The sequence below is a fragment of the Miniopterus schreibersii genome (genome assembly GCF_964146895.1).
Source record: "Miniopterus schreibersii genome assembly, chromosome: 5".
NCBI classification, from domain to species: domain Eukaryota; kingdom Metazoa; phylum Chordata; class Mammalia; order Chiroptera; family Miniopteridae; genus Miniopterus; species Miniopterus schreibersii.
In genome coordinates this window covers 67667598-67811776 of record NC_138106.1, presented here as the reverse complement: position 1 = coordinate 67811776, position 144179 = coordinate 67667598, and positions in this window count along the sequence as shown.

Genomic DNA, 144179 nt, shown 5'->3' with positions numbered 1-144179 from the left:
TTTAACTGGCAAAACTTTGTCTCAAGGCATTCCTTTCTTTCCTAAAACTATAAATTATATGGCATTATGTTGGGAGCCAGTGATGTGTCTGGACATGGTCCATGTAGCCTGAGGGTCTGAAGTCAAGGACTCGACCCTCCCCACAAGTTCCCATGAGGAGCCAAGATAAAGAAATTACCAAGGTCTGGGCTCACGCAGGAGGCAGGGTGTTTACTCTGAAAGTGTTTATGCAGCCTTGAAGGAACCACTCTGTATCACCCCCACCTCATTACTAATTGTTTGTTACTCACTATATAATAAAGGCGTTGAAGCCATTTGGGCTACACCTCATTGGAGGGCAGCCCTCCTGATCCCATAACTTTGTCTCTCTCATTCCCACCCCTCGAACTCAGGTTTGTTTGTCTTTCAGGCTGGCTCCTGACAAGTGGCACTGGAACAGGGACCTGAGCACTCGAGACGCAACTTAAGGTAAGGTGAGGAGCCCCTCTATGTGAGCGGCGCGCCAGAAAAGGGATTGGGGGAAGAGGAGCACTTTTGTTTTACAGTCAGGAGTAAAATAAGATGGGGCAATCTAGTTCAACACAGAGACATTCTCTTCATACTTTACTTACTCTCTCTTTATTTACTCTTAATTTTATACTTAATCTCTCTTTATTTACCCTTAATTTTTAAAATCCGGATGCAGAAGGTTTCTCAGCAGCTGAGCGGCATTGGAGACCCCCCAGTGGAAAATATGCTGAGGATTTGTGGAGACTCTACCAACAACAGAGCACAGATGAGTTCAACCTAATGTTTGGAGCTTAGTAGCAAACATGCACATTGTCATAGTGAGACATACAGATGAGAATCATCCAGATGGAAACTACTCTGTTAAAGGAGGTTTAGCCTGTGTTCCTCCTCCTTATGTATTATTGTCAGGTAAGGTTTTGATTAAGAAATTAGCTGATTATTATACCATTAATTGTGTAAATCGTAACCTTACAAATTGTGTATCTAGTGCTAATGCAAACCTAGATTTGTTGGTATTGCACCAACCTGCATTTGTAATGCTCCTGGTTAAGATGCAAGGACGCTGGTATACTAATGAAGGACTTGAAGTGTTGCAAGAGTTAAATGAACTGTTGGAGAGACCTAAATGATTCCTGGGATTGTTGATAGCCGGTATTGCTGCTTTAGTTTCTATTATTGCTACAGCTTCTATTGCTGGAATTGCTCTTACTCAAGGAATACATACAGCGAGTTTTGTTAATGGGTTAGCAAAAAATGTATCTGATGCTTTGGGAGCTCAAGAAAGAATTGATAAGAAATTAGAGGATAAGTTGAATGCCTTAGAAGAAGCTGTGTTACTTACAAGAGATCAAGTTCAAAGTGTGAAGGTTAGAATGTCGCTGCAGTGTCATGCTCAGTTTCAATGGATTTGTGTTATTAAGAAACCATATTATCACTCTGAATGGGGGTGGGATAGGATTAAAAATTATTTTATGGGGATATGGAGGCAAAATAATGTATCTATTGGTGTTGCCGCGTACGTGCTAATATAAATGCTATAGAATCTGCTCCTCCTCTAGATACCTCACCCGCTGACTTAGCAAAAGAACTGTTTGATAAGTTTTCTAATATTATCTCTACACGTAGTTTATCTTCATTATTCTATTCTGGTATTATGTTGTTGGCTGTAGTATTAACATTCCTATGTTTATTCCCAGTCTGTGTCCGAGCAGAAATACAAAACATCTCAGAGCTGCAGATAGGAGTCCCCTGGCTCAAATTAAAAAGTAAAGAAGGGGAAGATGTTGGGAGCCTGTGACGTGTCTGGACATGGTCCACGCCACCTGAGGGTCTGGAGTCAGGGACTCAACCCTCCCCACAATGACCCTTGATATTGAGAGCCCACTATGTGTCTGGACATGGTCCATGTAGCCTGAGGGCCTGTAGCCAAGGATTCGACCCTTCCCACAAGTTCCCATTAGGAGCCCAGATAAAGAAATTTCCAAGGTCTGGGCCAACACAGGAGGCAGGGTGTTTACTCTGAAAGAGTGTTCATGCAGCCTTGAAGGAACCACTCTGTATCACCCCCACCTCATTACTAATTGTTTGTTACTCACTATATAATAAAGGCGTTGAAGCCATTTGGGGCTGCACCTCATTGGAGGGCAGCCCTCATGATCCCATAACTTTGTCTCTTTCATTCCCACCACTCGAACTCAGGTTTGTTCATCTTTCAGGCTGGTTCCTGACAGCATTACAATCTACTGTGAAAATCAATGCACACTGTCATGTTTTAATGGGTTTTGTTTTATAAATTGCTTTTTGACTGAAAAACAAATGCATCAAGTGGTACTTGAAATTTAGTGGGGGTTTTTTAAGTGTGTACTTGAAATTTAGTTGTTTTTTTTAGAGATGCATATTGTTTTTGGAATCTCCAAGGAGATTCTAACTGAATGGGGTTTCAGAGGTGCAAAAGCATATCACATTGCAGATCATCAACTAAGGTCTAATAGGAAATAATCCCACAAGTAACTGTTTTTATTTCTCATGTAAACAATTTAAATTCTAGTTAAAATTATTTAAATTTCAAAATTGTAGAATATGCCAACACCTCATTTATGTTTCTACTATTTGTGCATTTCAAACAGCATAGTATAACACATGCAATCAGAAGTATGTGATGTTCTTTCATAAAAACAGAATTCCATTTCTATATATAAGTATTGATAAATATAACTTCTTATTCATCTCAACTGAAAATGATAAAATAAAATGTTGTCATTAGAAATTAATGACGATTAAATTGATGATATGATGTTCATGGGTCAGAAGACTACATGCAGTTTATATATCAATAATATCTAGACTTACTTGAAGATTTAACAAAATCCCAATCCAAACCTCTTCAGAATTTTATAAAAATTTTAAAAAGTGATTATAGATTTCTTCTGGAAATCCAAAGAACCTGTATTAGCCTAACTACTTTGAGAAAGAAGAATACAACTGGATGACTTCACACTGCCTAATTTTAAGACATTATAAAACCACAATAATCACTATATTATGGAATTGGCTTAAAGGTAGAGATATAGATAATGGGACAGAATATAGAGCCAGGAAATATAACCAAGGATATATGATCAACTTATTTGTAACAAACATTAAAACAAACTTAAATGGAGAAATTATAATATTTTCAACAAATGAGACTGGAATACTTTGACACCCATTTTTAAAATAAGAATTTTGGTACAGACTGCATTCCATATACAAAAGTTAACTCAAAATGGATCACAGATCTAAATATGAAATTTCAAACTGTTAAACTTCTGGAAGTAATTTCTCAGGTTGAGTTTGGCAAATATTTCTTAGATATGATACATACAACATGGTCCATAAAAGAACAATTTAGATTTATCAAGGTTAAAGCCTTTCACTCTTAAAAGACACTAAAAATAATGAAAAGACAAACCACAAAATGAAAATATATTCATAAGTTATATTTCTGTTAAAGAACTGGAATAAAGAATTTGATAAATCTAGAATTTATAAAATACTGTCAAACTTTTTTTTAAAAGACAACAACTTTGAACAGATAATTGACCAAATATATATGGATGGCAAATATTTGTATAAATCACTGCTTAACCTATTACTTATTAGGGAAATGTAAATTAATATCATGACGACATATCATAGCACATTCATTAAAATGGTTCAATTTAAGTATACTGATCATATCAAGTGTTGGCAAGAAGATGGTACATCTGAAATTCTCATATATTGCTGGTCTGAATGTAAAATAGTAGAATCACTATGGAAAACATGTTGGCAACTTCCTGAAATATTAAAATACACCTAACATGTGATACAGCCATAGTTATTCCTACATCTTTTCACAAGAGAAATGATTTATATACTTTTAAAACATAATTGTTCATGAACGTTCATAGTAGCTTTTATTTGTAAGAGTTGAAACTAGAAATGACCAAAATGTCCAGCAGCCAGTGAGTAAACTGTAGTATCCATACAATAGAATACTCATCAATTTAAAAAATGAATCTTTGATGTACTGTATCACATGAACAAATTTCCAAATAATTATGCTGAGTGAAAAAAGACAGACAAAGTAGAGTAAATAGTGCATGATTTGTATTAAAAAAATTAGAAAACTAAAAGTAATTTGCTGCAATAGTATTGTAAACTAAATTGTGCCTCCCGAATTCATATGTTGAAGACCTAACCCCCAACATGACTATATTTAGAGACAAGTCTTTTAAAGAGACAATTAGATAAAATGAAGTCTCAAGAGTGGGCCTAATCCAATGTGACTGGTGTCCTAATAAGAAAAGAGAGTGACATCAGGAATGTGCATGCACAAAGAAAAGGACAAGTGAAGACAGGGAAAAGGTGGCCAACTGCAAGCCATGGATGGAGACCGGTCTCAGGAGGAATTGAACGGGCTCACACCTTGATCTTGGACTTCCAGTCTGCAGAAGTATGAGAAATAATTTTCTGTCGTTTAAACTACCCAGTCTGGTATTTTTTATTACTGCCTTAACAAACTATTACAGATGGTAAATAACAGCATTTTTTTATAATAAACCAGACCTTTATTCTCAGCCAAATGGTAAATATCATATAGTTTCTTCCTGTAATAGAAAATAACACAACGAGAAAGATCAAATGGCCCCTACATGCAATGACCTGGATAAATATTACAAATATAATGTTTCATTGCCCAGCCGGGTGTGGCTCAGCGGTTGAGCGTCAACCTAGGATCCAGGTGATCAGGGTTCGATTCCCGGTTGGGGCACATGCCCGGGTTGCAGGCTCGATCAATGACTCTCTCATCATTGATGTTTCTATCTCTCTCTCTCCCTCTCCTTTCCTCTCTCTGAAATCAATAAAGATATATTAAAAAACAAACAACAACAACAGAAAAACAAATATAATGTTTCATGAAATAGACCAGACACAAAGCATACCACTGCAGAATTCTGTTTATTTAATTAAAGAATAGGCAAATCAATACATGCCTTCGAGGTAAGGTTACTGGCTGCTTTGGAAAGGGGTAAAGCCACTTATATAAAGTTCAATCAAACCACAAGGGGTCCTTCTTAGTGCCGGCAAAGTACTGTCTCTGGGTCTGGGTGTCCATACAAGACAGAACAACCAAAGGACACAGCAATTCCAAGCTTTCTGCCAGCCTTATAGTTCATATTCGGGGTGGGGTCAACCAGTGTTTTCGGTGCCCAATTTTATTAAATAAGGCCTTTTATTCAAGCATAATATACATACTAAGAGTACACAAATTAAAACAGTTCAGTTCTGCTGTGCTTCCCAAAGTAAACACATTTGACATTAAAGATCTGAAGAAGCCTTCTGTACCATGAAAAGCTGTCCAAAGACTTCGGGAATCCATCCATTAGAAGAAATGTTTCTGAGAAAGGGAAGTTCTGAACACTTCTCCTGCTGACAGCTGCCCTCTTTCCCCTCTCTCTGATGGGATAACAGATTGTTGAGAGCCTTTCATTATTTAGGAGAAAACCTTTTATCTCAGTTAGTGTTTGAAATTCAAAACCTGAAGACCTGCTTAGAAGTCCTGAAGAATTCTGAAGCATTTTATGACTTTTAAAGAGTGCAACCCCCAAAAAAGTGTTTTTCACAAAAAACAGAGTACGAAAACATTCCAGGCCAGAAAATACATATTTAGTTATATAGTGGGTGGTAAAAGTACACTGTATTTATAAGCAAGTGTTTTTGCTATGATTTTGTTACTCATGGGCTTATTATTTTTTTGAATAACATCATTGCAGCCATAACTATAAAAATTGCCCTGTGTCCTCAATTATATACCCTGACCCCTCAATTAATGTCTGAGGTTTGCTTTACCCACTGGAGCAAAAAGGCTTCTTCCCAGACTTGCAATTGCTCGGCCTCCTGGGGACCATGGCATATTGAGGAGCTACAGTCATTGAGGATTATCAAGGGCTATCTCTCAAAGAATTAAAACACAACTTTCAGCAAATGCTCTCTACTGCTTCTCTCTAGCTGGGTTTCTTTAGGTGTCTGAAGAATTTCCTTTAGGGCTCTGTGAAGTTATTATTTTTAAGTGCAACTCTATAAAAATGTACATGTCCAACTACAACTAAACAGAGGCAGGTATACATATAGAATATGAAATAGCAAGGATTTTAACAAAATGACACTTTACTTTTTTGCAAAAGTAGAATTTGAATTGTATGTGTGATTCCAATTATGTGAATGTGTGTATGTGTGTATAAAAAGAGGAGAGAGGGAGAGAGAAGATAGAAGGCTGAGAAGTTAACTGATTAAATGGTTTTGTTTGGTGGTAGGATCATAGTTTCTTCTCATTTTCTGCTTTTTACTTTCTGTACTTTTCAAGTTCATGTAATTGTCATGTGTTGCTTTTTTAAAAATGTATATATATGTTTTTATTGATTTCAGAGAAAGGAAGGGAGGGGGAGAGAGGGATAGAAACATCAATGATGAGAGAGTCATTGATTCACTGCCTCCTGCATCCCCCTGCTGGGGATCGAGCCCATAGCCTAGGCCTGTGCCCTGACTGGGAACCAAACCTCGATCTTCTGGATCATAGGTCGATGCTCAGCCTCTGAGCCACACCAGCCAGGCTCATGTGTTGCCTTTTATGTATAACAGGTAAAGTGATAAAGTTACTTCATAAATAATAACTAAACCTTGGCGTACAGATCTGTATGTAGGTACATTTGTATATACCATTCTAGGATGTCAGGTTAAAAAGCAAAGTTCTTTTGCAGCTTCTCAGAGTGCTCTTTAAATTCCATTCTACCATCAAAAGTGAGCCTACTTTTCCCACCTCTATATATCAGTGGTTTATAAAAAAAAGGGGGGGGGGGTCTTTTCAGGCAATATTGGTAGAGGCTAGGCCTAATTTTTAGTCATTTTATCAAAAATCTATCAGGCATCCTGTAATTTATTATTGACCTAGAATTCAAATAAAAGGGTCTTAAACCTTCATTCCACTCTCCTGCCCTCTCTCCCTCCATCCTTCCTTTCTTCCCAATTTTTTCCTTTTTTTGCAAATGACTTATATGTCTCATCAAATATCTAGCGTATGTATCCTTGTTTAACATCTACTTTGTTGTATTTTGAAACATTTTTCAATAATCTCAAAAGTCACAGAAATTACCTGTCTAACATGCTAATAATTTAATCTGTGTTAAATGGGTGTATAATGGAATAATTATCTGGAATTACCTTCATGTGTATATGCTGATCTTTTGTATCTTCAATAGTAGCTATAACTGTTTCTCCTTTGGTATAGACATCTTCTCAATGTGTCATTGTCATCAAAGAATCAAGGCAATTACCTTGGTAATTTAGGTTAAAAGAATTCTTTGTTCCCAATTTTAAATGTTTGTTATTAGGTTTATTTGTATGTTTGTTTTTGCCTGAATTTATAAAATGATCCCCTTATATCTTTATTCATTAGAAGTATTAATTAGAGTGCCATGCAATAGAGAAAGATAATTGACTGGAAGACAGCAAAGCTGATTGCCATTTCTGGAGTATTTCATTTTCTGTGTCTCTCAGGACTCTAGTTTCAGTGCCAATCAGGTAATGTCACATTAAGTAATGTTGATAAAGTAATTTATTGTATTGATTTCAATAGACTCTGCTTTAAATAGAGAGGAATTAATAACTTTCTAAGTAACAAGTGAATCTTACTGATACCCTTACTCATTTAGAACTGCTTTGCAAGACTGAATATTTTGGATAAATTTTATAATCCAAAGTATTTTGGGAGACTAATTTCCACTTTAAATGACGTATGTTCACTCTTTCAGAATAATAAAATATTTTTTATAGAAAAAAATAAATATAGTCAGTTGGACTATAGCAATTGATTTGACTTCCATGCTGATTTGAATTATCTGATAACAGCTTAAATTATACGAATTCACTAGTTTACCTGAAGTTATAAATTGCCAAAAAAAATACCGGTATAAATAAATTACTTCAGAGACCTTCTCTATGAGTGGAACAATTTGTCTTTGTTGGTTGAATGCCCTGGGATTTTGGGCACTCTCTCAAACCCAGAAATTCGATGGTTATGATAATGTGGCCACCTCTTCGCTACCTTACAATCACACTTAATTAGTTTCAGCAGGTGGTAGTGGCTGGCACAGTTAAATAGCTCTGCTCCACCAGCAACTGGCTATTTGTTCAGCAAATGAAAAGGGCCCAGTATGAGAAAAGAACAGAGAATTGCTATGCAGTAGCTGTTGTTCTACCAACTCGTTTATTCTCTTTTTTCTTTTCCACTATAGAGTTTGTCATTTTTAAGAGGTAAAATGGTGTTGGGTAAAGTACACATGCGCACACACACAAATATATTATTCAGTAATTACATTTTTAAAATATATGAATTGAATTTAGAGATGTAAAATCCAAAGAAATAAAGAGAGTTTTGGGTTTTTTGTTTTTTTTTTTCCTTAGTCAGGGAAAAACCACCTTTTTTCAGATGCCTGTTTGATGAAAAAGTATATATTCAATGTATTTTTAAAAGAATGGAGGCTTTGTTATGTAACACTTTTGGAAATCTTCTACTGAAATACTTTAATGAATATCTCATATATATAAATGTAAATATAAATATATATTGTTATTGTTTTCAAATGGAAGGAAATTTTGTTTGAATCTCACAATATTAGTCCTGATTCTTCCTGCATATATAAGGTAAACTAGTAGTTTACCATTTGACAATAATGAATATTTCTCTGTCAGTGTCCTACTATCTCAACATGACTTATACATTTCCTTTGAGTTTATTAAAATATTATTTTTACAACTAAAAGTTGTTTAATTATTAAAATAATTACTTTCCATTATTCTGTTTTGATTGGTTTTCAAGAAGACTTAATAAGCTTAGTTTTTATCCTTTTGAATTTTCTCTTATATTTTCTGTAATTATTATTTTGTAAAATAGAAACATATAATTTAGAGAAATATATACTTTTAAAAATTTCTAGGCAATTTTGGAATTGTAACCTACTGGCAAAAGTAACCTACTGTGGCTATTGGTTTGAAGAGAGTTAGAAGGCATCTATAGGCTAAGAGAAAACTTAATATTATACTATTAACAATAATTTTATTGTGAAAAAAATTTGATTAATAACTGAATTTGTATATTAAACTTGCTAACTGCTTTTAAAAAATATTTTTATTTAATTTATTGGGGTCATATATATTGGTTAATTATATAGGTTTTAAATGTATAGTTTTATAATATATCATTTTTATATTATAATGTCTTTTTATAAAATTTTCCTAGGAACAATCTTTCTTTGTTTTTAGAAACAATCAATTTTCCTCCCCAAAACAACTAAGTGAAAATAAAGAAAATATAATTATTAATATGTTTTAATAGAGTAGAAAAAGAATGTGATTTATTTGTACATCTTTTCATTCAAAGGGGATATTTTTATTTTTTTATTTTAATTTTATTTTTTTTATAATATCTTTATTGATTTCAGAGAGAGGACAGGAGAGGGAGAGAGAGAGATAGAAACATCAATGATGAGAGAGTCATTGACCGAGCCCGCAACCCGGGCATGTGCCCTGACCGGGAATCGAACCCCGATTGCCTGGATCCCAGGTCGACGCTCAACCTCTGGGCCACACCCGGCCGGGCTATAGGGGATATTTTTAAACAACACTTAATATATTCATATACAATGCATCAGAAATGTTTGGTTTTAAAATATATGCTGATGCTATTTCTGAAATTTTTCCTATAGCGGATTAAATCGATATACCTATAATAAAGTAATATAGTTCAGATTTTGAATATTTAAATAAAATATTATTCAGTCTTTAAAATTTCATATTTTTATATTTTATTCACTAAAATAGATACGTGATATATGTGAAAGTTCTGAAGTATAAAATTACCCATCACTCTACTTAAATACTAGAACATTATCAATACCTATATGCATGCATGCATTTCCCCAATTCCCCTTGTGTTATGCAAAGGTAACATCCTGAATTTTGTGTTTACCACTGATTTAATTTGAGGATAAAATACATTTACCATTGTGCCAGATTATCTTTTTATAGCAGCATCAACTTTACTTGCTTTTATATTTCAACTATCTCATTAGAAAGAAACCTAGGACTACATTTTTCAATACAAATGCCAACAGCATTTTTGGTTAGATTTTGGCATTGAGAAGCATGCAACATTTGGAAGACAGAAATAAATCCCATTAATCTCCAAAAAAAAAAAAAAGAGGAGAATTTTGATCTGCATGTATGCATCTTAATATAAATCATCTATTTGATGTGGTTACTAGCCAATAAAATTACTATTTCCTGAGATTTTTGTAGCCTCCTAATATTCTCAAGTTGGTGCAATTTTCCCTGCCCTTTGGCTCTCCACACTTCATGGGATTCTTTCAGACTTTAATTTCCTGAAGTCATCTGTTTCTTCCACTTATACATAAGTTTCTTCCTTCCTGTAGAAACCTTAATAATAAACAATGTATGTATGAATCCAAAGCAAAATGTAGTTTTCCTTCAATTTTTTGAGTCTTTAAAAATGATATCTAAGTCTAAATTGTCCTATGTGACTTGTTTTTTCACTCAACATTGAATATCTATCCATGTTTTATGAAGATATGAATCATTAATATTTAATGTAAAATATGGCATTGTATGATAATAGCATTGCTTTTTATTCATTTTTCTGTTGTTAAACATTTGAGTTGCTTCCATTTTTATTTTTATTTTTTGTTGTTTGCTAGTTTAAGCAAAATTGATAAATGCATTCTTGAAGTCTCTTGATACATATCTACGAGTTTCTCTCTAGGATGTATACATACAAATGAAATTACTAAATCAGGAATGCTATATTGTTTTCAGGACTGATTTCAAAGTAAGTATATTACAAGTACCAATCTTCATATATTTGCCTACTCTTTTCATTGTGGACTTACTGGTTATTGACAGTCCAATGGACTTAAATTGGTATCCTTTTGTAGTCTTAGGTGGAACTTCCCTAATTATTAATTAGATTGAATAGTTTCCTGCTTATTTTCTGGGGTGTATGTGTATGTGTGTGTGTGAGTGATACTTGTTAACATGACCTTGTCAAATTTTCCAATAAATTATTTTTCTACTGTATATTAGTTTGTTTGACTTCTTTATATTCTTAGGATATAATCCCATTGAATACACATTCCAAATTTCTTCCATTTTGTGATTTTTCTTATTTCTTTTTTATGTCCTTTGTACTATATTTGTTTGATGTATTGTAGACCTTCTCATCTTTCCTTCATGTCTTTTGACCTCTTCTTAATATATTCAATCTCTTTATTTCTTTGTGGTGCATTACAGACAATGTCCAATTCTCTCATCAGCTAGTAAAATCTTATTTTAAACCTATGAATTAAAATTTTTACTTTCTATAATATATATTATTCATGGACAAATCATCTTTAATTTTTAATGATATGTTGTTACTACATTACTTATGTTATGTATTTATTTAAACATATTAAATACACTTATTTTGTATTTTAAATTAAAAATTAAAATATCTAAAATCCTTGATCTAAGTATTTTTTGCATTTTTTATGGTGACTTTTTCTTGTTTATTTTAGTATGTTGAATCTAATCAGTAGTACAAATTGAAACCACAATAAAATAATATTTAAACTTATCAGCAATAAAAAGTCATCAATAATAAGTGTTGGAGAATCTACAAAGTAATCAGAATTCTTGTATATTTTTATTCAGATGGTAATTTGAACACATAATAAAAAATATAGTACAGTTGAAAATGCTCCAACTTTGATGGCCAAACCAATCCACTCCTAGATCTGTATCTTAGAGCAATGACATTCAAAGTGTTTGACTACTAACTCAAAGAAATATGTATATTTTCCAGGTCTTACACACACACACACACACACACACACACACACACACACATGCACCCATGCACACACACAGACACAAACACGACTAAAACAAACTTTAACAAAAAGGGGTAAATCTTACCACTGACATTTCATTTTAGTATTTTCTGTCCTATTCTGTTTCATTTCCTCTATTTCATTTCATTATTTTAAATAATGTTTATGACCATTGAATTGATTTAGTAATCCACAAATTTAATTCTTGAATTGGTTAGAGATTATAGAAGACTCCTGAAATTCTAAAAACAGGCAAATTGTGAGAGATATAAGATGATGAACTTAAATAGCTAACGTATTACTATTTGTTATTATTATTACGTATGATCTATGCAAATTTGTACTAATAAAGTGCTGTGTCCATATTTTTGTCACTTAATTTGTCTGTTTTATAATGTATGTACATGTAGGCTGTTCTCTTCTCAGGACCTCAGGAAACACTCAGAGATAACCGTTTTATAGATTTCCCAAAGCCAAGACCTGTAGTCCATAAAATTTGATCTGTGAGACTGGGATAATCTGTTTAAAATTTAGATATGTGCTATACATGAAATCACTTTGGGCACCTTTGGGTAAATTTCAGAGGATAAGAAAGCAATAAATCTGAAAATTATATGTAGAGGGAGGTCTATATGACAGCAACAAACGATTGCCTTCAAATATGAGTATGCTCCAGGTAACAGAGCAGTAGAAATTTATTAATTTAACTATGAAGAGATATTCTGTCTATCTAATTATGTATCCATTATGCCTACTATTAATCTGTGTAAAATAATCTGAAATTATTTCAAGAAAACCAGTCCTAGAGTAGATTAAAAAGAATAACATAAACTATTTTTTAACATGCAGATCGAGAATCTAAAATGAGATTTAATTATGATTTGAAAATTATGAAAGACATATGATGGTAATTATTTACTATTAAATGTTTAAAAATGAAGCAATTTTAATGAGATAAATTGAAAATGAGGCTTTTTCTTTACTCACATTTGGAAAGCAGTGCAGTGGATTATAAAGCGTAGCTGTGGATGCTTCCTATATGAAAAATGTAATGCATGCAATGTTGGTTAGTTATAAAATTAAGAAATGTGCAAATATTCAACAACTTAAGGACTGAAGAGATTTTTTGTTATTACTTTCCCATTCTCATTAAAATATCTAATTAGAAATGAATTTATTCAATTTGATAAAGTAGACAGAAATTAATGATTTATTCCTGGTTTATGTTAGACTTAATTTTAAGATACAGGCAAAAAAAAGAATGTAATTTGTTAATTTGCTGTATAAACTTATTTGTAAATCTGTCACTTGATGTGATTCTAGAGTTAATCACTTGGGATATATTGGTGAAATAAAAAACACAGATACTCAGTGGTAGGAGTTGGCAAATCCTAGTTTCTGAAAACAGATTCTTAATTATTTAAGATGTTTGTAAGCCAGTTGTTGACTGCAATCAACCATGGTGGGAATATTTACATCGTGAAAATCATGCAAACAATTCAAATGAGTGCTTTTTTCTTAGAGCCAATTTTCAGCTCACTACTTACTGCAAATATTCCTTTTCTAAAAACAGAATGGTGGTGGGATTGTCAATGTGATAGGTGAGCAGTTTGAAACATGAAATAAGGGTAAGTCTCATTGAATAAACCTATGAGGTTTATTAGGGAGTTAGCCGTACAAAAATCTGGACATTTTGTTTTGGGAACAGGGAACAGACAGAAAAAAGAACTTGGTTTGAGAGAGTTTGGTGCATATGAAGAGCAGAAAGTAAGCTGCTGTAGCTGGAGCAGAGTGGGCAGGGTAGAGTAGGAGACAGAGGAATCAGAGGTAATAGGGTCAGATCATCATCTTCTGGAGGCTAGCAAAGGGTTTGGCTCTTTCTAAATGGATTGGAAAGAACCTGCAGGCTTTCAAACAGAGAGACAGGATCTCATATGTTTATAAAAATAATTCTGGCTTCTATACTGAACGTGGCATCAGCATTTGGGAGGCTTGTGGGCAAAACTAGAAGAGAGGCTGTTAGGTAGGACATATCACATTCAACCACACGAGAAAGAACAGCAGCTAATGGCAGGGGAGGAGCAAGTGTACAAGATGGGATATATTTGGATTCTAGATATATTTTAGAACTACAGCCAAAAGGAATTTAGAGGCGGCAACTGTACAGGCCTTCATCATTACCACTTAACCACTTAAAGGTGGATATTTTGAAAAGCTAAACTTCCTTCATGACTATTGAGTTGCCTTTGGTGCCCCAAATTAGAAGGTTAGTTTATGATTATCCTTGTGAGCTAGGCTTACCACTTTGGCTACAAGCTTAATTTTGGGATTCCGGAACCTTTAAAATGTACTCTCTTTTCAATATTTTTAAAGAGTGACACTATCAGTTTGACTTTTAGCTAATTTAAAGTCCTATCATGTTTCTGTTATCACATGGCATGCGATGGTATTTTTTATCAAGAGGCCCACTAGCACAATAATTAATATAACTACTACAAACATGAGGCCGTTAAGGTGCATTTTGCTTCACATTGGAATCTCTGTATTTTTCATCTTAGAAGTCAACATATGTTATTTTGATAATGAACTGAAGTGGTATGGGGTTTCTAATTTACTTTAAACTAAGATCTATTTTCTTTCAAGTCCCTGGCTCTACTAATAGAAATCTACTTCAGGCCACACTTCAAGGTACATTAGACAGCATCAACTTTATCCACACAATGCTTCATTATTTGAACATTAAATGACTCCTTCTTCATCCTGAGCACAGCATCTAGTCTCTGTAAAAATGAGCAGTTAGCAGAAATCTTTCCTATAGATATAACAGATGAGCTGTGTCTGGGTTAAATAATCATTATTTCATATATAAAATCTTAGTTCAACCTTCAGAGAACCTTTATGTTCACATAGTAACTTGCTCTACAAGTTAGAAAAAATCTTACTTTATATATATAAAAAAAAAAAAATAACTGACACTGTGATTTGAAGGAATCATCTTAGGGCATTTTTATCCATCAACTTTTCTATATGATGATCTATAATATTTGGCCATAATTCTCTTGATGATACTTTGATGGCATCTTTTAATTATATATCACATGAGTGCCACTACTATGATATATCTTAAAATAAAGATTAAGTGTCATAAAACTAATCTAAATACCAAAAGAGAGTTGTATTTGAAATGAGATATAATTAGTACAGGAATTTAGGTTTAGAAATTATCACAGATAGTCTATTTATAAAATTATTATTACTAGAAGTAATTTTAGATGTCCCATTAGAACGTTTACACAAGGATGTGGTAACTAAGATAAAATAAGATGACATAACTTGTCTAAGGTCACGCTCACAGGAACAGTATTGAAATTAAATCCATCTTTCCTGGGCCCATATTCTAAGCTACTTGAGTTATGCCACAATGTACCTTACGGATTGCACTATCATTTATAAATTTGTCTTAAGCAGTTTACAATACAATTTCCTGTACTGCTGTTCAATATCAAAATAATTTTCAATATTGATGCAAAAGGTAAGAATTTCAATAAAACATTTCTAATGAGCAAACACACTTTTGAAAGATATTTTAATAATTCCAAGTAGAACACAATATTAAGAATTATATTACATGAGTTAATGAGTGTATTTTGAGTTATCCCTTTGTACATTCACATGCTTTACAAATGATCAATTTGATAAAGACTAACTAGAACTTTAAGCAAACGAACAGTCAGGAGGGTCTATGGGAGGAGCTAAGGCTCATGGAAGTTCTCTACGTAATTTTGAGAATCCTACAGGAAGAACTCTATGTTTGTAATAAATCTCTGTAATTCAACTTCCCATTCTCTTTCTTTCCTTTTTCTTTACATAAATACCCCTCCAACTTTGCACACAGGCCGGAACGTTCATGTGGCTTGCCATTAATGCATACACTGGATTGCAACACTTTCTTCTCCCTAATAAATCCTTTTTGAGATAAAACACCTAGCCAATATTATTTTTCAGTAATACTCAGCCATAAGAAAAGATAAAATAATGCCATTTGCAACAACATGGATGGATCTTGAGAATATCATGCTGAGCAAAATAAGTCAGACAGAAAAAAAATCAAGAACCATATGTGGAATGTAAAACTGAAAACAACAAATGAACAAATAAGAAAAACAAACAAACAAGAAACATAGACACAAGCAATAGTATGGTAGTTACCAGAGAGAAGGGGGGTAGAGAAGTAGTAAAGGGTAAAGGGGGTCAAATATATTGTGATAGAAGAAAATTTGACTTTGGTTGGTGGTCACACAATGCAATATACAGATGATGTATCATAGAATTGTATACTTGAAAGACATACTTTTATTAACCAATGTTACCCCAATAAATTTAATTAAAAAACAATTTTTAAAAATGGGAAAAATATTATTTGTAATATTATATTATATGTAAATTATTATATGTAAATTATATGTAAATTAAATATTTTAAAAAGAAAGGTTTTTAAATGTAATAGCAATGGCTTTCAGTCAGTGAATGCCTGACGACATTTGTCCAAATTAATTGCTTATGTAACATCATAAATCAAAAATACAATTTAAATAATTTGTCATAGACTGAATGCAGTAGTTTTAGATTTAACAATTAAATATTTTGTGCAAATCATAAAGAGTAAAAAGCTAGAGGATATTAACTAAATGCTCTGTGGGACAAGCCCACAACTAACTTCATACTCTTCCTCTCGGATTAGGAAGAAGGCAAAAATACCCACTCTTGCCACTTTTGCCCAACATAGTATTTAAAGTCATAACCAGAGAGATTGGGCAAGAAAAACATTTAAAGCCTCCAAATCAGAAAAGAAGTAAAACTATATTTGTAGATGACATGATATTAATATACAGAAAATGCTAAATCTTCCAAAAACAAACAAACTATTAAAACTAATATATTAATTTAGTGAAGTTAAGGGATATAAAGTCATTATTCAAAAAACTGTTGAGTTTCTATACACTAATAATGAACTAGCAGAAAGAGAAAATGGGAAAACGATCCAATATACATTACATCAAAAAGAGTAAAACACTAGGAATAAATTTTACTAAAGTGGTGAAAGACCTATACCCTGAAAACTATAAGACATTGATGAAAAAAATTGAAGAAGACACAAATAAATGAAAAGATCTTCTATTTTCATGGACTGGAAGGATAAATATTGTGAAAGTGTCCACACTAACCAAAGCAAACTAGAGATTAAATTCAATCCCTAACAAAATTCCAATGGCATTTTTCACAGTAATAGAACAAACAATTCTAAAATTTGTTTGGAACCATAAAAGATTAATAGCCAAAGCAATTCTGAGAAAGAACAAAGCTGGAGGTATGCTCCCTAACTTCAAACTATATTACAAAGCCACAGTAATCAAAAAAGTATGGTTCTGGCATAAAAGTAGGCACTTAGATCAATTGAAGAAAATAGAGAGAAACCCAGCCATGTAAGGTCAATTAATTTATAACAATGGAGCCAAGAATATACATTGAGGAAAAGGCAATCTCTTCAATAATTGGTGTTGAAAAAGCCTGGACAGCCACATGCAAAAGGAAGGAAAAGAAAAAACTTGACCAATATCTTACACCATACTAAAAAATCAACTCAAAATGAATCAGAGATTTAAACATAAAACCTAAAACTATAAAATTTCTAGAAGAAAACATAGGCAGCAAGTTCTTTGTCATTGGTCTTGGAAATAGTTTTTTGGATTTTACATCAAAAGCAAAGGCAAAGAAAGCAAAAATAAAAAACTGGGGCTACACCAACTAAAAAGCTTCTGCACAGCAAAGAAAACCATCAACAAAATGAAAAAGCAACCTACCAAATGAGAGAAAGTATTTGCAAATTATATTTCTGATATGAGGTTAATATCCAAAATATATAAAGAGCTAATACAATTCAACAACAACAAATAAACAATTTCATTTAAAAATGGGCAGAGGATCTGGATAGACATTTTCCATAAAAGACATACAAATAGCCAACAGGCACAAGAAAAGATGCTCATAATTATTATCAGGGAAATGCAATTAAAACCACACCACGATATCACCTCACACCTGTTAAAATGGCTATTATCATACAGATAAGACATAAGTGTTGTTGAGGATATGGATATAGGGAACCCTTAGTGTACTATTAGTGGGAATATAAATTGGTGGAGCCAATATGAAAAACTGTATGGAGCTTCCTCAAAAATTTAAAAATATAATCACCATAGGATCCATCAATCCCACTTCCGGTTATTTATCCAAAGGAAACAAAAACACTAACTCAGAAAAATATCTGCATCCTCATATTTGTTGCCTCATTATTTATCAAAGCCAAGAGATGTAAGTAACTTAAGTGTCCACTGATGGGTTAATGGGTAAGGACAATGTATTATATACACAATGGTATAATTATTCAGCCATAAAAATAATAAAATCTTGCCATTTGAGACAGCATGGATTGATCATGAGGACATTATGCTAAGTGAAATTATGACAGAGAAAAATACCAAATCATCTCAATTACATGTGGAATCAAAAAGCAAAACAAAACAAAAAAGCCGGAGCTCACTGTCACAGAAAACAGATTTGTGTTGGGGAAGGAGGGCATATTAAAGAAGGGGGCTTCAAAACACAAACTCCCAGCTATAAAATAAATGTCATGGGGATGTAATATACAGCGTGGCAATTAGAGTTAATGATACTGACATGTACATTTGAAAGTTTCTAAAAGAGTAGAGCTTTTTGTTGTTGTTCAAAATATTACAGATGTCCCTTTTTCTCCCGAATGACCCATTCTACCCCATCCCACCCCCCTCCCCAGTCCCTCTCCACACCATTGTCCGTGTCCTTGGGGTGTGCATATACGCATATAAATTCTTTGGTTACTCTCTCCCCCTCCACCCACCTGCCCTCCTCCATCCCTCTGAGATTCATCAGTCTGATCCATGCTTCCATGTCATTGAATCTATTCTGTTCATCAGTTTATTAAGTTCTTTAGATTCCACATATAAGTGAGATCATGTGATGTTTGTCTTTCTCTGCCTGGCTTATTTCACTTAGCATAATACTCTCCAGTTCCCTCCACGCTGTCCCAAAGGGTAACAGATCCTCCTTCTTTATAGCTGTGTAGTATTCCATGGTGTGAATGTCCCACAGCTTTTTCATCCACTCATCTACTGATGGGCCTTTGGGCTGTTTCCAGATCTTAGCTATTGTGAATTGTGCTGCTATGAACATAGGGGTGTATATATTCTTTCCAATCAGTGTTTCAGGATTTTTAGGATATATTCCTAGGAGTGGGATCACTGGGTCAAAAGGCAGCTCCATTTTTAATCTTTTGAGGAACCTCCATACTGTTTCCACAATGGCTTCCCCAGTCTGCATTCCCACCAGCAGTGTACTAGGGTTCCCCCTTCTCCACACCCTCGCCAGCACTTGTCGTTTGTTAATTTGTTGATGGCCACCATTCTGACAGGTGTGAAGTGATACCTCATTGTGGTTTTAATTTGCATCTCTCTGATTAGCGACGTCGAGCATTTTCTCATGTGTCTCTTGGCCATCCGTATGTCCTCTTTGGAGAAGTGTCTATTCAGGTCCTTTGCCCATTTCTTAATTGGGCTGTTTGTCTTCCTCTTGCTGAGTGCTATGAGTTCTTTGTACACTTTGGAAATTAGCCCCTTATCAGATACATCCTTGGCAAATATGTTTTCCCAGACCGTGGGGTTCCTTTGTATTTTGAGGCTGTTTTCTTGTGCTGTGCAGAAGCTTTTCATTTTGATGTAGTCCCATATGCTTATTTTTTCTTTTGTTTCTCTTGCCCTAGGAGGTGTATCAGTGAAAATTCCACTATGTGGAATGTCTGTGACTTTACTGCCTATGTGTAGATTTTAAAAGTTTTATCACAAGGGAAAAAATTATAACTATGTATAATGATGGACGTTAACAAGATTTATTGTTGTGATCATTTTGCAATATATACAAATACCAAATTATTTTGCAGTACACCTGGAAGTAATATGTTATATGTCACTATACCAAAATTAAACTGCACAAATTTAATAAAGCCTTTGATCACATGTTAATCCATAAATTACCTATGAAAACAAAAAAATCCCACAACCTTATAGAATCATTAAGAGCCATTCAGGTATTTCTGAATACCAGCTATAAAAGTAGAGATTCATTGTTTTGAATAGTGCAATTTTTCCAGCTGTCAAAGAGAATTTAAATAAAATTACAAAGTACCCCTCCTCATCAGAAAACCAAATAAATTTTATGTTCATGCCCAGAAACCATTCTCTCCCCAATCCCACTCTGGCTGATTCTCAGGTAATAAAAATCAGGATAGGGTCAAACATCTGTGTGCAGGTTGGCAATTACCTAGGCCCCAACTTAAATATACAAACCTGTTCAGTGCATACGCACCTTCAGAAGATATCCTTAAAGAAAGTGAGCATTTAAAGAAAGTAGAAAATCCACAGAATCAGAAGTTACTAATAAATCTTAAATAATAAGTTAATCTCTGCCTGCTTTTAAATCCCTTGCCATCCTCCCATCAAGGTAAAACCCTCTTTTCACCAGAAGCCCAGGGGATCTATCATAGGCGGGCCTGAACCCAGGCAGGACACTGGGACCCAGCTGAACCCCTCTGATGGGGACAGGTCCTGTTTGTGGCACTGCTAACATAATGGCTCTTGCTGGAATATGTTTTGCTGCTTGAAAGAGAGCTGCAGCCCTTAGTGAGCTCCGCAGAGCAGAGGAGAGACCAAGGCATCTCCGCCTCTATTCTGGCTCCAGTGTCGGTGGTGGGCATGCGCAAGGAATGCCAGGAGGGGGGCGAGGGTGGGTGACTGTCCACACCGGCCACTACCTTTGTCTCAATTCTCTGCATCTAGGGGAAAGTTTTCATGATAAAGGCAGAGAATGAGGGCAGAGAAGCAAGAGTTGGGGGGGGGGGAATGAATTAAAAAAAATCCTAGAGGGACCGTTTATTTTCTCAGCCTTGGGAGCCAATGTCAGTGCCAGTGGCCCCAGGTTCCCCGTGCTGACAGGCATTTGTCTCAAAGGAGCAAAATAAGGCAGATGGAAAAACCAAGCAGCAGGATTTCACTCGAAGGTGGGATGTCAAACTGAAAGCAACAAATAAACAAACAAGAGAAACAAACACACACTCAGCCACAGACCACAGTGGGCGGTTAGCAGGGGGAAGGGGTCAGTTACATGGTGACAGAACCAGGAGCACTCAACCCGAAACCAGAGTGAGGTTCAGGGGTGTGTTATTATGAGGCCGCTTATATAATGAGGGGGCAGTGATTGTTTATTCTTCATAGAGATTGTTTATAATGTAATAATTTTCTTAAATGAGAGGAAATTGGTCAGTGGTTACTTCATATCAGCCTTGGGAAGAGTTCAAGTTTTGCTTGTCATTTCCAGAGGCATGAGCAAGAAATGCCCAGGTCGAGTTAACCTTGCAGAATAGGTTAAATTAAGCTTTGTTTGTTTGACTAAATTGGCTTTACCTGCTGAAGGAATTGCTAAAGCTGGTCTCCATTTGTTTCTGATTTTCTTATTAAATAACAGGTGAGGCAAACAAGACTTTAAAAGGAAGCTGCCGCGTTTCCAATGCGCAGGCTTTGGGTAACAGCGTGTTCTGGGAGCAGGGGTGCTCTTAAGAGCCAGTGGTTTTTGTTTTCGAAAATCCAGGATGCCAGCTGGGTGCCCAAAGCTGGAGCAGGTCACCGGAGGGGTCCTGCCAGCTCGGCCCGCCGAGGACTCAGCAAATGAGGTGAGAGTGGGAATGTGGAGCTCGTGGTCTGAAGCGGGAGCAGAGTCTGACCTTCCTGATAAAGTTCATACTCCAAGTGCTCAGTGAATGTTTGGTAACTTAGTCTTCTTATCCTTAGCAATGAGAACCTTGAAATAATATTAGCTCTACTGTTAGAATTTTAAATATGTATACGGCCATTTGTTGATTTGTGATCAATTTTCTACTGAAATGTAGCAGTCATGTTTTTCTTCATACATTGAAATAATTTGAAATTTATATTAATGTGTTAAAAATAGCACTATTTTTTTCTTGAACCATTTGAGACTACTTCTGACCTAATGTCTCATCTCCCATGACTACTGTATGAATTTCTTGCAAATAAGTATACCCTCCTAAATATCCATAATACAATAATCAAAGTCAGGAAATCAACAGTGATCTATGACTACTATGTAATCTCTAGGGTCCTTTCAAGTTTCAAATGTTGCCATAATGTTTGTTGGAGCAATAGGTGCTCCTTCTCAGAAAATTTGTGTCTTGAAACTCTTTCAGCTGAGATCTACTGTTATTATAATAACTTAAATATTATGTTGGCACAGTAGTAGTGCACGGGAAGGGTTCTCTAAATTTCCGATTAAAGTTTCTGTATGTCAGTGGGCTTGTGTCTCAGGGCTTGACTTTCACAAATGTTGCTCACTAATCTTATGCAACACACATGCTCCCTTCTTGGATTCAGCGTATCCAATCTCTTTCCTGGGAGCCTTGATTACTGTGGACTCTCTACTCACCTCCACCTAGATGATATAGGGAGGCTGGCGAGGCCTGGAGCGGGAAGGGAGTCCTTTCCTCCAGCCAGCATAAAGCTTGAGAATTTTATTCAAACAAAGACCTTTGCTCTAGAGAACAGGCTTTCTTCTATAGGAGGGCACTGTGCATGTTTCACAGTGGTTACTTTTCTCCTCCCTTTGCCAGAGCCTTGAAAGGATCTTTATCCAGTTTTCATAGTGAGAAACAGGTGGGTTCCTAGAGAAATTCCATGAGAAGTGGGGATTCTCCCAAGACTGAGGCTGCCTGGGCTTTCTTGCTCTTATCCTAGTCCACATGCAGCCTTCAGCAATCCATAAAAATGACTGTTTGACTGTTCCTACCAGGTTGCCACTCCAGTGGCTTTTCCCCAGGTAAGCAGACTCGGTTGCTGTCTCTCTCTGGATGTAAATCCTTCTGAATATTTTATGGCGATGGCTTGCCTTGCGAAATTATTTTTCTCATTGTTATAAAAAGAGTTGTTCAGTTTGCCCATCTTATAAGGACAGAAATGACAACTTACAAGTAAGAGTTAAAACCAGAGGCCTTTATTACATTATTTTAATGCATCATGTTATAGTATATTTTAACATGGGGTTAAATGATAAATTATTATAGGTTGTTATTTTTCTCTAACTCTGGAAATATAGTGCAAGTGAAAAAAAGAGTATATCTAAATGACTAAGGAAAAGCCGTGAGAATTCCATTGGGAGACAGAAGATTCTGGACATATATAGAAAACAGCCAAAGAAAAAAGATTCTTTAGGGACAAGTTTATATTGATGCTCTTATCTCCAGTGGATTACCCATAATGGATTTTTGCTTCCCTCATTACTACTGTAGCACAGAACACCTGCTTCTTTAAAATAGCTCCAGAAAACCAAGTCCCTTTAAAAAGAAGTAGGATTAACCGAGATTTGAAGTAGCAAGCGGTCATAAAGCCTATAATTATTTACCAGGGATGTGATTGTCTATGTGAAAATCTAACAGCTCAATAGCTCACTATGACTAATATTAGAGTTCAGCAAGCTTGGCAAAGGAAAGATTAACTTTTAGAAAGCTATAGAATTTGTTTCCTTTAGCAATAACCCACTAGAAAATAATATGATCTGTCAGTCAACTCAAGATTCTCAAAATATCTAGAAATCAATATTTGAAAGTGGATACTTAGGATTTTTAAATCTACCATATGCATGCCCCAAGATCACATTTTCCGTGTCCTGCTTTCATCGATGTTTAAGTGTACTTAACATTTGTTTCAGGAGTACCCATCAGCCTTCTAATATTTTCTCAAAATAGTGCTGAAGTATGATACTATCCCTATATATTTTTCCCCCTGCAACAGATCTTAGAACAGCTTTCCTGACTGAGAGTTCTCCTTGCCTATTTCTGCTTCTGAGGTTAGTTGATAGCATATGTTGAGAACATTTATTCATGAGCTTGGAAATGTTTTTCTCTGTAATTAGGCCAACTGTGTTTTCTAATTGGTGCCCATTGAATTGGTTTCCTACATTTCCACAGAGACTGCAAGACGGGGGTTCCATCGCCCCTGATGGTTACATTTTTAAAGGGATGGATCTATTATCCTTGAAAAAGACACTTCTGGTTTGTAAAACCAGCCAGAGAGCTTTTGGAAAGAGTTAGAAAAACAAGGTACAGTTACACATTTTCTAAAATAAATGTTCTAAGAAAAGGGAGGTCAAGGGCCTAGAGTCAGGAAAATGCCTGTCTAAAATTTAGACACCTGGAGGGGAACATTAAGACCATCTTAGCCACCTGTAAAGAAAATTGTGTTAAGAACATTTTGACACTTGTTGCTTAAAAAGGATGAACGCCCATTTATTGAGTGTGTGTAGTAAAAAAAGTTTTAATGACACCAATTGTGTAGTTTTAATAACTCACCTATTGTTCCATGCCAAAAATACCTCCAAAAGTTTGATATATAATTTTGAGGATGTAATGTGAAAGGTTCTTTCTGAAGTATTTTTGATTTTCATGGGTTCCCTCTCTTCTGGCTTGTGAAAAACTAGAAGAGAATAGTGGGCATTATATAACTGACATCCCCTTCAATGTATATGCAGGAATCTTAAACTTTACAGTGTACATCACTACTTCATCTCAATCAGGAATCATGACCCATTAGTTTATATTTTGCTTAGATCTAAAACAGAGAGAGTATGACCAAACTACTATTGCTCTACAATTTTAACTTACTTTGAGATACATACATTTAATGAATGAGAATGTCTTTTTGATTGGGTTCAGATGACTCATAAAATGTTAACTTGTGAGTAACAAGTTATATCATAACAAACAGTCTAAAGAGAGGAAAAACAAGTCAGTAGCAAAAGGTTCTTATGAAAAATATTCTTTATCTTTTTTAAAGCTTATGGAGATTGGGTTCTAGGGTACAGACTCTGAGTTGGAGTTTAGTGTGCAAGATGGTCCTTGGGGTTAATAGCTATGGAAAGGAAGGGAACACTGTAGGATTGGGCAGATGGAAAAATCAAGCAGATGTCCAGAATTTTATAACCCCATATCATTCAGTCATAGGATGTAGCCTGCTCCAGAAATTGTGTGACATGGGTCAAAGTGGCTTCCTGCAATTGTGGTTATCCTTGAAGGGTCTGATAAAAAAGAGTATATGCCAACAACATCTTCACCAAGCGGCACAAGTTGATTGAAGGGATGTCTTAGTCAACTAGAGTGCTGTAATAAATACCATAGGCTGGGTGGCTCAAACCTCAACATTTATCTCACATTTCTGGAAGCTAGAAGTTGAGATCAGGATGTCAGCATAGTTAGGGTCTGGGTTGAGAGCCCTTTTCCTGGTTGTGTTCTCACATGGCCATTCCTTGGTGAGTGCACACACACAGAAATATCTAGTCTTTCTTCCTCTTTTTATTTTATTAAAAGGATTTTTTTTTTTTTTAATCCTCACACAAGGATAAGTTTTTATTGATTTTTAAAGAGAGAGGAGAGAGGGAGAGGGAGAAATATTGATGTGACAGAAACATTCATTGGTTGCCTCATGTATGCACCCTGACCAGGGATCAAACCTGCAGCTTAGGTACATGCCCTGACCAGGAATCAAACCCACAGCCTTTTAGTATATGGGATGTTCCTTCAACCAACTGAACCACCCAGCCAGGGCTCTTCCTCTTTTTATAGGAACATTAATCCCATCATAGGGACTCTACTCTCAGGACCTAATCTAACCCTACTTAACACACAAAGATCTCACTTCCAAATATAACATTGAGATTAGTGTTTCAACATACAGTGGTACCTCGATTCTCAAATGTAATCTGTTCTGAAGACCATTTGAATTCTGAAATGTTTGAAAACCGAGGGACCACTGTATACATTTTGAAGGGACACACACTTCAGTCCATGGCAAGGGGATTCTGGATAGCACATTACCACCTAGTCTCCCATGACTGGGAATTGAAAGCCAAAAATTAAGAAATAGTCACTATACTCATAAATAATGACATACATCTTTATGTCATTTATGTATGGTAGATAAAATATACAATTTAAGATTTTAATCCCTGAAATTTCAGTGGAGAAAATAGAACCTTAATTCCAAAATGATGAATGCTGGCAAGATTTCATCTCTATAGAATATTAATGTTATTACACAAGCAATATATATCTCCATATAAAATTCCAATATATTAGAAGTGTAAGGGTGTGAGTAGAAAGTCATCCCTATATTTTATAATCACTAACTGTAATTTGCCCTAAAGTAGATGGTTTTGTAAGTTTTCTCTAATTTCCTATAACTATGAATTCCCATAGGTTTTAAGTACTTCAGGTTTTGGTATTTTTAAATATAAAAGGTTTCCATGAAAAATTGAAGTGCTTGTTCCAATAGCCTTTCAATCAATCCTTATATTTTCATCTCTATCTGAACCCTTGGTTTAGTTAGCAGGACTAATCATTTATGGGCTATCCAAGGTCATGCAAGGTTTACTTAGCCCATCACATGTCTCCATTGCTGCCATATATTCCAATTTTCTTGGACTGCTAAGTAAATTTCTACTTGCCTATCTGCATTAAAGCTTGCAATATTTGTTTGTTTTCTGCCACTTTCTTTCCTTTTGTCATTGACTGTGTGATGTTTATTGATGTTTCAGAAGGAATAGTATTAAGAATGTGTATTAAATTTGTCTTGATTAACTAGAAATCCATATCACACAGGCTTTTAAAGATATCCATGCCTACACATTTCCTCAAAAGATCTTGATTCAACTGGTCTGACATAAAGCTCTGGATGATTCTAATGTATAACCAGAGAAAAACATTAATATGTGTATTATCCATATACTGAAGAATAGACATCAGAAACCCTAAATCATGATCTAAAGGTAGAAGGTACAACTAGGTTGTTGAATTTTGCTGCACTTCATCTCAAATTAAATAATTAACAATTTTCTAGGCTGATGTGGACATTCAGAAGGACCTATAAGGTTATAACAGCCTCTGGGAGAATAGTAAGTTAAATTTCTACGTACACTTGGTAGGATCCTAAATCCAAAGAGGTATATAACCAGTAACTGGGTTTACTAATAAGTCTTAAAGCCATAGAAATTTAACCATAGACAGAATGTTTTGCTGAGTCCTGCTTCCCATGGCCATAGTAGTGTTATCTGTTTCCTACATTAAAGGAACTTGTGTCCTTTGTCCATGACCACTGGTATCTTTTCATCAATCACATTATCATCAAACCTGTAACAACTAGGAACATAATAAGTACATACAAACATATGTAGAATCCATAAAAGTATATTTTTATGCATGTCTACTATATGTGTGCATAGTTTAATAAAAATAGGATACTCCTGGACCATAGTCTTAATAGATCCTCCATAGTTTTATGAGTTTTACCTCCAGCAATCCCACCAAGTTCTCATGGTGAAGACCCAAGAAAAAAGTCCTAGTTTCTCTGGCAAGGGGAAAAAAAACAAAACAAAACAAAAATGACCATTTTTCAAATATCTTCTGAGAATTCTCCATATCAAACGTCTGTGAAGCAAGGGAAGTCTTGACCAGAGCATTATCAGATTTGGAGGAAGGGAAATTATCCAGCTCTAGCATCCCTGTCTCACATCAGCAAGGAGAGGAGGGTAGAGAAATACTTGTTAAGATCACAGTCTAACAGCACAGTCCCACTAAGTCTGAGATGTAATCATAGAATTATAGAATATTTCCCCTCTTCCACCCTTTATCACCCTTTTTTAGGACTTCCATAAAACCACAATGGATAATCTGAGAAAGCTGCACAGCTTAGACTGTGTTTAAGAAGGAATTCTTTGCAAAGTCTAAAGACAACATGGAAGATTAAAACAAGAACATTAGAGCTTTGAAGTCTTTGGCACCTGCAGCTACCACAAATATTAAACAGAGCACAACTCCTAGACAAATTAACATAAAGCCTTACACTAAAGGCCTATTTGCCTCAGTTCTAATTACCTGATACATCATGTACAGATTTCAACACAAATTACAAGGCATGCTAACAGGCAAGAAAAGGCACATTATGAAGAGAAAAAGCCAGCATCAGAAACAAACTCAGCATGACCCAGATTTTTAAATTATCAGACAGGGTATTTAAATAACTATGATTAATATGTTAAGTGCTCTAAACAAAAAAGTGGACAACATGCAAGAATAACTGGGTAGTGCAAAGCAGAGAGATGAAAAATCTAAGAATTTTTCAAAGGGGTATGCTAAAAATAAAAAACATGAACAGAAACAAAGAGTGTCTTCAACTGATTCATCAGTATACTGGGCACTGCTGAGGAAAGAATTAGCAAGCTTGAAGATAAATCAGCAGAACCTTCCCAAATGTAAATTAAAAGTAAAAAAAAACACAAAAAACTGGCAATACTAAATGCAGGAGAGGAGGTACAATAGCAGACATTCTCATTAATTTCTGGTGCAAATGCAAAATGTTACAGCAGCCACTTTGAAGGAAAGTTGGGCATTTTCTTGCAAAGCTAATCATAGTGTTACTAGGCTATTTAATATCCGTATGTCTAGTTTATTCATTTGATTGGAAAACTTATAGCTATGCAGCAATATTTATAGTTGGATTGTTCATAATCACTCAACACTCAAAATTATCAAAATGTTCTTTATTAGTTAAATGGGCAAACAAACTGTGATATATCCAAACAATGGAATATTATTCAAAAATAAAAATAAATAGACGATCATACCAAGAGTACATATGTAAGAAATTTAAATGCATATTACTAGGGGAAAGAAGCAAGTTTTAAATGGCTACATACAGATATTGGCAAAAGTAGGTTTACAGTTGTGAGTACACAAAACACAGTTTATTCTTGTATTTTTTGAAATTTTGTATTATATATTTTTCCATAAGAACAATTGTAAGCCTAATTTTGCCAACCCCTGTACTGTTTGATTCTAATAATGTGACATTCTGGAAAAGGCAAATATAGGGACATTAAAATATCATAGATAACAAGGTTTTTAGGGTGGTGAAACTATTCTTTGTGATATTATAATGGTAGATACATAACATTATACATTTATCAAAACCTATATAACTTAAGTACACAAAGTGTGAACTATAATATGTATAAAGTTAAAAGAAATCATTTTAGTTATTCTCAATATCCTAGGGAAAAAAGCAGTGTTTAACAAGGGAATCTTCTTGTATTATAGATATATGACACAACCTCACTGAAGGGGTGGGTAGAAAAGGTGCTGATTTTAGTAACTTTAGAAATGGCTTAAAGATGTTAAAGACTAAATGAACTACATGTCACCAGTGTAGTCTAGCTGATAAATTTATTTCCCATGTGGATATGGGTTAATAATTCCAATATTAGCATACATAATATAGGAATTTAAAAAATAAATGAAAAGCAGATGATGGGACCCAAGTGTCCCACATTTGGGGTAGAAACTTATAGATAAGCAGGGGTAGGAGGCTCGAATTATCTATGAGGTAACTGATTAAAGTTGGAGACATTGGTAAGAACAAGTGTAGCTTAATATAGTTTACAGGTGAGTACATATAAAAGTAATTATGTATAAATATATGGGTTAGAATTTACCTATAGTTATTCTGTTAGGTGAGAGAGCCTTGAAGAATGATACCTCAGTAGATACGAGCACTTGAGCATTCCAAATCTAGGTTTTCTAATAACATCCTCCAATAAAAGGAACCTTGGATGCCTCATTCTAGGCCTGTGGTAGTAAATATACAAGATAAATATTGAGTATCTTGTGCTAAACATAAGGAGGCGAAGATAAAAACAAAACAATATAAGAGGATTAAGTCTAAGGGACACAGGAGTCATCTGAAAACTCCCAAGGACTAAAGCTGGAATACATTCAGCAATAAAATAAAGTGGCATTCAATTACAACCCAAAGTATAAAATAAATATTCATGAGTCCATATTGGTATGAATAGATGGTTGAATAAATTAATAAATGGGGTTCAAAGAAAAAATTTCAGACTGAAAAATTCCAAGTTATTCATGTGGATACTTCACTTTCAAGAAGAGGGAACAGAACTCCCTATTCCTTAAGAGTGGGCTGTGCATAGAGACTACCATCCAAAGAAATACGTATGCAGTGGGGACTGGGGAGTTACTTTGTAGTGGAGAAATCTGACAAACATTTCTTCAGATAACAGATCAGCATCAACAACAGAGATCATGTTGATATGCCCTTAGTATAATATAAAAATGGCACTTTACCCTGAAACTTCATCCTTAAAACTCATAGCTTCAGTCTAATAAAGGGAAAAACCATTAGACAAATTCCATTAGAAGGGACTCCGATAATATAACTGACCAAGATTCCATAAAACTCCATGAAATGGTCAAGATTACCAAAAACAAGAAAATGTCTGAGTGTAAGCAAAGAGGGAAATAAGGAAGCATGACAACTAAGTGTAATGTGCTATCCTGGATGGGGCCCTGGAACAGAAAAGTTAAAAAACTAAGGAAATCTGGATAATCTATTGATGTTAGTTATTAACAATGTAACAATGTTGGTTCATTAATAACAAATGTGCACCTACTAGTGTAAGGTGATAAGAGAAACAGAGTGCAGGGTTACTGCATACTCTATATATCTTCTCAATTTTTGTGTAAATCTCAAACTGTTCTATAACAAAATCCTATCATATATGATATTTAGAAATTGATATGTACATTTTTAGTTGATTTTTTTAAGTCCTTGAAAACTATTTATTTAATGACTACTGACATTTTTTTCTCTCTTTGGGTAAGAACTAAGAAGCTAAATTTGTAGATGTGATAGGTAGGGCACATCAACATGATCTATGTTGTTGACGCTGATCTCGGTTATCTGACTGAAGAAATGTTTGTCAGTTGCGTAGTTTGTTGTGAGTAATCATTATTTTTTCTGAAATTATAACTTTTTCTCCTAAAAAATTGAGACTTATCCTATTATGTTTTGGGAAAGAGATATTCACTATCTTCTCCTCAGAAGCCTATTTCAAAGTTGACGAGCTATTGATGATGATGGTGAACTGTTCCGAAGCATGCACACGTCATATAATAAGCTCATATTTCTCAGCTTTTATTCTAAAGTATTGTTTGTATACATAACCATCTTGTACTCTGCATCCTAATTTATAGCTCTGCATTTTAGTCTCACACATACCTGGTCTCTTCTTTAGGCTTGTGCCTCAAAATTTAGAAATTCAACCTGAAATTTATTATCCTTAAATTTTGTAGAACTGTTAGCATATTGATCCTGCCTACTTGTAAAGCAAACTTTAACTACATCTTCCCAGGTTGGCAGGACAATTTGTATCTAGACTTTGGCTCTGGGATGGGGTCTAAACATTCAAATATTAGACAGGCCCACAAGTTAGCTGGGGATAATTTTATAAATGTTTGTTTTATTGATAACAAATGTCACACAGAATTTAGTTAAGGTATTGAACAGAAATTAGCATTCATTAAATTAATTATGAGGGACAGAAACACTATTTTCCCTGCCCAACTGTTAAGAGGTAGATTTAAATGATTTATTGAACTTAATTTTTAATGCTTTTCCAATGAGATCCCAGTTAAGTAATTTAGAATATTAGGCAATTGGAAAAACAAGATCGTAAGTTGCTTCGGTCTTCTCTCTCTCAAAAGAGAATTCTAACTTATACATACAGACATACACAGGACAGATCTATGCAAAGCATATTTTTTTGTTAAAAATAAGATTTGACAATAATGTTAGCAGCTTGTAGTAGAGTAAAAAACTGAAAAAAAAGTTTCATGTTTATTTCCCAGCATATTTATGTTAAAAATACTTAGAAGGACAAAGAAAATATAAAATGTTTACGTTCAGCTGTATCAAATTATTGCTAAATTACAGACTCTCAAAGATTGGAGTTCTTTAATTTATTTCCATCATAAATTAAAACAATGAGTGTTACATAGACTTGTTTTAGGAAATTAGTTTTCTTCCAAAAGAATTTGAAGCTTTCTAACTCAAGATCCATCAACAAACCATATGGTGTTTTCTCATCATTATTTCATAGAAAAATAGCTAATCAATTATTTATCTTTCCTTTTGGGAATTTTTCTTTGTTCATATGCATAAATAATTTATCTTATTTTACAAAAATCAAATTAAATAGCGACTCCATGGTCGAGAGGTGAAAGAACGCGAAACAAATTAAAAACCACTGCACACCATGCCAGTTGCTAGGACACCAAATAAAAAAAATTAAAATTAAAATAATAAGTAAATAAATAAGTAAAAAAAATAGTGGCTACGTATAGGAAAGAAGGGATTATGTTAATGTAGTGTTACAGTCTTTGTGTTTAAATGCTTCAAAATTATCCTCGATATAATTTTCTCAATTGTTGAAATTACTCTGTTTCAAAAGCCTAAAACATACTATGTAAAATGCATTTTTTTAAACTCAGTTTGCAGTGCTAGGATCAAGCAAACATAAAGTAACTGTATATCCTTCCTGTACTAACATTCTGACTCTTAAGACAGAATGGAAATTAGTTTTCTTCCAAAAGAATTTGAGCTGTTGTAAGTTATGGGAAGGTTACAAAACTTCTCTGTGATTTTGTGTCCATGATGTCTTTTTTTCAAATCTGGACAGTACATTAATTTGTTTTGTAATAAAAACCCAATCATTTGCAATTAATTAACATATAGCTTTCACGAGCAGCTTCAATAAAGTTAACAGCATAATGATTATGGATAATTATTTAACATACAGTTTTTAAAAACATACTCAAGGTGATTCAGCCCTGTCCTCTAAATTTTACTTTTTGCTTCACATTAAAAGTAGTCATGGTATGGGAAATAAAGACCTAGGTGCTCTCATGGGTGTTATCTTAACAATCTCGGGATTTAAATTCCTTGTCAACCTTTGTCTTACTATTTTTAAGTAAAAAATCCTTATTTGATGCAAGAGCTGAAGCACAATAGGAGTTGGGTGCATTCACAGCTTCTTTGCTCTGTGTTTGCATTATCTGTCTGCTTCAGGCCAGGCACACACTTTCAAGTGTTGTTTTGCTCCCAAAGGCTAAGAGAATTGATATTATTGGAATAGTGGTTGAGTCATAAGATAAATCATTGATTGAAGAATAGAATAGCTGTGTCTTTACTTTCAAGAATATGTCATAAAAATATAAATTTAATAAAGTATTTCTAAGTAGAAATTTTCAGTTAATCTCTGTAATCTCTCTAATCACTTCTTCCTAGTATATAAACATGTTTCTAAAGAGATTTATGTCATATTTTTGGTTGTTTCCATTCAATAATTTCCCTACCTTCAAATCATGGTTACACATTTAATTTGAACATTTATTAGTTTTATCTATGATGAAATCACGGGCAGGTTAAACCAAGTTCTTCCTTGCCTGAGTGTGAATGATCATGCATTCTCAAGGAGGCTGTGTTTTCTGTGCTTACAGAAAGGTCATTTCTTTGAAACACATGCATCTATTCTCTTTCATAAGGCTGCCATTCTCTAGTATATATTTTTAACAACTATCTAGATAAAAACATAGCTTGGATATGCCATGCCCATTTTAAAGTATAATAAAATAATAGAATCAAGCATATATGTGTAATATATACATCAATGCATTGACAAAAAATGGAAATACAAAAACTTGTTGACAGTATTTGTCTCTGACTGGGAGAATATAAACCTTTTTATTTCTTTTTTCTACTTTCCCCTTTATTTAATTTTTTATCTTATGCATCTTTATTACATTCAAATATAGAACAAAATCTTTACTAAAAATCTTTACTCTTTTGGGTTTATTTTTTTACAACATATTTCAATATATAAAACACTGATGTGTTGAAGAAGAAACAGAATATCCCCAAATAGTTTGGCTTTTCCATTACAGAAAACAAACCTGCCAAACAAATTAAAGCATCATCTGGAGGTAGTGACATAAGCATTAGCAAGTGTACTTGGAGAAACCATTCTTTTAACTAAGACATTGATTGGTCAGATCAAGGAATATGCATGAAAATCACCTGCAATATTTGTTATAGAATATTTTCGTTGTATAGATTTTTTACAGTGATTCATTTTTTATGGTGTCCGGAGCAGTTCTCAAAAGTTAGTCTGGCCACCTGACGGTTAAAATCCTCAGATCTTGCTGGATACTTTACTCTAGAGGTTCTTGTTGGTCTTCTGTTAAAAATGTACCAATATGGCACTTTCGAATGTGGGACAAATGTGAAACAAAGGTAAAACCATAGATTTACCTAAAACTTACTTTCCTAGCTTCTGATTGTCTCTCCCGATGTCCTCAGTAGTCTTAGTGCCTCAGCAGCCCCACGCTCACCACCTGAGCGTGCACAACACCGCCTCTTGCTTCTGTTCAAGAACCCGTCTCCTAGAACCTGTTATACAGATTTTTTCTGAGCTCTGTCCTATTCTAAGTGTTCCACAATGTCAAATAGGGAAAAAACTGGGTAGAGCAAAGAATTCTGTGAAGGATTATACAATAAGTAGATTTTTTGTATGAATTTAAAGTACAGTCCAAAAAGAAGACATTTTGATGAAGTCCATTTTTCGAATGCTCACTTCTCAGTAAGACTTAATTTGAATATTGGCACATGATTCCTGTGAAATTTTGGGACTCTTTGGGTGTTAAGTCGAGGATCAAGGATAAATTAAAGTAATAATACTTCTAGGAAAAAGTTTAAAAAACAATACAGACTATTTGCAAGGGCAGATCCTTTTTTAATTTGTCTATTTGTTATTATATTAATTTGGCTGGAGTTTTATTATACTGTGAAAATCGTAGAGGAGAGGAAATTATTTGGACTAATATCTATGGAAAATAAGTTGGAAATCACTTTATTTTACCATTGTCAATTTAAAAACATGGACTTTTCCTGAAAACCAGAGGCAAAAAAGCCAACAAACAAAACCCCCAGTGTGTAGATGCCCCGTCCCTTTCATTCCTGAGAATTAACTAACCGCATTTTGCATTCAATTTAAAGATTTTTGGAATCATCATTTTTCAAGTAGCCTACCTGGTTGGTTTCTCTGTCCCCAGAGGTAAACTTGATGTTTATGGAGCATGTACAGTTCTCATTGGTTTCTAGTTAAAGTAACAAAACTTTACCTGCTTTTCTTCCCCACTGCTGCAAAATTTTTAGAGTGTATCATTCCCTTTGAGTTTCATGTAATGACTTAGTCAATGCTAGCAGTTTATTCCTGTGGGCCATCGACTGGTGTTTCCAGATTATTAACTTTCTCTGCTAATTTGTCCAATTTAGATTTTAAACCTTTACGGCCCTTCTGCATACTATCTGTCTTTTTGTCAATTTTCATTAGTAGAGCATGAGTGCAGAGCCAATAATAACATTTCTATTGGTTCATTTGATGGCTGTACTACTGACAGAATGCTCAAGGTATTGGCTGGGGAAAAGTAAGTCAGCATAGTGTTCATATTGATGATTTTCCTGGCTCCCTTGATCTAATTCTAAGCATTCTCAAACTTTCTGAGTCAAAGCACATAAATCACATACCTTTCCTGCAGATCAGCCATCTTGCAGCTTGATGACTGAACATCTGGATCCAGTCTATTTATATTTCATTTTATTGTGTGATGCCAGGTTTACTTTATATCATGTAAAGAAAGTTATAATGAGCTTTTGACTATTTGCTATGTTAAGTTGATTATCAAATTTTTAATATTAGACCCCAGAACATTGACAGATGTGTTTTAAGATATTGGTAGAACAGATATAATTTAGATTCAAAATTTACTATATTCATTAAAATTGAGATAGGGATGAATTATTTTATTATAAAACTTTGCTTTATGAACTATGCTCTTTAATGTTGATAGTTTATGCTTTTTAATAGTCTGGTAAAGATACAGTTTTATGTGCAGTTATTTTCATATGCATTTTGTGTATTTAGCAGTACTTACTTAGGTATCTGTTTGTTATTCGTGTTATTAACAACTTGTGCAACAGGCTTCAAACTTTTGAGTCAAAGTAAAAATTTTTATTTAAGAAATCATTCTTGCCCTGGCGGGTGGTTCAGTCGGTTGCAGCACCCTCCCTTGCGCCAAAAGCTGTGGGTCGATCCCCTGTCAGGGCACCTACCTAGGTTGCCTGTTCAGTCCTCTCTCAGTGTATGGGACGCACTCTCTCTCTCCCCCTTCCTCTCTCTCTAAAAATTAATAAACATATATCCCCGGGTGAGGAATATAAAAAAACAACAGTATGAAAGTCTTTGAGACGTCTTATGGTTACTAACCAGAATTATGTGATCCAGGGTTAACATTTAGGAATATTTTCTCGTTCTATGTAGGACATTTAGACTGCATTAAAACTTACTGGGAGAACATTTTACCATCAAGACTTAAGAGCATCGCAGTGACTGTACCATGGTATTCTTGTATTGCTCCCCCCAAGTACCAGTATCTTTCTTACAAGGTGTCAGCAGGTGACAGTCTCAGGCATCAGCCTAGAGAAAGTCACTGAAGGTCAACAGAAATCAAATCACTTTTATTGGAAGCAGAAATTAACTACTCTGAACTTTATAGACACAGCTATGTTTTCATAAAGTTACACTATTTAAATATGAGGAAGGATTTAAATTTATAATTATCTGTGTTTACTTGAAACATAGTCATTATCTTTGTGCATTTAATTACTCAAATAGCATTTGTGCTTCAAGTCTATTTACCTCTTTTGAAATACTAGCACTTTAAGAAAAAAGACACGAGTAAGGCAGGTATCCTAATGTTTATTTTTCTAGTCTAGTTACACTTTTTGTCAAAGGACCAAATTCCAACAATTGGAAATATTCACTGAGTTATTTGAGCAGTAATATTAAAAATTAAAATTAACATGGAACCTCATTTTCATGAGTTAGATTAAAATGATTTCCTAAGTACACAAAATAAACATGCTTCACCAAATATTTCAGTGTATGGTTACTTTCTCACAAGTAAAAGTTATTCTGTTGAAAATATAAAAATTGAAGTTAAGTTTCAATATTATTATATAATATGAAAAGCTAAGATTTAAATCTCAAAACAGACTCTAATGTAGAAAAATCATTTTATATATACTTTACAATAATAACAAATATGTACATACTAGTAAATTTAGGATAACGAAGATTTTAAAAGGATAGCAGTAAATTTTCAGTAGCATACATACTTGGAAATACCATTTCAAAATAGTCTAGTATTAAATTAAACTAAAATAGTCAGAATTAATTTTCCACCCACATGAAATATGTCAAGACTCAAGATATCACTAAGTAACACACTGGGTCAGAAGCAGAAGGCATTTTTATAAAAGCATGTAGTTGGTAATTATAGCAATTTGCATGAAATTTTCAGATTTTTCTTCTTCTAACTGCTTTGTGAGAAAACCAGGATACTCATTAGCTAAAATCAACTTTTGTAGCTTCAGTAAAATGCAGTACACCAAATTTACATGGAAATTATATAGAGGTAATGCATTAGGTTTAAAGGGATGTTCAAATATTGAAAAATCAATAAATTGATCACATCCAACAAAGAAATTATGTAGTGTCTGTTTTATTCATCCTAGTTGGGGGGGGACAGAATTATCTTTATAGATGACTTCAAATAAACATTGCTGACAAGCTACTTTTCCATGAATATTTGGAAAGGCTGCCTGTTTATAAGACGCCTCTGTTTTCCTGTGACTGTCACTGTAATGGAAACATTTGGATACAGAACTGTGCTGCGGGAATATCAAAGCTACCCTTAAAAGCATCATTCTGGACTCCAAGCAGACAGCTTTGTTCCCTGCCTCCTCAGGATTCAGACGAGACAGTCACACCTCTGCCTGTCGTCGCAGGCGCAGATATGCTCTCTGCCTGTTGTCCGGCGTGACCGGCAGGGTGGCAGGTGACAGTGTCGTGAGGACTCTGCTAAGAGCCCGCCGTGTCCTGCTGACTTTGCGGCCCTGAGGATTCTGGTTCAGTCTCAGCAAGTCAGGCCTGCCAGTCGGGTGCAGGTTTATTCTGACCTTGTCCCCAGCTTCTTATTAACTGAGTTCCTGCCACTCCCCAGGACCCGAGACACCGGTGTCACTGCTTCCACGGACGGTCCTTAGAGATAAGTCCTCGGCTGTCCTCTGCCTGTTTCAGAGATGGCAGCCTTAGGACAAATCGTTGGGGACTGAGCAAGAGCCAGAGTTCAGGAGGAGGCGGTTAATGGGAACAAAGGGCGCACGGCTTGTGCGACAGGTGGTGTCTGGAAAGCGAGAAACTGCTCTGTAATTTCGAAGTGACAGGATGAGCTGCAGACAGGGTCTAAAAGTAGAATTGAGTCTAAAAACGTGTCCAAAGAATCCAGTCCAGTCTGTTTTGTGCATATCATGGAGAAGATTGTCAAAGGACACATGTAGGTCAAGAAGGAATTCAACAATCTCAGGGCTATGTGCTTGGAAAATGGAGGTTTGATAATGTTACAGTGAAATTTTAACATACTTTTTCTTCAGTATTAATGTTCATCCAGTAATTAATATGCCCTGAGCACCAACTACCTGCCAGGGGCTTTTGTAGGTACCAGAGATTCAGTATGTATAGAAACTTATGTTTGATTTTCCCAAAGTTTAGTGTTTTTTTTAAAAAAATAACAAGACCAAGAATGGGTTACCATACAAGGTATAGTTAGTATAATTTGATTTTCATTAGTTATTCTTGTGAAACTGTATTCTTGTTTTAATCTGTGTCCCTTGAAGTGACACTGAATATTTTTATCTGAATTAGGGATTATTAAAATACTTCCTTGCACAATAAATTCTTTTTCATGCCATCACTATCAACATTATAACAAGATTAACACTAGGAAATGCTAGTCTGAATTACCAACGTAAAGTATGTGTCTAAACAGTGACGTCAACAATAAAGTGAGTGTTTTTCAAAATACTAATACTGCTGGGCCAGTATGGCTCAGGTGGTTGGAGTGTCGTCCTGTTCAACAAAAGGTGGCGGGTTAGAGTCCCAGCAGGGCACACGCCCCGGCTGTGGGTTTGATTCTCAGTTGGGGTGCATTTGGGAGGTAGCAAATTGGTGTTTCACATTGATGTTTCTCTCTCTCTCCCAAATCAACAAAAAATAAAACCCCACAAATACTAAAATAGCCATATGTGGGTGAAATAATGAAGCAAATGCCTATGTTTGCATTTCTGGAATATCAGTTTATAACAATATTGAACAGAACATGTAAATGTATGCTCAGTATTGCTTGGAAGGAAGGAAACACAGAACATAGGTTGAGCCTTAAGGGAACTTTTGAACTTGAGTCCATTTGCCTCCAAGTCTTGGCCTTTTGATTAGAAATCTAATCAAGTCTTTTTCCTCTCGCCCAGAGATCTCCAATCGGCAACTTTGAGCAGAATCCTGCTCCCAGGTGGAATTTGTTTGACACCCACAGTATTATACAAAATCTGGAAATTTCTTAGGAACAAAACCTACAAGATCTCTGATTTCTCTTGAGAAAGTGGGAAATCGGGACACTGCATTCTAAAAGTCCCACATGGCCACAGTTACCAGGAGCCAAGCTCGTCTTCAAGAGCAGCAGAGGCTTTGGGGTCAGATGCCTGGGTGACCTTGGTCAAGTGACACAAACCCCTGAGCCCCAGTTACATCATCTGTATGATGGGTGTATCTCTAGTTCCTACTTTGAGGGTCCCCAAGAGCAATAAATGAATTTAACACATGTAAAGGAAAAAAAACAAACAAAAAAGCAGCAAAAATCGTCCTTACATGAAAATGCAGGAAAGAAGTCCAGGTAGATCAGAACAAATGTTATAGGGAAAGGAATTTAAAATGTTGGGAGCATAAGGACATCTTTAGAAAGGATCACTACTGGGGAAAAGAAGTGAAAAAAGATAATTTGGGGTCCAGATAGTGAAAGAAAAATTAATGAAGAGGAGGGTAGTACTGAGAAATCTTAAAAAAGAGAACAAAGGACAGTGGAATCATCAACTTACTGAAACAACTACAAAAAAAAAACACCCAAAAGGCATCACTTAAACTGCAGAATGGTTCTTGTGTGAGGCTAACAGAAGAGGATCCTCTTAAATCCTGTCAACATCAGTAGACAAAAGTATTAGTCATCTATGTAAAGGAAATTTAAAAAGACTTTCTCAGTTCAATAAATTGATAATTTAAACAGTTCAAATGACAAAATATTCCTTAAAATTAAAAAACCCCAACACATTCTGAAAAAAAATAAATGTTTGCAAACACATACTTGGAGATAATAAAAAGTAAAATATGGAAGATGAATTTAAAAACTAAGAACAAATTTTACAGAATGAAAGAAATAAAACAAGAATTAATTAAAGTAGGGAAAATAAGTGGAAGACAAAATTATCTCAGAATCTAAGGCAATATTGTGGTCAAGAGGAAAAAATATGAAAGTTAAACCCATATAAACCCATATTTTTCCCCCCTCAAAATGTATTTTGGAAAGGAACAAATTATTTGATGTCCAAGGTTCTAGAATTAGGTCGCTTTCCTATTACACTATCACTCGTGATGATGGATAAATAATTTAGATTTTCTAAGTCCCATTTTCCTGTTTTGAAAACATGAATAATTTTCTTAAATTTATTAAATAATATTCTGTATTTTTAAGCTGGTATGCATCTATTTTATTAAGTTTAATCCATATATAAAATTATTAGCACTGCTATTTTTTTTATATATTCCTAAGCTATCAGTTTTAATTTACCCTTGTGTGGAATCTCTATTATTTCTCTTCCTACATTTTATCTTTGTGTCTCTTTCAGGGATAAGGTACTATATGTGTCCATTCTATTGCTAAAGTTAGAAAAAACCTGTAAAATGGCACTGGACGGCTAGAAGGCTTCCGATACAGATGACGGTCAGCAAAGCAAGATCAGGTAAGAACATGTCGCTTGGTGATTTTATTTATGGAGAAAATGAAGCTGAACGGATGATCGGATTGTATGCACCTGCTTTGCTATGGAAATTGAGTAGTTATCTTAGAACATAGAGGAATGATTAAGGACGTTAACCTGTGCAGGAAGGAAACGCCAAAACCAACTTGGGTGCCTTCGAATGAATGTGGGTCATTCAATTCCTGTAGCTCTAATGAGGAATTTCAGGACATTGTTTCTTGTGTTTGTGAGCCTTTATCCAGAAAGCGTTTTTGTGACTTCAGTGTTGCATATAGAAGATTTTTAACAATGGCTGTTTAATTTCTTGGTCAATCTTTTAAAGCTGTAAGTTCAAATACTCTAATATTTATTCTTCCATTTTCATGAATTCTTTATTTTCAGATTAACAATACATATAGTCATTTAAGCGAAGACGTAATCCAAGATACACTTTCCTTTCATCATTTATTTTCTTCCTGAGTAAGTTAACACAAATTTCCACTCTTTCCGAGTGAAATTTAATGTAGATTGCTTCGGGACTAATGAACTGTAACCAAAATTCTTTAATAAGTATTCACGGTTATATGACTCAAATAAAATGATTTTTTATGTAACTATATTTGACTTAGTTATGCCTCTCTCCACCTAAATTACTTATAACCACACTGATAGTTATGAACTGTGCTTATGGGCTAACAGCAAATGCGCCTCTTACTCACTCAGACACTGCAGTGGAGATGCGGCACATAGTTCAGTTCTGTGTATCTTGTGACAAACATGTAAGGTGGCTTGTGTTCGCTTAATCTCTTTTTTATATCTAAAATGAAATAATCAGATACAGTTAAGAAAAAATGGTAGAGATTTTTTTCTAAAAGTAAAGAAACAGCATGAACTTAAAAGAACTCAGGAAGGATAAAATTACCTTCTCAAAGAAAGAACAGCTAAGGCAGGAAAAGTGGCAGCGGGAAGTGTGATCTTTGAAATGCTCTCGGTTTTTATCAGTAAAGACGAACCATTATACCACTTAGAAGAAAGAATTTTATATTAATACTTGGTGTAGATTTTATACCAATACTTTGAAACAAATTTTCAGGAAAATATGGTTCTAGTTGGTGAAAGTAGAATAATCCACCTTCTGCTCCCTTTATAAATAAGATCTCCATACATTTGCTTGAATTTATGTTTCAATCTATTCGGAATTGTGGTCACTGTATTTACGTATCATGTTCCGTCTTGGCTCTCCCTGCATCTCTGCCTCAGCCTCTCTCTCTCTGTATTCTCTGCTATGTTTCTTCTCTGGTTTGTGTTTTCCCTTCTCTTTCTTCCCCTGTCCTTTTGCCAGGTTGGAAGCTGAACTCAGAAGGCTCAGGCCGCAGCTCTCCGTCTCCTATGGCCTCCCGACGGCAGGCACAATGCAGTCACACTGAGCACGTTTCATTGAGCAGCTGGGAATACTAATGTGTGGGGCACGAGTAAAAAGGCCAGAAAACACAGAGTAATTTAAAAATATTTTTTGTTATAGTCATACATGAATGAAGTAAAAAAATCATTAGTTGAACATATGTGCGAATAAATCTAACCTAGTAATTTTGAAAACCTATACAATTCATAAAAGGTGAATGAAACGAAGAAAGTTTATTAACCCAAAATACCACCAAAATTTATTAGAGATGATTAAGCCTCTCAGATAACAGGTAAATGATCAAGTCTCAGTAGGAAAGTAAAAATGTGTGGGAGAGAATCAGAGTTACTTTTTCCAATATTGTATTCACTCTCATTTCATTAAATTCAGAATGAGACAGCAGAATGAATATCAAAGGAATGATAATTAAAATTTTATTTTCTTATTCTATATATTAGGGCTTTTGAAAAATAAATGGAAAACATCTAAAACATATAATTTACTTTGAAAAGATTTGATACCTTAGAGTTAAATTCAATTTGTAGGGAGATGGTATTTTTTGACAGCCTTTATTAGATAAATGTTGTACTAGACATTCAGAACTATATTACTTTTAAATTACATCAGTATTGAATCAACATTACACACATTCTCAAGTAATATATTGTAACTTATAAGAATTTAAAATAAAAATATAATAAAATGATATCTTTCTAAATTTCAAGCCTCAGACAAAAGTCATATGAGCAAGAATTGAGTTCTTTTTTAGATTTTTGTCGACATTACATATTTAATGCTATCACAATAAAAATAACAGTGACGGTGACGGGGAGGGGGAGGCAAGGGAGACGGAGAGATTAAAATGGAAATATTTCTGGAATGTTAAAAAGCAAGACAACAGGCCAAAATGGAATTGCTTATGCTAAAGCCCCACATCACCAAACCAAGACTGATCTTAAATACAGTGTTGGCTGTCCCAGAAATGGAATTTTAAACCAGCCAGTCAGAAACACCCGATCAGCACCAGCAATCCACTTGCCTCAGACACCCCCACCCTCCCCATCCTGTAAAGAAAAGTAACTGCAATGACCAATCTGCTTTTTTGCTCAGTTTAACTTTGTTCCTGCACCCTTCTCGTTATAAAAGTTTTTAATTTATACAGCTCCTCGGGGCTTTCTGTCTGCTAGATTGGATGCTGCTGATTTGAATTGATTTTTGCTCAAACTCTTACAATTTTTTAATATACCCAAGCTTATCTTTTAACTGAAGTCATTTCAATTAGTTTAACTTTCTTTAAATATTAGTATATTGGTATATGTAACATGGAAATTACATTTGAATAACAGTATTATAATTTCATATAATTGTCAACACCTCTATCATAAAATTCATATAACATAAAATTAAAGTATTTAAAGTGTATAATTTAATGATTGTAGTATATTCCAAGACTGCTGTACAACCATCACCATGATATATGTTTAGAACATTTTTATCACTCCCCACATAATACATCTATTAATAATCACTCCTTCCTCTCTTTCCCCGTGTACACAAATGCTAATCTTCTTTCTATGCAATACATATCTGCCTATTTTTTTACTTTTTATATGCATGAACTTACTTAACAAGTAATCTTTGTAAGCAGCTTCTTTTAGCTTAATGACTTCAAATTTCATACATGTTGTAATATGTATCTGTATTGTATTATTTTTTAAATGTGGAATAATATTCCATTGTAGAGATTTGGCATAACATATTTATCCATTTCTTAGCTGATAGACATTTGGGTTAGTTTCTGTTTGGGGCTATTAACAATGATGCTGCTGTAAACATTCATGAGCAAGTTTTTGTGTGAACATATGTTTTTGCGTTTCTTTGGTATATACACCTAAGAGTGGAATTGGCCCTTCTGAGTGGCTCAGTTGGTTGGAGCATTATCCCCTACACCAAAAAGGTTGTGGGTGGGATTCCTGGTCAGGGCACATACCGAGGTGTGGGTTCAATCCCAGTTGGGGCACATACAGGAGGCAACTGATCAATGTTTCTCTCTCACATCCATTGATGTGAGACTCTCTCCCTTTCTCTCTCTCTCCCTTCCTCTCTCTAAAATCAACAAACATATCCCCTGGTGAGGGTTAAAAAAAAAAAAAAGTGGCATTGCTGGGTCATAGGGTAACTCTATGTTTAACTTTTTGAGGAAGTGCCAAATAGTTTTCCCCAACGTCCAGAATTATTTTACATTTCTACCAGTTATATACAAGGGTTAAAATAGTTATGCATCATTGCCAACACTTATTTATCTTTTTGATTACAGCCATCTTAGTAAGTGTGAAGTGGTATCGTGGTTTTGATTTGCATTTCCCTAATGATTAATAATATTGCCAAGTATTTAATTTAACTATGTGTATCATCTTTGAGGAAAAGTCTATACACACATGTTATTTATTAACTTAGTTACTTATCTTTTATATTGCTGACATTTTAGTGTTTTTAAATATTCTGAATAACAGTCTGTTAGATATATGATTTGCAAATATGCCTCTGAATTTCTTTCTCTTTCCTAATGGTATTATTCACAGCACAACATATTGAATGTTTATGTAGTCCAATTTAGATATTTTTCTTTTGTCATATGTGCGTTTGATGAAATCTAAGAAACCGTTACCTAAACCAAGATCAAAAGAATTACTGTTATGTATCCTTCTAGGAGTTTTATAGTTTTTAGCTCTTATATTTATCTCTATGATCTATTTAGAGTTAATTTCTCAGTGTAGTGTAAGAAACCTAATTGTCATGACTTTCCAGTTGCCCGAGCATTACGTGTTGAATATTCTATCTCTACTGACTTATTTTCACAACTATGTCAAAAATCAGTTGATCATCCATGTTAGGATATTTCTTTCTTAACTCTTGATCCTGTTCAGTTTTTTCACATGTCTCTCCCTGTGCTAGTACTACATTGTAAATTACTGTACTTTCAAAGAAAGTTTTGAAATCAGAAAGTTTGAGTTCTCCAACATTGTTCTTTTTCAATATTGTTTTGGCTATTTTAAATCTCGTCCATTTTCATTGGAATCTTAAGGTAAGTGTATAATTTCTCCAAAAAAAAAAAGGCAGAAAAATGTTTTGTCAGTGATCATACTGAATACATAAGTAATTTGGGGAGTATAGTCATATTAATAGTATTATCTTCCAACCTATTAACATGGGATGTTCTTCCAATTACTTAGATCTTTAATTTTTTTCATTGATGTGTTGTAGTTCTCAGTGTACAAGTCTTACACTCTTTTTGTTACATTTATTCCTAAGTGTTTTAGTATTTTGATGATTTTATAAATGTATGGGTCTCTTAATTTTATTTTTTGGATTGTTCATGGCTCGTGTATGGAAATAAAAAGGGTTTTGTATATTATCTTATATTCTATAATCTTATGGATCTTGTTTATTAGTTCTAATAATGTGTGTGTGTTCTTTAAGGTTTTCTATGTATGAGATTATGTGATATGCAGATAAAGTTTTATTTACTTCTTTTCAATCTGGATGCTTTTTATTTCCTTTTCTTTTCTGATTGCCTTGGGTAGGACTTCTGCTACCATGTTGGGTAGGACTTCTGCTACCATGTTGGGTAGGACTTCTGCTACAATGTTGGGTAGGACTTCTGCTACAATGTTGGGTAGGACTTCTGTTACAATGTTGGGTAGGACTTCTGTTACAATGTTGGGTAGGACTTCTGTTACAGTGTTGGCTAGGACTTCTGTTACAGTGTTGGGTAGGACTTCTGTTACAGTGTTGGGTAGGACTTCTGTTACAGTGTTGGGTAGGACTTCTGTTACAGTGTTGGGTAGGACTTCTGTTACAGTGTTGGCTAGGACTTCTGTTACAGTGTTGGCTAGGACTTCTGTTACAGTGTTGAATAGAAGGAGCAGGAGAGGATATACTTGTTTTCTTCCTATTCTTAGAGAGAAAACATTTGGGCTTTCCACCAGTAAGATGATGTTGGCTGTCTTTTGAAGATTCCCTTTATCAGTTTTACGAATTCTTTTTTTAGTCCTAGTTTCTCCCCCAGTGTTTTTAGCATTAAAAAGATAACAAATTTTATCAAATGTTGTTTTATGTTTATTGATAAGAGCATGTGGTTGTTTTTTATTCTACTAAAACAGTCTATTACGTTAATTGATTTCCTTATGTAGCAGGACCTGGTGTTGCTTGGATAAACCAACCTGGTTGTGGCATATAATTCCTTTTATGTGTTGTCTAATTAAGTTTAATACTATTTGTTGACAACTTTTGCATCTATCTGTAGAAGGGTTATTGGTCTGTAACTTTTTTTGCTTTGTGATGATTTTGTTTAGTTTGGCATCAGGCTAATAATGACATCAGAAAATAATATGCGAAGTGCTCACTTACTTTCTATTTTTGAAAGAGTTTGTGAAGAATTGATATTCTTTTTTTAAATGATCGATTAAATTCTTCAGTAATGTCAATCTAGTTAGTCCTGGGCTTTTCTTTGCAGAAAGTTTTAAAATTACTGATTCAATAGTTTTACGTACTGTAAGTCTATTCATTTAATTTTTTTATTCATTAATCAGTTTGGTAGTTTATGTTTTACAGAAAATTTGTCCTTTCATAAAATTAATATTTAAATAGTCCCTTTTAATGATTTTTGTCACTGAGTGATATAACTTCTTTCATTCTTGATTTTAGTAATTTGAGTCTTGTTCTTTTATTGGCTTGACGACTTAAAGGTTTGCCATTTTTGAAATTATTTTCAAACAGTGAACTTTTGGTTTTGTTGATTTTATCTATTATAAAAAATATAATAACATACATTTACCCAAATTTATTTATTTATGCTCTAATCATTATTTTTCCCTTCCTTTTCAGTGTTTTAGAATTACTCAGCTCTTTTTTTTATTTATTTTTTTATTACTTCAGGTGGATGATATCTTGTTTTTTAATATAGGACTTAAAACTACACATTTTACTCAGAGCACTGTTTAGCTACATCCCACAAGTTAGATACATTGTCCTCAGTTTCCATTCTAATTCTCTGTGACTTCTTTATTCACTCATAAGTAAATTAGAAGTGTGTTCTTTATTTTCTACATATTTGTGAAATCCCTAAAATGCCTTCTAATTTAATCCACCAAAACAAATTAACTTGATTCCTAAATTTATTCTGTTGTCATCAGAGAACATATTCTGTATGATTTTAATTGCTTTAAATTTATCAAGACTTGTTTTATGTCCTTATGGTCTATTTGGAGAATGTTTTATGTGCACTTGAAAAAAATGCGAATTCTACTGTTGTTGGGTAGACTGTTCTATACGGATCTGTCAGGTCTAGTTAGAATATAGTACTATTCAAGCATTATATTTTCAATTGTTTAATAGGCTCACATTTGCTGTTATTATTTATATGGTAGAATCCACTTTGACCATTTTGATTATAGTTTTCTATATGCCTCATGTCTGCTTTATTCCCTGGTTCTCCCTACTCCATTTGAATACCTTATTTATTAAGTGAATATTTGTTAGTATGACATATTAAATTCTTTGATAGTTTTATTTACATATTTTGAATTATTTTAATGCTGGCTGCTTCAGGGCTTATTCTAAACATCTTAACCTAGCGAATATATTTTAAATATGCAAAAACTCAATTCTATAAATAAACTTTAGTCTTTTAGTTTTCCCATCCCCCATCATTATGCTATTACTTTATTACATATTCCCTTTATATGTTACAAACCCAACCAGAGATTGTCATAATTATTACTTTATATCATAAGTGTTCCAAAGAAGCTAAGAGTAGAAAGGAGAGCAAGTACATTTTTATATAATTTTTTATATTACCTTTATTTACTATTTTGGTTGTTGTAGGTTTCTTCTTGGGGATTTGAGGGTTTTTTTGTGTGTTATTCTGTAACTCTAAAACAGCTTTGCCCCCATTCACCACCTGTGTTGTCTTTGTGTAATATATTTCTGTAGCAACAAACAAGCTCATAAATGCAATTATATAAATATTGTTTTATATATTTATAATTTTGTCAGTTAAGACAAAAATAAATATGCAATTATAGTATGTTTCATAATATGCATAATTACCTTAGCCAGCATTTTTTTTTTGTATATATTTTAATTATGGTATAGTCACTTGATTTTAACACAAAGAACTCTTTAGTATTTCTTGATTGGCAGTGTACTAGCAAGAAATTTTCTCAGCTTTTGCCAATCTTGGAGTGCTTTTATTTATCTATATTTTTTAAATGTGGCTTTGCTAGATCTCAAATTCTTTGAGATATTTTTATTTGGCTACTTTTAATATGTATTTCAGGTGTCTTATCTTCCCTTTTGTTTCTGATGATGAGTTAGCTGTTAATCTTGTTGGGGTTCCATTAATATGGTTTTCTTTTTGTCTTTTTGTGTCAATATTTTGACCATGGTGAGTCTGGGAGAGTAAGTTCTATGTTTATTTAATTTGAAATTCATTAAGCATTCATGTGTACGTTAATGATTTTATCAAATTTAGAAAGTTTTCAGCTGTTATTGAGTATTTTTGTACCCTTTTCTCTCCTTTTCATCTGATAATTTCTGTTGTATGGATGTTGATATGTGGAATTATCCCATATTTCTCTAAGGCTGTGTTTATTTTTCTTTATTCTTTTTCCCCTTCTGTTCTTCAAATTGCATCATCTCTCTTTATCACACTTTTGTTATATTTCTGCCAGCTCAAATCTACTTTGGAGCTCTCTAGTGAATTTGTTTTTGTGGTTTTGAAGCTTCATAATTTTATATTTATTTTTTTAATTTTTTTCTTTCTTTTTTGCCATGTCTTATTTTATGATGATTATTTTCTTTATATTATTTAGACATCATGTCTGTTAGTTTTTTGAACTTATTTATAAGAGCTGATCTAAAGTGTTTGTTAGTCAAGTCTAATATCAGGGCTTCTTGGGAAACACATTTTATTAGCTGTTTTTTCCCCCCATATAAGAGCCATACCTTCCTATTACTTTGCATATCTTGTATATTTTATTAAAAATTAGGCATTTTAGATAATAGCTACATTGACCACTCAACTCCTCAACTTTTGGAGGTGATATTGCTTCATTTATTTATTTTGTAATGACTTGGTTAAACTGATTGTGTGAAATCTGTTCCCCTGCAATATGTACCTTCAATAGTCATTTCTAGGATTTCCGCGCCCCCCCCCCCTTGTTTTTATCTTTTAGCCTGGCTATCTAAGGGCTTCCCCAGATCAACATGAGCCACTTACTGGTCTAAGGTTATGCTTAAGGCCCCTTAGCAACTTAGAGCCTACCCTTTTTACCCTTGGATTTATACGTGTGTGTTGGAGGCTATCACAGTAAAGAGTTACTTTGCCCAGCTCTTACCTGTGGACTAGTAGCTTAGATTTTTTCCCTCTTTAATCACTCTGATCACTCCTGAGAAGGGTGCAGCCTTAGATGCAAATGCAGTCTTTTGGATCTTATTGTATGCCTGGTTTTCTATGAGTTGCCCTGGGTCATAGAAGCTTATTGTTCAGTCTACGGTTTACAGAGGTTTTGACTAAGCTCCTACTGCCATTGAGAAGGCCACTCTTTGTTTAGAATGTTTTTCATCTGGCCCCATTTTCTGCTCTGATTACTCTTGAGTGCAGGAAGTCTAGCACTTTCTGATGGCCTTGCAAACCTCTAGGTTGATGGTGAACCTTGTTTTAAATATTGTCTTAAAAAAAGTTAAACAATATATCCTTGAGATAACAATTCTATGGAATGCTATTTAATACAACAGTATCTATCAATTTTAAAAATGTACATTATTTTAACATATGACATATTTGAATTTTAATGTCATATATATTTCTTGCAAAAATTTAAATACTTATTGAATGTATTAAATGTTACTGCTCAAACACACCTCATTTAGAGAGCATACTATCAACATTGCGGTTACTTTCTCTTGCTAATATTTTAATACAATCTCAGGTTTTGTAGACAGTCATAGTTTAGAATTGTGCCCAAAGACTTTCAAGGTGTATGAAAATTTTCAAATTTCAGAACCTCTTTTGTGTTGATTTTTCAAATCTTCCTCACAGATGTAATTGTATCTATCTCATAGTTGAGTTACGAGGATTATCACTCTGTAAATCATACTATTATCCTTGTCAGCATCAACTATGATTCATTTTTAAATAAAATTGGAATTCTTGCATATAAACAGTTATTTTATATTAATAATCTACAAACATAAGTGACTATTTTTATATTGTATTAATACACATAACTATTCTAATAATTATGAAATATTTTATCATATAAGTGTCTGAATTCATTGGTGTTACAGTATTTTTCTTAAGTTTCAGTAATATAACCTAACTCTTTACTCTTTTTTGTTCCATTTCTTCTGTATGATCTAGAATTTTATTTTTTAAATTTATCTTTATTGTTGAATAGAATTTTATTTTTAACTGAAGGCATACATTATATTCTTCTTCTAGTGGTTATCTTTAATTTAGTAAACTTTTCTCTTTAACCTTGAAAATAAAATGGCAAATAATATTTTAAATAAAATGGAATATCTTCAGTCTAGCTTTGTAAGCTAAGTGTTTAGCATATTTCTCCTTCCTTCTCACACCCCTATTGGGGATGGAGCCCACAACCCGTGTATGTACCCTGATGAGGAATCGAATCAGAAACCTTGTGGTGCAGGCGCAGGAGGGTAGATACCCAGTCAACCGAGCCAGTCAGGCCAGGGCTCGTCCTTCTGTATTTTCTTTTCTCTTCCTACTCTTCCTCCTTTTATTTTCTTCTTTCTCTTCAAATTACCTCACACTGCCATCATAGAATAAAATTTGTGTTTTTATTATACCCCTGAAAATGACAGAAAAAGCTTTAGCTCAAATCCCATCAATAGCCGCACCTGTTGTCCTTTCTGTCTATCTATTCTCTGTAAATTCTTATGTTGGTAATAATTGGAAAATGTCATATTCTGATAGCTATGCAGAACTTTTGTGGAATAAAAGTGCATTTATTTCTGAGTTCTGTGCCTTGACACTCATATGCTTTATTCTCATACATACTCTGAAAAAAATAATAAGTTCTGTGCCTAGTCCTCTGTTTTTATCCCACCACTTATGTAGTTATTAATCATTTTAATAGCTATGACCATTCAGTAAGGGCATTGTAAAAAGAAGGTAATTTTTCCACATAACTTATCCAATATGGACTTGTTTGCTACCTGGTTGCTTTAGGTTCATTAATCTTATTTCCTTTACCATCTACCTTGAAAACAGATGCTATAAACTGTTTTTCTAAGTACTACACCAATACAAAAGGTAGCCTGAGTTTTGTGATTATTCCTATGATGAAGAAATTTTTCCTTGATGACTTGTGGTTGACCAGTTTTGGTTCACTTTCCTCTATAATATGTCACATACTAAGTGCTCAAAGTGCATGTGTTGATCAACTTGTAGATTAAGAACACATGAAAATATTTCTGGTACTGATTTTTTACCTGTTTTATAGGTTGGAAGATAGAATAAAGTTTAGAGAGTTTACAACGGCATTATGTTCTCTCTAAATATGCATACACATATGAATTGTATAAATATGTATGTACATTGTCTGTTGTGTCTATATCAACACATAATTTGAAGCAAGATCCTCTGATTAAAATTGAAACCATTTTTAAAATTATATTGCTAAGCATAGAAAATATAGATACATTTTATTTGGGAATTTGATTTTTGGTCGGGAAAGGCTGAACATGGGACTGATGTGCTACATGACATTGAGAACCCTAAATGGAAAACTGAACACACTCACCCTACCTGTGAATATTGAAAATTTCTGTTAATTTGAAAATAATCGGGAGTTCCTCTTCCCAATTCTTTTCAACTTGTGTCAAAACGGAATTTATTTTTTAAGATCAGCACCAATGAGCAAAAGCCACCCTTTGCTTTATAAATTCACTAAAATAAATATTTACTTTTTATAGTACCAGTCTCAGCATATATAAAAATATTTTCTCTTTATTATGGAATATATATGTAATGTTAAATAAGTTACTATATAGTCTTATTTTACTTAATATTTTAATATTAAATAAAAATGTGTTGCCCAAGATAATAGTACTCAAGTTCTAGCAAGTTTAGAAATCTCCTGAAGATGCTAATAAAATACAGATTCCCATCTGTGTCCCAGATATCCTAAGTCAATAGGCCTGTGTGAGCCCATAATTCTTGAAAAACAAACCATCTAAACATGAAGCAAGTTGGTGCATGCTTTGAGAGACAATGCACAAAGCTAACTTGCTTCCTTTAAAAAAATATTTTTCTGAAATTTAAATTAAACATTGTACTTAAATGATATGGGTTCTATGGTATTGTAGCATATAGCCTTAAATTTAGTAATAAGATAACATATAGTATTCAAAGATCTCCAAAAATAAAGCTTAATTGGTATATTATATGGTCATACCAAACCAAGTTTAGTTGCAAAGTTCCCCTTTGAAACAGATATTAAGTGTGAGCTGCTCATATAAAATAATTTCAGCCAAGTATTGTTGTATATTTTGTAAAATAATGCCAAAACGTGCAACAAATATTGAAATATTAATTTTTAAGGAAAATTCAAACTATTACAATATTTTAAGACAATATAAAATGAGTATATGAAAAAGGTGATAACAATATATTGAACAGATTGTAGTAAGATCCTCAGTTCAGCAAACTTTTCACTTCTTATTTACTTGAAAACACTTCTTGGATAATAAATGAATATGTAGCTGCTAAAAGGTCAACTGAAAATATGTTTGTGGCCTGTGAGAATAGCATGTGTTTCTTGTACTTTTTGAAGGTCAGAGATGAGAACAGCAATGTCCTTTCATTCAGGGAAAAGTTTTTCTAAAATTGGATGTTAAGAATTAAGTAAATTATGTTATAAAAATGGTCTAATTCTAGCAGCAGAAATTATCCTCAACTGACATGATAATTCAAGGATAATCCGGATAAATGTTGACCACTTTGGAAACATTTTAGTTCCTCTTTCAGTGACATGGGGTCTGATTACCAGCCATGTCTTCTCACTCTCAGTCAAGGCAGTGTCTGTTACAGGAGGCGTCTCTAAACTGAAATGAAGTCTTCCAAGGAAAATTGGCCTAATCCCCCAGAATAAAGTCACAGAATAATTATAATTATTTTCAAATAATTCAGGCATTTAAAACATATTTTTACAATACATCACCTGTATATTGTATTGTGTGTTTACCACCCTAGTTGAGTCTCCTTCCACCACCATTTACCCCCCGCTTACCCCCCATTTACCTTCCTCTACCTTCCCCTATCCCCCTTCCCTCTGGCAATCACCCTATTGTTGGCAATGATGTATTGTAGAATTGTATGCCTGAAACCTATATAGTTGTATTAACCAATGTCACCCCAATAAATTCAATTAAAAGTAAATAAATAAATAATTGACTTTAAGATTTAAAAATTTTAAAAATATGTATTTTTGTATAGACTAGTGTTATTTTATAAATGAAGCCTCTCTCTGTAGTACTTTTTCAACAGAGGTTGGAAATAGCAAGGGAATAACCTCATATATATCAGGGAGATGAGTACTCTGCCTGATATATGTGACAGCAGAGAAAATTCCAGGGCCGTGTTTGGTGTGAGCCAGGAAAACCAGGTGACAAGTGAGGCTGGAGCAGAGTGAAAAAGAAAGCAGCAGCGGGTGAGGTGACCCAGTGGCCAGAGGTGGGAATTCTCTAGCTTCTAAATAGAGACCTGGCAGGAGGTCACAGCAGGGAGATAGCTCGAGGCTTTTGCAGCGGCTGGGTGAGGGCGATAGTGGCTGAGTTCAGGGCTCGGGTGGAGAGAAAGGGAAGCCGTCGGATTCAAGACATGTCTAAGGGGTCTAAGCGAGTTTGATTTAGAATTGATCTGAGGTGCGTGAAGGAGAAGTCAAGCGTTATTTCATAGGCTTTAACCCGAGCAACCAGACAAATTCAGTTCACATGGAGGAACACGTGGCTCAGTTGGCTGAGTGCAGTCCCAGGGCTGGGAGCCTGCTGCGCCCACCGGTCAGGGCGCCCAGGGGTGGGGCTTGAGCCACAGAGAGGATGCAGGAGGCGGCCCACCCATGTTTCTCTCTCGCTGAGGTTCTATCTCTCCCTCTTCTTCCTCTCCCGGAAATCAATTAAAACACACACATATATATATATTTAAAAAACACTTCTATAATAAAAAATAAATAATATAAAATAATAAAATAAAATAAGAAAGACTGGAGTAATGGTAAATGTGGGGTGGAGGTAGAGACTTAGACTGAAATTGCATTTAGACATGTTATGTCTGATTTCTATTAGCTTTTCAGGTAGAAATTTTGAGTATAGAGTAGTCAAATACATGAATTTAGAGTCAAAATAATGTGAGGAAGAGAAATATAAATTGAGAGACAAAACAAATTAAAATTATATTGGCATACATAACAATTTTAAAAAAAGAACACTGACATAATGTAATGAGAAAAAAAGTGAACTGTTTTTTTCAAAACTTGAGTTCAAATCCTAGCTCAGCAACTTTAGGGCTATATTATCTTAGGCAGATTACTTAACTTTCCAAACATTAAATATTATCATGAAATAGATATAATAATGTTTAACTTCTAGTATTGCCATGAAAAGCATTTCTCATATGAGTGTGTTTATGTGACCTTATATATTTGTTTGTGTGTGTGTGAGCAATAAGGATCCTAGCAGAGTGCCTGACACATAGACCCATGTCACACACTCAATAAATGGCAACCATTATTGTTCCTGTAAATATTATATGACTTGAATATTAAAATACACTGGAAGTTTTTCCTTTATTGACCCCAAATATGTAAAGTATTTATGCTGTATGTATTAAATAACACTGTCAACAAAAATATTTAAGCATCTCCCTATTGGTCAGATATAAATCTAGATTATCTCTGGTTTCATGTCTAATTATTTTTTTAATTAACTTTTTGGAGTGACATTAGTTAATAAGATTATATGGGTTTCAAGTGTATGATTCTATGATACGCAATTCTCAAACTTAAGGAGTTTCTCTGGCAATCCAAAGGACATCTGGAAGATGACAAAAACACTATCAATCAAAATATAAAAGGAAGTTCGAAATAATTATGTTAACACAATGTGAAAACTAAAATTTCTGCAATACATACATAAGTCTTTGTCTTTTTTCTTGACAGAAATTATCACAAGTTGTGGTGCTTAATATTTTTTCCTCATTAATTGCATTTTTTCCCACTGACCATACTCTCCTTGAGAGCAGATGGTTTTCATATTGAATCTCTAGTTCATGCAACAGTTTCTGGCTCAATGTCAGGCCTGAATTGGTTGAATGAATAAAAGAATGAATGAATAAATTAATCTTTAATTGGAAGTTCAAGTACAACTGAGAAATAAATTTAGAATCTTATTTCACTACTATAATGTTTTTAAAATAAGTGATGATTTGCAAACAATGATCTTCAGGAAATTGAATTTATAGTCATACAAATTATTTCAACCACAGTAGCTAATTTAACCTATCAAAATACTTTACTTAAGAATAGTAAACACCAGACACTGAAACATTCATAACTTTTAATAATCATTTTCTTGTGCTTCTACGTAGATTTTTTTAGTATCTAGAACTCTAACAATCAGGAACTCTGAATTTGTCAACATCATTTCAAATCCTTTAGCTTTCATTTACAGTGGTAAGAATTTTTATTGGAACATGCCAAATTAAATAACAGCAAAACGTTAAGTAACTATTTGGGGTTCTTAGAGTGCTATTAAAATCTAAATGACTTGCTGTATTTTCTGTATTAAAAGTTTTGCTCTTGTAATATATTGTGAATTCTGTGTTATGGCATAGGGTTAATCTCTATCCTTCATTATTTTCTCTAATATATTCTGTGTGTTTACTTAGTGGTATTAAATTGATATGATTTATTTATTGATATAGTATTTTCAACATATAAGAACAGAGTTTAAACCCATACAAACAGAAAAAAAAGAAAAAACATTCAAAGTGACATTTCCTTTTGGAAATAGTCTGATATGATACAAAGTATTTGGGCTTGAAAACTGGGCAGATATAGGTTCAAGAATCATAACCACTGTTAGTAAAACAATGGGGGTGCAGTGGGTATTGACACTTATCATGGAGAAACTTTGTGGGAATGAAATAAAATATATAAAAACTCCTCAACAAGATAGCTGACAGCACATATTAGATGTTCTCAAGTTTTGTTCACCTTTAACCTACCTCTGTTTTAAAGCTGGAGACAGACTGGTTTAAACCAGGAGGCTTCCAAGACCAAGCATGATAACCCGCATTGCCTGAATTTAGAGTGAATTTTCCATCACATTCCTAGAATAAGAGTGGACCTTTTAAGATAAGAAATCATTAGTATGTTATCTTGACAAATTAAATTTCAAAAGTTTTCAACACCTTCCTAATGATTGAATCTTTCAAGATGCAAAGTATTGGATGACTTTATATTGTTAGTCTATCTAATACATTCTTTTAAGAGAGTTTAGAGTTGGAAAGAGCTAAAGGTAACCCTTAATCAAGAAGATTATATGGTGAAAACAGCTTTGAATACTGTCTTTCTAAGTGCTCTTACAAATCTGCACTTGAAAAAAATTGTAAATTTTACTGGAGAGGAAAATCATACCAATTGTGAAGTAATGATATTTGGCCTTTGAAAAGTGCAAGTAGTGCCTGATTATAAGGTTACTGATTTATTTAGGCAACATGCTGCTTGTAGCTCGCACTTTCAGCTGTCATTTAAATTGTATTCAGCTTCAGTTTAACTTGTATTCATCTCATTGCAAACCTTAGGAAACTAAATTTAATGCTTTTCCAGAGGTTTGGGAGACTGTATAATTTCTTTCCAGCTCAAATCTGGCTGACAAAAGCAACTCCTTGCTTTCTCAGCCATTCAGGTTAATTGTGAAAACAAATGAAACAAATGTGGTGTTCCTAGCTTTACTCTGTATCGACGATAAATTCTCATTTAAAATATACAGAAAAGGCAAGATAATTTAAAAATATATATATAGCTATTCATTAGTGGACAAGTATTGACTCATCACCAATGAGGAAATATCAATATTCAGTCATCTTCACGCCCTCTTTTCCTGACTCTCTCCCTCCTTTTGTTCTCTCCTGTCTCTGTCCCTTCCTTCTTTTTATATTTTCCTTTCTTTTTTTGTTAATCCTTTCTTTCAGGCAAGACTTTGTGTATGATGTTCCAGATGAAATAAAACTTTGAAGTAGGCTTCCTGTGATAGATGCTCATCAAGTTTTATCACACTAGACATAAGAATCTTTGTTGAAACAGTAAGCGAGAGGAGGGCTCTCAGGAAATTTATAGAATAACACCAATACTTGGATGGCTTACTAAGTACATTGAGTTTATAAAACCTACAATATGACTAAAGAATTAGAAGCAAGAAAGATCTCTTTTTACCTTTTTAACAAGTTTATATAGAGCAGAAATGTGCAAAGTTGTTGTGTACATGTATAATTTATGTATGTGTCTAGCTTATATGTGTAGCCTATATCTTCATTGTTATATAATTCCAGATTGATCTACCAAAGTATTGGATGACTTTATATTGTTAGTATGTTTAATATATTCTTTTAAGATAGTGTAGGAGGACAGTACAAATCAGTAAGATAAAATTAACTGTACCAATCTCAATACATTTGGGATGTTTTCAATATCATTTATTTCTACAACTGTGCATAAAGACTTTCAAACTGTCTTCTACATTTATCCATTTTTGTCTGCTTATTTAGCTCATAATTATTATTTTTTCCATAGATGTATGCCTTAGTTGCCCAACAAGAGGTATGCATCTTGTGGAAATTTAGCATTTTTTATGATTTTAAAATGCACTGAACTATATTTTGAACATAGGTTTAGGATTCATGGACTAAAATGATAAAAATCACTTGCAAATATACTATATAAACATCAACCATGAAAAATAATTCAAAGCCTATTAATGAGAAGCATTATATGTATATATGAAAAACAGAAAATAAGTGTGTGCACACCCTAAATTGCCTACACACTGACAATATATTTCAGAAAAAGTTGGACTAATGCCATTCAGACATGCACTTCTCCATCTCAACCATTACTTATAGTGAATACATTTGATTTTTCTCACTCGTTTCCTCAGTTTAGCTGATCAAACTTCAGTCTGCCCTTTGAATGCGTATTTCCAGAGTCAGCCAGATAATTTGGCAGAATTTATACATAGAATGTGGAGGTCCCCACCCTTGCAAAGATACACTCCTCGCAGTCTAGGCACTGGTTATATCCAAGTCAGTCTCCTGGTTCATCTGGCCACAAAGCTAAGTTTGTGTTTATCAGTCTTAGATGTACTAGTGGCTGACTCCATCCTATCTATCCCCAGGCTAAAGCCTTAAAAGTGAGTATCCCACTCTGTATTCTTCCTCTCTCCCCAGTTTCCACTCTCTTCCAGAACCGTCCTCTTGTTTTATCATGTCTTCAGTGAATTCAGGAGGGTGATTTCTAGTATTTTTTCTGTTACCTGCGGGGAAGGGTGGTTGTCGTCCAGTAGCATCTTACCCGTGCATAGTAGAAGCAGACCCTCAGCTTTCTGCCAGCGCAGGGAAGTGCTGTCAGGCTGAGAAGGCAGAGGGAAGATACAGGGAGTTTCTTGGTGACAGATCCTGACATCCAGAGAAGACTGTATTTGAAGCATGAGGACAGGAAAGGGTATGAGATATGTCATTTCAGGGCATTTGTAGGGCGTTATAGAAATAAGTGTAGCTGATGATGGCCTGGGAGGCTTGACGGTAGGGGTGTGTATGAAGTGATGAAACTTTTCTTTGTGGAACTGAGATGGGTAATGTCCAGATTATTTAGCTGGAAGACAATTTTTTTAACCCTGTAGTTTCAGATAAAGAAGCTTCAGTGGTGGGAGATGGCCTGCCGAGAATGTGGAGAGCTCCTTGCCAGCATGAGCTAGGGGGTGACTCACTGGAAACCTGAGAGCATAGAGATTCTTGCAGACTAGAGAACTATGGACGCATGAAACAGGATGTGATTTGGAAATGTCTGATCAGGGCAATTGATCGCCAAAGATAAAAATTATAGACAAGAACAGTTTTTTCCCTCTGATTCCTATTTTATTTTAATGTATGAAAATACTGAAAATGAATAACAGTGTCTTTTATTGTATTCTGCTAGTTTGTTTCTGAGAAAGAAATATGTGTATCTGTGGATATGCATAATTTTCATATAATTTAGATTTCCAAAAGATACAATAAGTCAAGTTTTTTGTTTGTGTTTTTTTAAGCATACATTACTTTGGATGCATTACATAGATTGAGAAAGAAATAGTATAGTCAGGAATTTTGGTAATTATGATTCCTTTTTTTGGTGCTAGAATATTTATCAAGAAAGTATGTTTTATAATAAACAATAGATTATCACTTATTTAATATTTACAAATACTTAATATTGATTTTATATAAAGCCCCTTGTGTGTGCTTTCACTCTTATGTCACTATAGATTTTTTATAGAATGTCGTTCTTTCTTTTTTTGACCACAACTAAACAGCTTTGTTAGCGCCAAACTTTCTTGGTTGTCTTCTTTATTTTAAAGTCATTTTTGTGTTACTATAAAACAGGTTCAGTCAACGGGAATCTACTTTGTTAGATCACAGCCTAGGTGCATTTATTGCTGTCACAAAACGCATCCAACCCATCTGCTCTTAGCTCCGCAGGCGACTTGGATAACATCTGTTTTACTTGTTTGTTGACACACATCAGCATTTGGGATGTGGTTGCAAATAGAAATCTGCACATTCATCATTCAATTCATCCTTGAGGAAAGCTAGCATTCTTCCTTAACTAACTTTAAAGATTTAAAGCCCTCTATATCTCCTTGTGTTTGACAGAACAAGGGGTGAGTTTGGTTGTCGGCATCCTTTGCTATGTTTATTCTATTCAAATGAATTTAGAGTCCCTTACATTTATTTCTTTTTTTAGCAAAGACCCCTTTCAACTAAATCCTGTTATTTTAATTTTTTAAAATATTAAGCAATTTAAAAAGTTTTAAGTGGCAATATTCACTTTAAATAAGTTTGCTTTTTGCCTGTGTATATGCATGTATGTAACATGAAATAATATTTCAATTCTACAAAAAAAATCAAAATAACATATATTATGTAGATCTTTAAAAAATAGTATATACAAAATTCTTACAAAAGAATTATGGTGAGCAGTCACCCAACATTTCTATGAACAACTTTTAAAGGGTCTAGATGCACTGAGTTTTACTGATTTCAAAAGTTAGTTCATAACCATTAATTTATTATGCTAAAGACACCAAAATATGGGGAATTATATGCCTATTGGGACTTCAGGACAGGCTTTGGCATTTGACCAGGGCCAGCTTCCCTGGTATGTGATCTATGTTGTCACACGGCCTTGCACTCAGAAGGCCCCAACACTTGCTTTGATACTCTGAGATCACCATGTTGAAATTCTTAATAATTTTATCTTTGAACTTGTACTTTGCCTTTGCACTGATGAGACAGTCATGCAGGAGAGCAGAGGAGTTACATGCAACTTGCATATCCCCCTTTCCCTCTCACCCCTTTCACATGGATAGTTCACGATGTCCTATGAGCGCAGAATTCCAAGACTCATGGGCGTCCTGTGAGACTCAAAGAAGTCGAGGTAATTGTGTCTCATCTATAGCCGAGCAAGCAAGGCCAGTAAGCGCCCTGAGAGCCACACTTTCCATTTGGACCAGAACTTGCTTTGAAGAAAGCCACAGTGTTCTAAAAAACACAATCAAAGGGCTCTATTATATCCTTTCTTATTCATTTTACTCCCTTGTGTTAGCCGAACATTTATAATGAAAATGATGGTGTAGAAGAAAAGGGAAGGATAGGGCAACACATAGTTTCTTTTTCTTTCATTCTTTCCCTACCTATCAGTGAGCCAAAGGTAGAGAGTGTTGGTAGAATGTGCGCTTATCAAAAAGTGAAATAATAGGAGTCGACTTAGATTTCTGCAGTGTTTCCCCTGTTCATACAAAAAATATATGCGTGTGTGAGCTTTAAAATACAAATTGTATAATTTCAGGGATTTTAACATTTTGTTACATAACATATAGAAAATGCTAAAACACGAATGATTTAATTTTTTTTTTCTTTACCTAAAATGATATTAAATAGCAAATAAAAATCACAATGGCAATTTGAGGGACAAATCATGGAAGAATGAAACAAGCTTTATATTTATTACCTTAAACAGCCCCTTTCCCCTGCTAGTCTCACATTTATATTTTATACTAGACCCTACACATTAAGTGTCTGGGTTGCATTTCATCAGCCTTTCTAACTGTGGTAGTACAATAGGATATGGGTATTAATATGAATTTATGATTGCTAAAGCAGCAGCCAAGCAGCTTTTTTAGCTATGACCAATGAAGAAGAAAAAAAAAAAGAAGTTTAAAATGAAAATTAGGCTAACACTAGATCTGTTGGAGCTGGTCCAAAACATTCCCTTCTATGAGGTTATTTATACTTATTTTACTCTAAACAGACATGTGGAAACTGATATGGGGGGGGTTAGCTTTACATAATGTCCTTTAGGTGTCTACAACCATATAGATTGGCTTTGCCTTTCCACATATTGCATTGATGTGCATGTGCTAATTCTGCCATCATTTAATGGAATCATGTCTTCATTTCAACCCCCATGTTTAAAATATGTTAGGGTGATCACAGTCCAATTAAATTATTCTACACTTGGACATCAGGCACTGTATACAAGTCTCTCAATTCTTTCTTTTTCTTTGTATTTGTTCATTATTTTTATGTCTTGACCTTTTTTATTTTATTCCACTGCTATTTGTAAAATACGATTCTCCACTCTGGGTTGAATTTCAGGTTACTTGTTTTAAATGGATAGTTGCCTCTTTGGCGTAGTCAAGATCTGAGCCACTTTATGAAGTAGAACATTTTTTTTCCCCTTTTATTAACTTTGTTTCCACCAGATTTGACAGGTAGGATCTTTCAATCAATCAAATTCATATTAGTTATGTATCAAAAGGCATACAGGAACCACAGGATGACAGTACTTTAACTGACTTCGAGACACTAATTAACTGATTTGACTGGAAATGTTTCTACTATGTGACAAGATCCATGAGTTTAAATAAAACATTTATTTTAACAATTTCATGGAAAATTCAATTTTGATGTTATGACACTGATACACATATATATGCAGTTTATTTCATAACAAAATGTTTTCCCTCTTAATGTAAACATACTTTGCATTTGCATATTCTTTAAAAAACCTTATTTATAACAATGAAGTGTGAGAATGTGAAGTTAAAAATTAGGTTATGAGAATAAAATCTTAAAAAAAATTAATTATGAAATTTTGTGCTAACTAAATTAAATTGTGAATAATTATAAATTGTCTTAATGGCTTTATGAAAACCTAGAAAGTCCTCACATAATATTTAAGAAATTTAAAATTACCCAAATCAACTAAACAAAGCTAGAGTTTTTGAACCTCTAACATGTCATTTATTAAATATAGTACATGAAACTATGCTTTGTTAATTAATTTATTTTTTGTTACTATACAGGCATGTACCAAATAACATCACACAATTCTTCCCACCAACTTGTCAGTAAATTTGATTTGAATTAATGGTAATTACTTTATATAGTCTGTTAAGTTTATGTTTAGAAATTAAGGAAAAGTATGTCACTTACTTGGGCCCCCATCATCCAGATGGGCAAAACATATGGTGTTGCTAGGTTGTCACACGATACAGCCGCTCGATGAAAGAATGAGCGCACTGTACAGTTTCCCAGTCACGGTGGAGTGAACAGAATCTACCTGTGGCGTTGTAGGCAGAGTGGGGCAAAAGTGGGTTTACAGTTGTGAGCACACAAAACTCGGTTTGGTCTTGTATCATATATTAATTATTTTATTATTTTCCTTTTGAATTTATTTTAGTTAACTGGATTCCATTAAAATTTAAAAATTCTTAATAGCATTATTTAATTAAATAGAAGTGTCCTTCAATATTTTGGAAAAAAATTATCTGAAGGAATTTGCCAACTGCCACATGCAAATTTCAACTAGTCATGTTTTGGTTGATTGTTATATGCTATTAAGTGATTCACTTGGGTACATGTTTTCATTTAAAACAATGTTTTGATTTTGTGTGGATAGAGTGACTTGTGACCCCTTTTCATGCTAAAAGTAAGGTAGAGAGAATTAAAGAAGCTTAATGCTACAATAATTTAACCAGAGATTTGCCCTTCCTTCTTCAAGCCTTTTTATGATATCAATAATGATGTGATATAGTTTACTTGCTCTTCTGTATGTTTATTGTTGTTTTAATTGCTTCATGAACAAACACTTTGGCATACATAGCTTCCCTAAATTATTTTGTGAAAAAAATAACAACAGATGATCACAAGACTAAATGTTTGAGAGAAAATTGGAAAGTGATTAAGAATTTTCAGTGAAGCAAAGTACTAGTGCCTTGTCTGATAAAACAAAGCGACACTGGTTTGCAAACTTGATAGCACCAGGTTCTTGGAGCAAAGATTGATTGACTCTTAAAAGTAAACACAAATAAAAGTAGATTATATACTAATATTTTTCACATATCACTTCCTATTTGTAATTAAAGATGCAGAATATCTCCATATATTTTTTCACTTAATTTCTTAAACCAATTTATTGGAAATGAGATTTGTTTTTTGTTTTTTTCAAAAATGCCTCCTAAACCTAACATAGTATATGAAGGATGTGTCTATTTTTCCAGTGGTGGGAAGGGGTGTGTGAAGTTCTCCTGCCTATCACAGCTCCAAAGATTATTACTAAATATGAAAATAGGAAATGAAAAAATTTCTTACTATACCTGACGTCAGAAACTTGCCTTTACAAGAAATAGACTTAGGGAGACAATCATCAACTAAATTTTGCCTATATGCCTAAAAGGTTCAAAGAGAAAATTTTCTAACAGGAAGTTAGATATAACTTTCCTGACACAGAAAAAAGGTCTGTGTTAAAAATAACACTTTGTTAGTAGGGAATACATTTTGACAAAGAAATGGTTTATGGAATGAATACTTTTGTGATGCTATTATAATAAGAATGACTTGAAAGAGAAAAAGGCCTAATCTTTGCAGTGTGATATTATAGATCACACAAAGAAGGTAGTAACACTCAGTTCTAATTCTCTTCTTTCATCTACATTAAAATGGAAAAAAGGAATTGAATAAAATTATTTCAAAGAACAGAAACGTGAAAACTGTTTTTGGAAGTTCAGTTTCACACATGGTCCCAGTATGTCTCTATAGAAGAATATTGTACATATTTTATATTTATTTTAACATAAGATTAATAGCTCAAGATAATTTCGCAGGAAAAAAAAGACTATTTTGATAAGTTAATGTTAAAGTTTAAGGGACCACCTACAACTCAGGGAATTTGTTGTTATTAAAAAATTAGATTTAATTTACATTGATTAAAGGATTGAGTTAACCCTGTGGATGTTCTCTATTGAGATCTTTGATTATAATCTTTAAATAGAATAGAATAGCTTAGGGACATCTTTTTTTAAATAATGTGCACAAGAATATTTAAAAAATCAGAAAAAAACAAGTATGCTGCTGGAGTGGATGAAATTATACAAAATCAAATTTAACAGCAAGAATTAAGTATAAATTAAGTTCAAATTAAGTATAAAAACATCTACAAGTGGTTAGACTTGGTTTAACAGCAGTTAGGGAATGGGGTCAAGAATTAAACGGAAGCACATATGACACACTGTGTCTAGTTTTAATCATACTTTAAGAGGGGCATAGATAAGTTAAAACGTGCATGAAAGGTACGCACAGTAGTGAGGAATGGAACAAGCAGCACGCAGTAGTTGAATCTTAGGAAATAGGATTTAATTTGGAAAAGCTGATGTGCTTAGAGGAAAGTATAAAACTCCACATCTATATTCTAGGCACCAGGACTTCTTGACGGACGTTGCCAGTGCTCTACAGTTTTCTGACTCCACGATTTTATATCAGTCCCTCAAACTGCCGTGCCATAGCTCTTCATTTTTTTCTTGAGGAATTAAAATTCCAAGGACGCTTTGAAGTCAGCCCCTAAAGCTCTCTCTCAGCGCGTCTGCTGAGGAGTGTCATCTTCCCCCGTCTCCGAGAGAACCTGGCACGCGGGGGACCCCCTTCTTCTGTGGACAACACCCTCAAAGTTTGTTTCACGCCCACAGAGAGAATGAGAACATGTCTTTTTTCAACTTCCACAGTTTTTCACGCAATCTAGCAAATACTTAACAGAAACATTCTGTTAATGAAATATCCATTAATATTTCATTTCAAACAAGAAGATTCCTATTTTTTACAAAGTGAAATGGACACAGTACATTGGGAGAGGGCATGTGTAATTGTATGGACAGAAGAAGTGCTGGCAATGGTTAAGTTGAACATGTTTTAGACATGTAGTGATGATTATTTAAAGAAAGTGGACTCCTACCGTGAATGCATAAGGCCCAATTAAAATAGCATTGGTAAAATGTGTTTAGAAATAAGAAAACACTTTCATGAAAATATAGTTCAAACAATTGTACCAATTAGAGGTGAAATCTTTGTTTTCAATAATGAAGAATAAAAGTTTGATAAATACCTATACAGGTTTAATGCTTTTAATGAGTTTAAACTTTTGTGCAATCAGTAATAAAAATAAAGCAACATTAACATGTATTTTTCAATAGCATCACCGTATGTGGGGTGTACGACATTATGTGCATTATATAACTTATTAGTATTGTTTTCTCCTCTAAATATATGTGTGCAATGGACTTGTGCATTATATAGAGTAAATAAGCAAATATTTATAGATGTGTTCATTTCATCACTTTCATATTAATAGCAAATCATTTTGTTTCATATTAGTTTACCCATTTCATTTTAAATTATAAATACCTGGTTAAAATCAACTTAGACAACATAAATACTCAATCTGAATTCCTTATAAGGATTGATAGTCATTAATTAATACCTGTCTTATCTGTCAAAAGTTGAATCAGTTCGATTTACCTTTAGAAAAGTTGTTAGGGAATTGTTGTTAGAAATTAGTGGAAATACAAAAATGATTAATAATTTTTTAGAAATAAGTATTTTGACTTTTGGTGAATATACTTTGACTAGAATTTGAAGGAAATTTGATGGCAAAAGAATTTGATAAATCATATAAGCCTTTACACTAGACCTTACAGTATTCCATATCAGAATTTGTTCTGTTTCTGCAACATCAGAGAATATATTTTTCTTTCTTAGCTCAGCTATTTTCTGTCATTGCATGTTTTGTTTGATGCTGAAAATTAATACAATGGTGAGTGATACAGAATCTTCAGCTAATCAATATAAAAAAAGAAGTTTGCCTAGGGTTTATCCTATAAAGTGGTCACACAGTGTGATTAGATTTATAATTTGGATGTTATTTTAAAAATTAAACATGTTTTTGGAATTTCCATCATATTTGAAATTTTAAATTTTTTTCTTGAGGTAACACTGGTTTATAACATTATACATAAACCTAATTATAATGAACTGAAATTTATATAATCTATTGTGTGCCCACCACAGAAAGTCTAGTGTCCTTTACCATATTTTTGACCCCCTTCACCCAACTTGACTTCCTCCCCCATCCCTCTGGCTAGTCACCATTCTGCGATATATCTATGAGTTTTGTTTTGTTAGTTCATTTGTTACCCTTTTGTTTTATATTCCACGTCATTTGTTTCACTTAGCATAATATCCGGAGGGTTCCTCCATGCTATTGCAAATGGTAATATTTCAGCTTTTTATGGCTGAGTAGTATTCCATTGTGTGTGTGTGTGTGTGTGTGTGTGTGTGTGTGTGTGTGTGTGTACAATATAAAGACCTAAGGAGGGCGGTAAGTTCAGCTAGAAGGCAAAGGGAATAGTTCCTTTTTTCCATATTGACAAAACAACAATAGGCTGTGAGAACAGTTTTCCTAAAAATTAAAACGAAAAAAATTGCTAACAGGACCCATCTGTAAGAGAAAAAATTAAAAACCAGAAATATGCATTTGGTTGAGTAAACATGAAATTTTGTCAGAGGCAATAACTGGAAAACAATCAGGAGGTGTTTTCTGTGAGTGTGGTTTGAAAGTATTCAGTCAGAATTTAATGAGATGAGTTAGTGTAAAAGAAACATATCATATCATTTTCATCTATTCATATGTTGATGGACACTTAGATTGTTTTTCATTTCCTGGTTATTGTAAATAATGCTGCATTAAACATAGGCGTACATACATCTTTTCAAATTCATGGATAAATACCAAGAGGAAAAATTGCTGGAGCGTCCATATTATTTTCCATATTATCGCCCAATTTACAATTTCACTAAGATTCTTTTCTCCACTTATCTCCAACACTTGTTATTTCTTGCCTTTTTTATAAAAGCCATTCTAATAGGTGTGAGGTGGCCACATTGTCATTTTGATTTTTGAAGACTAATCTATTTTGGGAAGTAGCTAAAAGTCTTTTGGTACCAAGTATTAATAGAGTGCATGATCACTGAAAAGTAAAATTTGATATCCAATATTGGGCCTCACTATAAACTTTCTTGTATGGCTTCTGTGTACTGGAAGGACATAATAAAAAAGAGGATTCCTAAAGTTGTTTTTTGTTTGACTGTTTTTTCAGCAATAACAACATCTTAATTTATGCCATAATTTAATTTTTTAGCATCTGAAGTAAAATAGTATTATAGTAGTGAACTATAAAAGAAAACCAGGCACAGGCAACTCTGATTTGGATTGTGTTTTTCTAAAAAAGACACATTTTTGCCCTTCCATGACATCAGCAAAAAATATTCCTGGATTCTAATTTTTCAGGGACAGGTGGCAAAAATCTTAAGGCCTTTATCAGAAAAGATACTATTACTATATAGTGTTTCTCAATATGGGGACATTTGGTATAGCAGAATCATTTGTTCATAAAGCACCTTTTCTTTCTGGCATCAATTTTAATGTGATTTACTAAGGGGAAAATGCTTGGCACAAATAGCAGACTATAATCTTTCAAAAAGAAGTCCTTGCATGACACTATTCCTAAGAGATTTGCTTCAGTTAAAAGCATTCTTCTGTCCTGTGGATATTTGTATACATGTCCGATTGAGTGGAAAAAACTGCTTGAGAAAAATGAGATCACAAATGTATGTTTTGGGTGCCATCAAGTGAGTACAGTAATAGGTTGGTGAAAACATCAAAACACAATCAAAGCTGCCTTCAGTGTCTGAGTGCAGAATTCACTGGGCAGTCAGCCAGAAAAAGGTCATTTTTTTTTTTCTGTCTCATCAGTAATCATGAAGGAAACAAATATGAGGATTATGGTTTTTGTAAAAAATGATCGTAAGATTGCTCTACAGAAGATAGTTTCTGGATGTTCTTATTGCATATAAATGTGTATTTGACTAGGTCGATAAACCATAATGCAACAATGAGGTATAGACAGCCAGGTGCATCTGTTTAACACAGAAAAATAGACAGTGATTCAAGACATGACTTAAGGAAATTGGCACATTTAATACGTCAATGCATGGGACATCTTTTGGTACAGTTTTGAATTCATCAAGGGAAATACAAATATATCTGACTGTAAAAGAAAGCTTGTAGTCAATACTCATGCTAATTATAATAATTTGGGCCTGAATAAAGGATCTGTGTAATTAAATCAATGTTACCTTACAAAATCAAAGTAATGATCTGTAACAATAATATTCATATGTAAATCACAAGAGAAAAGGCTAATATATGATACATTAATGTTTGAAATCCTCTCCCTCAGTATGTTGAGAATTTTCTCTTTTAGTAGACATTATAATTATATGTCTTATAGGAGAAAACAAATTATAATATATAAAACAATAAAAAAGTTGCCACCAATTTATATATTATATGCTTGGCTTATTTGTAATCATTTGACCCAGAATCAATGTTTGTGTCTATGGGCACGAGCAGTGATAGATAAAAAGAGTGGTTTTGGTACCTGACCATGCTTACATTCAAAGTGCATGTTAAACGAGGCTAGGTAAATGCCTTGTATTCTAGAATGGCTAAACTTTTTGGTAATAGTGTAAGGGACAGAAGCATAAATAAGTATAATGTAATGTAATAACTGTTACAATTAGATTATAAAAAGCTGAAAAACCAAAAGAACAATAAACTCTGTAATTTTGAACAATATATTTATAACATCTTATATAGTATAAATTGGCACTTAAATATTTTCACTAAATTATGATTGGCTCACTCAGGTTTCTTTACACTATTTATCTTAAATGGGGAATGGTAGCAGAATATTTTATGTAAATATGATAAAAATATATAGATTATATGGAGAATATATAGAATATATAAAGATACAGAATGTAAAATACCAGAATAAATCACATAGAGTATTATTTTCTAATATTTTGTTTTTTATCTATCTTCACACATGTCCTGGTTAACCAAATAAGATACATTTTTTTTTAGGATTGTTGCCTTAAGACTTTGAAAAAGCATGATTTTATGGAAAATGAAGCTATGGAATATGAGATCTCACCATCCTTCCCTCAACACAAAAAGAAATGCAATACTGAATAATAGTGAATATTAATTATTTCATAAACCAGGAATATCTAGTGGTCACTAAATGCCAAAGCCAAAATAGAACTGATAATAATAATAGTAAAAATAATTTATTGTATTAACAATAGAAATATATTTACCCAAATAGATAATCTATAATAATATTATCCAGAATGATCATTTACTGGTTTTTGGAGCATGATCTCTTTACTAAGAGCTCAAAAATAGTAGTTCTTTGACCTTTATTCTTTGACCCTTATGGCAACTCTAGGAAATGGTAATATTCCTGTTCCACATGCTAGAAAATGTGAGGAAGGTTTAACCATTTGAGGAATTCTACAACATGCCAGACCAGGCTCAAAGATTATTCTGCTAATCCCTTCCCAGCGTGGCTTTAGATGTTTCTTCTGCTTTACATGAAAGATCTATCCCTGCACGTTTTAGCCTGAAGCAAGACATGATAGATCATAATGAGAACATTTTTTTCAGTGATTCTCACACTTTACATGCATTAGAATCATAGGGAGAGTTTTTAAAATACAAATTACAAGACCCTATCCCCAGAGTTTCCTAGTTAGTATGAGGCAGAGCCTAAGAATTTGCATTTTTAAAAAATGCTCAAGTGATACTAAAACTGCTGGTCTAAGGACCATAATCAAAGTCCACTTCTGTAGCTTTCCTAATGCACACTTAGAATGGAAAGCCCCTGACCTCGGCAGAATGAATCAGAATATCTCAGCTCAGGACTTGTCATCTATCTTGGAGCAGGCTTTGCTGAGGATTTTTAAAAGTATATATCTATTGATTTCAGAGAGAGAAAGGGAGAGGGAGAGAGAGAGAGAAACATCAGTGATGAGAGAGTCATTGATCGGCTGCCCCCTGCAGGCCTCTGACTGGGCCTGTGCCCTGACCAGGAATCGAACCCGGATCGCCTGGATCCCAGGTTGATGCTCAACCGCTGAGCCACGCCAGGCCGGGCTTTGCTGAGGAATTTGACACATAGTATCATATTAAATCTACTGGTCATGAGAAATTCTGAGGGGTGAAAATACAGCTGTTCTAAAATATTTTTTAGCTTTTAGTTTTATAATGTGGAGGTTAGGGCAATAGTTCAGGATTTAGGCCATTTCCGTAAGAATGAAGCTACCCTCCATCCCTTCATTCACCATGCACCCCTACTTACATAGTGTTTTTTTTTCTCTTAATACCTACTTTCCCCAAATACTGCCATGAGTAAATAAATTACCTCGAAGTAAAATATATTCTATTTATAAAATTTAATGAAATATTATTGACAAAGAAAGCAAATATGCTGCAAGCACCAGAATATTTAAAGTATTCTGAGTCTATAAATGAGTCATAAGCCTAATTAAACTTGCTTTCATATGAGATATGAAGAAGAAATATTGGCAAGATTATGTTAGGTGTAGTGGGGGAGGAGGAAAAGGTTTATTTTTGGTAAAACAATTTTAAAAAGCAATAATCTTGCAATTGCCTTAAAGAGAGGGGACAAATCAGATGGGATTTGACAAGGTTCTTTTCAGAAAAGCAAACCTAGCTGCCTTGGAGTGGGGGGTGGAGTAATTTTTCTACTGAGAGTGAGAATTTCCAGGGAGAAGCAAATGTACGGTCAGGATTTTAAAATCAAGTGAAGTCCGCCAGTCAGAGAAAGACAGGTTCCATGTGATTTCACTCATAGGTGGCATCTAATGAAGAAAATAAACTAACAAAGTGAGGACGGGCTCATGGACACAGAGAACAGGCTGACAGCTCTTGGGGGAGGGGCTGGGGTTGGGTGAGGGGGTGAAGGGGTCAGGTGAAGAAACAAAGACTCAGGGACACAGACTGTGGGTGTGGTGATTGCCAGAGGGAAGGGGAGGTAGGAGAGGGTAAAGGAGGGATAAATGGTGATGGAAGGAGACTTGGCTTGGGGTGAACACACAGTACAATTTACAGATGATGTATTATAAAATCATATACCTGAAACCCATCTAACTTTAGTAACCAATGCCACCCCAATAAATTCAATTTAAATAGTCTAATCAATAAGTCCAGTACCAGGCATGTTTTGGTAAGGTCAGCTCTGGTGTACCCATAATATTGACAATTTTCATGAGCAGAATGCTTTTCAAGCTAATTTCCCCAAGCTTGATGTCTGTCTTCAAAGAATCTTATAGGGAATCCTCTGGTCTTTGTATATTCACAATGAAATGGGCTCTATTTGATGACTTGATTTATATAACCTTCAGGCTAGATTTAAGGGGATATTAATGTCAAGTAATTCTTTGTTATAATCATTTTAAGTTATAGCAAAATGTTATTTAACTGTAGCAGCTAGCCAATAGAATGTCTATTATTATTATTAATACTATTATGTTATTGTTTTGAGTTGATGGCAAGGCATAAATTAAGAGCTGTGTTTGCCTTTTAAGCAGGAGAGCTGAGATTAAAATATATTAGTATATTAGTGAAGGTAACACAGAAATAAAAATGACAAAGAGGTGAAATTATAAAATGAAAGTATACTATATACACAGTTGCTCAAAATCAGATGTAAGGAGCAGTGACTAATATGAGCTTTCAGTTGAATAATAGATGGGTAATTTTGACAATCCAATGTAAATTTTATAGATGGAAGATATGTAGCATTTGGGTTTGCATATTAAGGTGGTACAGAGCACTGACAAAAAGACTACTTAGGTTGTTCATTACTAATACTGTGTTTCATGTATTTTAAACTGTGTCTTGTGAAACAGCATTATATGCTAAAGAATTTATAAAAGAAATAGGTATGGTATAGATAAAAATGTTGGACTCTGTGTAGCCAACACCCAGGTTCAAATAAAACAAATTAATACCTCTGAGGTCTCCTCTGTGCCATGATAGGGTCAACAAAGCTCAAATTCACATGCCATGGCTAATGCAAAGCCAGCCTCAGTGCTCAGCTTGCCTTGCCTGGTTCCTAGATTGACCTCATTTTTGAGCTAATTGATCTCTACATTCTTGTCAACTTATCATTACATTTATGAGATTTCTGTTTTAGGATACTTTATTCCAACATTATAATAGTTTATAATAGGAAAGCTGGTCAGTGCACCATAAACCTTCTTGAAATATTAACTCATCAAATATGTTTTTATACTTGAAATATGTGTTAATTAATATCAAGTTGATTTTGCTCCAACCAGGGTCATATTTTAGGCATGTGAATGGACTTGCCAATAATTATAGCAGAGAGCAGGAAGATGGCTGGATCACTGGTTGGTTTTATAAAGAGGAGGACAAGTATTTACCTCCCCAGAAGTGCTCTTTTGAAAATTATCCTAGAAGATATTAGGCCAGGGCATTGGAACCTAGAGCACTTTCCATGTCTTGCAAATGTAGAAACAGCAATTACAGGGCAGAAAAAAAAAAGTTTATTATGATTATTATGATTATTAAAATGGCCAGAATACCAATATTGGTAAACACCGAGACAGCTGTATCAAAACAATAACAATATTATGACTTGAAGAGCTAAAAAATTGTGATGCCTTCATTTCAAGAACTGTTTTCTCTACCCAGCCAACTTTTGAAAACATAATACAAAAGTATAGAAAACAGAGAGGGCAGGTGGAGTCAAAATAATGGCATCATGACAAATGTCTCAGGCACGGTGAAAATGGTTATTGTGGCAATAGCTCAGCAGTAGTGGGACAGAATAAGGGAAGATAAGCAGCTGCATTTAGGTGGAAGGAATGACAGTTGGCCCTAACCAGCACCAGAGGCTAGAGGAAGGCATTTGCCAGGGAATAGGCGAGTGTCCGGATATGTGTATGTATTTGTATATAGCAGCCTGATAACCACTCTCTAAAGGCTTATCTAAATGAAACAACATCAGAATTTGATATATTTCTTAATTTTTTCACTTACAATGCACCTATGATTACACAATTTGAATGACAAAAACAATTCTGTGTATCTTTTTACATCATTGTTCTACAAAACTGTAAATCATCCTAGGAGTTTGAATGGTTAGGACTTTCTTCTTTAAACTTTTTCTCCTCTTTGGAAAACTAAACACAAGATATTTTTTCTTCTTAAGCATACCTAATTTTACTGTACCTGACATATTGATTGTTTGCATTTTTACTTCTGTCTTTACATATGTTTTAAATCATCCCTGAAGTATTCTGGAGGGAGGCGTAGGTTGGAAGATTCCACCCACATCGCTCCTCGCTCCAGAACTTCTCAGTTTTAGCTGTAAATGAGTAATTATGCCTTAATTTTCATTTAGTCAGAGTTTCTTGGCTTCAATTATCTGAAAAAAAAGTTCTGTGAACATAGGATTGACGGGGATTGTGTTTCTGTTCTATTTTAAGCTTAAATATGATTTTGAGCAATTAATTGTTCAGTCATTCCTAACAGTCATTACAGTGATCAAACAGGAGATCTATTTGAAAGTATTTACACAAGCAAAATCTCTTATTCAAGGGATTTTGAATCTATTTCAATCATAGTGTCTATATCTGACAATTTGTTTACTAAGAGATTAATTTGCCCTGTTAGTATATATTCAATCTAAAAATGTATATTTAAAATAATGTTGATTTAATTACATAGAAAAAATACAGATTTTTCAAATATAGGCATCATTTTCTGAAGCTTTTTCTTGTATAAGACACTCTAAAAATGGTTACCAAATATGATTCATTGCTGACAAATAACAACAACAAAATGCCAGAAATGTAAAGAATTTTCTCAGTACCTCATTTTTTAAAAATGCAGTTTCTTTGCTGTTCACTTTATTATTCCTTGGTTGACATTTTCATTGTTAACCTGACACAGCCTTTGTTTGCTTTGACATATTATAGGTAGAAATAAACACACCTACAGAATTTCTGGCTGTTAAGACACAAGAACAAAAATTACCATTTTTAAATTATCTTAAAGTTTAAAGCCATCTCTGAAAACCTCTGTAGTAGCAACATGTTTTTAAGGAAATCAAATGAAAGCATATGGAGTTACAAATATATAATTTTAACCCCTTCATTCAAGTGTCATACTCATCTCTCTCTTGTGAGTGGAAATTTCCCTACTATATATTCAATATATTTTCATTTCTTAAAGAATTTTAGCATTTTTATTAAATTCTCAACTATGCATGTTATGCTCTTATTATCAAAAGAATGGCTTATTAGCTTCAATTTTAAATAAAGCATATCAAGCCAAAATTATATTTAATTCCAGTGTTTAAGTCAAATTCATATGATACTTACTTTAATTGAAAACAATCATTCAAAATCATGTTTTTCTTTTCATATTAGTACTGACTATTATTGCATCAGGTATCTTTGAAATACTTTAAGAAAAGAACATTTTTATATACCTTTGCAAAACTATATACTTTCTTGTTGAAGATAAAATTTGTTGAATACAAAATTTTATTGAAACAAAAAATTTGCACTGCTCCAGAGAAAGAGCAGATGATGGGTTAATAGTGGGATGTTAGTAGCAATATAACTTTTATATTTACCATACTGTCTTCATGTACCACTGCAACTATCCCACCAAATATCTTTGTTGAAGAGGTGATAAAACAAGGGAAAATAAAAAATAAAGCGGAATATTGTTAGCATGAGCTGATTATTGGTGATGACACGCGTAAGGAATGTTATTTACCGAAAATATTTCTTGAGGAGTTGAGAAGTTGAAAAATAAAAATAAAGATATCAAAGTTATTGAATAAGAAAAAACTGTCTGCTAATCATGGCTGAACAAATATCTGTGAGTACAGAAAACAGTTCTGCATCAGTTAAAAGTGAAAGGTGTCAGTAAAACACTGATATTTAATAAGGAAATTTGCATGTTGCATAGATAGGGAAGTTAATATTAAAATTTTTTGAATAAAGCACACAAGTAGATTTGTATGGTCACTTTTGATGGGTTATGGCTGCAGCAGTAGTGAACGGTTAGCATTATAATTTGAAGAACATTCTATGCAGGACTTGGGGTCTAAGTTACTTCAGTTTGGTGAATGAGACAAGAGACAAGTCAGTATAACAGGAGTGTCTTCAGTGACATACAGAGCAATGCAATCGGGATTGGATATATAAGAATAGTGTTTGTACCTGGATCATGAAAAGAACCGGACTTAAATTATTCTAAGAGGCCTAATAACTAATCAGAGGGAAATATGATGATTGTTGAGCAAGAAGTTGCCTGGAGAATAAAGTGGTGAGGGAATGGAGAGTGGAGAATGCTGCCTTAAAAGGACTTTTGAGTTTCTCCTTTTGTATTTTTTGTATAACTGACCTTCAACAACTTAAAAAAGCAAAAAGAAAGTTAATTTTAATATGTGAATAGTTTTACTGAGACATCTGAGAGTTTCATTACTTTATAGTACTTAAGGAAAAGCTGTAGATGAGAACTTCCCATTTTTATCCACTCAGCCAGCCCCAAACTTCAGCTTGATAACCATAGATGCCCATCTTCATTCCATCTCATGGACTTAGTATTGAACTATGAGGAGGTGTGCAGGTGGTTATTGAATTCTCGATCAATATACACACCACTGAGAAATCTGGTGTCACTAGATAACCTATTCAATAAGCACATCTCTGTAAAAGTCTGTAAAGTTTCTTTTTTTATCCCCCTGGGAAATAGCTTCAGTTAATTCTTTATTGAAGAAAGAACTCTTATTAACATTGTTGTGTATTTTCTCCTTGTTACCAATGAATCTACAATGTGGAACTTAGCAATACAGAAACTTCTAACTATAGCAGTAACAAATTAGCATATTAGTAATTAAGGAATGATATTTTTATGTTTTCTTATATTGTTACTCACTTCATTAACTAATCTGATTCATATGTTCCTTAGGTATGTAGTTGGAGAATATAGATGAAACAGATTTGCTAATTTGTTCTAATCATAAGCACTCTCACAAAATTAGTGAAACATTATAGTCATAATTAGATATTAGTGTCAATGAGTCTTGGAAAAAAGTAATACACATATTAATAAGAGTAAAGAAGACATAGATTGAAACAATCATTTATTTACTTAAGACTCATAATATGGTGCTGTAACAAATCAGTTAGTAGAGCAAATACATCCTGAGGGAAATTTTAATTAATTTTAATTAAAAATGAGTAAAAACTGGCCCGGCTGTGCGTGGCTCAGTGGTTGAGCGTCGACCTGGGATCCAGGCGATCGGGGTGCGATTCCTGGTCAGGGCACATGCCCAGGTTGCGGGCTCGATCAATGACTCTCTCATCATTGATGTTTCTATCTCTGTCTCTCCCTCTCCTTTATTCTTTCTGAAATCAATAACGATATATATATATATATATAAATGAGTAAAAACTGAAGCTAAGTTGCCAGCTCACTGAGATCAATGTCAGATTCTTTCTAGTTAAAGACCATAAATTTTATTTCCCCCCCTCTGAGTTCTAGTAATGTATTGTCATATTCTAAATGTTCTCAAGGAGCCTATTCCAATATTATGTAAAAAGTTTCTCACAGGTCAGAAGTCTGGGCATGGCTGAGCTGCGTCTACCTAAGTGATGGTCAGGCTGCTGTCTCATCTGTAGCTAGAAGGTCCCCTTTCAAGCTCATTCAGGTGGTTGGCAAAACTAAGTTCCTTTTGGTTGAAGGACCACAAGGAACTTCACAATAAGTAATTCACAGGATGGATAAAACTTCTTCAAGGCCTGTGGGAAAGTGTCTCTCTTATGACTATTCCTTTTTTTTTTTAGGTTTAAGTTAGGCTAGCTAGGATATATTTCTTTTAACTTTTATTTATTTAATTTTAAATCATTTTTTTAAATTTTTCAATTACAGTTTACATACAATATTATGTTAGTTTCAGGTATACACCCCAGTGATTAGACATTATATAATTTACTAAGTGATCATCCCAATTAATCTCATACCCATCTGATACCATACACAATTATTGGACTCAATTCCCTATGCTGTACTTTACATCCCCATGACTATTCTGTAACTACCAATTATACTTCTAAATCCTGTCATATTTTTCACCCAACCCCCTCCCATCTAACAACCTTTAAAATATTCCATGTATCTTTGAGTCTTTTTCTGTTCTACTTGTTCATTTGTTTTGATTTTTTAGAGGCAATTGCTGATATGTATTCATATTTTTTACCTTTTTTTCTTCTTCTCAAAAAAGACCCTTTAACATTTCATGTAATACCTGTCTGGTGGTGATGAACTCCTTTAGCTTTTTCTTGCCTGGGAAGCTCTTTATCTGACCTTCGATTAGAAATGGTAGCTTTGCTGGGTTGAGTAATCTTGGTTGTTGGTCCTTGCTTTTCATCACTTTGAATATTTCTTGCCACTTCCTTCTGGCCTGCAAAGTTTTTGTTAAGAAATCAGCTTACAGTTTTATGGGAGCTCCCCTTTGGGTAACTAATTGCTTTTCTTTTGCTGCTTTTAAGATTCCCTCTTTGTCTTTAACCTTTTGCATTTTAATTATGATATGTCTTGGTATGGCTTTCTTTGGGTGTATTTTGTTTGGAACTCTGTGCTTCCTGGATTTGTATGTCTATTTCCTTCATCAGGTAAGGGAAGTTTTTTGTCATTATTTTTTCAAATAGGTTTTCAATTTCTTGCTCTCTCTTTTCTCCTTCCAGCATCCCCATGATGCAAATGTTGATATGCTTGAAGTTGCTCCAGAGGCTTCTCACACTATCTTCCTTTTTTTTCTCTTCTTTTTTCTTTTTGCCTTTCTGATTGGGTGTTTTTTGCTCTCTTATATTCCAAATCACTGATTTGTTTCTCATAGTTATCTATTTTACTGTTGATTACCTATAAATTATTCTTCATTTAAGTTGGCAAATCCTTCATTCCTGGCTTTTAAAAATGGCTTTAATATCTTTTTTCGTGCTGTTGAAGTTCTCACTAAGCTTCTTCAGTATCCTTATACTCACTGTTTTAAACTCTGTATCTGGTAGTTTGCTTGACTCTATTTCATTCAGTTCTTTTCCTGGAGATTTCTCCTGTTCTTTCATTTGGGATTTGTTTCTTTGTGTCCTCATTTAGGTTGCTTCACTATGTTTGTTTCTATGTATTAGGTAGAGCTGCTACATCTTCTGGACTTGGTATAGCAGCCTTGTGTAGTAGGTGTCCTGTAGTGGTGCAAGCTCCCCAGTCAACTGAGCTGGGCAATCCAGGTATGTTCTTGTGTGGGCTATGTGCATTGCCCCGTTGTAGTTGAGCTTTGATTGCTGTTGGCATCACTAGGAGAGATTGATCCCCAGTCCAATCAGCTGTGACTACTGTGACTACAGTGGAAGACCTGCTGTGCAGGAGTTGACCCTACAGAGCAGGAGTTGCCCCTACAAAGCAGGAGTTGCTTCAGTGGGGCTTTCGTGCTCACCAAACCTGCCCTTGAGTGTGTTGCTCCGGGGGTGATAGGTTGTAATCTGGTGTGTTCTGAAGCTTTCCACTGGGTTCACTGGCTCTGGAACCTTCCTGGAGGTGCAAAGTGAGCCACTGCCAGTGGCTGTCTGGGGTACCCTACAGGAACTACAGAGTGATCTACAGATGTCTGATACTGGGGATTAGATGTGCCCAGGACAGGCCAAGTTCTGAACCAAGGCAGGCTGCCTTTAGTGTTGGGTCTGGGGCCACTTAGCAAGAGGTGGGGGTATGCAGAAGAGGCCAGATGCTGCTTGTTTGAGAGATTTTAAGAAAGTCCAAATCATGAGGCAAGAGAGGCAAGCTGTATGGAAAAGTCAACTTGAATGGGCACTCAAACTGGGTGGGCAGGGTCTCAGAGAATCACCAGGGTGGGGAAAACGATGTGAGCCAGGTTGATGGAGACTCAGATATGGTTCCCATATCTGAGCACCATATGTTGGTTCTGTGCATGTGTGCGGGGGGTGGGGGTATCCCAGAAAAGGAACTGGCCTATGCCAGCACTTTTTTCTGGTAGAGAGCTACCTCCAGCTCTTGCCCTGATGTCAGACAATTCAGTTCACCCCATATGTCCCTGGTTACTTTATTTTTAAAAATTATATCTTTATTGATTTTAGAGAGAGAGAAGGGGAAGGAGAGAGAGATAGAAACATCAATAATGAGAGAGGGTCATTGATTGGCTGTCTCCTGCATGCCCCTTGCTGGGGATTGAGTCTGAAACCCAGGTATGTATCTGACTGGGAATTGAACCTCGATCTCCTGGATCATAGGTCAATGCTCAACTGCTGAGCCATTGTAACCAGCTGGCATCCTTGGTTACTTGAAAGCTGCTCCTCACCACTGGTGATCTGAGGGAGTGAGTCCAAGTAAGTCCTTGCATGGGCTCTTTGAGATGAAATGCCTGGGACTTCAGCAGCTCTTGTCTCACTAAGCCACAATCCCTACTGGTTTTTATAGACAGAAGTAATGGAGACCTGTCTTCCTGGCACTGGAACCCTTGGCAGGGTGTCTGGTGTGTGACTGGGACCCTTCGCTCCTCATGGGGGACCTCCACAGCCAAGATATTCCTCCTGATTTTAAACCACCATATATGGGTGTGGGATAAGCCAGTTCAGCATCTCCACCCCTCCTACCAGTCTCCATGTGGCTTCTTTAAATCTCTATTTATAGGACTTACATTCAGCTAGATTTTAGGCAGTTCTAAATGATGTTCTGTAGTTCAGTTTTATTTTTAATGTGGTTGTGGGAGGATTTGAGTACTGCATTTACCTACACTGCCATCTTGACTGGAAGTTTCTTCCACTGACTCTTTTTTTAAAATTTATCTTTATTGTTGAAAGTATTACAGATGTCCCCTTTTTTTCCTATTGTCCCACTCCATCCCACACCCCCCAAGCCTTCATCACACTATTGTCTGTGTCCATGGGTTATGCATTATGCGTATAAATTCTTTGGTTAATCTCTTTCCACACACTCACCCTCAATCCCTTACTCCCACCTTCCCTCTGAGATAACCATTCACCTACTGATGGCCACTTGGGCTGTTTCCAGATCTTAGCTATTGTAAATAGGGCTGCTATGAACATAGGAGTGCATATATTCTGATTGGTGTTTCTAGATTCTTAGGATATATTCCTAGAAGTGGGATCGGTAGGTCAAATGGCAGTTTCATATTAAATTTTTTGAGGAAACTTCATACTGTTTTCCATAGTGTCTGCACCAGTCTGCATTCCCACCAGCAGTGTACTAGGGTTCCCTTTTCTCCACATCCTTGCCAGCACTTGTCATTTTTTGATTTATTGGCGATAGCCATTCTGGAAGGTATGAATGATACCTCATTGTCATTTTAATGTACATCTCTCTGATGATTAGTGACTTTGAGCATTTTTTTCATGTGTTTCTTGGCCATAAGTATGTCCTCTTTGGAGAAGTGTCTGTTAACTAACTCTTAATTGACTAATTTGGGACCTCAATTATAATATGCATAAAAATGACCTATGTTGTAATTTTATGGATTGTCACACATCTCATTTCTTATTTTATCTGGTATGTGAAGCAAGATTTGCTTTGTTTATCTCAGCCAGTTCACTATCAAAATAATTCTGAAAGCCAAATTACTTTTTTAGATGTGTCTGATCCAAATTTTATTAGATTTTATTAAGATATACCAATTGGTTTTACTCTTTTTAAAACTCTAATATCATTTAGAAAAAATAGTCCATCTCTTCCTGCAATCATTAAACCCTAAAGAAATGTTTTGCTTTGTTCTGTTCTTTTTATTTTTCATTATTTTTAATTTATCTTTTAATAAATTTATTGGAGTGACATTGGTTAATAAGATCATATAGATTTCAAGTGTACATTTCTATGGTACATGATCTGTATACCACATTGTATATCCACAACCCAAAGTCAGATCATCTTCTGTCACATATATTTGCCTCTCTTTACTCTTTACTACCCCCCAATTCCCCTTCCTTCTGGTAACCACCATACTCTGTCTTTATGAGTTTTTTTGTTGTTTTTTTCTTATTTGCTTATTTGTTACTTTCAGATTTATATTCCACATGAGTGAAATTATACAGTTCTTGACTTTCTGCGCCTGACTTATTTCACTTAGCATGATGTTCTCAGGGCCCACCTGTGTTTTCACAAATGGCAGCATTTCATCTTTTCTTATGGCTGAGTAGTATCCCATGTATATATGTACCACATATTCTTTATCCAATCATCTATCAAAGGATACTTCAGTTACTTCCATATCTTAGCCACCATGAATAATGCTGCAATATTCTATTTTTTTTTTTTTTTTTTGGTGACTAATCTCTTTGGAATATGGTGGTTTTAGGGAAAAGTTTATTTCCTAAATTTGAAAAAGAAAAATGTATAATTACAGAAGGGTTGTGTTATGGGTTGAATTGTATGTTGTGTCATCTCCAACCCACCCCAATCCACCCCAACCCAACCCAACCCAACCCTGCCCAACTTGCATATTGAAGCCCTAACCCCTAGTACCTCATAAGTTGACTATTTGGAGATAGGACCTTTAAAAAGACAATTAAGTTTAAATGAGTTCATATGGATGAATCTTAATCTAATCTGACTGGTGTACTTACATGAAGAGGATATTTGGACTCACAAAAGAAGTATCAGAAAAAAGGCCATATAGGGACAAAGTGAGGAGGTGGCCAAAGAGAGAGTGCTCAGGAGAAGCCAAATATATTGACACCTTAAACTTGGGCTTTAAGCCTCCAGAACTATGAGAAAATACATTCCCGTTGTTAAAACAATCCAATCAGTGGTATTTTAATATGGTAGCTCTGGCATATTAATATGGGCACAACTGGTATATTTGAATAGTTGAAGGGAAAGAAGGGATTATTACATGCAGTTAATGGCATATAAACAAAGACACAAAAGATTCAGCAACATTTTATTACAGAATTCTGATTATGGTTTGGAAGACACAGCAGAATGTAAATCCAGTAATTGAGAAGAATTCAATTTGTGAAAAGCTTCCTGTGCCATAGTTGATCTTTAATCTGTGGGTGATGAAGATCAGTCATACATTTTCAAGAAAAAGCAAAAGGAATAAATTAGTGAATAAGAGAAGGTTTTGTGTCCAGTGTTAGGAAAGACACTTTGTTTTCTGTTTTGTTTTTTAGTGGATTTATTGGGGTGACATGGATTAAAAAAATATATAGGTTTCAGGTGTGCAATTTTATAAAACATCGTCTGTATATTGCATTTTGTGTTCACCACCCCAAGTCAAGTCTCCTATCATTCTGAAGAATTATTAATTTTTTTTAAGTTTAAAAATAGTATGTGATATCTTTGTGCTTGAGAAATCTAAAAAAAAGTATTTTTATGAGGAATACTTTGGATCAGAAATGATTTAAAATTAATTCTAAACAACTAATTACAAATATTTTTTAAAATATAAATTGTTAAATACATTTGGCAGAAACACTGCATGTTTTTTTTGTTTTTTTTTTTTTTTTAATATGTCTTTATTGATTTCAGAGAGAGGGAGAGGTAGATCTAGAGATAGAAACATCAATAATGAGAGAGTCATTGATGGGCTGCCTCCTGCACACCCCCTACTGGGGATCAAGCCCGCAACCTGGGCATGTGCCCTGACCTGGATCCTAGGTTGATGCTCAACTGCTGAGCCACCCTGGGCGGGCGCACTGCATGGTTTTAATATAAGGTAATTAATACTTTATGTGACTTTTAAGTGCCCCAGTAAACTAATATCTGTTGTGGGTTTTTTTTTTAACTTTTATTTTAAGCAGTGTTTTCTGAATAGATTTGGCAGATGTTCAGTGTTTGTCAAAGAAGGAAGCCATAAACAGATTCAAGGAATCCATTTGTTTTGTCTCATTTGAAGAAGGGTGAAGTAAAGACAGTCCATTAAAAGTCTGAGGTGCTTTAGATATCTTAATTTAAAAATATAGTCTAGTGAAGAAAAAAGAATGCTGCATACTGACTGAGACTTGCCTTACACTTGAAACCTATATGATCCTATTAATCAATGTCACCTCAACAAACTTAATTAAAAAATTTAATAAAATACAAAAAAATAGTATAAGTTGTTTGTGATTAAGAAAAAAAGTACCTGTAGCTCTGAGATTCAGGAAAAAAAATATATCAGAAAACTAAAAGACTTGAATAGATGCCCTACAGTCTTCTGGTTCCCAGGAGTTTTGATTTTTTTATCTCCTTGTAAGACTGTTATGTAATCTGCCATTCGGAGCCACCAAGGCATTGCTAAACTGATGTCCATAATTAACCCTGAAAGACTTAGAGCTCAGTGGCATATCTGACAAAATATAGTACTTAAGAGAAAGGTAAAATCCAATTACCTACCTGAAATATCCTTTCAGGTTTATGACTCCCAGGATACAGAAATGTTTGGTTTTAGTTCGTAATGGCATCTGTGATGTCAATATTTAGTATAAGGAAGCGCTCAAGTGACATTTATAGTAAAGAAAGATGCCAAGACCAAGGCATCTAAAAAATGGGTTCACTCTAAGGATTTCCTTTTGAAAGAAATCCTAAAGTAGGCGCAGTTGTCGAGCGAGTATGCCGCACCACAGTGAAACAAAGTGTGGTTGGAACATCATTTAATTCCATTTTAATTTCTATTGAATTTTGTAATGAAAGTATTTGGAAATATCAACTATACTACCCCTAAGCAGGCTTGTCTATACAGACCGCTCTATGAAGAGACCGGCTGAACTGATGGTCACAACAAATTCGTGGTGAATACTTAGGAAGGCCAAACCCAGACTGCGGTAGCTCTTCTGGGAAAGTCATCCTGAAAGTGATTGAGAACGATGCCAGGGACCTGGGTTCTCATAAATCTCCGTGATGGCAGAGAGCTATCACAGGCATCATATTTCTGTATCAGGGAAATGAAAATGTGCACTTCAAAGTATTTTTACAATGTTATTTTTTAACAACCAAGAAAGCAGAGAATGAAAACGTCAAATGCCATTTAAACAAGGAAGCAAACCTTAGATCGCAAAATACATGAACTTTGTTATTGATGTTGTTAATATCCTGCTAGAAAACCTGGATTTCTTGCAGGCACATCTGTGGCTTTTCAAGGGGATATATTGAGGGAAGGAAAATTTCTCATTATTAATTTTTTGTCCTACAAGAAAGATATTTGCATGTCCACCCCTTATAACTTTCCCCTTTACAAGGGAGCATCTATGCAGCTTGAATAATTTTTTTTCTAGATGTGTGACATTTTTAAGTGATCCTTTTCTGGGGTCCATGGAAAGTTAACTAGTGGTAATGTGAGTCAGAACTTCTTCTTGGATTGGTTATTTTTTAAAATGCCAAATTTCAGCAGGAAAATATTAATGGGAGATAGGAATATACTTTATCTTTCATGACTAGGTTCTATTTATATACATTTGAGCCAATGCTACTGTGTCCTTTATGTTTTCCCCAGTCTCACAACTGTCACAGGCATCAGTCAGTCAAATTGCTTTTTACATGTGGAAGGTTTGAGGTTCTAATTGGATCTAATTAGTATGAGTGCACTACCTGGTTTTAACTGTGACCGAGCAACAATGATTTGAAGGATGTAAGTAATATATTCTGAATTAAATTAATTTAACATTTGATTTTGAAATGCTGTTTTTCACTGGAACAATAGTACAGAGCTCAGAATTGTATGTTAGAATAATTTTAGGATTCTGTTTAATTTTCCAGAGCAGAACCTAAGCTATTCAATAGTTAATTGTTTCTGTGGGAAGAAGGAAGGAGAAGTGAATATAATGTAAAAAATGGGTAAAATCCCAAAGAAAGGCAATTTGTGTTCTATCTAGCTTACTTTTCTCTGTATATTTTGCTCACATTTATAAGAATCACATGAATCATCTTTTGTTATAATCTAACACAATAATACTGTTTCATTTATTTATTCATTTAATTCTTTCATTCAATGACAATTGAGCTACATTCTGGGACACGTGCTGAACACCACAGGTACAAAAATTTTCAAAGTATAGTCCAGATTTTTATGTAGGTTATTAGCTGGTAGTGAGATGTTTAAAAATGTTGAAAATTAAAACTAGAAATTTGTTTTATTTTGTTATATAGCATAGATTCATTTTACTGTTATAATCAGACAGTTTCATGTTGTCCCTGAATTCTTTATGTTATCATTTCCTGTCACTCAGCCTCATTTTTTATCTATACCATATGAGACTGATTCAGCTTTTCAGAAATCCTCATGTTCTTCCCTTATTTTGCATAGTGTTTTTTCTCCTTTATTCTTTTCATTATAATCATTTTTGACATGATCACTAATTAAGCAACCTCATCATTTTATTACATTAATGGTGACAATTGAGAGTTGTAAGTTTTTACATCTACTTTAAAAAATATATGTTTGTATTGATTTCAGAGAGAGGAAGGGAGAGGGAGAGAGAGAAAGAAACATCAATGATGAGAGGCGTTGACCGGCTGCCTCCTGCATGCTTCCCTTTCTGGGGATCGAGCCTGCAGCCCTGGCAGGTGCTCTGACTGGGGATCGAACCAAGATGTCCTAGATCATAGGTTGATGCCAAACCACTGAGCCATGCCAGCCTGCCTACTCCTACTTTTTAAAATAACATTTAACTCTCCTGGAAATAATTCCTTGACAGATATTATTAAAAGTTTATTTGACTGTTTGATTTTTTATTTATATTTTCAGAAAGAGGAAAGAAATAGTCAATAAAATTTCTGCATTCAAAGATCCACATAATATTAAAAAATATCATAAATATATTTTTTCAAAGTAAGTCATGTGAATTAATTGCATAAGTAAGTAAATATGTCAGGACTTTAGAGTTATCTCTACTCTTGCTGTGAAGGATGAGTTAATTAAATTATCTAGATCATAGTTTCTGTGTGTATTGTTTTTTGTTTGTGATTTTGATTTTTTTAGCTTTATTGAGGTATACTTGACAAAATTATAAGATATTAAAGTGTACAATATGATGATTTGATATACATTGTGAAAGGATTTGCTTCATTAAGTTAATTAACATATTCATCATCAAACATATTTAATTTTTTGTGTGAGAACATTTAACTTGTACTCTTAGAAATTTCAACTATATAATACAGTAGTATCAACTATATTCATCATGTTGTATATTAGATGCCAAGACCTTCATCTTATAACACAGATGTTCAGTTCATAGCAGGTATATTTGAATCTATTGCTTGAATATTAATTCATTCACATATAGGGTGAAATGTTACATGAGGCCAAACAGAATGTCAGGAAAACTATACCCTGTAGTACTATAAGATGAACATTTCCCATTTCACAGATTTGAAAAGTCCTCATTGAGCAGCTAAGAGTTCAATAGTGAGCTAACATGTATCTTGGTAGAAAGGTTAACATTAGACTAGACACACATTTGCAAAGCTTACAGTTAAGCTTAAACAAGAACATATTGATTTATAAATAAAATGCATGGCAAAGCAAACATCAACAGACATTAAGCAAAAGAAAACAAAATCCTATTACACTCAACAATGTAACATTCACATTGTTGGACTGAAAAAACACACAAAAAACTAATGTATTGTGAAGAACTGGAAAATGTGGCTGACAATCAAGAGAAAAGCTAGTTGTTAAAAGCAGGCACAGCCCTAGTGGGTTTGGCTCAGTGGTTAGAGCACTGGCCCATGGACTGAAGGGTCCCGGGTTTGATTCTGGCCAAGGGTATGTACCTTGGTTGCAGGCTCGATCCCTGGCCCTTTTGGGGGCAACTGTGAGAGGCAACCAATCAATGTGTCTCTCTCACATCAATGTTTCTCTCTCTCTCTACACCCCCCTTCCACCCTCTCTGAAAAGCAATGGAAAAAAATATTCTCTGGTGAGGATTAAAAAAAAAGGCACAAAATTAATAGCATGATGGATTGCAGACATGTTTTGTAACATCTATTATAAGTATTATTAACCTGCTCAAAAAATTAAAGGAAAACACAAACAGTATGTGGAAAGAAATAGAATATCTAAAAAACTACCAAATAAAACTCTTGAGCAGAAAACTGTACTATCCGAAATCAAAAGTTCCTGAATAAGCATAATAACGAATTAGATCCTGCAGAAGAAAAGATTCGTGAACTTGATGACAAGGCAGTCTAAAATATCTACACAGAAACAGAGAAAAAAGCTTGCATGAAAAATGAACATTATTTTGGTGAACTGTGAGACAATATAAAGCCGTCAAATGTATATGTAATTAGTGTTTAGGAGAGGTTGGGTAGACTGAAAACATATTTAAGAAAATAATGTTCAAAGATTCCCCAAAGTTAATAAAACTTAAAACTAAAAATCTTAACAGACTTTTGGCAAGAAAAACACATATCAAATGTATGGTAGCTAACTATTTTATTGCTGGAAGCAATAGAAAAATATCAAAGGAATCCAGTTAAGATAAACATATTATGTACAAGGGAACAATGACCCAATGACTGGTCTTCTTGTCAGAAACAATGGAAGGAAAAAGAAAATGGAATAAACAATATAGGTTTGAACTGCCCACGTCCACTTTTGCATGTATATTTCATGCAGCTCGGTTGACCTGTGCAATTCAAGCCCAGGTTCAAGTGTCACCTGGAGGTTGGGATCCACTTGTGCAGCGGTCCGACTTAAGTTATACAAGGATTTTTGACTGAGCAGGCAGTTGGCCCTGCTAACCTCTGTGTTCAAGGGTCAACCGGACAATTTTTAAAGTTTTTCTTTTCTTTCAGTTGTTTTGAGAAATAATAGACATACATAGCTGTATGAGTTTAAAGCATACAGCATGATGGTTTGTTTATATATATTGTGAAATGTTTAAAACAATAGGTTCAACTAACATCCATTTTCTTATATAGAAACAATAAAAAAAGGAAAATGTTTGTCCTTGTGATGAGAACCCATAAAATTTACTCTCCTAACAGCATTAGCGTGGTTAGCTGTAGTTATCACGTTGTACATTATTTTCCTGCTACTTATTTATCTTAAAACTGGAAGTTTGTACCTTTTGACCACCTTTCTTCAATGCCCCCCCTCCACCTTTGGTAACCACAAGTCTGATCTCCTTTTTTATGAGATTTTTTTGTGTGTGTGGTGGTGTTTTAGATTTCACATGTAAGTAAGATCATATGCTATTTATCTTTCTCTGATTTATTTGACTTCGCCTAATATTGACAGCATCCATCCATGTTGTCAGAAATGGTAGGACTTGTTCATTTATGTCTGAATATTTCATTGTATAAAATACACCACAGCTCCCTTATCCATTCATCCATCCATGGGCACTTTGTTTCCATGTCTTGGCTATCGTAAATAATGCTGCTGTAAACATGGGGATGCAGCTATCTTTTAGATTTCATGTGTTCGTTTTCTTTGGATGTATTGCCAGAAATAAGATTGCTGGATCATATGGTAATTTTATTTTTAATCTTTTTAGGATCCTCTATACTGTTTTCTATAGGCTGTACCAATTTACAAGCCCACAGGGGTGCCCTTTTTCCCAAATCTATACCAGCATTTGTTATCTCTTCTCTTTTTTATGAGGGGCATTCAAACAGCATGAAGAGGTATCTATCTCATTGAGCTTTTAATTTGCATTTCCCAAATGACTAGTAATGTTGAGCATGTTTTCATGTACCTTTTGACCTTTGTATATCTTTGGAAAAATGTCTATTCAGGTGTTTTGCCCATTTATAATTGTTATGTGTTTGTTTTGCTATTAAGCTGTATGAGTTATTTATATATTTTGGATATTAACCTCTCATCAGATATATAGTTTACAAATAGTTTTTCTCAGTCAATAGGTTCTCTTTTTAGTTTGTTGTACTGTACAAGAGTGTTTAGTTTAACATAGTCCCACTTGTTTTGTTTTTTTAATTTTGTTGTGTTTTAGGTGTCATATCAAAAAATCATAACTAAGGCCCATGTGAAGTAGCTTCATTGCTATATTTTCTTCTAGGAGTGTCCTGGTTTCAGGTCTTACTAGTCTTTAATTTATTTTTAGTTAATTTTTGTGAGTGGTTTGAAAGAGGCATCCAGGTTGATTATTTTACATATGAATATTTAATTATCCTAGAACCATTTCTTGAAGAGACTATCTTTTCTCCATTGAATATTTTTGGTTACCTGTCAAATATTAGCTAACTGTATTATTGGGTTTATTTTTGGGCTATTGATTCTGTTCCACTGGTCTATGTGTCTGTTTTTATCAGTAACATACTGTTTGAGGACTATAGCTTGAAATCAGGAAATGTAATGCATCTTGCTTTCTTCTTCTTTCTCAGGATATCTTTGGATATCATGGTCTTTTGTGTTATGATATAAGATTTAGCAGTTTTTCCCCTACTTAAAAAAAATACCACTGGACTCTTGATAGGGATTACATTAAGTCTATAGTTGGCTTTTGGTAGTATTGGCATTTTTAGAGTATTGAGTCTTCCAATCCATGAACACAGGACACATTTCCATTTATTTTTGTATTCTTTGATTTCTTTAATCAATATCTTGTAGTTTTTCAGAGTAGAGACCTTTCACTTTCCTTGTTAAATTTATTACTAAGTACTTTTAATGCTATTATAAATGGGATCAACTTTATTTCCTTTTTACAAAATCTGTTGTAAGTGTATAGAAATGCTACTAATTTTCATATGTTAATTATGTGTCCTGCAACTTTACTGAACTCATTAATTAGTTCTATCAGTGTTTTGGCTGAGTCATTAGGGTTTTCTATATGTAAAATTCTGTCATTTGAAAATAGTGACAATCCTACTTTTCCCTTTCCAATCCTGAAAACTTTTATTTATTTTACTTCTTGATTGCTCTTGCTAAACTTTTACTATTATGTTGAATAAGAGTGGTGAGAGTGGGCACCCTTGTGTTTTTTCTGATCGTAGAAGTAAAGATTTCAGCCTTTTACCATTGAATATGACATTAGCTGTGGGCTTGTCTTTTATGGTCTTTATTATGTTCAGGTAAGTTCCTTCTATGCCTATTTTGTTAAGAATTTTTATCATGAATGGATATTGAGTTTTGTCAAATGCTTTTCCCCATCTATTGAGATGATCATATTCTTTTTTCTATTCTATTAATGTGATGTATCACATTGATTTGCATATATTGAACCATCTGTGCATCACAGAGATAAATCCTACTTGATCATGGTGTATGATCCTTTCAATATGCTGCTGAATTTAGTTTACTAGTATTTTACCAAGACTTTCTGCATCTATATTCATCAGTGTTGTTAACCTCTAGTTTTCTTCTCCAGTGGTATACGTTTCTGGTTTTGGTATCAAGATAATGATGGTCTCATAAAATAAGTTGGGAGTATTCATTTCTCTTCAATTTTCTGGAAAGTTTGAGAAAGATTAGTATTATTTTTTCTTAAATATTTGGTAAAATTCACCATTGAAGACATCGGGCTCAGGGCTTTTCTTCATTGGGAGATTTTTGATTACCAATTCAATCACCTGAATAGTAATTGGTCTATTTATATTTTCTACTTCTTCCTGATTCAGTCTTGGTAAGTTATATGTGTCTAAGAATTTTGTCATATAGGCTGCCCTGTTTGTTGGCTTATGATTGTTCATAATAGCCTCTATGATCCTTGGAATTTTTGTGGTATCAGTTGTAATGTTTTTTTATTTTGTTTATTTGGGCCTTTTTATTTCTTTGCTTAGTCTAGTTAAGGGTTTGTCAATTTTGTTTATCTTTTCAAAGAACCCACTCTTAGTTGGGTTAATATTTTCTACTTTTTTTTTCTTCTTCTCTATTTTATTTCTGCTCTAATCTTTATTATTTCCTTTCTTCTGCCAAATTTAGGTTTGGCTTGTCCCCCCCCCCCCCCCCAATCCCTTAAAGCATAGAGATAAGTTGTTTATTTGGGATGCTTCTTTGTCTTATTTTAGGCACTCATTGCTATGAACTTCCCTCTGAGAACTACTTTTGCTGTATTCCACTAGTTCTGGTATATTGTGTTTCCATTTTTGTTTGTCTCAAAAAATTTTTTGTTTCCCCTTTAATTTATTCTTTGATCCATTGGTTGTTCAGGAGAGTTGTTTAATTTCCATGTTTTAATAAAATTTTCAGTTTTCCTCTTGTTATTGAATTCTAGTTTTATTCGTTTGTGGTCAGAGAAAATACTTGGTATGAGTTCACTGTTCCTGAATTTGCTAAGACATATTTTGTGGCCTATTTTAGAAAATGTTTCACACGTGGTTATATATATGTGCACTGGATATAGAATTATTGGTTGTCAGTTATTTTCTTTCAATATTTTGAAGTGTCATCCCAATCTTTCCTGGCCTGAAAGTTTCTGTTGAGGGATCCACATATAGTCTTTTGTTACTTTAGTCTCCTACTGTTGCTCTTAAAATTCTTCCTCTGTCTTTGACCTTTGATGATTTAATTATATCTTGGTGTAGCACTATGTGGGTTAAACTTATCTGGAATCTTTTGGGCATCATTATCTGGCTATCCATTTGCCATTGTTGCTTTAAATCTCCTTTCTGTCCCTTTCTCTTCTCCTTCTGGAATTCCTCTACCACAAATATTGGTGTATTTTTTGTTCGTTTGTTTGTTTCCATTGTGTCCTATAATTCCCATAGACTTTATTCAGTCTTTTTCATCATTTTTCTTTTGCACATCTGAATGGGTAATTTCTAATGTCCTATCCTCCAGGTCACTGATTCTTTTTTCTGCATAATGTCATCTACTTTTGAAAATTTCTATTGAATTTTTCAGTTGAGTCGTTGTATTTTTCAACTCTAGAATTTTTTTTTTTCTTTTCTTTTCTTTTCTTTTCTTTTCTTTTCTTTTCTTTTCTTTTCTTTTCTTTTCTTTTCTTTTTTTTTTTTTTTGTTAAGCCTCACCTGAGGATATTTCTTCCCATTCAGTTTTAGAGAGAGTGAAAGGGGAGGAGGAGAGAATGAGAGAGAGAAACATCAATGTGAGAGAGGCACATGGATTGGTTGCCTCCTGCATGAGCCCCGACCAGGGCTGGGAATCGAACATGCAATCCAGGTACACGTGCCCTTGACTGGGAATCTAATCTATGACCCTTTGGTGCACAGGTCGATGCTCTAACCACTGAGAACACTGGCCAGGGCTGTCTTTTTTTTCTTTTTTTTCTTAATGGTTTCTATTTCCTTGTCAAACATCTCATCTTCTTTGCATTGCTTTCCTGATCTTGTTTAGTTGTCTGTGTTTCCTTGTAGTTCACTAAACTTCCTTAAGAGGAGTATTCTGAATTCTTCATCTGACAGTTCATTGATCTTCATTTCTTTATGGACAGTTATTGGAGTTTTATTAGTTTACTTTGCTGGTGTCATGTTTACCTGTTTTTTCCTGCACCCTGATTTCTTCCATTGGTATCTGCACATCTGAGTGATTTGTTTCTTCTTCTTTCTTTACAGGTTTTCTTTGGGTGAGACATATTTTTACCAGTCACCTGTTTGGGTTTCTGTGTGTCTGCCTGTAATGTCCTTGGGAAGGTGGGGCCTATTACTGTGATCTATTTTGGGGAGAGGCAACTGTTTAAACTCTGAGAATAGGGGTTGTGGGGTGGTGTGCCACTGGCAAAAAAACAGTTGTATAGGACTGCTGGCTTGCTTTCCTACCTATGTGAGGCTGTAGGATGTGCTCCACAGTTACCTAAATTCTCTGGTCAGGCTTACTAGATGGTCAGAACTGGTCCTTTATTTAGTAATAGATGGAGCTATGAATTAGACAGGGCAGGGAAGCAAGATGGAATCCAGAGCCTGTGGAGCTTGTTCTCTGGGAACCTAAATCAGGCTAGAGTGTGCGGTGAATTCCTTGGATGGGAAAACCATAGGCTGTGCTCTTTTACAGGTGCCACTGTATGTAGGGCTGTTAAATAACCTCTGCAGTCTCTTGTGTGCTTTGGTTAGGCTCCCCAGATAGACTGAAGGATATATTCAGTGATGAGTGGGGCCATGAGTTAAATTCCTTGCCAGGGTCAGTGGAGAAAGCAGCTCTGTAGTCAGTAAAGCTCTTTGTTGTCTCAAATCAATCCAACCTGAACCCCAACTTCCATGACTAAACAGGGCCACAAAACAAAACAGTTTGTTTTGTTCTACAAACTACTGGCTCCACTTGCCTCCCTTTTGGCTAAGTAGCACTGGCCTGCACAGCTTCCAGGAGTTGTTATCACCCCTTCTGGTCAGACGAGGCTGGAAGACACTTTCCACAGTGGGTGGGACTATGTCTCAGCTCCCATGGCTGGGTGGGAGGTGGAGGGGCTATTCCAGCTTACTCTCAATTTCCCAAACAGGTTCTTAAGTTGGGAGGGGCCAGGGGTTACCCTCAGCTATAGCTATGAATTAATCTCCCTGCCTGTTTGTAGCATGGAAATATTCCTTGCTTGAAACCCGCTTTGTTTTTATCTGACCTCAGCCCCTAAGGAAGACATATTTTCATATAGGATAGTTAATGAATCTGGAATGAACTCTGTCTTCAAAGGCTATTAAATATATATACATGTATATATATGTATATGTATACTCATATATGTTTATATATAGTTGACCCTTGAACAACAGGTGTAAACTGCACAGGATTTTTTCAATAAATACCTATACCTGTTTCAATCCATGGTTGGGAATCTATAAATGCAGAGGACCAGCTGTATGCATTCATCTATGCCATTTGATATAGAGGACTTGAGTATCTGCAGATTTTGGTATCTGCAGGGGTTCCTGGAACCAATCCCCCACAGATACTGAGGGACAACTAAGTTTGGGAGAGTTATAAGTTGTACCCAGAATTTTGACTGTGCCGGGGTCAGTGTCCCTAACCCCCACACTGTTCAAGAGTCAACTATATATATGTACAAAATAGTCTAGAAAAAAGGCTGTCAGTGTCTTTGCTGGAAAGAAATACCAAAATGTAAGAAACCCAATAAGAATTATCTTAAACATCACTTTAGAAAATAATTCTGTCAGTTTCTTATAAATCTAAATGTACATCTACTCTTTGACACAGAAATGATAATCCTAGGCATTTATCCAGAAGAAATAAAAATATATAGTCATAAAAAGACTTGCATATAAATGTTGATAGAAAATTATATAAATAATATTTACAACTCAGTAATAATTCAAGCAACTCAAGAACTGAGCAAAAGTTTTAAAGATATAGAATTATCTAAATCAGTCATTAGGCAACTCCAAATTAAAATCACTAGTACTTATAAATCTCCAATGCAATAAAATAAAAAAATTTGAAAATACTGAAAATGTCAAGTGTTTGTAAGAACAAAGAGCAACTATAATTCTCATATACTGCTTTGTGGGATATGAATTGGTACAATCTCTTTGGAAAATAGTTTTACAGTTTGTAGTAACATAGAATTGCACTTACTATCCCGTTGCCCTTGTGTGTGTTGCTGCATGACATTCAGCAGGAAGGCAGAAAAGCAACAGGACATGTCATACTTGTTCCCCCCTTTTTTTTCCTAACCTGGAATAAAAAACATGTGCAAGATGTTCGAGAGTTTTTTGCTTATAGTTATTATCCAGAACTGTGCCACAGGGCCCACTGCTATCAATCAGAAAAGCTTCAAATGCCAGTTCTGTGCTACTATAGTGGGGGAGAAAATGAGGCTTAGGCATTGTCAGTGACGTGCCAAGGCAGTGAGATTGTGGGGAAAATATTTTTTCATCCAAGAGCCCAGGGAATCTCGTTCAAAACTTGTTTCCAGAATATTAAATAGAATTATCAGGATTTCTAAGGGAAACCCCTCTGACCAGATGAAATTTCTGTTTGTGTATGTTAGAAAAATGCTTGTTTTAAATTTTTTAAATCTTTCCACAGAATAAAAGACAAGCCAAAGTTCTATTCATGATCCTGTTAAGTTTATAATATTTTTATTTTAGAATGACCATAAAGTTGCCCACCTGGTGTGGCTCAATGGTTGAGTGTCCACCCACGAACCAGAAGGTCACTGTTCGATTCCCGGTCAGGGCACATGCCTGGGTTGTGAGCTCGATCCCCGGGGCGGGGGGGGGGGAGGGTGCAGGAGGCAGCCGATCGATGTTCTGTCTCAGCATTGACATCTCTCTCTCTCTCTGTCTCCTTTCTGAAATCAATAGAAACATATTTTTTTAAATGGGCATAAATTTAACAATTTTATTAATATATTTCAACTTTATGTTAAATGTGTCATTTTACATTTCTGGAGCTCACAGGGGCTTTAACTACATATTATAAATGACAAATTATTTAACAAAAATGAAGTTAATGTTCTAATCATCTACCATTCTAAACTTTTCATAGAGCATTCCATTTTAAATTATTTTTAAAAATTGTTATAAGTTAATATAATTCATAGATAAATTAATTTACATAGTTTGGATATAAAGAAAAGCAGACAATTCTTATGAAATTAAAAATAATTTTACTGTGTAGTTTCTGGTTATTTCTCTAATCATAGCTTTTCTTTCCATACCTACCAGCCTTGTAATAAGGGCCTACAATCTAAAAGAAATGGTATATTCTATAGCTTGTCTTCTTCAGTTAGATTGTTCTTCCTAATTATTCAACAGAGAAAAAAATCTTGTTCCTCTTTTCACTTGTCCATTAATGTGGAATTACCTGTTCTCAACATATATATTTTTACCTTTTAAGCATTTTTATCCTGGTATCTCAATTTTCTCCTTTCATTACCTGTATCACTCCTAGCTGGCTGAATGAATTGATATTAAAAATTACTTCCTCACCCGGCTGGCGTGGCCCAGAGGTTGAGCGTCGACCTAGGATCCAGGAGATCTGGGTTCAATTCCCGGTCAGGGCACAGGCCCGGGTTGCGGGCTCGATCCCCAGCAGGGGGCATGCAGGAGGCAGCCCATCAATGACTATTTTTTTTATATCAATTGATGTCTTTGACAGATTTACATTTGAAAAGGGCTTTGCAGATGTTCTCAAACCAGTAGCTGTCGAGCGGTTTCATAAAATTTCAAATATTTGCAGTCTCATTCTGAAATAAGTTATCTTACATGAGCAAATGCAAAACAAAGGAAGTGGGTAAGAGATACATGAAAAATAAAGCTACTGGCATGGTGGAGATTGTAGAGATGTAAAGTTAATTGGCAGGGAGTCACCTTTGTGTTAAATGGGGAGGGACGTTTGAGAAAGGACTATCTGTGTCCAGTTCTTGGCGAATATGTTTGTGCTGTGAGAACCATTTGCTTCCCTAACCAAAATATCCAGGTACAGATCTGGATAACAAATACTCTGTTAATATGTCTATGCCGGAGCCCTATCTTTTTTGTTGACCATGATTTATATATGTTCTATATACACATTATATATACATATACTTACATACGCACATGCATACATGCATTATATATCTAATATAATTAGCATGTATATATATACAATATTTGTGTGTATATATGTATATGTATATAATATACCACTCTGTGAAACCTTCTAAACATACACAATAATAAAGTGCCACTGGCCTCGTGTGGTTGGCTGATTACACCAGTTGGGGAGCATTCCTTACAGTGGACCCAGAGCTATGGTTGTGGGATTAAACATGTCACAGCTCTGCTGTTATACCTAGTAATTGCAATTTAACAGTATCACAGGAGCATTTGAGTGATTTGTAGCATTATGTATATACTTTTAATTTTAAAGAATTATTTTTGAACAAAGACTAATTACCCCAAAATTTAGATGTCATTTATAAATGCTAGCTCATTTATTTTTATTCCCCCCCCCCCCCAGGATTTTCCAATGGTTCCATTTCTTTTAAAATTATTGAAATTTTAGGTACTCAACACACTTTTAATACCATCACCAACTATACATCTAGCTGACCATCTTTTCTGGAGATCCCAATATCTTAAGGCATTCAAATATTGTAAGATGCCATTAAAGCTAAATTATGTCTAAAGGAAGCATTCCCTTGGCATTTGATCTCAACAAAACACCTTCCGATAGTATTTTCTGCAATGGAGGGATGCTCTATAATCTGAGCATCCAACATGGTAGCTGCTAGCCACATATGACTTTTGTGCATTTGAAATTTAGCTAGTGAGGCTAACAAAACTGTTTTTAAATCTATGTAGCCACATGTGTCTGGTGGCTATTATATTGGACAGCACAACACAGTCTGTTCCAAATTTTTAAAAAATGTTTAGAAGGCAGAGAACAGAAAGAATGGCTTGATTTAATTCATGTTTTATTTCTTCATTCAACCTATCATTCAACATCAGTACTCATTGTGTGCTCACAATTTTCCAGACACTGTACTGATCAGAGTGGTATTCAATCATGAAGACATATTATATGCCATAGGAAAGCTCTAAAGTAAGGCACGCTATTCTTCATTTCCAAACACCTTCAGCATAAATAAAAAATATTCACAGGGGAAAGGCAAGCAACAAAACTTAGGGGTGTGTGTGTGTATTTGTGTGTTTAAGAAGTGGGTATATCTATACATGTGTGCCTGTTTGCATGCTTTTGAGTCATTGGTCAGATTTCCTAGGGCAATGAGTCCAAGAGGGAGGTTAGTGTGTAAAAATTTGTCAAGAAATGCCTTGAGATTGGAGAGAGAAAACACTTGAATAGAAAGGTAGTTGTGAAAAATACCTCAGTTGACCCTACTGGAAGCTCTGGAGCCCAATGACCAGAGCCCAGTTTGGGTGGAGCAGCATCTACTAGTTACTGGATTGGAGCAATTTTTCATCTGAACATTATTTTATCATCTTAACTTTCTATTAGTCAAGGATGATTTGAGGTAGTGTACAAATAACTTAATAATTTGAGGGTCTTTTTAATGAATATTATATTTTCAACAGAAAATGAATATTTACCAGATGCTCTATAATTTTAACTGGCTAAGGAAAAACATGAAGTCCACACCAGTTGATATTTTATCTTGGGTTATTTCAAACTCAGCCAATTTTCAGGCTTAACTCCCTGACAGTAAGAATCAGTTTGATTTGTCCCTAGATCCTCAAGATCTAAACAGGTAGGTTCTAAGGTGAAAAAAAGTCAAGTGATTTGATTGATACAAAGCTTTCCTTTGTGCGTATGCAGAAATTTATCATTTCTGTATACATAAGGGAGTGTCTGTGAACATAGAAGTGGATTTCTTTTTATTTATTTATATCCTAGTTTCCTCCCCCTCCCTCCACTCTTGGTAAAGTGCAAAACTGATGGTGCCACTCTCCTAATGGCCTCAGTCACCATGGAGATAAAGGTAAAACTGCTTTGCAGTTTGTGGTATCCCCTCGTTAACCTCCCTGAGGGTTTCACCTTCACTTACCACTGTTGCGTGACATGCAGCCAACGCTCCCGCTGCGCTGCACCGACTGCATGCTTGGCCTGCTGTCTGGGCCTCTCTGTCTCTGACCACTCGCTCTCCTGTGCTCGTAATTGTCTTTCCAAATGGCTCACCTGCTAAATTCATACTTAAGTCTTAAGAAAAAGCACAAATTCATCTCACTTTTAGCTGGCTTTCCTAAACCTTTAGAGTTAATATTAATTATTCCTATTATTATAATTTTTTATTTCTTACTCCTATGTCTTCTGTGCTCTGTTGGTAAATACATTTGCCAGACTCACCTCTCACCAGGCTTCTGGGTGTGCTTTAGGTGTTTCCAATGAAATGCAATCAGAAGAGTCTTAGGAAATGGAAGAGGGGCAGAGGTTTGCTTCTTGCAACTGGGGAGACTCCTGTGGAAAGCTTAGCTGACCAGTTCGGCAGCAGCCGGATTCCTTCTACATCTTGGGTTGGATCGAGGCTTCGGGGTTGCTAGAGGTCAGCAGTAGGTCCTAGAGGCTTCTCGGCATCTGAGTGGCAACTGCAGTGGGTTGACCTCAAAATCTACAAGCCACTTTCTGGGTTTATATAGATAAACCTTGAGATTTCTTTTGGATAGGCAAACATATAGAATTTACCAAAAGTAAAGAATTTCTGAATTAGTTTGAATGATTATAAAATTATCCTACATCAGTACAATAATAATACATTTAGTAAAGTTAATCCCTTGACCATTTTGATGGAAGTTGTATGTACAAAGTATAGATTTATAATATTACTATAAACATCATATAACTATAGATTTATATCAAACAGTGTTTATTTTTATTAAGAGAAAGAATTCTTCATAATAATCTGTAGTAGTAGTTTATGTTCTGTATTTTCCTAGTGTATCTGAAATAAAATTGGAGTGATAAAAATAAAAATTTACACACTTCTGGAACACAGCTAAAAGGTAGGGTGAGTGCCACTAGAACTACTCATTCTAGACATGAACAAAATAAATACGATGTGATTAATAACAACACATCACTAATAACCAGTTGTAAGGATTTTATGCCTTTGAATCTCATCTCTTCATTTTTCAAGGACAATGTTTCTATTATTTGTTTGAGAAATACGTACCAAACCTCAGAGACCCTACAGCTTGCTTTAATGAGGCTTTTTACCTAGGTTTCAATAATTATAAGATTCTTGCATCTATTCCAACCTAACATGTGGCACACCGAGTCATTCAGAAACAAACAGCAAGTCATTCTTGTCTGCCTAGACAGAGTCCTTCTCATTTTTCACAATCACATTCCAGCACATGGTAATGCAATCAGAATGCTGAGGCTGCCTGGTAATAACCCTCACTACTCAAGTGGCTTTTTGAACAGCTGCTCTGACACAATTTTAAATTCCACATTCCCCTGAAGGATAACAAATAATGACTATGCCTACAGAAACATTTGAAATCTTAATGAGATACTGTATAAAGACGTTTAGGTGGCAGCAGCATTGTGTCACCAAAGAGTGCCCATTTCCTAATATCAGGCACTTCCTGTCTTTGAACCTTTTGGGAACATCAGAGAAATCATGCATTCTCTACACACATCAGGAACATCGGAAACTTGAGCAGATCCGGCACATTTTTCTATGTGACATATCAATTCAATTCTTTGTTCTAATTGTTTCTGACTTAAAGTATTGTTATAAAATGAAGCTAATTATGAAAACCTAAATTATGAACTTAAGACGTATGTAAAGAATTATTTTTGTAACTAGTTAACATTTCATATGGTTATTCAAGGCCCAAATTACTAGATTGATTCAGTTTTGAATAGTCTGGTCAAATTTTTTTAAAGGAAAGAAAGATGGAAAATATTGAGCAATATGAACAGATATACAAGAATTTATACTAGATGATAAACATGGGAGAAAACTATTTTCAGCATTCTACTCAATCTGTTCCTACGTTGGTTGGATTTACTCTGGCCACTGCATATCCTTGTTTAATAACGATGAAGTATTGCAAACCTGCACAATTAAGGAGGAGACTGTTTCAGTGTTAACCACAAGAACTGGCACCCTCTTCCAACTTAATGTATTGTTGCAAATTTCGTTTCCTTGCAGCTGTATAAAGCTCGCTTCAGGAAAGAGTCTCTGACTTCTGTCACTTACTCCTGAGCCTTTAGAGACTCACCTGATTTGATCAGGCTCACACAGATAAACTTCCTTTGATTAATCTGCAGTCAACTGATTCCCGAGCTTAATTTCATCTGCAGATTTCCTTCACTTTTGCCATGTAACAGAAGCACCAGAGTAATATTCCTAAAACGTGTCATATTCTACTGCTTAGAAGAAAGTTTCAACCATGCCTACACTCAAGAGAGGTTTTTACAAGGGTGTGTGTGGATCATGGGAAGCCATATTAGTATTCTGCCTATCACAACAAATGAAATTTATTTTATTATAAATGCACTCATTAATTGCAGTCATTTCACCATTTCTTGTTTAGCTCAAACTCATAGTTCCTTCAAGAAGGATGCATAAGGAAGTCTTTCTTTGAGCTCATGAATTCTTGACAATATTGATTTGTTTTATATTTGAATGACACTTTGTAGGCTCATAAAATTATTTTCTTTCTTTGAGGACTTTGTAGGCATTGCTATAGTTCTCTTCAGAGTTTACTGTTGATGCAGAAGAATCTTAGGCCACCCTATTGTTTTATATTTATAGGTAGAATGGTATTTTGATTTACTGCCAATGGATTCTTTGATAAGCTATGATATGACTTAACTTTATTAAGATATTTCTAAGTTGATCACAGTTGAATTTTTCTAAGACCCAGTGTCTTTTAAATTGATTATTTCAATTTTTATTGTTTTCTTGAATTTCATGTTACACTTATTTTACCCCCACATTTCCATGTCCTACATTGCATCCTTTATGCTACCTTGACATAATTTTCCTTTTTCCTCTGATTCTTCTCAGAGGTCAGCTAGTATGTAGCTTATCCTTTAGTTTAGTATATTGTCCCTGAGTTTTTTGTATGTCTGTTTTATCTCTGATTTCACAAAAGTGAGATTATATGTTGATTTATCATATATATTTTTAAATGTAATGACAAAATTTGGGGTCATGATGTTTACAGTTCTCTGTAGTATTTTTTTTCTGATGAGTTTAAAGTTCAATAATTTGTTTTTCTCCTATTTTCTTTTCTCCTTATATCTTGTAGACTCTATGCTTAATATTTTGCATTGTTTTACACTCAAAAGCTGGTTCAGGAAGTAATTGTATTATTTATCAGGAGGACCAGAGTCATGCTATAGTATAGCAAATACTCTTGTTTCATGAAAACAATATCTATTTGAGTATAGTATCTTGCCTATATTTCAGCCAGACAATAATCATCAGCTGTTAAAGGCTACTCAGAGTGCAATACAATTTTTCCCCCAGCCCACCTCACTGAGAAACCTACTTTCTGCAAATGGCTTCTGTAGGACAAAGCTCATACACAGACACCTTCCTGCTGCTTCTACCTGCCAAATGAGGTTGGGAAGAGGGCATTTCTACACTAGCCATAATACACGTTCCCTGTTCCAAATAAGCATTTTTGGGTTTGAATCTCAAGCTGCATCACTTAATTTGGAGAATTTGCCTCAATCATGGTGTGGAGATTGCAGTCATAGTTATCTTCTGTTGACACCTTTCCAAAGCATTATCTAAATTTGCCTCATTTAACAGACTTTCCTCACATAATGTTGTGCCAGGATACATAAATTTCCTATTATTGTTGCAAATACATATTATTTATTCTTATTTTCAGAGATTGCTAAAAAGACAAAGAGAAAGCCACATGCTCCTTGCAATTTTTAATTTACAGTTCTACTCTTGCATTTCATATCTACCTATAATATTTTTTTAAAAAATATTTGGTATTTGTATTCTTTATTCTTGCTAAAGAAAGCCTACATGTAAGTTTTGTTTTGTATTACATTTAGTGATCATTGTTAGATGGCTATCTTGGTCATTGCTTAGCTAAAAATAAGAACTTCATTTTACCCTCAGGTTTCAAATAGAGTTAAGCTATTATTCAGGTTGTTAATTTTCTGTAGCATTTCTTCAGATATTCTTTGCAGCTGGTTACAAAAATCTGATATTTCAATTTATTAAAAAGCTAATTTTATGTCCTCTGCCAATGATCTCTCTCTTCCCTCTTATAAATCAAAAAAAATTTTTTTGATTCATTTTTTTTAGTATTTTATATACCTGTTTAAGCATAAGTGTGATATAAAAACAGAATTCATTTTTTTCTTTAATTATCAAAAGTTATATTGACTATATTAAGTATTGCCAGTCTTACATTCCTTCTATTTTCTCATTCTAAAACTTAAATATCTACTTCAGAGTCTCTTCACGTAATACCAGATATCTTTAACATTATGCAATGCCAACATTTTAACATTTGGGTGCATTAATGTCAAATTTCTCAGTAGTGTCTGACAAGTTGCTAAGATTTTCCTCATTAGTGTCTTAGCTAGTCTGTACTATTTCAAGACATATGTTATTTCCAATTTTTTCAATTTTTTATAGTTGTAAATTCATATTTCATAATACCTTTTTCTTTTAAATTTATTTTTTCATATAACTATTTGAGCATCACAAAATTCTGAATTTCATTTCTTCATTAGACCACTTTTATAAAATCATTTTCATTTAGATTTTCCACAGTAATTATTAGTTTTTACTTTATTAGTATTAAATTTTCTTTTATTGTTTGAATTTGGTATGTTGTATCATTTGGAAATGGGGTTTTGTTTTTTAATATATTCATTTTTTTAAATCTCTGTTTTGATTTTTGTTTCACCATCTCGTAACCAGCAGTCTACTAGTACCTCTTCCCTGGCCAACTTGTCCTTGAGACTTAAGGCTTATGATAAAGACTAACGAATTAATAAAATATTGGGATTTTGACTCTGTTTAAATTTGGCTTCCCAGTACACCATAGAGTTAGCACCAATTTTTTTTTTTTTCCAGTTCTGTAGCTGTACATGTTGCTTTAAATGATCACTTTAGGAGTTCAGTTAAATGTGAATTTAAGATAAACTGAGTAATATTTTAATATGAGTATGCCCCATTATGTTTGTTATTTCTATTTGCTAAAAATGGCAATCCTGTTGAGGTGCTTTTTCAGTTCTTAGTACAGCTGGCCTCATTTGCTCAAAGAACACAGCAGCCAGTGCTAATGTTCAAGTAGTGAGCCTGACTCCGTTCCCATCTCACATGTTGCACATATTCCCTTAACATGCTGGGCCAACACCTTGGTCATTTCTGTAGACCGAGGGGTCAAGGGCCCATGGTTCAACACTGTATGCATTTGTCCATTGCAATTTCTTCAACCGGATATGCCTTTTTAATTATCTATATATAATGTTTCCTTTTTATATATCTGGAGCTAAGGAAGGGCACTGCAACATAAATACACTGTACCATCTTGACCTGAAATCTATCATGCTTTTAAGAATTAAAATAAATTAAAAAGAAGTAAAGCATCACAATATTTTCCAAAGGGTATTCAGTTACCTATGTAAATATATCCTACACCACAAAATATATTCTGCACATGTATACAGAGAAAGGTAATCATTATTTCATAAATAAATAAAAAAACCAGTCTGATATAGTATTGAAATTCAAGTTTGTCAATATTTTCCATAGACTCACATGCCCAGTAAATATTTGGGAGAACATGACATTTATATTCCAAATTGTGTTTAACACTAAATTTTACGAAATGTTTTATTGTTAGGAATTAACTATAACATTACCTTTTAATGGAATCATAAATCTTTAATTAGAGTTCAATATATTGCTGACTTAAATTGCTTTTGTACTGAAACAGTTCCATTACAATATACAGTTATAAAGCAATTTCTTTTTCTTAAAATAAGTATCTTAATTTCTAAACATAAAATAGATTCCCTTTATGGTACATATCATTTTTGTGAAAAAACTTGAGATACTTACCTCTACAGTGTGACATTATTTATATGTCTTTACTAAACAAGAGAAAATCAGAATGGGTGGGGGTCTTAAAAGATTATTAGTTTAAACCCAAAATGAAATTAGGATTTATTTTTATTGCATCCATAGTATTATTAACACAACAACAATAACAAATAGCAGCAACAGTAAATGTTTGCCCTATTGAAATAGTATCTAGAGTGACATCATTATGGCAGTGTGAGTTCTCCTGGTCTGTTTAAAGTCACAATCAGTTGGACAACTATAATTCAGTAAAGGTGTATCTGTTGAACATATACACAGATCTGAGGGCTGACCACTTTGGGATTCTGAAGGCGGGTATATTAGGACAAGCTGGGGAGGTGGTGGGGAGGAAGGAGAGAGGTAGGAGCTGAAGACACAGTGTGGTAACTGCTACGGCCCCAGTGGACGGGGCCACAGTGGAGGGTCTGGGCGCAGCCTCCGCTGGGAAGACCGAGGGGGCAGAGGCGTCAGTACCGCCTGAGTGTCTGCTACACGCTGATACTGAGCCCAGCGTCAGGATCAGAATTCAAAGGGCGATGGAGCTGCCCAGCCGGAGCATTGACCTAGGATCCAGGAGACTGAGGTTTGATTCCTGGTCAGATCACATGCCCGGTTTTCGGGCTCGATCCCCAGCAGGAGGCAGCTGATCAATGACTCTATCATTTATGTTTCTCTCTTTCTCCCCCTCTCCCTTCCTCTCTTTGAAATCAATAAAGACATATTTTTAACAAAAAGAAGGGTGATGGAGTTGAAACAGCCCCATCACCCAAGAAAGCACAGGTGTGGGAATCTGCCCCCAACCCTCACTTGGTGGGTTGCGACGGGGCAAAACCAACATTCCGGCCTAAGTGGCGTGTAGTTACTATGGTTAAACCCAGTGGAAAAAATAAAGCCACAGATGCATGAACCCACTTCCCCACCCACCCCTCCTCTACCCATTCCCATGGAACCTGGCGGAGATAGCTGGGTCACCTCAGACATTGTGATGTAGCTGGTGGCTGCTGGTGGCTTCTGGTTGCAGGTAAGCAACACTGGGAACTCTCATGTCTGAAGCCACGTCACCTACCATATCCCACATGTGTGTGATGCCCCTCGACTGAAGTACTCTGGTCATAAAGAGGACACCCACTTCCTTGGGGAATATGGGGCATTCTTCACAGCTGGGACAACACTATCTCACAGAGATCCCAGAAGTCCCAGAGGTGCAGAAAACAGAAAAATAAAGGGACAACAACAAAACACTTGTGCTATAGAACAATCTCCTGGGAAAGAAAAGACCTCTATTTATCAACTCTCTAAAACAGATAAAAGAAACAAGCACTTTAAAAAAAGATTTAAGTCACTCAAATAGTCAAATGCTCAGGCAGATAAATAATCTATTATGTACCATGAATAACTAAGGTAACAAGGTACTTCAGAAATAACATTTTAAAAATCTCCAGAAAATAAACCTAAAGACATGGAAGACTGTGATTTAAATGACAGAGAATTCAAGATTGCAGTTTGGGGAAAAAATGAGATATAAGGCAGTTCCATGAGCTCAGGGATAAAATCAATAAACAAAAGTATTTTATTTACTCAGGAAATTGAAACTCTTGAAAAGCAAAAGAAATTATCAACAAAACAGAAAAGCAACCAATATGTCCAATAAGGGCCTAATATCCAAAATATATAAAGAACTCATACAACCCAACAACAAAACAAACCAATCCAAATAAATCAGCAGAAGACCTGAAAAGGCACTTTTCCCAAGAAGACGTACAAATTGCCAACAGATATAGGAAAGAGGCTCAGCTTCACTAGCTGTTAGGGAAATGCAAATCAAAACTGCAATGAGATACCACCTCACACCCATTCGAATGGCTGTTATCAATAAGACAAGAAATAACAAGTGGTGGAGAGGGTGAAGGGAAAAAGGAATGCTTACACACTGCTGGTGGGATCGTAAATCGGTGCAGCCTCTATGGAGAATAGTGTAATGCTTCCTCAAAAAATAAAAAATAGAGTTACCATCTGACCCAGTAATCCCTCTTCTGGGTATCTACCCCCATAATTAAAAATATTTATTTGTATGATATACTTACCCCATATATTCACTGAAGCATTACTCATGGTAGCCAATGGAAGTGCCCTTTGATGGATATTTTGATAAAGAAGATATGCTATAATATATACAATGGACTACTACTCAGCCATAAGAAACGATGAAATACTACCATTTTCAACATCATGAATGTATCTTGACAGTATTATGCTAAGTAAAATAAATCAGATGAAAAAATCGACAGGAATCACATGATTTTGCTCATATGTGGGACATAAAACAGAATAATATGGTATAAAAGTATTTTATAGATCACTGAAAAAAAATTCTATAAGAATTATTTAGATGATCTGTTATTATATGTAGTTAAATCATATTGATGAAGAAATTGTTTTATAAAAACATTTAAAATTAATAAATTTCAAATATTGGTCATCAAATGAATAAAATAGGGTGGGCTTTAATTATTAGGCACTTGATATATGAAATATATGAAAAAAGTAGATGTCGTCTTGTTTTTATTAGTATTATAGTGTTCTTTGATTTTTATAAATAGTTAAGCATAGGAAATATCTATTGTTTAAAAACAATAAAAATAGCAACTATCTATTGTTTAAAACCAGACATAGTAAGATTGCAAAATACTTTCAGCAGTATGAGATCCACAATAAATTCAAACAGGTGTGGTGTGAAAAACAGTCATAGATTGAACCTGGAATAATAAAGAAATCGAATATATCCGATTCTCACCTGTACATGTAAATTGAACAACTAGACCAGGGTGCTATTTTTCATTTAACAAAGCCTGCATCAGCTACTCTACTCCTGACTAGGGAATCGAACATGAGTAGGACGTAGACCCATTTCTCACATGAAGGAATGTGTTAGAGGAGGATGGCAGATACTTAGAATCTGTGGGTAATTAGTAAAGCGAGGAAAGTTTTCTAAATTGAAACTTGCATTATATGGAAAGTCTGTCTGTCTTTGATATTTTAAACTCTGCCTCCCATATCCTTATGAAAGAATATGCAAGTTACTCAACATATTCTAAATGTTCTGCCTAAAAACGTATTTTAAATGTGCGACCTAAAAAGAGTAATTTCTATGTTTCCCTCGAAGGGTGAAGAATAACATGTTTCCAAAGGAATAACTACTGCAACGTATTTTCAAAATTTTAAGTGAATCAGTACATTGTGAAACAACATGTAGAAATAAAACCTTACTTGAGAGAATATTTTCAAGAAAGTTAATGTTGGTTATTTGTCAAACATGTTACTGCTGGCTTTTATTCTTTGATTCTCCCTTATACTCTGATATTTGGTACCGATTTTACAAATATGTATAATGTAAAATATATTTTATATTGATGTTATATATAAAATATATAAATGTATACTTAAAATGTACAATTATATATTATTTTATAATTAGACCTATTAAGTGTTAGATATAAAAGGTATTTTCCAGTTTATAGAAAAATACACATTTTAAGATATTTTAAATTCTCTATTGAGGGGGTTAGTAATCAGACCTTGAAACTGCATAACCCAGTGCCTGTGGGTCAGGTCCAAAGCAGAGAGTAAAGAGCAGTCAAATATGCATAGAATAGAATACAATTAAAGAAAACAGAAAACCATTTTCCAAGGAATCATATCTGCAAAATAACAAGAGGAAATATCAATAAAATATTCATTATATATTTAAAATACCTTATATATAGTTATTATACTTTATGTATCGCTGTATTTTAAAACATGACAGCATAGCCTACTTTTTAAAAATATGGGAATCTTTGACACGTTTATATGCTATGGAGAGATCTATGAAAAGTGAAAATTCAGTCACTCAACCAGATGGTTTGTCTGCATGATGCAAAATTACCACCTGCTTAATAACAGTTGCATGATTAACTATATATTTTTTATTTTTATGTTTGGCACAATATACGAACAATCGTTATTTTATATAATATTTTCCTTAGTGCATTTAATGGAAGCCTGTATCTGACAGTGGAGTCTTTGTGTTTTATAAAAATAACATTTAATAACATAACATGATGCATAAAATGCACTATATGGCATAAGTGTTGATATCATTGTAAGTCTTGTAACTTTTATTATTTCCAGGAAATAATTAGATACAATCTTTCACCTATCTGTACTATGTTTCTTTGATTATAAAAGATCTGAAGGGGGGATAATTTACATTGAATTTTCTAACTACAGAAGCAGCTTTGCATACTGTCTCCAGGAATTAGATTGGTAAAGTCACTTAGAGAGATGGTATTTTGTTTCTTTGTATAACTAATGTTATGAATTTTACAATATAGCAGGAAATTTAATGATAACTTTCTTAGTGTATCAACACATGTTAATGACCTTGTAGCTATCTCACAACTCTATTTAACATTAGCTGTGTTAATATAAGATCATAAGCACAATTTGCATGCTTTATATAAATAAGTTACACTTTGATAATAAACTAAAAAAACATATATTTAATCTTTAATGGTAAGTTATTGCATGGGCTTTTAAAAAATATGTTTTTACTGACTTTTTAGAGAGAGAGGAAGAGACAAGGAGAGAGAGAGACATCAATGAAAGAGAAAAACATCCATCAGCTGCCTCAGGGGTTGAGCCCGAAACCAGGCCCTGTGCCCTGACCTGGAATCGAACCGGTGGCCTCTGGTGCATGGGATGGCACTCAACCAACTGAGCCACATTGGCGAGGGCTATTGCATAGGCATTTTAAGTAGATAATATATAAAAATAAAATTTAGAAAGTAGCCAAGTTGAATTTTAAATGATTCTTAATATTTTTATCATTAATGTAACTTTAAATAAATGTAGGTTTTCTACATTTTTCTTTTATTGTACAGCATAGTATTTAAAATAATTTGCACAGTAATTTCTGAAGTTGTTTTGCTGCTTGACATGTATTATGTATGTATTCATGAATGCTGTATGAATATTGCTACCTGTCAACTTTTTCTTCCAAATTAAACATTTTAACTATCCAGCATATTTTAGTATTAAAACAAGGCACAGACAGGGTTTTTCTTTTTCCCCCACTTAATCTTATGAGCAACTTTGACTTTAGTTACAGAAGTGGGACAGCCAAAAGCCTAGAGTGCAATATTTAAATCACTACACAGAACATTTTGATATCTTATTGAGATGATTGGAGTAATAAAAATATATAAATTAAAACTGCTTTAAAAAGTTATGTTATTTAGATATAGATATTTTGTATATTTGCTCACAGTTCTTTAAAAATTATAAATGAAGTTATTGGCTTTATTTACCCAAACTTTTGGAACTTTCTGAAGCTACATTATGAAATCTAAACTTTTTCCAGATTTCTTTTTTTTTTTTTTTTTTGGTATTGTGTGTTTTATTTAAAATTTATCCTGATTGTTGAAAGTATTACAGATATCCCTTTTAATATTGCTTACTAATGCATTACATAATGTCTTCTTCAGAACAGTTCTCTTCCTGCATTATTTCTAATTCTCCCTACTGTCTGGCAGGTAATGTAACAATGACTCGTATTGTTTTATGACAACTATGTATGCAAAGTAACTCTACTCAAAGTCTAACAACATTCTCTCTCTATTCTGTGCTTCCTACTACATAATTTTAAATCAATGATGTTTAATACTATGACATATGTATGTAGAATTATTTGTGCCTAGAGCAAAATGAAGACAGTAGTACCACTCTTTAGAGAGACCACAGAAAAAGAGAATATTGTATGTAAACATTTCCATTTATGTGTGTGTGGGTCTATGTGTATCTGCATGTATATGTTTATTATATATTTTGGGGCAAATCATTTCCATACCTTTCTAAAAATTAGATTTTATAACAAGGGTAATGTCTAATCACTTTCACAGTTTGTGATTTCAATTTTTGGTTATACAATGCTTTGCAATGTTTTGGAATCACTTATACTTCTAGAACTATGATAGAATAAGCCCTTAATTTTAGAATAACTTTAGGTTCAATACTATTTTGAGGACAAGTTGTTAAACTTTAATGAGTAATTTTCTACCCTTGGAATTGGGTTTAAAATTTTCCCAAACTCTATGTAGAATATATTTTTATCTTCTAGAGGAAAAACCAAGTAATAGGATCTTAATGCATTGTAATATTTAAAATTAGATACTGAGTATATTTTGACTTAACATTTAATAAGAAAAATGAGATAAGTTGCATACAAGTCTCACTATCATACTTAGCACAAAGTAAATCTACATTAATATTCAAGGCTTATACAGTTGAAGACAAACTATTTTTATTCTATAATTAAGTATAAATTTGACCTTTGTAACATAATCTGATTAAATATGTGATTTAATTTCTAATAGCTCTACATTTGTTCAATGAGAGAAAAAGCCCTATCCTTCAGATGCACACACTTGGGAGTAAACAGGTCACTGAGAATGTAACCTGAGTCTGTAAAAAAGGATCTGGAAGAAATAAAGTCATAAAAGCTTGAAATTCTGGAACAGAATATGCATCTTGCTTGTTCAGATATTTTGAGACTCAACATAACAACAAAAACACCAATCTCTAGTGAAGGTCCAAGTGTCGCCAGGTCTTTGACCAAGTAGGTACATGAATCGGCCTCTAAGGTGCCCGGCCAGATTTTTGCTGAGGAAGACTGCCCAACTTCTGAGAATGAGAATCTTTGTATCTGCCTTGGAAGTTTAGAGCATTAGGCAATAGCAGCATTTTTGTCTTTTATCTTCCACCCACCAGCATTCCTACAGCTTGTATGCAATAGGCTTTATGTCATGAACCTTTCAGGGAGAATAGAACTGGACTCTCTGAAGGTAAATTAACTCTGTAAAGTAACAGAATACTGTACGTATGTCATGAGAAAGTCTGTTTTCTTCTAATATATATTTGTATCTCTTGCCAACTTAGCTGTACATATTTCTTGCAAAATAGATATTTACTAGTGTTTTTTTATCACTTCTCAATTTGCATTACACCTCCCTGGACCACTTTTTCCAGGTTGGACTTAATTTACCAGTACTTTGCCTGTCAGGCCAGCACAAGACATATCATTTATTCTCTGAGTTTTGTGTCGGCACATATTGTCCTTAGGTATGTTATCGCCAGCTGCTGTCATGGCTCTTAGCGCAATTTAAGCCTCTGTTGCACACTATTGTAAATCCAGGTAATGAAAGCCACAAACTTCTCACAAGCATTATGAAGCTGACATCTATCAAGATGAATATTGTGCAGTCAGGAGGAGGAGATGCTGGAGATGGCTCAGTTAACCAGGATGTTTCAGTTAAGAGTGTTTTAGACACCCCTTCAAAGTATGGCAGTTTTGCCTAAGTTGATGTTATGTAAAATTTGCATATTAGTATTACTGCTCTTAATAAGTTTTTAAAAATATATTTATATTGGTTAAATTAAATATACACTATGTGATGTACAAATATGCAGGATATCGCAATTATTTTTACCATCAAGCACCCCTCCATGTTACTTAGGTATGCTTTATATTATGTTAATATGTTTAATCATATTGAACACTATATGCAAATTTACATTTTACTGTTCAGTGAAATTTTTCCATGTTAGTCATGTTAATCTAAACACTAAAATGAAGATTTTCTATTGCTTTCTGGCTATTACTGACAGAAAGAGTGCTTTAAACATAACTAAAGAATAACCAAAAAGTAATTTTAACGTTGTTCATGTCCTACGGGTAGGACCATGTGCTAAGTGAGGCATATGTATTATCTCATTTAATACTAACAATCATCCTATTTGGTATATTGTTATGTATTATATAAATATGTAACCACCAATATTATATTTTTTCTATGTTATAGACAATGAAGCCAGACACTAGAGGAGTAAAATAAAATACTTTCTGTATTTACCTAGAAAGTCTTTAATTATAACCACGATTATATAAATAACTTAGGTGTTGTTCCACAATAACCTAAGATTTTATTGGACCAAATGTTTTAAAGCTTTTGATATGTTCAACAAACTTCAAAATTCATAAATTAGAGTTTTCTTCTAGATATTTGAGGTTTCTGAGAAACATGTCCTACTATAATGCTAAAATACTTAATAGCCTTTCTCTGTCTCTGAAAGTTGTAACTTTTATCATCTTTTTAATATGTAAACACCCAGGAGCTAACAAAAACTGCCTCAAGAGACTGAAGGGAGGGGAGAACACAGACTGCTGTATTCGTTCCTTTGCCAAAAGTAATTTGTAAAACGCCATAGCTCTTTTACAAAACGACTATATGGAAAGTAGGACCAATGTTTTCAATAGAAACAATTCCGGTTTCCTTTTTGCAAATATCTGCCCAGTTTTCCTAACACCATTTATTGAATAGACCCTCTTGAGCCGACTGTATGGCGTTGCCCCCTTGGTCTAATATTAATTGACTATAAAGGCGTCGGTTTATTTCTGGGCACCCTGTTCTGTTGCATTGATCTATCTGTCTGTTTTTATCCTAGGACCATGCTTCTTTGATAACTATCGCCTTGTAAAACCATATCACCCAGCCATTCCACCTCTGGGAATCTATCTGAAGAAACATGAAGCACTACTCTGAAAGAATACGTGCTCCCCTATGTTCACCGCAGCATCGTTTACAATACCCAAGATCTGGAAGCAGCACAGTGCCCGTCAGTATTTGAGTGGATAAAACAGCCCTGGGACATTTGCACAATGGAATACTGCTCGGCATAAAGAAGGAAATCTTACCCTTTGCGCCAGATGGACAGGCCTGGAGCACATTATGCCAAGTCAAATATGCCAGTCAGAGGAAGACAAGTAGCGTATGATTTCACTCACATGTGGAATCTCAGGAACAAACCGAACCAACCAGCAAAGTAGAGACAGACTCGTAGATAGAGGGCAGGCCCACGGTTATGGGGGAGGGGGCTCTAAAGGGGTGGAGAGATTGAGCACAAAAGAAAAAAAGGAAAGAACTCATGAACATGGATAACAGTGTGGTGAATGCAGGGGAGGGATATAGGGGGGACAGTGATGGAAAAAATAAATATGTATATTGAAAAGAAAAGTAAAAGGTATGAAGCATGGAGATGCACTTCTCGAGAGAAAAGTAAAATAGAATGTGTTTTGTGGATAACAAAAGATATAAAAGACAGAAAAAAGTAATTTTATCTTAAATTAAAATGACTGTTGCAAAATAAGAAAGAAAGGGCATTGAAAGTTACAAAAGGTTTGTGGATGTTGCAAAAGGTTGTTGAAGTTGCAGAATGTTCTTGGAGAAGGCATTTATGAAGCAAGAATTGTATACATGGTCAAGCTATCTAAAATTGGAATGGATAACTAAGTCAATTATACTATCATCTATCTATATCTATCTATCATCTAATCTATCTATCTAATCTATCATCATCTATCTTCTATATCTATCTATATCTATCTATCATCATCTTTCATCTATCACCTCACCAGATCTTTAAACATAGCCATTTTAAAAAATCTTGTGTCATTTGCAGACAACTGTTGTTTTATTCTGATGCTTTGGCAAAGAAAAAATTTTAAAAAAAAGACCCTACAAATGTGTTTCATCTTTAAAGATTCATTCTAAAACACCACACAAGTTCCCTAAAATGCAGGTTTCTGATAACTTTAAGAACATAACACTGAACTGTTAAAAGATTTACAGAACTCTAAGGAAAAACTGGATTTATAAAACTGCTTAAAAAAATCATGATTGCTGAGAAATATAACATGAGACTAAATAACTAAGGATGATTTTTTTTTTATAACATCATAAAAACATCAAATAGTAGCATAAATCTCTTCGGTAATGGTAAATATATAAGACGAAGGGTCATTCTGTAATTTGGTAATGGTGGTACATAATTCACTTACACATCTAGTTTAAAAGTTAAATAAATGTAGTAAATAACTATAGCTACAACAACTTGTTATTAGTTGCACAATATAAAAATATGTAAATTATAACAATAACCTGAAGTGTGAGAGGAAGAAGGAAAAGTATATAGTTTTGGAATTCTATTGTGATTAAATTATTATCAGCTTAAAATAGTGGGTTATAATTTTAACTAATTTTATGTAAGCCTCATGGTAACAGCAAGGAAAAATCCTGTAGCAATTACACAAAAACAAACAAAAAAATATGATAAAGTCAGAGAATATGGATATGAAAAGATATTAAAACATAAAAAGACAGCAAGATAAGAAACAAAGAACAATATATCTATAAAACAACCAGAAATTAGTTAACAAAATGGCAATATTAAATTATTACCTATCAATAATTATTTAAACATAAAATTATTTTTCCAATCAAGACAGAATGGTTGAATGGATAGGAACAGATGATCCAATGATATGGTGCCTAAAGAGACTCACTTTAGCCGTAAAGACACATGTAGAATCAGTGATGGAATGGAGCAAGCCATTTCAAGTAGATGGAATGGAGAAAGCCATTTCAAGCAAATAGCAACGAAAAAAAGGGGGGAGCTATACTTACATCAGACAATATAGACTTTAAACAAAAAATGGTAAAACAACAACGTAAGTCATTACTTAATGAAAAAGGGATCAATCCATCCAGAAGATATAACAATTGTAAATATTTATGCCCCGAACATCAGAATGCCAAAATATATAGAGCAAAAACTGACAGAGCTAAAGGGAGAAACAAAGATTAACACCATAATAGCTGGGGGCACTAACACCTCACTCTCAAGCATGTAAAGATCATTCAGACAAAGAATCAATAAGGAAATGGTAAACTTGAACAACATTTTAGCCCAAATTAACCTAAGAGACATATACATAATATTCTATCCAACAACAACAGAATACACTTCAAAAGTGCACATGAGACATTTTTTAGATACACCATATGTTAGGCCACAAAACAAGTCTCAGCAAATTCAAAAGATAGAAGTCATATCAAGTATCTTCTCTGACCACAAAGATATGAAACTAGAAATCAATAACGAGGAAACTTGGAAAATTCACAAGCCCATTCAACTTAAAGAGCACACTCTTCTGAACCACCAGTGGGTCAAAGGAGAAATTAAAGGAGAAATTAAAGCAGAAGTAAATAAGTTTCTTCAGATAAACAAAAATGGAAACACAGCAAAGAAGAACTTACGAAATGTAGCCAAAGCAGTTCTAAAAAACTAAGTCCATGTGGATAAACACCTCCACTAAGAGCAAGAAATGTCCTTACAGAGAACAGCCTAACCCTACGCCTTCGGAAACTGGAAAAAGAGCAGAGCCCAACGCTGACAGAAGAGAAAAAAAATAGATTTAAAAAATGAAATAAAGAACAGAAAAGCAATTAAAAAGATTGATTAAGAGTTGGTTCTTTGAAAATATTAACTAAATTCATAAAACCCATAGCTAGACTAACTACGGAGATAAGAGAGGACCCAAATCAACAAAATTATAACTGAATAGGTGACATTCCAACTGAGATAACAAATAAAAAGGGTCAGAAGAGGCTAGTGTGAACAACTATATGCCAACAAACCAGAAAAAGTGGAAAAATTCTTAGAAATATACAACTTACCTTACTGAATATGGGAGAAATAGAAAATCTGAATAGACCAATTACTAGCAAGGGGACTGAATCAGTAATTAGAAATCTCTCAACAAATAAATCCCAGGACCAGACAACTTCACTGGTGAATTTTAACAAGAAGTAACCTTAATCCTTCTCAAACTCTTCCAAAAAACTGAAGAGGAGGTAATATTTCCAAAGTCATTTTGGCCAGCATTATTCTGATAACACCAGAAAAGGAGCCTACTAGAAAAGAAAACTACAGGCCCAAATCTCTGATAACTATAGATGCAAAAGTTATCAATACAATACTAAAAAAATGAACTCAGCAATACATTGAAAGGATTACTATTCACCATGGTCAACTGGGATTTTTCTCTGGGAAGAAATGATTCCATAAAGTCAATCAATCAATGTAATACAGCACATTAATACAGTTTTAAAAAATCTTATATCTCAATAGATGCATAAAAAGATTTGACAAGCCCTGGCCAGGTGGTTCAGTTGGTTGGAGTGTGATCCCATACACCAAAGGGTTGAGGGTGTGATTTCTGACCAGGGCATGTACCTGGGTTTCAGGTTCAATCCCTGGCCCCAGTCAGGGTACAGGCAACCAGTGGATGTGTCTCTCTCACATAGATGTTTCTCTCTCTCCCCCCCTCCCCTTCCACTCTCTTTAAAGTGAAAAAATATATTCTGGACTGAGGATTAACAAAAAAAACACCTTCTTTGTTAAGAGTCTTGTATTAGAAGCCTAGACCATTTCCACTCACCTTCAATATTAGGCATATATGCCTCACTGTGTCCTAAGTGTACAGCCATGAGTCTATTACGATAGAGGAGTGGTGCTATTGGTTACAAGCTGGCAGTTTGGGAAAGAGCTGAGTTATACATTAAAACAAAATAAATGAACAAACAAAACAAACAAACTCATCAAATAAATTGATGGTTGCCAGATGGGTGGGAATTGGAGGGATCTTTGAAAAAGGTGAAAGGATTAAGAAGTTCAAATTGCCAGTTACAGAGATAGCCATGGATATGTAAAGCACAGCATAGGCAATGTAGTCAATAATATCGTAATAACTATATATGGTGTCAGATGGGTACAACATTTATTGAGGTACTAAATCAGTTCATGAGTTATATAAATGTCTAATCAGTATGTTATATGCCTGAACCTAATACAATATTGTATGTCAATTGTAATTGAAAGATTAAAAAAATTAAAATCACCTTAAACATAAACTAATTCTGATCCTGAATCAACCAAATTAGATTCATTTCCTGCCTTTTATACTCCCATAAATCTTTATACTTGAAAAATATATTTTTAGTCACAAGATTTAAAATAGTAAATTACTAAAGTCGAGATAAATTAGCCTACTCATGGTTTATCAGAATGAGGGAAATGATATTAAAAAAATAATTTAAATAGTCTAATTAATACTAAAATGCTATTTTAACTATCATTTCTGATTTTCTTGAAACCAAGCAACAAAGCTATTTTACAATGCAGTTTGACAATAAAATGTCAGGCTTTTTTACTTGCTTTTAGAGCTATTATAGCATAGTATCCTAAACCCAGAATTCAGAAGTGGCCATCATAGCTACCATTTGATAACATCCACTTTATAAGGCATATCAAAGCCTTTGGCCTATGCACTATTTTAGCCAGTTACCGTGTGCAGTTCCAGGCCAGCTCAGATCCACCTTGGGCTTTGCCGCATGCATGCTGCCTCAACCTTGTGCCAAATGTATTCTGATTTTTGCCTGATTTTGCAATGCCACACAAACACAATTTGGAAGTGGAGGGACATTTAACAGGAACAGAGACAACACTTAAAGTTATGGAGGCAGGAGCTGGTTGATAATTGTTCTAGCTTCAATCCTTGAGAGAGACAATACTGGGAGGATTTCTGTATCTCAGGAGACCCCACAGCAATATCTCCTTCATACATCCTTACGTTGGCTTCCCCTCTTAACTTGTCTCACTTGTCTATCTTTGTGCTTCTGAGACTTGTTTCCCAAATAAACTATCCGCACACTATTCTTTTTCTAAGGCTCTATTTTTTGGAAAAACCCATCACAATATTCTTCATTTATTTATTGAGTCAACTGTATTTTTAAAGCCTTTTCCTTCCCTTAGGAAAGGTATTTACATTTAATAATAAAACAAACGAATGATACATTGTCTTCATCTATCTATGTATCTATCCATAATCATTCATATTATTTATTTATATATATTCACACACATTTGTGATTATCTTCTTTATTATGGCAATGATGAATTCTTAACCATTTGATTTATAAGAATTTCCATTACTATCCCATATCAGTGGGTGACTCTGGGAGCTTTTCCAATAAACTATTTTTATTATTTTTTATTTTTTATTTTTGAGAGAGAGAGAAGGTAAAAGCAGGACAAAAAGATATCTGCCTATTTTAATTATCTTATATTTTTAGAGTCATTTCTATCTGTTTTCCAGAATCCACGACATTCACAAATACAATAATAAGAGGAAAATATTATTCTATAGAATAGAGTTAAGGTGAGAGATTAAAGAACAAAATCAATATATCAAATGTTGAAAGTTGATATTCCTGGTTGACACTAAACCCCTATAAAGATGAACAGTGTGTGGTGACAGATCTAATTAACACATATGGGGACACAGACACATTCCATTCATTTCAGTGCTGCTGTTATATCCAAGGTGAGGATGTTGTCAAAAGGAGTTATTTTCAAATTTGTGTTTATCTATTAGAATTCTGCAAAACACAACATGAATTTTCACACAAAAAATAGCTCAGCTTCCTTTTCAATTCACTATTCCTGGATTGTCTCAGCAGGTGTGGTGATTATTTTCATAGCAAGACCAATTTCTGCTTTATGAATCACTTTCTACATTGTAAACCCTGCTAAACCCTGTTAAAGAAGAATTATTATAGACAAAATATTTCAGCTGTACATTATTTTCTATTCTTCCTTTACCTAAATTCAGTGTTTCAAATTCTTATTTTCTTATTTTATTAATCTTGTTTCCATTTTGGCAAATCATGCAAGCTATAACTATGTTACAATAACACTAAATTAGCAGGTATGTAGACATATATACATACACACAAACACTATATATTCAAATACTTGTAAATCAATAAATAATTTCCTTTGCTTACATTAGAAGCATTAATTCAAATAACACAAAGCAATAAAAAACAAACTCTTGAAAAAAAGTCTAACACAAGTTTAGAAGCAGGTAAATTTTGTGGGACATCTACCAAACTCCTACATGCTTATACTTTATACCAACATTGCACTTAGTTATCTCTATAATCTTAATCTAAAATTATGTGACAGTAATATACTGACCACAAAATCCAGAAATCCATCAACCCTCCTAAAACTGCACATTGTATTAACAATTACTATTCAAGCCCAGCTCGTGTTGCTCAATGGTTGAGCATTGACCTATGAACCAGGTGGTTTCAGTTCGATTCCTGGTGAGGGCACATGCCTGGGTTGCCTGCTCAATCCCCAGCAGTGGGCGTGCAGGAGGCAGCTGATAATGACTCACTCATCATTGACGTTTCTCTCTCTCTCTCCCTTCCTCTCTCTGAAATCAATAAGAACATACTTCAAAAAAACAATTAATATTCAATATTTAAAATTTTCATTTTGGTATCATGCTTTCAAGCAAAGATATGAGGGAGATAAAAATTCAGCTTTATAGGCAGAATTTACAAGCCCACATCTAGAATGTGATTATTTAATTTTGCTTTACCTTCAAGTTGGAGAGAACTCTTAAGTCACAGGATGTTTATATTCTCCTAAACCAGTACCAAATCACTACTTGAGCAGGGGATTTCACCTTAGAATTTTATATATGTCTAATTATATTTATTTACCATTAAAGAAACTTCTATTCTCTACCATACAAACACACCAAAAGAAGTGCTACAGTTTTGTAATTATATGTGTCTGTTTACTGTTTTTCATTTGCTCAACAACCACACATTGAACATCTACTATATGAAAGGCACTTTCTAGGTGTTTTGGATATATCAGTGAGAAAAATAGACAAAGATCCCTGATTATAAATAACTTAAATTTAAAGAGGGGCAATCATTTCTGGGCCAGTGTGGTGCAGCAGTTGAGCATCGACCTATCATCCAGGAGATCAAGGTTTGATTCCAGGTCAGGGCACATGCCTGGGTTTTGGGCTCGATCCCCAGTGGGCAGCATGCAAGAGGCAGCTGATCAATGATTCTCTCATTATTGATGTTTCTATCTCTCTCTCTCCTCTCCCTTCCTCTCTATGAAATCAATAAATATATATTAAAAAAAAAACAAAAACAGGAGCAATCATCAATTAATAAAACAAAGGAAGTAAACTATATGTTATGGAGGAAGGGGGTAAATTAGTCTGAAAGAAAATGCTTCAGAGAACAATTGTGAACATTCCTGAAACAAAATGAAAGAAAAATGTTTAAAAAGTGATAGGAAAAAATATGTCTCAATAAAGAAATATAAAATATAAAGAAGAATCTAATGGAAATTTTAGAACTGAAATGTACAATATCCAAAATAAAAAAGCTTAATGGGTGGGCAAAATATCAGAAGGAAGGGCCAAAATAGAGAATTAATGATTTAAAAAAATAGGACAATAAAATTAGTCTATTTTATCTCTTGCTCATAAGAGAATGTGAACAAGAGGCATAAAATATTATACTCAATGAACAGAGCATCAGAGACATGTGGAAACATAACAAAAAAATCTCATTTATGTTATGACAGTCCCAGAAGTACAGGAGAAAGAGTTTGAGGCCAAAAAAGCAATTGAAGACATAACGGATGACAACTTCCAAAATTTGTCAAGACATTTAACTACAGATGCAAGAAGCTGAAAAACTACAAATAGGTTAAACACAAAGTAATCTATGCCAACACAAATCCTAATTAAACTACCTAAAACTAATTACAAAGAAAAAATCATGCCAACAGCCAGAAAAAATGGTACCATATTTATAAAGAAAAAAACTATATGATTGATAGATTTCTCAACAGAAACAATGGAGACCAGAAGGCAGCAGCACAATATTTTTCATGTGCTAAAAGTAAAGAGCTGTCAATCAAGAATTTTATAGCCAGAGAAAATATCTTTTGGGAATGAAAAGAAGTAAATGAATTCTCAGGTGAAGGAAAACTAAGGTAATTTGTCATCAGCAGATTTATCCTAAAAGAATAGGTAAGGGAAATTTTTTAGAAGAAAAGAAACAATGAGAGAAGGAACATTAGGGCATTGAGACAAAACAAAAATATAGTAAGCAAAAATTAGGAAAGCTTTCCTTCTCCTTTTGAATTTTATAAATTCTGGTTCATGTTAAAAGCAAAAAATATAATATTGACTGATATATTCTAAATATTTGTAGAGGTAAATTTTACAACTATTATAAACTGGAAAAAATTTAAGAAACAAAGGGAGGTAAAGTTTTATACTCCACTTGAACCCCAATATCAAGAGATACATATAAGCTGTGGAATATGTAAATTTACTCTATTCTATAAAGGACACCTGCAATTTGAACTAATTGAAAACACCAAATACATACATATATATATACACATATATATGTTATTATATATGTTATATGTTGTTCTATACCCTTTGAAATGGCTTGTCAGTACTAGATATTTGGTCAAATAGTATTCTAGATATTCTATAAAGTGCGTTTCTTTTCAGGGGGATTTATTAACAGTTAAATTCAGTGCAGTTGAGTAAAATAAATTAACCTGCATAATGTGGGTGGGCCTCATCAAGTTGAAAACTGTAATAGAACAAAGACTGACCATCCCCAGGAAGAAGGAATTCTCCCAGAAGTCTGCCTTGGCACTGAAGCTTCAATTCTTATCTGAGTCTCCAGCCCAGATTTTGTACTATTCAAGCCTCCATAACTGCTGAGCTAATTCCTTGAAATAAATCCCCCCTGCTGTGTGTGTAATATATACATATATATATGCACACATATGTGTGCAATACATATATATTATATATGCATGTCATATATGTGTATGATACATATTACTTAATATGTGTCATATATATGTTATATATTATATAAAATGCATCATATGTAATATATGTATGTTATATATTATATAAAATATGTCATATATATTATAAATCCTATTAAAGTCTTTCTGGAAGCGCTGATTAATACATTCTTGCTAATTATGCCTAGTTCTATTAATTGTTGACATAGGAGTGTTGATATATCCAACTATACATTTTCATTTATTTACTTCTTTCACTTATATTAGTTTTGCTCTGCATATGTTGCAGCTCTATTGTTTGGTGCATACACATTTAAAATTGCTATGTCTGGGTAGATTGATGCTTTTATCATAATAAAACACATAAAATCTTCTTACCCCTGCTTCAACCCACCTTTTAGTATATTACAGAGTAAGTCAAACAGTCAAAGGCTCCATTTCTTAGGCACCTAATAATATACACTAAACTCAGGGCTATAAAAAAATAACACAAAATTTAAAATAATTGATACTAAACTTTGTTCTCAAAATACAGTAGATTCAAACTTGAAATAAATACCAGAAATATAACAATAACAAAATGTCCAACCAATTGCAAGCAAAACACAGACTTCTAAATAATCCATGTGTCACCTGGCCAGGGTGACTTAATGGTTGAGTATCGACCTATGAACCAGGAGGTTGCTGTACAGGGAGTGGGTTTGCTCTACAGGTAAGGAAATCTGAGCTTGTGAAACTCACAGTCTTATAAGGATGTTGCTAGTAAATCTGCCCAATCTTTGCCCTGGAGGGGATAAAGATTATGGACACTTTGTCTATCTTTTAAGATTATGTGTTATACAAATATCTTTGAAAAGACATCCTTGAACAAAAGGTGTAAAATGTCATGCAGATATCCAAAAGACTAAGGATAATTGTCTCCCAACAATGTTTACAACTCTTTCTAAACAATCTTAGCTCTTGGCAAATTTTCTTTTACATATGCCCCTCTGCCAGTCTTCCTGACAAATCTGACCCACTAGAACAGGCATGAAATCCATTCAGTTTGTCATATGCAGTATTAAATTAAGGCCACTATCGACAGGGCTCCCAGCAGCAGGATGAGACCATCCTGCAGTATCGACTGTCCATTTCCCCCGAGGTCTCAACTATCATTCCATAAACCATCAGAGCTGCCTAGGATCCTGACGTCATTCTTAAGTTTTTGCATTGACTTACACATTTTAGCCATGACATTTATCCAGGTAGAGCAGAATGTATTAGTGTTTGCACGGACTCCACTTTCACCTTAAAAAGGAAGTTTAGGGTATTTCTATAATTTTTAACAACTGTACCAGTAATTGAGGCCAACATGAATGATTTCAAATACTCCATTAGTGTTTGCTAAACATTTAAAAGTTTCTTATGACCATCCCCTAAGGTGCAATTCACCACCTTTTTATGAAGAACACAAGTTCTGGCTTTCACACCAGCAGTATAATCCCCAGAATTCACATGGTATTTCTGAAAAGAAATTGTTTACAATTGTTGTGTTCCCCAAGACGGTCCTATAGCAGTCATAGCAAGCTCTGAAAGACAAGAATTATTATCCCCTGCACCTCCTTGGATCGAATGTGTTCCCACTCAGGAACCAGGATGCCCTTCCTCTAAATCCTCAAGTTCTGTATACCCAGACATTTGTCTGGAAGCATCAATTATAACAAGGATAAGAGCAGTTTTATAAAATGTAATCTGAATTGTTTGAATCCCCTAAGAACCTCCTCTCTGGGCTCCATCTAGAGGTTGTACTAACCCGGTTGGCTTGGACTTGTGGACACAAAGCATCATGACCAGGAATAATTAGGAAGAAAATATGAATATTCAAACTAGGTCCATATATAACTTCTAACTTCTGCCACCTCCTGTGTAGTCAAGAACTTAATTTTACCCTAGGAGCGGTCAGGCCTTTACCCTCAGCTCCTGAGAGGTAATCTCTAAAATTTTAGAATGTTATGCCTGATTAGAATGTCTTTGTGCAAGGGCTTTGGGTCCCACTGGGTTGAATAACAATGTGTTTTAGGGCAGAGACTGACCACACCTTGTGGTAGCTATGTTATTGATAATGGGGGCTTTGGATCACACACTATTAGGAAATCTCTGGGGGGGGCTGGCGACTTGAGAATGTAATCAGCTATGTGGGCAATCAGTTGTGTGTACATGATGGTGCCCCAATAATAACTCTAAATGCTGAGGCTCAGGTGAGCTTCCCTGGTTGACAATACTCCACATGTATCATCACATATTAATGCTGGAAAATTAATGCTGCCCCGACTCCCCAGGGAGACGATGACTGAAGGCTTTATATTTACTCCTTTTACTGAACTCTGTCCTAAATGTTTTTTTCTTAGCTGACTCTAATCAGTATCCTTTCCCTTTAATATACTGTAACTGTGAGTAAAACAGTTTTCAAAGACTTTTGTGAGTCTTTCTAGCAAATTATTGAACCTGACAGTAATTTTGGGAACAGCCTGACTTGTAATTGCTGGCAACAGTAAGGGTGCTCTGTAGGACTGTTTCCCCAAATTCACAGTTGGAAATACTTTTTCTTCCACCCCTTTGTCTCATCATTAAGTAGGAAGCAGAAGGGTTATCATCCCTTGGAGACAGTGCCTTCAGTGACCAAACTCCTTTTCTCTAAAATGTTTGGAGCGGAAAAAGATGAGGGAGGGAGGGTCAGACTTTCCCACTATTGTTGAGTAGCTTTTGTGCTCCAGAAAGACAAAAAAATGACAAGCATTAATTCTGATGTGGACAATCTGCCGGAGCTTGTGATGGAGCCTCCTCCGCTGGAGGATCCATAGGTTAGCTCGCAGCAGGTGTCAAAAGTCAGGCATGTAGTGTAGCTTCTGAATCAAACACAAATTAAGGCTCAATCAGCAGCTTGTTTGTAGCTGGTCTCATTTTAGAGAAAAAGATGTTACCATAGGAAGACGGGTGACACAGACAGTTCAGTCAGCAGCTGCAATTTGTTGTTCCAGTTTGCAGCTCTGAACGGGAATCTGATTAATCTGCCAGTCTGTCGTTTTCCAAGCAGCAGACCAAACAGCCAGGCCACTGGAATCAGAGTTCTGCCTTTTGAATGAAGTGACAATGTCATGTTTTTGTCTGACATAGCTAGTGTTGAGGCCAAACAGTCTCATGAGCCCAGTAGACAGCATCAGGTTTCAGCTTAACCAAACCATCAAAGGCCCAGGCCTACACATGTAGGTGGTCCTGGGAGAACTGTGAGCCAAAATGAGGCGGTGGTTTTGCTTCAGGCAGTGAGCTAGGTTACAGATTATTCCAGAGGGGAAGCTGCTATAGAGCAGAGTTACCACTAGAGGCAAACCAGCTTTGCTCTTGAATATACAGTTACTAATTTATAAACAGACTAAAAAACTAGGCTTAAACCCTTCATGGGTCAGGTATTCAAATTTAATAAGAGCTCAGTAGCAAGAAAAGAGTTTTTGCTATTTTAAGTGGGTTTCTATCATGTCAGAGAGGCCAGAAGGCCAAGTTCTGACAGGATGACTTTGAGTGTTGGCTCCTTCTGGCGGCGGCTCCATTGTTTTAGAGTCTCCAATCAGCAAGATCATTAGTCACAGGGAATTTATTTTATCTCCAATACCCCCCAAAGTCCAAAAAGGTCCCAAGTAACCTTTTGTGGTGGGGACCAAGGAGGTATCAGTCATTTTCTTGATTGCTGGGGGAACTGACCATATGAATCTGCCCACATAGTCCCTAGAAAATTTACTTGGCAAGTAGACCCTTGAATTTTGTCTGGGTGTCTGGGTGAATTTTCTCTGGGTAAATTTTGTCAGCCACCCCTGGAAGTGTGTTCACACCATAGACAAAACTGCTAAAACTGAGATTTCTGATTTGCCAACAAAATCGTCTTTATAGTGAGAGCTTTGGACATCGCACGATAGAGAGACACTAAATCCTTACCCACCCACTGACAGCAAGAGGCAGGGGAGGGTTTCCACTAGCCCTTCTCTATTTGCAGCCTTTCCCTGATCAGAATCAGCCCATCTGGCAGCTCTGGGATGGGAAATACAAATACGTAACACACTAATTCCCACAGCACGTTCAGATGTAGAAGCAGAAACATCACGTTGAATTGGGCCAATGGCACAACCCACAAGGTCACACTACCTTCCCTTCCCTCTGCCGTGTAAACTGTCCCCAAACTCTATCTTATTTATATACACTTTCCTTCACCCCATGAGGCAGGAAATATGACTTAGAAGTTACAATAATTTCTAGGTAGGCTATCCATCACCAAGTGGGAAGGGAAATACAGGGCAGAGTGGGAAGGGATAGTTAATATTTTCATCTTTAGATCTTTGCTTCAGAGTCTATGCTGCCTCGTCTTCCAGTAACTCCAAGTTTCCAGAAAGTGGCTGAGCTCAGGGGCCCTTTCTTTCTGTCCTTTATATGCGATCATTCTCTATATGCCCCTAAACCTTCAGCTACTCCTGCACCTACTTCTCCCTCCCTCCGCTTAACTGGGTAGAATGACGTTGGCACCAACATCCTAAAGGACTGTAGAAGTTTACTTCCCTCAATTACACAAGGAACTCTACACCCCTGGCTTTTTCCTTAATGTGGCTGAGGTTGGGTGGGACATGGTGTGAGGGACTAGGGGATGAGTAAAGAACTATCCCTCCACCCTGCAGGAGAGTCAGCAAGGATCAAAGCGTAGTTCAAGCAGCTTGTTTTGAGCCTGCCTTTAACTCTCAGCCTCATTAAAAAGTAGTACTTGGGAAACCTTAGTCGCTGCTCACTCAGCTCTTGAGAAATGACATTTGCAGTTCTCCGTTAGCCAGGCAGGAGCCAGTCTCATCCCTGGGTGACAGGCAACAACGTGGTTCTGTTTTTAAAGCTTCTGCTATGTTGCCTCCTCCTCTCTATAATCTCTACCATATTCTCCAGCTCTCAGGGTTTCCTTTTCCTGGCTCTGAAAATAGGGTTTTATCTTCCCCTCCTTGCCTTGCATGACCCTCTATGGGTCATAGAGAGAAAAGAGATGGGAGAAAAGAAGTTTCACTCAGTATTCTTTAGATCACAAGAGAGCCCCCCTTTTCTAAAATTTCTTCCGGGCATGGAGTAAGATTTTATTTCGGAGCTGTAGTACTTCCGAGGCCCTCCCTGCCACCATGGCACTGCCACCACCATTGCCACTGCAGCCGCTACTGGGTCTTGCTTGAATTAAGGCCACAAGAAAAGGAAGCGCAAAAGAGGGGACGCAGAAGGAGAGGAGAGGGGTGCCCTGTGTCAGTTACGAAGCTCTGGGATTCAGGCTGTAGGGGCTAAAAATAAAAACCAGAAATAAGAGAAACAAAACAAAATACCAGAACAGAGCACTAACTGCTGTTTTGGTTGGGCTTTGCATTCTGATTTCCCTTGCAAGTCTGCCTGCAGTTATTGACTCTGCAGGGCCTGTAGATAGGTGCTTATATATCCTGGCCAGGATTTTGTCGTAATCATTGGGAAGGACTGGACGGAGGGTGCTTGCTCTAGCTTAGGTGGATCTGGGTGCCTGTTCTGTAATTTTAAGATGAATACATTTTATTATTTTGATACAAACACATAGTGGCACCTATGGTTATATATTCTCATGTCACATTTGCATGGAGTTACCCACAGTTAAAATGAAACCCATATTTAAATGAAAGAGAAAGAAAAAAATAACGCTATTAACTATTTTAATTATATGTCTTAAAAACTCTCCTTTTTTCCTACTATTCATATTATTTTAGTCAATAATAATATCGGCATGCTAGATTCATGTTTCATTTATATACTAGTATGATAGTTGCCATAAAAATGAACATTATTAATCTGTTTTCTTTTTATGTCTATTGACTCTTAGAAGGCTTTTTTTTTTTTTTTGCTTTTACTTTCTATACTTTACTAAGCACTGTACTGACAATGATTAATTTTGGAGTCAGGCAACAATTTTTCCTGTGACTTTCAAACCTTGTTTGCTTTGTTAGAATGGTAGACTAAAAATGCAGAGTGTTTTAGCCTATGAATAAGCAACCAGTCACAAAATACCTTCCTAATTAAATTCAGTAGTTCTACAGACTCTCAAGCTATTGCACATCAACTTTAACCAGCGGAAGAACCAAACACCTTATGAATCCATATGTAGATATGAGCCCACTTGGCTTCTCATTTGGTCGCTCATTTGGTTTTTCATTTGGTCACTAATGAAACCAATTTCTCAACATATTTTAGTATTGTGAGAACTAGTAAATCTCGTTTAACATTATAGATATTGCAAGTAAAATAATTTTTTAATGTAAATTCTTGCTCTAAATTTGTTATGAATTGCTGAGAATTAGGGACAAATTATGCAATAACATTAATTTGCATATGGGCCTTTTTAATAAAAAAGGAAATAATGTGTTACTAATTTTACTATTCATAATCTACCACATAAATATTTTCTTATTTATCCTTAGAACACACATATAATTATTTCAAGGTTGCTAACCCACAACCCAGTGAGAAGCATATCTACATATATACTAACTATATAACAGGGTTTGTGATTAACTCTCATTTTGTTTTTCACTTTATAGTATGACGTCAAAATATTTCTTTTCAAAATTATTTAGGTAAGTTATTTTTTTCTGTATCTCCATCTATTGTCATCTGATTAATTTCTAGTAATATTAGATTAATTTGCCATAGTATGCGTTATGACTATACTCTCCCAACACAAATATTGCTAATATTAGCATACATTAAAATTCATTTTCTATGGTGTAGAGTTCTATGGGCTTTAACAAAGACATGGAGTCATATATCCACCACCACAGCCGCCAAACAACAGTCTTATTACCCCCAAATGCTCATGCTATCTCTATGTAGGAAACCCTTTTAACCAACAACAGTCTCTAGCAAATACTGAGATACATTCCATCCCTGTAGTTTTACCTTTTCCATATGTCATATATATGTGTATATATATATACACACACACACACACACATATGTATATATACATATGTATATATATGTATGTGTATATGTGTGTGTGTGTGTGTATATATATAGTATTTGTGTGTGTGTGTATACAGTGTGTGTGCCCCCAAAATTGGGATAATTATAAAGGCAGTGATTAAAATAAATTTCATTTTTGAAATTCGGCTATCAGCTCTTAAAGTATGTGTACATTCTTGGGGGATACCATAATACATATATATATATATATATATATATATATACACACACACACAATGGGATTATAATATATATACTTTTGGATCTGGCTGTTTTCACTTAGTAAAATGCACTTATATGCAAGTATATATATAAAAGATTGAATGAATCAGTAGTTGTGGTTGACTATAGGCAATTTAGGAGAAATGCTACTTATATCATAATGATTGTAAGTATGTCTCTAGGAAAGACAAGAACAGATGGAGCTAATTCTACATTGTGCTTTTCACCAAAGTGATTATCTACACATTGTTTGGCAACCTAGGTCTGATCTAGGAAGGGCTGTTTTTCAATAGATCTGATCTAGACGCTTGATATCGTGTCAGGAGCTGCTTGGGAAGCATCATTAAGTTGCTTGCCATATGTACAGAAATGTGTTTTATGGAGGACTATTTTGGGTAGAAATAAGTCTTTAGCCAGGCTCTGAAGTAGCAGAGTACAGACATTAGATGTGAAGGGTTAGGGGGAATGGTAACAGCAAGAGCTGAAAATCAAATATCAGGTTAAATGTCTGAATTTTACCATATAAACTTAATGGGCCTCTGGACTACACCACCAGAATTAAGGCAAATGTCTGGTTATAAAAACTAGGAAAACATACAGAGGTTAAGGGGCAGTCATGCTATTTATTGGGCACATGGGCACTCCCTACCACATTGGTGTAGAACAGCAGTTAAATGTCAGATGTCTCTTTTTGGTGATTATATATGTATTCAGTTTAGCGAAAGCACACTATTTCCCTGCGCTTACCACACGGAAGCTCAGATCTGCAAGAACAGTAAACATGCGAATGTATAGGGTACTTGAAATGAGAGCTCATATGCTTCCTTTAGGAGCCTTTTATGTACAATTCAATTGTTTCTTTCTGGGTTATTGCACAGAGCTACTGTGAAGTTATAGTCCCAGCCTTTCGGTTCCACTCATGAGCATAGAATCTCAACAAGCTACTCTGAGCTCTCTCCAAGTCAGTCTATCAGTAAGTTTTCACTTTTCTTTATTTACAGTTTCCAGTTCCAGATCCTCTCTTCCAAGTGTTTTCTCTGGAAGAGCATAATGCTGGAGCAAATAGTGGCTGAGTGGCCACTTACTCTTCCCGACTAGGACGCTTCACTTAAAGGAGAACAGGAGGGAGAGGGGCCACCCCAGACAGGCACGGGGTGCAGGCTACAGTTGTTGTTAATCCTTACCTGAGGATATTGTTTTCCTTTTTTTTTTTTTAATTTTTTTGAGAGAGAATGGAAAGGAGGGGGAGAGACAGAGAGAAAGAAACATTGGTGTGAGAGAGACACATCCATTGGTGGAGATAGAGGTACATACCCTTGACCAGAATCAAACTGAGACCCTTCAGTCCGCAGGCCCATGCTCTAACCACTGAGCAAACTGGCCAGGGTGCAGGCTACATTTTAATTCAGTCCCCAAATTTAACTTTGCACACATCTGACTACATAAATGTCTGGGCCAAACTGAGTGCACATATCATTATAAATTCTACAAAGAAAAATAAAATGCAACAAATAAATTTTTTAAAATGGGGTGAGCAGGCCTTGGGCAGATAGCTCAGGTGGTTAGAGTGTTTTCCCCATGTGCCAAGGCTGCAGGTTTGACCCCAGGGCAAGAATCAACAAGTGAACACATAAACAAACTCACAGACCCAGGAGCGAACCAATGTTTCTGTCTCCCTCTCTTTCAAATCAATAGAAAACTAAAACAAAAAACAAAAACAAGGCAGGCAAAAGTAGGTTTACAGTTATAATACAAATAAATAATACAATGATTAATAATAATACAGGAATAAACTCTATTTCACATACTCACAGCTGTAAACCTACTTTTTCTAACCCATGTATAATACATTTTAAGTGTAGTTTCCTAGTTCAATTGAAAACTATAGATTATGCTTCAAATAGTTATATAATTTTATATGATATATAAAATATATATAATGTCAAATATACATATAAGGGTAATATTTGCCATGTTTATTATCAAATATCTAGAGTTTATTTTGGCTTAAAATTAATTTATTTTTTTAATCCAGCATACCTGTGTACTACAACTGCCAGGTAATAAGGACACTGAGTGAATTCTCTGATAAGCCTGTAAATTGTTTTGAGGTTAATGAGAGCATGAAAGTTAGTCATGACCTGCCCGCTTCCCTCCCCAATTACAAGAATGAAAGCTCAACAGGAATGCATGGCTTTTTTTTTGAAATCTACTTGCCATTCAGAAGAATGCTGATTATTTTCTTTTTAAAACTTAAAATTCATCCTTATTTAGAATTTAAAGCATGCTGATTATTTTCAGGTTGGGAGAATGGTTGTCTGAAATCTATTTAAATGTATTTAATAACAGTATAGAACAGAGATTAAATCACACAAAACATATAAGCCAAACAGTACTTTGGATATAATGGCATATGCATGTATATTCTACCAGTTGTTTTTTTTTTAACCTGCTCTGTCAGATCTTTGAGGTAAGAGATAGTCTATTTATAGACTATCTCTCTTGCATTCGAGCTTCTTTTTTTACATTGTGTTGAATTACTTTTAACGGTAAAATATTTGCTGATAAAAAATGAATAAATAGCATAAAATAGTTTACAACAATGGCCTCTATGGTCAAGATATATCTAAATTGGTATTTCATAATCACACTACACAACACAGATTCAGAAAGTTAGTATCTCTCATCATCAGTAAATTATGTGGAGAGTTAGCCTGAGGGCTAAATGAGACTCTACTGTTTTCAGAACCTTTATTATTCTGTTCACCATTTTCTAGAAACACAATGCTTAGAATTGATCATAAAACTTGAGTCATGGTTGATTAATAAAAATTATCAATGCACATTTGTTTTTGCAATAAGATCCTTCCTAAATTAATGGTTCTTGGGATATGCTAGATATTTTAATAGCTGTTCAACATTGTCAACTTGTTCAGCTCAGAGTAAGTTAAACTTCAAAACTGAGTGAAATGCATGCTTCAAATGCTGCAGTCATATATATTTTTTACCTTCCAATAGGTTACTTGTTACAATTGCAATGGTACAAATTGCTATGGGAAACAATATTGTGTTCTAAATTTAATCAGGTAAAACTGTAAACATATCTAAGTGTGCAAACTGTTGTTGTATTAATGTGATTTGCTTATTACAACATTTTATGTACATGTAAGTATACTAGGAGAATATCTATATTTCCTATGAATAGTAATCTGTTATCAAAGTTATAGCAGAAGTAAAAATATATGAAATTGCAATTTTGATCTTTTAATTTTTCCACACCATTAAAAGACAAACAAATAGGGTAACGTGACCAGGGAAAGATTATTATAGATAGAATTCTAGCAGGACAGCCTACATGTTGCTTATACACCTTTGCGTAACTATCCCTAACAAACTTTGGCATATACTAGAATCTGAAGAAATATTTAAAGAGAAAATAAACTGAAAGTTGAATGATAGAGGAATGAATAATATAGAAAAGGTCTACCTAATTTTTTAAAAGTTATATCTTAATAAATACTATATATCAATGAGAAATACGTTTATCCTAGATTAAACACGACAGATACTTATGGAGAGTTTGATACATGGAGCGTGCATTGAGTGTTAAAGACAATGACATGGTACCTGTCTTGCAATTCCTGATTACCTTAAAGGGAACATGTGGTTACTACATAAAAATAAAACAAAGCCAAATGTAAATGCAGTAATAGAAATACTAGAGCAATTGAGATCAGCTTCATTTTAAAAGAGAATGTTTAAAATTGTGGTATTTATTATATCTTAAAATATAAATATATTAGGTATTTTTATATGAGTTCTGACAATTGTGTAACCTTTACACTCATCTTTCAAAACAAGACACGGACTCGTCACCTCAGTTAGTTCCTTTTTCCCTACCCCATGCCCCACAAACAATCACTTTTATTTTTATCACCTTCCATTATTTTTGCCAGGTCATGGAGTTTCTACAAGTGCAATCATAAAGTGAGTACCCCTTGGGTCTGGATTCTTTTGCACAGTGTTTTTCAGATAAATCATGTTTAATATCATAAACAATATGTGCTCAAAAAGTCTGAAATATACAGAAAAAAAACAGGATTTTCTCCCCTTTTCCAATATCTTGAGATTCCTCCTTTCTCTCCCTTTGCCTCTCTCTCTCTCCCTCATTTTCTGCCTCGTGCTTATTGGAAGAATCTGGGGGCAGAAATCCTAGAAATTAGAATAATGGTGTGGAGAGCAACCCACTGCTCCTGTATTACATAAAGGAAACAAGGATGTATTTTTGTTTTGTGAAACCACAGAGATTTTGGAATTGTTATTGCTGTTGGCATACTCTGACTAACACATAAGTAAATAGTAGATGTCCTATATATTGCCATTCTGTGGAAAAATACAAATTAAAAATAAGAAGCTTAATTCTCTCTATTAAAAATAAAGGAAGAGACTGCTTTTCTTAAATTATTTACTTTAGAAAACTTGTAATAGGAAGTTCATACTTGTCTCTTTGAAATATATGAAAATCTTTTTAAAAACTAAATAGGCCTCTTTTAAAAGCTAAATGGGTCCAGATTTATGACCCAGGAATATCTCTTTCGAGGTCCTGGGAGCCATGCCTTTGAAATGTACTCCTCAAGAAAAACAGAGTCCCTATCTCTGGGTTTCTATGAGAGGACAGAACCCTAACTTTTGTGGGCACCTTGCTCTAAGATGCAAAACTACCTCCTGTGATAAATAGATGATAAATTTATTTTTTCTTTGTATAAAGGCAGTTAACACAGATGGTTGCTCCAATTGTGAAATGAATTTAGAAAAAACTATGTGTGACAAACGGTACTGTCAAGTCCTCTCACTTGAGAACTAGTTAATCTTGAGAACGTGTGTGCAATGGGTTGTGTTGGCTTGGCCATATAAAGGGAGGAGACATCTTTTTGTCTTTGCAGTCCCTTAGATAATTGTTAGAGATGCACAGAACATTCTGGCTTAGTGCCTATTCGATAGCAAAATTGTTTTATTTTCCTTCTATATTTGTGCAGGGGTTTCCTGGATTGAGATGAGATTTTGTTTTAAATTCTATTTCCACAACAATTATGATGATGAAGATAGATATCTGGCAGGTCTCTGACCTGAGCAGACCAGCTGAAGATCTGTGGCTACACAAGAGTCAAGTGAGAGATCCAAACTTATAAAGTTACCCTTCAAGCTCTCTGCTCTCTTGTTTTACTAGCTGGATGAAACATTCTCCAAATTCAAGATTTTATTCTTGAATAAGCATGGATAATACAGGTTCTAAAATGCCACCGAGGTCATCTTATGGTTGGAAAATAAGAAAAAACAGAAATATTACTCATAGGTATTTTTCTTAAAAAGCTAGTATCTTTCTGTCATATCTTGAATGGGTAAATGAGAATCCAGTCTTTCAGTGGCCTAAAGTCAATTCTTTTAGTTTGGATAAATTAATGTATTCTCTGGAGTCTTAGATCTCATTGGTAACAAGTTAATTACTGATAATTATTGGATATAATTCTCAAAAGAAAATTAAAATAATTTAGATAGCCAGAAGAAAATATTGAAAAACTAGAAGTTGAAATGTGAAAATTAAAGGCAGTTGCCCTTTCTCAGAACTCTCCTTTCTCTACTGTTTTTGCTCCCTCCACCCACCTATCACTATCTCTGTATCTCTTTATCCTGCCTTGCCTCAAGCTGACTTCTTGAAAAATATGATAGTATTTCAGTCAAGTAGTTTCCCCTCATTGGTGGATTTCCCTGAAAAAATTAAAAAGACATGAAGGCACAATTTCTTTCCCTGGTAATGAACCACCTGTTCTGCTTGATGGCACAGACTTGTTTATCTCATGGCCAAGACCTGAGCCCATTTCATGTCTTAGCCCAGATTCCACCCCCAAGAGTCCCTTACCATTCATATACCCTATAGCTAGGAAGATGGACCTGAAAAAGAGACCTGATCAGACAATAACTGACAACTTAGTGAAAGCCTGTGCCCCATATAAAGGCAATGGAATAGAATAGCTGCACGGGTCACTTAGAAAAAGGCAGGTAAGCAAGGTCTTAAGCCAATAATTTCAACATGGGGAGGGAAACTAAAGTGCCATATAATTTACATTTTTTCTTGCCTCATTGCAAGAAAAATCAGCATTTCATATTTGGATTGATGCCATTGAACATCTGCCCAGAACTACTGGATCACCCACATGGCTTCCATGCCAACTAAAATTACTCATTTAAGACTTTTATTTCCCTATGCCCCAGAAGTTTGCAAAAGCACTCTGAAGCATGTTTTCAGTTTACAGTCCCATATATGGGGAGATGTGCGCAGGCAAGGGACTTTGCATCTGGCAGCTGCAGGGAATCATTTGACCAACAGACATGGCTCCTTTGATGGAGCAAAGAGATCAGGGTCCAAAAGATTACATCAAAGGGTGTGGTGGGCAAGGAGAACTGAGAAACAGAAACAGCAAGATATATAAATACATAGAGAGATACAGAGATAGAGATAGAGATGATAGAGATATAGAGATAGAGAGATAGAGAGATAGAGATGATAGAGATGAGATAGAGATGATAGAGATAGAGAAAGATGATATATATAACCCTGAGCTGAAACAAATGCACACATTACTTTAGTCCCTAAATCATAATAATAGCAGTTTAATTCAAGATATAGAACTTACAAAGATAGTTTACCAAAAAGACAAGCCATGGTCATATATAAAACAATATCCTTTGTCAAGAGCTTAATTAAAAGGAATAAAACAAGTTGTAAAATAGTTAGAAAAAAGAGAGTTTTAAAAGTGATTTCACCTTTCAATGCTCCCATACTTCCACAGTAAAGAAGGAAGGTATATTTGATTTGATAAAGATGGCCAACCACTACACTGGGATGTACAAGATCTTGGAGAAGTAAATGCATTTGTTGTGCCATTAATCCCCACGGTTCCTGACCCTACAATTATTCTGACTTCTCACTTTGGTACTGTTGTCTGCAAAGTTTTTCTCTGCTGCTGATGTATGTTCTATAATTTCTTTCTCTGACTTCCTTCCTTCCTTCCTTCCTTCCTTCCTTCCTTCCTTCCTTCCTTCCTTCCTTCCTTCCTTCCTTCCTTCTTCCCTCCCTCCCTCCCTCCCTCCCTCCCTCCCTCCCTCCCTCCCTCCCTCCCTCCCTCCCTCCTTCCGTTCTCTTGTGTTACTCTAGTGGACAAACTTTTGCTTATGAAGGAGTTCAATCTTTATAATAAAGAACTTTGTATGGGTTTCAATACTCTTCTACTAATTTTTTTCTACCTACTTACAGAAAAGCTTGAGAAATTTGCTCCATCAGAGGGTTTATAATTATTCAGAACGTATATGACTTGCATCACTTCTCTCGGGCAGCATTCAAGAATTCTTTTTCTTTTCCATAGAAGTTAAACTTCTTCGGAAGTTCATTTATAGTGTGTGTTGGATTTCTCCGGGTTGTACTCTCTCAGCTTTACTTAGCCTCCTGAATACGTTCACCTCTTTTATCAGATTCAGGGCACTAGTTTTCATACTAGTTCTTTGAACACGTTTTCAATTCCATTCTTTCCCCCCCTTTTCCTGGACTCTGATGATATGAATCTTAGGTCTTTTGTCCTAGTTCCACAGGTCCCTGATATTGTTCTTTTTGCCTATTTTCTGTCTGTTGTGTAGATTGAATGAATCCTATTGATATGGCCTCAAGTTCTGTGATTTCTAACTTGCCACCTCCACTCAATTATTGAGCTTTTTTCCAGTTACTTCATTTCTTTGTTTTATAATTTCTAATTATAATTTCTAATTCTTTGCTGCTATTTATTCTTTTATTCATTTCTAGATTTTTAAAAATGATTGATCGCTAATGCTATTTGGGTTCTATTTTAAAATTTTTAAACAGTTAACCCCTCTTGAGGTTTAGCATGAGTACCTCCGGATATGTATATAGAGTATCCCTTTGGGCCCTGCTAACATCACCCAGCAAAGGTGGGCATTGACTCACATTGCCTCTTTACAGATAAATGGAGTCAAGATATAGCAAATAAATATACTGATGTTCCTAAATAACAAGGTTCTTTCTGTTACTATGGAAAGTACAAATATGGCAAAAGAAAGAAAAGAACACTGATGTTGGTTAGAGCTGGAGCTATTAGTGGTAACTTACTTCCATTAGCCCTGTCTGCTGAAGAGCCTAGAAACAATGCTGCCCCGATACAATGATTAGATCTAGTTGCATAGAATTTTATTTTAAATACCATGCATCTCTAAATGATTTAAGGATGGCACCTTAAATCAAGCAATAAAATTTAATGCCTACAATAATATTACAAAATAACTTGATGGCCTTGTGATGAACTCATGTGATGAACTTAAAATTACACATCATTTTTATAGTATTCTTAACAAAAGATGCTTAATATTAACAACAAGAAGATAATTATCAAACAAATTCAAATTAGGAGATGTACCACACACACTCAAAATCCTGAACTCTCTAAGATATCAATGACAAAAAAAGGACAGAAAAGCAAAGGATCTGTTCTATTTTAAAGGAGATTTAAAAAAAATCCACAAAGGGATTAAAGTAGATTAAAGAGATCAAAGGAGAAAAAGAAAAGCCAACTAAATGCAATGCATGGTCTTTAGATGCATTATAAATTTAAAACAAAGATTCACAAGCCAGGTATAAAGAACATTATTAGGTTAATTAGAAAAAATTAATATTAGATAACTATTGTTTTAAAATTACAGTTATTGAATATATTGTAATTAAGTAAGAGAATGTACCTTTTCTTTAGAGATACATGTTAAAATAAGTAAGAATGATAGGTCACAATGTCTGCAACTTAATTTTAAAGGATTCAACCAAAAACAAGTATACATCTCTACTGTATCTGGATCTATATTAAAAAATTACAGTGGGATCAAGTCAATGTGGCCAATATTAACAACTGATGTAACAAGAAAAAGATCATACATGTGGGTGCTTATTTTAATGTTTTTACCTTTTCTGTAGGTTTTAAGAAAAATTTAAATTAAAAGTTGGGAACAAAATTAAACCAAAGAACAAAAAATAAAAGACAAAGGATTACAACTAATTTTTGAATATTTCTTTACCTGGAAAATTATATCCCTTGATTGATTTTATAACCTAGGAAAATTATAAAATATAGGCTACTGTTTATTTTTTATGTATATATGCTATAAAGTATATTTTAATTGGTTTAAAATATATATAAGTCTCCAAAAGAATTTAAATGGTTTGAGGGCATCAATGGAGGAAAAAGAGGACATCTATAATACTTTCAACAATAAAGATACATATACATACACACACACACACACACACACACACACACACACACACACATGCATGCAAGAACATCTATACCCAAGTGATTGGAATATTTCATTTAGAGTTATTTTTAAGTAAGTAGGTAGTTACAAAATTAAGAAGAAAAAAATGCTATTTACCTAGGAGAATCATCTTTAATTTCTAAGTTTGCTTGAATAAAGAAGTATGTGTTACATAAACTGGTTGTATAAAGCCATTTGCCTTATTTTCTTTTCAATATTGTCTATCATTACTTATTCACATTAAATAAATATTAAAGTTTATTTTTGGAAAAATTACTTGTGTATAATTCTTTAAAACATTCATAAGCCCTGGCCAGTGTTGCCCAGTGGTTAGAGCATTGGCCTTGTTGGGGCATGTGCAGGAGGGAACCAATTGAAGTGTCTCTTTCATATCAATGTTTCTCTCTCTCTCTTTCTCTCCCTCATTCCCACTCTCTCTAAAAATCGATGGAAAAAATATCTTTGGGTGATGATTAAAAAAATATTCAAAAATTATGAAATTTCAATAATTTACTATAATCTAGAATAAAATTTGCATGATTAAGGAAGATGGAATTAGTATAGAGACTCATTCCTAGGGCAAAACAAAGAAGATTGCACAATAACATTTGGCAACTTCAATTTTTCATTATAAAATGAGAATAATAATTTTTATTATAATGCAATAAGAATTTAAATAGAAAATGGAATATACAAAAAATGAATATAGACTAGTTGGTTGGTCGGTCAGTGGTAAACTGCCATTGATATGCTGCTTAATTTTAGAAAAGCCTGTTTTTCCTTCTCATGTGATTCACGTGAGGTCTACCATCTTTTATCTCAGCTATTCCCAGGGTTTGTAAAATGGGAATATTCTTGTATGATTACCTTTACTGTGTATGTTTGTCCATGTGTGTATAACTTTCATCTCAAGAAAAAAATGGCAAACATATTTTTAAAATTATTCTAATTTAAGTTTCTCAATATTTCTATGAAGATTTATTTTAAGAGAAATAATCAAAATTAGAATATATTTTATAAAATGAGAGTATGCTCCAATTAATTTAAAAGCACATTTAATACAGAGATTAAATTATCTCATTAACAAAAATAGTCTTCTCTAAATTCTTATTGCTCATTAAAATAATTTGATAAACATTATATTTTGGAGACTTTATAATATATATGATCAGTTTTCACAAGGAATTTGTAGATTACTATGTAGACTGAATATGTTAATTAAAAAATAAATGACAGTAAGCTAATTTATATAAATTGAGTAATCTGAGAATTTGGAAAATTTGCTTAAAGTACTTACAATTTTATGTTATTTAAATATGTTCTGAGATTTTTGAAACATTTATATAGAAAATAGAACTTCAAAAAATTTAATGTAATACTTTTTTATCATATTTCATGGGTAAGTACACATTAAATAATCAGTTATTATTGCAAAATAAAAGTTTGTATAATGGACAATATTCCCATATAAACCTATTTTATGTAAACTCCTTCTGTGTAAAATAAATTGGATTTGATTGTTCCAGAATTAGCTAATATCTACATAAATCATCCTTTAAAGAAAATTCCAATCTGTTCTCTATTTCAATCCAACCTTCTCTATACAACCTGAGACCTCACCCCACCTTCAATAAGGAAATAGACTCTAAAAATAGAATTGCACCATATTATCAATGATGGAGCTTTGAGTGTGAGTGAGGTGTTGACAGTTAGCTTATAAATTGGTTTTAGGCAAATTCATTTGGAATTTTTAGGAATTACCTTTTTACAGTTATCTTTACTTTTTTTCTGTCCTCTATGGACATAGTTCATAAGGCAAGCCTGGTGCTATCTACATGATGAGACTCTTCGGCAACTTAGAGTCTAAGTCAAGTTAACTTAAAATCTCTGTTGTAGGAAAGGTAGTGTTGAGATTCCAGGATGTAGATTTTTATGTAGGTCTATGAGATATTCTTTTATACTTTAAATTTGAAAGCCAGTGATCTAGGATGTCCAGGAGTGTAGGCAAGAAAGGAACTTCTCTCTTAAGTCTTACGAAGCCTCACCAATGAATCCCTTTCAGAGCATCCAACCCAACATAGGAAAGACACTTAACATCAATTTTGGGCTGAGTAGGGCTCTTATAGCACATTATATATATATATATATATATATATATATATATATATATATATATGTGTGTGTGTGTGTGTGTGTGTGTGTGTGTGTGTGTGTGTGTGCGCGCGCGCGCACGCGCGCATAGAAAATGAGTATAATGGGGAGGGAGTCAGAAAATAGAATTTATGCATATTTGCACTTAGAAATCATGCCTACATTTAGTCAAGCTTATGTTTTGAGAACTTGAGTCTATACGCATATAACAAACATGAAGAAATGACCAAAGGTACCCAAGTATATGCATTCTTTCTTTTCTTCCTCCATTATATTTATTACCAAACTGCTATAACTGAGACACAGGGCTCAAGCATGGAAATGTACGCCATTTAAACGGTAACCAAAATGAGGTCTTAGACACTATTAGTATTCTTTTTGTACCTGAAATTAGAAGAGAACTGGAGAGTATTATCATTTAGTGCTTAAGTGAGTATGTGCATTAAGTGTATGTGCATATGTACATATTTTGGTTGTTGTTGATGGTAATATAGTTTTTATGACAGACACCGATTCCTTCTGTGTGACATGAGACACAATTCTGATATGTCTCCTGCTTTAAATCCTTGGCATAAGTGAGAGAAAAGGTCTCATAAAATATGTGTCAATCATAAGTCACTGTTCCCAGGAAAGCTCCTAATAGAGTTAGTTACTAAGTTGACAGATATAAGTTGCCATTTCCTCCTTTCCCTATTTAGTTTATGTGGCATCAAACTGATGTGGGAGCAGCAATAGCATCTTGGAGCCATGAGTGAAAGACCAAGAAAATAAAAGGACTTTGGGTTGCTAATTTAAACTATGTAATAATTATGAGCAATTTTATTGGTAAGAATACTTACAAATAAAAAAAGTTCCACAGAAAATTGAACAAGATATTATAACAGGAAAAGTATGGAAAGAATATTGTTGGAAAAAAATAGATGCTCAGTTTTAGTATTACTGAGGGAAAATGCTAATAAAACAAAAATACTTACCATGTAGTGCAAAATAGGGTAAGGATGGAAGACAATAAAAAATTTATGCATTTTTAGTGGAGCATTCTTCTGCAAAGTTATTTTGTCATACCTATAAAGACAAAAATACCCTAATGCTGAACAATTTTATTTGTATTTATTTGTATGGGTCTTCCCTACAGGCATTGCTACACAATACCCAAAGAGGCAGGCACAAATATATTTATTTCACACAGCAGGTTATGATTAAAAAAAAAGTTTGGGAAATCACAAGCACCTAACATTTCTGTGGTAAACAGAGTTACTCAAATAATGCAATGCTTTATAAAAATTAGAGTGAACTTACTAGATATCCATATGTCAACTTGAAAATAAATGCAAAAACACAATGTTGAGTTAAAAAATAAATTACAAAATATGCCCAGTAGGATACCATTTAGGGTTATTTTAAACACACATATGCACAATCTTTTTTTAAAACTTTACCCTATGTGTAAATCTCCATAAAAATGAAAATGTAAACATATGTGTACCTGTACTAACACACACATACATGTTTCTATGTGTAGTAAAAATAAAAACATTCATGGGACTAAGATTTTCTAAGCTCAGGATCTCAGGATACTGTTTGTATTTCAGGAGGGAAGGGTAACTGGTTATTGGGAGAGACTTTAGATTTTTACTATATATACTTATTTATATTAATATATTTATACATTATATATTATGTATATATATTTCAGAGAGGAAGGGGCAGGGAGAGAAAGACACATGGATTTGTTGTTCTGCTTATTTATGCATTCACTGGTTGACTCCTGCATGTACCCTGACCGGAAATGGAACCCACATCCCTGGTTTATCCCTGATGATGCTCCAGCCAACTGAGCTACCCAGTCAGGGCTCAACATATATATTTAAATAGAGCCACTTAAAGTGTTGCAGATTAAGGAGAGACATAGATATATAAAATTTGTCTTGTTAGTTTCTATAGTTGTAAATATTAAATATTTTATGTTTTACATTTAAAAAAAAGAAATTTCCAGAATAGAGAATTTTTTTTAAATGGTAATTAACAAAAGTAAAGTCTACCTGATAAAAAGCCACTTAAATTTTCTTGTCATCAGACAAGCTGATGTGAGTTTTATTATTTTAATTTTAAAATGACCTTGAGTGATTATTTTCATATAATGTGGCCAACTATCCATTGAGAAATTGTCCCTAGAGAAGCAATATTCCCAATTCAGAATACCAATGAATGATGCTTTGACAGAAAAATTGTCAATGATGGTTGTTAAGTCTTTGGAAATTATGATATCAGCTAATGCTGTCTTGGAGTATAAC